At 37.9% G+C, this 144,179-nt stretch overlaps 3 protein-coding genes and 1 long non-coding RNA gene across 5 annotated transcripts in view; 3 read left to right on the forward strand and 1 right to left on the reverse strand.

Annotated features, from left to right (window-relative positions):
- Positions 1 to 34,382: 34,382 nt before the first annotated feature.
- On the forward strand, positions 34,383 to 36,360 carry LOC110801657 (uncharacterized). Its single transcript, XM_022007041.2, has 4 exons — positions 34,383 to 34,570; positions 35,486 to 35,537; positions 35,702 to 35,866; positions 36,067 to 36,360. The coding sequence occupies exons 1-4, from the start codon at positions 34,477 to 34,479 to the stop codon at positions 36,095 to 36,097; spliced, it is 342 nt and encodes a 113-aa protein (XP_021862733.1). The 5' UTR covers positions 34,383 to 34,476; the 3' UTR covers positions 36,098 to 36,360.
- Positions 36,361 to 36,676: 316 nt separating this feature from the next.
- Positions 36,677 to 96,999, reverse strand: LOC110801661 (uncharacterized). Of its 2 annotated transcripts, XM_022007046.2 has the most exons (36): positions 95,928 to 96,996; positions 94,748 to 94,892; positions 82,811 to 83,086; positions 82,466 to 82,633; positions 82,150 to 82,365; positions 80,334 to 80,428; positions 76,037 to 76,211; positions 75,508 to 75,917; positions 75,139 to 75,262; positions 71,633 to 71,728; positions 71,471 to 71,542; positions 67,408 to 67,545; positions 66,989 to 67,133; positions 63,188 to 63,549; positions 61,332 to 61,795; positions 60,907 to 61,245; positions 58,233 to 58,454; positions 57,427 to 57,517; positions 51,715 to 51,792; positions 51,338 to 51,628; positions 50,976 to 51,173; positions 50,273 to 50,761; positions 49,459 to 49,620; positions 47,930 to 48,259; positions 47,314 to 47,396; positions 47,118 to 47,234; positions 45,681 to 45,909; positions 44,860 to 45,225; positions 44,257 to 44,358; positions 43,238 to 43,372; positions 41,210 to 41,298; positions 40,966 to 41,048; positions 40,760 to 40,875; positions 39,448 to 39,533; positions 38,139 to 38,238; positions 36,677 to 37,295 (listed from the first exon to the last, which is right to left on the reverse strand). In XM_022007046.2, the coding sequence occupies exons 1-36, from the start codon at positions 96,809 to 96,811 to the stop codon at positions 37,230 to 37,232; spliced, it is 7,542 nt and encodes a 2,513-aa protein (XP_021862738.1). In that variant the 5' UTR covers positions 96,812 to 96,996; the 3' UTR covers positions 36,677 to 37,229. The 2 variants fall into 2 exon arrangements, 1 of the variants encoding a protein (XP_021862738.1); XR_008926786.1 differs by lacking the exons at positions 36,677 to 37,295; positions 38,139 to 38,238 and having other exon boundaries at positions 40,966 to 41,065; positions 95,928 to 96,999.
- A 16,835-nt stretch (positions 97,000 to 113,834) lies between these two features.
- Positions 113,835 to 126,999, forward strand: LOC110801663 (uncharacterized). Its single transcript, XM_056834260.1, has 3 exons — positions 113,835 to 114,211; positions 126,150 to 126,462; positions 126,556 to 126,999. The coding sequence occupies exons 1-3, from the start codon at positions 113,835 to 113,837 to the stop codon at positions 126,997 to 126,999; spliced, it is 1,134 nt and encodes a 377-aa protein (XP_056690238.1).
- A 16,552-nt stretch (positions 127,000 to 143,551) lies between these two features.
- LOC130465987 (uncharacterized) overlaps positions 143,552 to 144,179 on the forward strand; it is a 2,640-nt gene continuing 2,012 nt past the window's right edge. Inside the window, exons 1-2 of the long non-coding RNA XR_008925999.1 lie at positions 143,552 to 144,007; positions 144,110 to 144,179. The exon at positions 144,110 to 144,179 is cut by the window's right edge and continues 217 nt beyond it. This is a non-coding gene — a long non-coding RNA (uncharacterized lncRNA). The remainder of the gene's footprint in view (positions 144,008 to 144,109) is intronic.

The following is a 144,179-nucleotide window of genomic DNA, read 5'->3' on the forward strand; positions in this document are numbered from 1 at the left end:
ATCCTCAAAATGCAATATAGGTTCAATATGTCTACCAACAGTATTAAACATGCAATTTCAACCTGACTAAGTTCATCAACAATATCAACATAACCAAGTTCATTAACAATTCCACATGGTTTCAACAATTAGCACACAATCCAAGCACACAGGTATGTACGTACCTTGTGTAAACAAACTGCAAGACCACTTTAACAATTCAAAAGTTGCCTACGGAGAATTCTACACCTAACAACAACCAATATAGACTCATATCAATTCATATTGAATTTTCAGCAACATTAGGGAGCTTCAAACTCTTCCTAAACATAATTAGAACATTTCCCAATATCGAAACTTGAATATTTGATTTCCTAGCATCATAATTATTATATTAATTATTGAAATTCGTTGAAAACTCTTCAAAGCATCATACTTTAAATTTCCAGCAATATAACTACTTTCAAACTACTCCAAAACATAATTAACATGTTTGAAATCATAATAACAATAACTTTAATAATTCCTAAACATCCTACCATGATTTAAATCATTAAAAACCTTAAAATTCATACTTTAAATAATTAAAAATCAATATTTCAATGCATTTATATAATCTGAAATTAATAATTTAATTATGCAAACATATAATTCTTGAAATTCATAGTCAAATCATAAAACTTATAATTTAAATTCAAGAAACATAATTAAATCATTAAAACATAATTCAATTCATTAATTAGTTTAGGGTTTAAGAATTAACCAAAAAGAGAGACAAAAGGGTGGCTGGCCGGTGGTCTGAGACGGCGGCAGCAGAACCATCAGCGGCTGACAGGAAAGGCAAGATGGTGGCGCAGCGGTGGTGGCTGCGACTGACTCGTGTTTGCGGGATATGAAGAACGAAAAGGAGTTCCGTCGAGCAAGAGGGAGAACAAGGGAGGACGTTGGTTGGTGTGGGAAAGGAACGCGGCGGCGCAGCGATGCAGGCTGGGCGGCGACGTGGTGGTGGTGCTGTTGGTGGCTGTCGCACGTAAAAAAAAAAGAAAAAGCAAGTAAGGAGAGAAAAACGCAAGAGAGAGAGAGGAAGAAAGAAATACGAGGGGAGGGAAGAGGTTACCGGCGACGATGGGTGGTGGCGAGGGCTGCAGCTGTTAGGTTATGATACATATGACAATTCATAAATCATGCGGAAAAACCATAAAGCCAGGAAAGCATATTATTTACACATAATCATTTAGCATAGAATAGATGCATACATGTTGTAGCGTGCCTTCCCTAGCTGCGCCCGAACCGAACAAGAACAAGTCTTTAGGACTCCAAATGTCGTCCCTCCGTAGATAGTCCACAGTACGTCCGGATCCGCCTCAAGTTAGACCAACTAGAATCGCCATTAAGGTGCTTAGGAATTTCGGCTAGTGTTTGCAAGTGTATGGCTGATTTTTATTTCAAAAACTTACCCTTTGAATACTTCAATCGTACCCATAAATTGTGACCCTAGGCACCTATTTATAGGTGTAGACACCTACTTTTGTCCCCATTCCCGCAAGGGAAAGGTTCGATGATGAAAGCATAAAAACTCCACTTGACAACGCATCTCCTATAAAATAAACGAATCTCGATTCCCTATTTCATTTCACCCGAAACCTGCTATTTATGGAAACCTGCTAAAAATAGTAACTGCCGTAAAAGGTAGCGTCTAAAAGTGGCAAATCATAAAAGATAGAAACCTGTCAGAATTAGGTGTTGCACTCCAACATAAATCCTAAATGAGATAGAAAACCGCGAGAATCCTATTCCTGATAGGATTCGGAAATAAGAGTTACGTATTAATTAAAATCCTAACGAGCCTAGAGTTCGTAACGGGCCCAGACGCATTCCGTCACAAATTGATACGCGCTAAAAGACTCAAATTAATCTCAAACTCTACGGATTTTAGAATCCAAATGTCGTCCCTCCGTAGATAGTCCACAGTACGTCAGGATGCGCCTCAAGTTAGACCAACTAGAATCGCCCTTAAGGTGCTTAGGAATTTCGGCTAGTGTTTGCAAGTGTATGGCTGATTTTTATTTCAAAAACTTACCCTTTGAATACTTCAATCGTACCCATAAATTGTGACCCTAGGCACCTATTTATAGGAGTATGGAAAAGGAATTGTAATCCTACTAGGATGTGGACTTGCTAGTTAGAACTTTATTAGGACTCTAAATAACAAACAAATCTAATAGGATTAGGATTTTAATCTTTGCACAAATCCTAATAGGATTAGGATTTCCCGCACAAGCATTGCACAAGCCGTGCACCCGCGCAAGCCTTGCGGCCCACGACAGGTGCACAGCCCACGCTGCTGTGCTACGCGCGCGCGCCCTTGGCTGGGCCTGGCCTTGCGCTGGGCCTGGTCGAGGCGTGCGTTGGTGCGTGCGGCTCGCTGGGCGATGGCCTGGCTTCGTGCTGGGCCTTCGTCTAGCGGGCCTCGTCCGATGCTAATTCGTACGATACGCTTCCGATTAAATTCCCGATTCCGGAATTCATTTCCGATACGAACAATATTTAATATTTCCGATTCCGGAATTAATTTCCGTTTCGAACAAATATTTAATATTTCCGTTTCCGGAATTATTTTCCGATTCCGATAATATTTCCGATTCTGACAATATTTCCGTTTCCGGCAATATTTCCGATTCCGGCAATATTTCCATTTCCGATAATATTTTCAGATACGTACCATGTTTCCGTTTCCGGCAACATCTACGACTTGGATAATATTTATATTTCCGATACGATCCATATTTCCGTTTCCGGCAATATCATCGTTTCCGGAGTATTCATTTCTTGCTTGTGACGATCTCAGCTCCCACTGAAACCAAGATCCGTCGATTCCGAATATCCATAGATAGAGTATTTAATGCCATTAAATACTTGATCCGTTTACGTACTATTTGTGTGACCCTACGGGTTCAGTCAAGAGTAAGCTTTGGATTAATATCATTAATTCCACTTGAACTGAAGCGGCCTCTAGCTAGGCATTCAGCTCACTTGATCTCACTGAATTATTAATTTGTTAATTAATACTGAACCGCATTTATTAGACTTAACATAGAATGCATACTTGGACCAAGGGCATTATTTCCTTCAGTCTCCCACTTGTCCTTAGGGACAAGTGTGCATTTCCTAATTCCTTTGTCGCTCGATGCTTGTTCTTGAACATAAGGTAAGAGTTGTCATCCTTTTTATGTCCAAAGGTGTTTCTCGGTTTCAGAGTTCAACTGATCAAATAAACAGATAATCATAGCCTATGATTCATCCGAGCACGGCCATGCATTTCACAGTTTCTAGCTCTCCGAGTGGCCTTGTACAACTTTTAAGCATCTCATCCCAATTTTTGGGAGGATAATCCTAATCTTGCGATCTTGAGATTAGACTTCGTTTGATAGGTGATTACCTGAGCGTTGCCTTTATAGCCTCCTTTTACGGTGTGACGGTTGGTCAACGTCAAAGCAACCAGTTCTCAAACAAGTAATCTCAAATCACTCAGGTATTGAGGATTTAGTGTCTAATAATTTTAATGAAATTTACTTATGACAGATTTTCATCTCTTACAGTAAAGTTTCATAGGTCTGTCCGATACTAGTCTTCCCAAAGTAAGTATCTATGCAAATGATTATGACATTGCCATGTCCACATAGTTCAAGAAACAGAACTACTAGTCATCTTGCATTCTAGTCGTCTAACGTTTTCTATGCGTCCGACTTTATAGAAAACTCCGACCAGGGACCATTTTCAACTTTTGACATTCATGTTCACTTGATAGACATTTCTTAGTCACAGGACTGGTCCTGACAGTCTATCTTGAATATATCGTCAATTTGAAGGGACTCATCATTTAATAAACCACAAATTAAATGGAAAAATAAATTCTATTCATTTATTGTGAATGATTAACTAATAATGTTTTACAAAGATTTAAACTCTAGAACTTTAAAACATTAAACAAGGATATCAAAGCCATTCTCCAATATGCTTGATTCCCATAGCTGCAGTGTGCGAGTTGTGCTTCGCCTACGGCAGAGGTTTAGTCAATGGATCTAATATGTTGTCATCAGTTCCAATCTTGCTTATCGCGACTTCTTTTCTTTCAACGAACTCTCGTAGAAGGTGAAATCTACGAAGTACATGCTTGACTCTCTGGTGGTGTCTAGGCTCCTTTGCCTGTGCAATAGCTCCGTTATTATCACAATACAGGGCTATTGGTCCTTTAATGGAGGGGACTACACCAAGTTCCCCTATGAACTTCCTTAGCCATATAGCTTCCTTTGCTGCTTCATGTGCAGCAATGTACTCCACTTCAGTTGTAGAATCCGCAATGGTGCTTTGCTTAGCACTTTTCCAGCTTACTGCACCTCCGTTGAGGCAGAAGACAAACCCAGAGTGTGATCTGAAATCATCTTTGTCGGTTTGGAAACTTGCGTCCGTATAGCCTTTAACAATTAATTCATCATCTCCACCATAGACCAGGAAGTCATCTTTGTGCCTTTTCAGGTACTTCAGAATATTCTTGGCAGCAGTCCAATGCGCCTCTACTGGGTCTGACTGGTATCTGCTCGTAGCACTGAGTGCGTACGCAACATCCGGGCGTGTACATATCATAGCATACATTATTGAACCAATCAATGATGCATATGGAATCCCATTCATTCGTCTACGCTCATCAAGTGTTTTTGGGCACTGAGTCTTGCTTAGAATTATTCCATGAGACATGGGTAGGTAGCCTCGCTTGGAGTCTGCCATCTTGAACCTATCAAGCACCTTATTGATATAAGTGCTTTGACTAAGTCCAATCATCTTTTTAGATCTATCTCTGTAAATCTTGATGCCCAATATGTACTGTGCTTCTCCTAGATCCTTCATCGAAAAAATTTCCCAAGCCAAATCTTGACAGAGTTCAACATAGGAATGTCATTTCCGATAAGTAATATGTCGTCGACATATAATAATAGAAAAGCAATTTTGCTCCTACTGACCTTCTTGTATACACAAGATTCGTCTGCGTTCTTGATGAAACCAAAGTCACTGACTGCTTCATCAAAACGTATATTCCAGCTCCTTGATGCCTGCTTCAATCCATAGATTGATTTCTTTAGCTTGCATACCTTTTTAGCATTCTTTGGATCCTCAAAACCTTCAGGCTGTGTCATAAACACAGTTTCTGTTAAAACGCCGTTTAAGAAAGCAGTTTTGACATCCATCTGCCATATTTCGTAATCGTAATATGCAACGATTGCTAACATTATCCGAATAGACTTTAGCATTGCAACTGGTGAAAAGGTTTCATCGTAATCCACACCGTGGACTTGCCTGTAACCTTTTGCAACCAATCTAGCTTTGAAAACTTCAAGTTTCCCATCCTTGTCCTTTTTCAGTTTGAAAACCCATTTGCTTCCAATGGCTTGGTAGCCATCCGACAAATCGACCAAATCCCATACTTGGTTTTCAGACATGGAGTCTAATTCAGATTGCATGGCTTCTTGCCATTGCTTGGAGCTAGGGCTCGTCATAGCTTGTTTGTAAGTCGCAGGTTCATCACTTTTAAGTAATAGAACGTCATAGCTCTCGTTCGTCAAAATACCTAAGTACCTTTCCGGTTGAGATCTATATCTTTGCGATCTACGCGGGGTAACATTTCTAGATTGACCATGATTCTCACCAGATACTTCTAAAGATCTCTGAGTTTCATCCTGAATGTCATCTTGAGCAATCTCTAGAGTTTGTTGTTCGACTCGAATTTCTTCGAGGTTTACTTTTCTACCAGTTGTCATTTTGGAAATGTGATCTTTCTCCAAAAAGACACCATCTCGAGCAACAAACACCTTGTTCTCAGATGTATTGTAGAAGTAATACCCCTTTGTTTCCTTTGGATAGCCCACAAGGATACATTTGTCAGATTTCGGATGAAGTTTGTCTGAAATTAATCGTTTGACGTATACTTCACATCCCCAAATCTTAAGAAAAGACACATTTGGAGGCTTTCCAAACCATAACTCATATGGAGTCTTTTCGACAGCTTTAGACGGAGCTCTATTTATAGTGAGTGCAGCTGTATTTAGTGCATGTCCCCAAAATTCTAATGGAAGTTCGGCCTGACCCATCATTGACCTGACCATGTCTAGCAAGGTTCTGTTCCTCCGTTCCGATACACCGTTCCATTGTGGTGTTCCAGGAGGAGTCAATTCTGATAGAATTCCACATTCTTTCAGATGGTCATCAAATTCATAGCTCAGATATTCACCGCCTCTATCAGACCGCAGTGCCTTAATCTTCTTGCCTAATTGATTCTCTACTTCACTCTGAAATTCCTTGAATTTGTCAAAGGATTCAGACTTATGCTTCATTAGGTAGACATAACCATATCTACTGAAGTCATCAGTGAAAGTGATAAAGTAGCTGAAACCACCTCTAGCATTTGTACTCATTGGTCCACATACATCTGTATGGATTAAACCCAATAGTTCAGTTGCTCTTTCTCCAACTTTAGAGAAAGGTTGCTTTGTCATTTTGCCAAGTAAACATGATTCGCATTTACCATAATCCTCTAAGTCAAATGGTTCTAGAATTCCTTCCTTTTGAAGTCTTTCTAAGTGTTTTAAGTTTATATGGCCTAATCGACAATGCCACAGATAGGTGAGATCTGAATCATCCTTTTTGGCCTTTTTGGTATTTATGTTATAAACTTGTTTGTCGTGATCTAATAAATAAAGTCCATTGACTAATCTAGCAGATCCATAAAACATCTCTTTAAAATAAAACGAACAACTATTGTCTTTTATTAAAAAGGAAAATCCCTTAGCACCTAAGCAAGAAACTGAAATGATGTTTTTAGTAAGACTTGGAACATGGAAACATTCTTCCAGTTCCAAAACTAGCCCGGAGGGCAACGACAAATAATAAGTTCCTACAGCTAATGCAGCAATCCGTGCTCCATTTCCCACTCGTAGGTCGACTTCACCCTTGCTTAACTTTCTACTTCTTCTTAGTCCCTGTGGATTGGAACATAAGTGTGAGCCACAACCTGTATCTAATACCCAAGAAGTTGAATTAGCAAGTATACAGTCTATAACGAAAATACCTGAAGATGGAACGACTGTTCCGTTCTTCTGATCTTCCTTTAGCTTCAAGCAATCTCTCTTCCAATGCCCCTTCTTCTTGCAGTAGAAGCATTCGGATTCAGAAGTGGGTTGACTGACCTTCCTCTTTTCAGACTTGGCGCCAGTTTGCTTAGTTGGGCTGGCCTTGTTGCCACCTTTCTTAGCATTCCTCTTCTTTCCAGATTTCTTGAACTTGCCCCCACGCACCATAAGCACATCTTGCTTATCACTTTTGAGCGTCTTTTCAGCGGTCTTCAGCATACCGTGAAGCTCAGTGAGCGTTTTGTCCAGACTATTCATACTGTAGTTCAGTTTGAACTGATCATACCCGTTATGAAGAGAATGGAGGATGGTGTCTACAGCCATTTCCTGAGAGAATTGCTGATCCAGCCGACTCATATTCTCAATGAGTCCAATCATTTTGAGAACATGTGGACTTACGGGCTCGCCTTTCTTAAGCTTGGTCTCAAGAATTTGCCTATGAGTCTCGAATCTTTCGACTCGAGCCAGATCTTGGAACATGTTCTTCAACTCACTGATGATTGTGAAAGCATCTGAGTTGATGAACGTTTTCTGCATATCTGCACTCATGGTGGCGAGCATTAGACATTTCACATCCAACGATTGAGGGCTGCCTGAGTGACCCCGTCGCCTGCGGCTTCGGGCATCGCCTCTTCCAGGACATACTCCTTTTCTTCCTGCATAAGAACTATTTGCAAGTTCCTTTGCCAGTCAAGGAAGTTTTTCCTGTTCAACTTCTCCTTTTCGAGAATTGACCGAATGTTGAATGAATTGTTGTTTGCCATAGTTAAAACTACAATTGAAAAGAATAAACAAATAAATAACCATTCACAGTTTCTCTTAATAAACTTAAATTCTAGCATACATGCATAATTCAATGTTCATTAAGCATTTTATTCAAGTTATGTGTTCCGGCAGGTGTGAATAAAATGATTCCAAGATCCCAAAATCATATTTCAGTCGTATTTAAATTAATTCATGATTTTAATTTTAGTAAAATAATTAGAATAAATAAAATTTATTATAATTACAATATTCAAAATTAAAATCCAAGAAAACAATTTAAATTATTAATTTTAAAATTAATTAAAATTACGAAAACTGAAAATTTCAAATTAAAATTTTAAAACGATCTAATCGTAACGCAACAACCCCACGCAACGCACAGCCATGGGCCACACGCACACAGCCATCGCTGGCCATGTGCGCGCAGCCCATGCGCTGCGTCATCGCAAGGCGCGCGCCAGCGCTCGTCGCAACAAGCACGCTGCTCACCATCTCTGGGCGCAGCGCTCGTCGCACGCCCACGCTGCTCACCATCGCTGGGCGCAGCGCTCGTCGCACGCGTTCGCTGCTCACCATCGCTGGGCGCAGCGCTCGTCGCATGCTTGCGCGAGGCAGTGCGCGCTGTGGCGCAGCTCGCTTGCTGCCCACACGCGACTGCTCGTGCCTTGCTCTCGCCCTTGCCCATGCGCCCATCGCACACAGCCCACGACACAAGGCAGGGTTGCTGCCTTGTGCTCGTGCACCATGCCCTTGCTCGCTGCATTCGTACCGCATGGGCGACGAGCTCCCTTGCTCGTCGTCGCATGCCCGCACTATAGAACACCCCTTAAGGGTAACACGTAGCGTCCATTGCTTTGTGCGTGCAAGTTATATGAGCGAATCGCATAAAAATTAAAAATTTTATTTTCAAAATTAAAGACAAATTAATAAATCATATTAATTTCATAATTTTAGGGCGAAAAATCGAAAATTTATTAATTTATTGATTTCCGATTAACATGGATTCAAGTCTAGGTCATAAAAATTTAAAATTTAACATAAATTTACAATTTTTATGGTGGTTTTTAATCATAGGTATCTAATTAAATTCTAATTAATTATGAAAATCAAATTAATTCTAAATTATTCCAATTTTCAACAAATTAATCATAATTACAAATTAGATTGCATAATTAACAAGGCTAGGCATTCAAACTTGTTAAACATATACAGTAGATCAATCAAAAATTCAAGATTTATCAACAAGAATCGCAAATATTTAATTTAACATCTTAAATTTACGAAATTTTGCATTCGAAAAACTAAAACCTCCGAAAAGTCATAGTTAGGCTTCGAATTTGAGAATTCTGGGTTCGGCCGAAAAACACTATTTTTGTCAAAATTTTAGAATGCCTTTTACATGCGGAATGGACACAAAAATCACTCGATTTGGATGAGTAACGAAGAAACTGCCGAAAAACTGCGTACGTATAATTAAATAAACGCAATTTGCAATTAATTAACAATTACGAAAATTAATCACCCCTTTTAATTCTTGCAAATTTGTACTCCCTCCATTTCTTTTTGATCTTCCTGTTTCTATAAATGTCGTTCCTATTTGATCTTCCTGTTTCTATTTTGGGACATGACTTTTTACCATAAATTTCTCCACCATCCCTTATTTAATTCATTCACATTTCCCTATTCACCCACCCAACCCCACTTTTATGATTTTTTATTACTTTCATAAAACTATCTTTTCTCTCCTTCATTTCTTTATTACTTTCTTCATTTATTTATTATTTTCTCTTACACCCAATCATTACTCTTACACCCAATCATTAAAAGATTCTAGTTTCTTAATTTCCACCCAAAACTCCAAACAGGAAGATCAAAAAGAAACGGAGGGAGTAATATTTAACCATGTTTATGCAATTTAGATTATGAAAATAATAAGAGGCTCGTGATACCACTGTTAGGTGATGATACATATGACAATTCATAAATCATGCGGAAAAACCATAAAGCCAGGAAAGCATATTATTTACACATAATCATTTAGCATAGAATAGATGCATACATGTTGTAGCGTGCCTTCCCTAGCTGCGCCCGAACCGAACAAGAACAAGTCTTTAGGACTCCAAATGTCGTCCCTCCGTAGATAGTCCACAGTACGTCCGGATCCGCCTCAAGTTAGACCAACTAGAATCGCCATTAAGGTGCTTAGGAATTTCGGCTAGTGTTTGCAAGTGTATGGCTGATTTTTATTTCAAAAACTTACCCTTTGAATACTTCAATCGTACCCATAAATTGTGACCCTAGGCACCTATTTATAGGTGTAGACACCTACTTTTGTCCCCATTCCCGCAAGGGAAAGGTTTGATGATGAAAGCATAAAAACTCCACTTGACAACGCATCTCCTATAAAATAAACGAATCTCGATTCCCTATTTCATTTCACCCGAAACCTGCTATTTATGGAAACCTGCTAAAAATAGTAACTGCCGTAAAAGGTAGCGTCTAAAAGTGGCAAATCATAAAAGATAGAAACCTGTCAGAATTAGGTGTTGCACTCCAACATAAATCCTAAATGAGATAGAAAACCGCGAGAATCCTATTCCTGATAGGATTCGGAAATAAGAGTTACGTATTAATTAAAATCCTAACGAGCCTAGAGTTCGTAACGGGCCCAGACGCATTCCGTCACAAATTGATACGCGCTAAAAGACTCAAATTAATCTCAAACTCTACGGATTTTAGAATCCAAATCTGACTAAAAAAAACTGCCCAGACCCTATTTTCAACGCCTGGCTCTGGGCGCCGAAATCTTCGGCGCCCAGGCCTGGACGCTGAAAATACCTGGGTACGTTTCTTTTCCTAATTCTTTGCGGATTAGAACTCTGCAATTCTATCTTTCCACGAACTCTTCCCTATAAATAGGCCCCTAGTTTCGACGTGAACACACAACAACACATAATATACTCTGAGTATTGACTCTAAACCCCTTAGCCTAAGCCTCTCGCTGCGAAACTGTTCACGCGTTCTGTCGCAATCGATCCATAAATCGAACAGAACGTATCCTGTCCCAAAATCGAGATTCGTTAAATAAAAAGGAGAAATAGCAAAGTCAAAGTGGTTAGTTTTCTGAGAACCGTGACGCACCTCTCAAGGGTGCGTCGTAATGTGTCCCTTTTCGATGATTTAACTGCTTTCCTCGCCCTTTTTATGAACTGTTAAACTAACCAAATTTGATTGTTCTATCACGCCTAACAAATATAATATTTTTGGGAAATCGGATTATCATGCTAGGTCCCTTAATGTTATTTAAATCAGATAATCACGATCGAATTAGTATTATATGTTGCATACTGCTAAAATCAACTCAGATTAGTTTAATAGTTAACGCATGTCCCTTCAATTATTTATGCTGAGCTAGTAAGGATATCCTGCCTCTGGAGTTATCGACGAGCGAATTACTCCTCTCGGTAGTTACAGTCCCCCAAACCCTCAATCTCTACCTTGCGGGTGTATATTGAGAGATCCCCACACACCAGGGATCACAAGGGAACCTACGGCCGTCGTGGTCAAACATAATTGCACTCCCTTTATGTCACGATAACCGGGTTTTGTCAGTTTTTCCCATTGTCGTGAAAAACTGAATGACGACTCCTATATTACTAGTCAATTGGGTGTATACTCACAGGAAATCCAATTACACTTGATTGAATAAAAAGAATCGTCACACCCACGAGGGACAAGGTCGCGCATTAGCCTCGCGCTTTTTCGACCCCCTCAAAGTGGCGACTCCACTGGGGATAGTGAAGGAAATACTGGTGCTTGTAGGTAATCAAAATAGCCGAAGGGTGAAACGATCATACCCCGCGTTTATTTCCCCATCAAGTTGGGACGACTTGAAAATCAGCATATTAATGTGAACGGGAAGAACATCATAACGAATCTCGGCTCCCTCGGGAGTTGGGACTAAGGATACCTTTTTTCGCCAATAGGGGGGTGCATACGCCGCGCATGTTTCCCACTCGGTACTTGTGCAGGTAGTACACCTATCCCGAACCCAATCGCTCGCCCATTAGGTCCCTCTCGCCTGCATGCCCCCTTGGCTTGCACTTGCGGGTTGGCCTCTTGAGCGAAATTCGTCTGTTGAAGACACTACCTCGACCGGGGCATGTGCTGGATCTACGATAGAAGCGGTACCAAGCCAGGCGCAAATAAACTACCCATAAAAGCCTATTATAAACTACGTGGCATATTTAATTTTCAAATCCATGTTTGTAATGTAGTTATGTGTAGCAAAAAATGTGATTGTGTGTGACAAACTATCCTAGAAAACCAACGACCTTAAAAACTGCCCAAACATTCATAGACTAATTTGCCAAAGAGTTATACCGAAACACGTGTTCCGCAAACCCGAATGATCGCCACAAAATAAGCGACGCTCGGGATGGCCTGTAACGAATCCCACAAACGCTGCACAACGCGTAAGGACGTTATTAGGCAAGCACGCAAAATCGAAGTCGCATAAACAAAAGTAGACGCAAACAGAAAACGAGAACCAGCCAGGGACGCATTTTCAACGCCCCTGGCTGGGCGCCGAAATTTCTCACGCCCACTGCTGGGCGCTGAAGTTGCTGCCTGGCCTTTTGGTCAGGCACAGCAGCCTCGGTGCCCGCGCATAAAAATATACGTAGCAAAAAAAAACTTTTCAAAAAAAATTGCTACGAGGGCGTATGAAAAGGCACTCGATTCTAAAAGCGACTAAAAAATAAAAATAAATAACTCTTTGTGTCGTTGTTAGGCCTCCTACGACGACAATGCTCGGCACCAAAACCGAACATGCTAATTACTATGAATATCACATGGGAAAAGTATTTAAAAAAATAATGTTCAAATAGAATCTTCAAGAAAAATAATGTTCGAATAAAAAATAAATCCGAGTCTAGACTAGGCTATGCCAAAGTACAATCTAAATCCTAAGTCTTAGTTGTCTTATCCATAGAATCGGTCCCAATGCTTGGTGTCGTTCTGCAAGTTAAAAGGTTAAACCATATTGAGTCTCCCCTCCTAACATTTAAATCAATAAGCACCCATATGTAATTGTCATCCCTTGCTAAGAATCCACGGCCTCAACACTTTCTCACCAATAAAAACAATATACTATAGTATTTGCAAAATGGAAACACTCACATTCTGGAAACCATCCCCCATAGTCGCACAACCCCAAAGTGAACCTAAGGTGTCAATACCATTGGCAAGAAAAATTAATGGCCTCAAGGCTTATAATCACATTGGGTCACGACTATGAGTCACTCACTCCTTGAAATACTATTAAGTACGGACTAAAAGATTTTCCATGAATGCAACATGACCAACCATGAAAATACCCAAATCGGCATACCAATAAGGCTACCATTGGGGTAAAGCAATACACACTAAGAGAGAAGCCGCACTAATGATTCTAGTCTTGCAAAAATAAAAATTCGATCTCCCCAATTAACTACCTTGCCAACATTAAGCAAAATGGCGCATGAGGAATGAACACCCAAGGGTTAAAATCTAAAGTGTCAACCAACGAAAGTTATGGTCTAATTAGCCTAAGTCTGAGAGTCGCTTGGTCAAGTATTATAAGCTTACGCCATGTCATTATTTTGAGTCTAGGCCACCTCCTTGTATTCATACATGGGTTATAATCAGAAAGATTAATGAAAGTTTGAGTCTAAATCACAACTTCCAGTTAAATCCCGGAAACCGGAATCTGAAAAGAAGCAAAAAATTATCTTCGATGTAATTCTTTCGTTAAATTTCTATAAGGTAAAATAACATTTTAAATCTACGTTATTTGCACATTTTAAGAAACAACTAAATACGCTTGCAAAGTAAGACAATTTAAAAGGTCCACCCTAGGCCAACAAAAATTAAAGGTCCACCCTAGGCCTACTAAAATTAAAGGTCCACTATAGGCCTACCAAACGAGGCTCATTCAGTCTCGCCTCGTGACTCAAAGACCACAACCATCTACCTTTTAGCCCAAATAAAAATTTTATGTTGAGGGGGGAAATCCCGAGCAAAAAAGAAAAAATAGAAAGAGAAAAGGGAGAGAGAAAAGAGCAAGCCATGAAATACTTAGCCCGTACCTCCAAAAGTGCGAAATTTACACAAGTAAAACGAAGGAAGAGAATTGAGTCAACCAATCCAAATCATAAAGTTCTACGATGTCTACCCTTTCCAATCCTTATGTTCTTAGACGCCTTCGCTCTGGGGTCCCTGTTCAGCTCATTTAACCCATCCATGTTCTCATTGCCATAAACCAAGAAACCATTACCTCGACTCTTGTTCCTAAACTTGTTGTCAACCGCAAACCACGCACGGCCATTGACACGTGCGTCATACCCATTATTTCCAAAGCCCAAACCTGTTCTTACATCACCATTAGCATAATGACCATATAACTTGTTTGAATACACCCTGTTGATATACCCTTGAACCGTCCCCATGCTACTCATTAGCCTTGGTTGATTCATGACAATAGCTCGAGGCTGCAAATTGTGAGTCCTAGCGGATGTAATCCTCATGCTTGACCAATACCTGTACAAATTATCCTATCGCATTCAACCCATCTTTCAAACCGTCTTGAGTCACGAATAAAAAATGAAAACAAATGAAAAGTACAAAAAAGTAATAAAAAATAAAAAGGGAACTTTGCAAAGCGCCTCTAAAGTTAGTCTAAAAAGAAAAAGAAGCATTTAGCGCACCAAAAAAGATCCGCCCATAAAATATTTTCAGCGCTCACCGTTGGGCGCCGAAATCTTTAGCGCCCCAGCCTGGGCGCTGAATCTCCCTGCTCGCCAAATTTTGTCCAGAAGTGCTCGTCATTTTATCCGCACATGCACGGAAAAATAACGAACACTTGGAGGGGTACAGCGCGTATTCAGATATACGTACCACCAAAAAATACATGTACTCAAAAAAATATGATATAAAACAAATTTTTGGCTTACGGCAAGGCAGCAGATTTAAATAATAAAAAACTTCACTTATTCTACCGTTTCAAATAATATGTTTCCACCTCAGAACGTACTTGTTTAAAATCGGCATTCTAAGAAACCATTTTCTAGGCTAAGAACTACGCAAGACCTGATTCCAAATTAAATCTATTTAAGGCGGATACGTAGGCAATCCATGATTCGGTCCAACCAATTTGCAAAAATATTAAAGCCTATAGAAAAACAAGAATAAAAAATAGAAGTCCCTTATTGAAATTTAATTACTTGCAACCCAAGTCGAAAGAAAAATTTAAGTTAAAGCAAGAATCCAAGCTATCAAAATAAGCACGCATCGAAACATAATAAGGGCACATACCCTTGCCAGAAGGAGCACTCACACTCCTAGGCACTTAGCCAAGACTCAAAAGATCGCTTTGCCTCAATTGAATGGGGGCTAGCGCAAGCGTCCATGACCTCTAAAGTACTCGACTTGACCCTCCCTAAAGCGAACAAACTCACCTAAAAACTTTCTTTCACCACTAGACATAGTCGTTCGCTTAAAGACCTTCTTTCACCACTAGACACAATCATGATCGCCAACAAGTAGTAAAGGCAGTAAGCTTGCAATGGAAGAGGATTGTTCTACGGCATCGCCCCATCGTTCCTTCGAACTCAGGGCACCCGTTCATGGTAATTCAAATGCTTGCTAATCCCCTTTGAAAAAAAATAAAAAAAATGGTACATTGTCAATAGGACTTGGAACTTAACCAAGGCTCACCCTACTCAGACATATGACACGGGCATCTAAAATCGAAATCTGAAACATCATTAATGGGAAGACATAACAGCAACTGGGGGCTAAAAGATTGAAATGAAAAAAAACTAGGGAAAGAACTAGGTATACCTTGACCTTTTGTACAGACATACACCAGGTAAATCTAAGTCAATTTGAAAACGGTTTATATTCCCGCAATTCTGGAAAAGATGGCCTTAAAAGCCTAAAGCATATGCCAAACAGGCACAAGTATATCTTGACGCCTGCACCCTGGCTCCCAGCAAATCCTTAGACAACATTCCAAAAATCGTAACAGTGTTTTGATTCACTCATGTAATCCTGTACGAACCCTTCTATAAGTCAACTTACTTAGGACACCTCGGACTTTACACAGTAGGATTCGGATTTTAAATAATTTCCAAATAATTTTCAAAGACTTCTTCGAACATAATAAAGAGTCGTTGGTTTAATCTAAGTATGCGTTTATCCCGATGTTGCAAGTAAGTCAAAAAGATTTCTAAATATGATTATGGGCAAAAGAAAGGCACCTAACTTTTGGTCAAGGCACACTTCCACATGTTACTACCTTGACCATGGCGATGTCGCATAATACGACATTTACAAGAGAAATAGCAGGTCACTACTCGAACGTACCTCGCACTAAACGAGTTTGGTTCAAGCTATTCATGATCCATGTCACCATGAATGCATAAAGACGTATGCAAAGCATTATAGCACCAAGCCAATCCCGTAGCTACAATTGGGGGCTTGAGAAAAACACTCTAAAAAAGCTCGAAATGACGATTTCATCACAAATTCTCGACGCTAATGCTATACATACATCATAAGGGCACAATCCTAAGCTTTAATCGTGTAAAACGAACCTTAGAATGACTACAACCCCTCCCAAATTCTAAAGCACTACTTAGAATATATAGAGTCACCCCACTAACAAGGGTAACTGAAAATCGCGAGTCACCAAAACTCCGATCAAACTACTGCACATAACGCTCGCCCTACAAGCGCCCGTTACACAGTCTACCTCGTTCCAAAGCAAAAGCGAAAGAAAAAATCAAGGATAAGAACTGTCAAAATATACCCGGAAATTATTTTCAACGCCCAGAGCTGGGCGCCGATATCTTTAACGCCCCAGCCTGGGCGCTGAATCTTTCTGCTAGCCAAGTTTTGCCCAGATATAAAAATAAGAAAGAAACACCTATGAGTCCTCGCATCGAACGAAGTAATAAGCCGTGCAAACCCATGCAGAAGGTGCTACACTTGTTCAAACACCTGAACGAGGCATGATGAAGTACTCCAATGCAAAAATAATAATGATATGCCAACGTCTGGAGGAATGTTCTAAGATACGCCGTTAGGCCACACAAGCCTACGTTGCACCATAAGTTCAACCGTCCCACGGTACAAGTCTAAAAAAAGAGTAAGGCATATTGCACTAATGCGGGCACGACCAAAGAGCATGTGTAAAAGAGGCAAAGACTACTTATCGTGCAAGCCACACGACTTCTACATTAAGGATTAAAAGTAGCAAAATATTACCTACCATGGAAGGGATAGCTCGCACCTACACGAGCGGAACCCCAAGGCATCTTTCTCGAAAGAACCTATAAAATCGTACGCCAAAAGGAAGCATCCCAACATGCCTACTTGGGGGCTCCAAGCTACGAAACAACCATAGCAAAATAAAAAATCTCGAAGCAAATGTTTGAACAATCGAAAGGGCACGATGTTTGAGCCCACTTCATGAATGGGCTTGAACCCTATCAAGCTTCTAAGCAAACTATTCAAAATCAGTCATTGCTCAAAAAAAAAATGATTCAAGCAAGCTGATTAATGGACCGCACACAACGGCCATTATATTCTATGAACACTCGTTCGCACATACATGTCATCATTCACGAACGCATTCAAAAGAAAAAAATATATACAAGAGCGATCAAAGTCTTACGCCTCAAGGTATGTTCCTCGGGCCATATAGACTCGCCCAACTGTCGCAATAACTGTACGCCTTAAAGAGCAACAGTTCCTTAAAATAATCGCCCCAAAGCGACAAGCACCGTAGTCCACCAATCGGCTACGGCTTCTCAAGAAAATCATCACGTTCTAAAAATAAAGAAAAAAACAAAAGAGAAGAGAATACATAGAACTTCCAAGTGAAATAAACAAATGAACAAGAGGCCAACTGTGTCATCAAAAGACCAGCCCAAACAACACTTTTAACGCCCCACCTGGGCGTGAATTATTTCAACGCCCAGGCCTGGGTGCCGAAAATGAACCCAGGCTCAAAAAAGGGCCCTAACTTCTATTGGGCCCTGCCGCATCCATTCGACTTGAAAATTGCTGATTTCTGAAAGTCGCACCTCACGGCTTTGTCAAGAGTAGCACACCACTACAAGGGTCGCTCGCACCTACGAGCACAATCCCAAACACAACCAAGGACATTACAAAATGCGTATCCCCAAACAACCTCTTTGACAAGAACTGACCGCCAAGAACGAGTACTTGGTGGCTCGAAAGAAAATATTATGCAAAGTTAAAAACAATATTCCCAGACTACGCTGTACAAAGTCCCGTGTTTGGATAATCTCAAAAGAAAGAAAACCGGTTTACGACCTCAAGAAAAAGGTCGTCGTTGATACTTATACATGGTCCCCCAATCAAGGACCCAGGTGGTGGCAAAATTGAGCCGTAAAGACTAGCTCAAGACCATGAAAGATGATGACCACGAGACAATGGTCCGTCTAAGCACGTTGTCAACCCACATTCAGGTTACAACTTAATCCGAGCATCCCGCGGAAGAATTCGCTCTTATAAGAATGAATAAAAAGAAATTCTCAAAAGAAATCCAAAGAACCAAAGAAATAGGAACTTGCCCATCTTCAGTCAGGCAAGAATCGCGTCACAAGCCGCGCGAGTTCCCAAATCAAAAAGAAAACGAATTCAGGGATGTCCACCCTCAGCGGACAGGGCTCGCCCACCCTCAGCGGGCGGGATCTGCGTCACTAGCCGCGCAGGTCCTCAGTTTTCGAAAGAAATAAAACCTTCAAATTTAAAATAGGCTCGCCATCTTCAGCCGGCGGGGTCTACGGCAAACCACGTAGGTCCTTATTTTCAAAAAAAAAGCAAAATAAAATTCAAAATAGATTCGTCCACTTCTATCGGACGGGGTGTCCACCCTCAGCGGACAAGGTTCGCCACCTTCAGCGGGCGGGGTCTACGTCACAAACCGCGTAGGTCCTTATTTTCAAAAATTTCAAAACAGATTCGTCCACTTCTATCGGACGGGGTGTCCACCCTCAGCGGACAAGGTTCGCCACCTTCAGCGGGCGGGGTCTACGTCACAAACCGCGTAGGTCCTTATTTTCAAAAATTTCAAAACAGATTCGTCCACTTCTATCGGACGGGGTGTCCACCCTCAGCGGACAAGGTTCGCCACCTTCAGCGGGCGGGGTCTACGTCACAAACAGCGCAGGTCCTTAGTCGCTGCAGCGATAACTTTTATTGGTTTTCCCTTTTTCCAAAAATTTAAGGATTGGTTTGTTGGATTTTCCTTCGTTTTACGTCCTATAAAAACAAGGGGGTTTTCTCGTTTAGCTAGCCCTGAAAATGAGAATCTTTAAAAACGTTTTACCTCGTGATTGGGCTTGGCCAGGCCCAATTACACTTTACAGCTTTAATTTCGAAAACATCTGTAGTTACTCCCAATGACAAAGTGAGGGATTTTCTACGCATCTTTAGATCCTTCCAATGACAAAGTGAGGAAGTTTCTATACTATCAGTTGACAAATCCCAATGACACGTGAGGGATATGTCGACACTTCAAGTGATGACCCTTAAGTCAAATGTTATCACTCGGGGGCTCGTGAGACCCTCGCAAAACAGGTCACATACACCATGGCTTGTGTGACGCACTCCGTCTAATACTTTGACCATCGTCTTACTCCAAGACTCACTCAAAGTGGGGGCTAACTGTAGACACCTACTTTTGTCCCCATTCCCGCAAGGGAAAGGTTCGATGATGAAAGCATAAAAACTCCACTTGACAACGCATCTCCTATAAAATAAACGAATCTCGATTCCCTATTTCATTTCACCCGAAACCTGCTATTTATGGAAACCTGCTAAAAATAGTAACTGCCGTAAAAGGTAGCGTCTAAAAGTGGCAAATCATAAAAGATAGAAACCTGTCAGAATTAGTTGTTGCACTCCAACATAAATCCTAAATGAGATAGAAAACCGCGAGAATCCTATTCCTGATAGGATTCGGAAATAAGAGTTACGTATTAATTAAAATCCTAACGAGCCTAGAGTTCGTAACGGGCCCAGACGCATTCCGTCACAAATTGATACGCGCTAAAAGACTCAAATTAATCTCAAACTCTACGGATTTTAGAATCTGAATCTGACTAAACAAAAACTGCCCAGACCCTATTTTCAACGCCTGGCTCTGGGCGCCGAAATCTTCGGCGCCCAGGCCTGGGTGCTGAAAATACCTGGGTACGTTTCTTTTCCTAATTCTTTGCGGATTAGAACTCTGCAATTCTATCTTTCCACGAACTCTTCCCTATAAATAGGCCCCTAGTTTCGACGTGAACACACAACAACACATAATATACTCTGAGTATTGACTCTAAACCCCTTAGCCTAAGCCTCTCGCTGCGAAACTCTTCACGCGTTATGTCGCAATCGATCCATAAATCGAACAGAACGTATCCTGTCCCATAATCGAGATTCGTTAAATAAAAAGGAGAAATAGCAAAGTCAAAGTGGTTAGTTTTCTGAGAACCGTGACGCACCTCTTGAAGGAAATAATGCCCTTGGTCCAAGTATGCATTCTATGATAAGTCTAATAAATGCGGTTCAGTATTGATTAACAAGTTAATAATTTAGTGAGATCAAGTGAGCTGAATGCCTAGCTAGAGGCCGCTTCAGTTCAAGTGGAATTAATGATATTAATCCACAGCTTACTCTTGACTGAACCCGTAGGGTCACACAAATAGTACGTAAACGGATCAAGTATTTAATGGCATTAAATACTCCATCTATGAATATTCGGAATCGACGGATCTTGGTTTCAGTGGGAGCTGAGATCGTCACAGGCAAGAAATGAATACTCCGGAAACGATGATATTGCCGGAAACGGAAATATGGATCGTATCGGAAATATAAATATTATCCAAGTCGTAGATGTTGCCGGAAACGGAAACATGGTACGTATCGGAAAATATTATCGGAAATGGAAATATTGCCAGAATCGGAAATATTGCCGGAAACGGAAATATTGTCAGAATCGGAAATATTATCGGAATCGGAAAATAATTCCGGAAACGGAAATATTAAATATTTGTTCGAAACGGAAATTAATTCCGGAATCGGAAATGTTAAATATTGTTCGTATCGGAAATGAATTCCGGAATCGGAAATTTAATCGGAAGCGTATCGTACGAATAAGCATCGGACGAGGCCTGCCGGACGAGGGCCCAGCTCGAAGCCAGGCCATCGCCCAGCAAGCCAAACGCGCGCCACAAGCCCAGCCAAGGCAGCGCCCAGGCCTACCACAAGGCAGGCCCAGCGCGCGCCAAGGCCGCGGCTGCGTGGGCCTCGTTGCGTGGGCTGCTGCTCGCACGCACGCGCATGGGCGGCCCATCGTGGCTGCCGTGTGTGTGTGTGTGAGTTTGTGTTCATGCACGATTCCTAAAACGTGCAGAGTTCGGTTAATGATTAAATTCTTAATTCTATTTGATAAATTAATTAATTAGAGTTCTTGTAGGATTCTAAGTTTAATTAATTCGTATCCTAATAGGATTCCAATTATCTTTCCATACCCCTATAAATATGTGGCCTGGGTTCACAATTTATAACGAGTTTTAAAGTATTCAAAGTGAGTTTTTGAGAGAAAAATTCAGTCACACATCTTGCTCAAAAGTGCCGAAAATTCTAGTACCTTAAGGGCGATTCTAGTTGGTCAATCTTAAGGCGGATCCGGACGTGCTGTGGACTATCTACGGAGGGACGACACTTGGAGTCCTAAAGACTTGTTCTTGCTCGGTTCGGGCGCAGCTAGGGAGGGCACGCAACAAAGAGTATGCATCTAAATTATGCTATATGATTATGTGTAAATAATATGTATTCCTGGGTTAATGGTTGTTTCCGCATGATTTATGTAATATCATATGTATCATAACCTATCAGTGGTATCACGAGCCCCTTATTATTTTCATAATCTACATTGCATGAACATGGTTAAATATTACAAATTTGCAAGAATTAAAAGGGGTGATTAATTTTCGTAATTGTTAATTAATTGCAAATTGCGTTTATTTAATTATACGTACGCAGTTTTTCGGCAGTTTCTTCGTTACTCATCCAAATTGAGTGATTTTTGTGTCAATTCCGCATGTAAAAGGCATTCTAAAATTTTGACAAAAATAGTAATTTTCTGCCGAACCCAGAATTCTCAAATTCGAAGCCTAACTATGACTTTTCGAAGCTTTTAGTTTTTCGAATGCAAAATTTCGTAATTTTAAGATGTGAAATTAAATATTTGCGATTCTTGTTGATAAATCTTGAATTTTTGATTGACCTACTGTATATGTTTAACAAGTTTGAATGCCTAGCCTTGTTAATTATGCAATCTAATTTGTAATTATGATTAATTTGTTGAAAATTAGAATAATTTAGAATTAATTTGATTTTCATAATTAATTATAATTTAATTAGAAACCTATGATTAAAAACCACCATAAAAATTGAAAATTTATGATAAATTTTAAATTTTTATGACCTAGACTTGAATCCATAACAATCGGAAATCAATTGAATAATAAATTTTCGATTTTTCGCCCTAAAATTATGAAATTAATATTATTTATTAATTTGTCATTAATTTTAAATATAAATTTTAAATTTTTATGCGATTCGTTCATATAACTTGCACGCACAAAGCAATGGACGCTTCGTGTTACCCTTAAGGGGTGTTGTATAGTGCGGGCATGCGACGACGAGCAAGGGAGCTCGTCGCCCGTGCGGCACCAATGCAATGAGCAAGGCATGGTGCACGAGCACAAGGCAGCAGCCCTGCCTTGTGTCGTGGGCCACGAGCTATGAACAAACGGGCATGGGCGAAAGGCAAGCCAAGGCAGTCGCGTGTGGGCAGCAAGCGAGCTGCGCCACAACGCGCACTGCCTCGCGCAAGAGCGCGCAGCCTCGCGCGCAGCGAGCGCAAGCTCGCGTGCCACGAGCGCTGCGCCCAGCGTTGCTCGCACGCCCAGCGAGCGATGTCGCGCACCCAGCGAGCGATGTCGCGCGCACAGCGAGCGATGGCTCGCGCGCACAACGAGCGATGGCTCGCGCGCACAGCGAGCTATGGAGCGCGCGCAGCGAGCGCTGGCGAGCGCGCACTGCGAGCGATGGCTCGCGTGCGACTACCGCTGGCGCGTGCGCAGCGAGCACCACAGCGTGCGATGGCTTGCGATGGGAGATGCAGCAGCTATGCGACGAGCGCATGGGCTGCGCGCACATGGCCAGCAATGGCTGTGTGCGTGCGGCCCATGGGCGTGCAATGCGTAGGGTGTTTGCGTTACGATTAGATCGTTTTGAATGTTTAATTTGAAAATTTCAGTTCACGTAATTTTAATTAATTTTAAAATTAATAATTTAAATTATTTTCTTGGATTTTAATTTTGAATATTGTAATTATAATAAATTTTATTTATTCTAATTATTTTACTAAAATTAAAATCATGAATTAATTTAAATAACGACTGAAATTAAATTAAACTTTTTGAATTCAATTATAAATTTATATGAGCTTTAAATTTTAATTAAATTTGTATGTTTCCGGTTAGACTAGAAATACATTTTTATGTTTAAAATTAGTAAAGCATATGAATTTATTGGTTTAAGTGGGAGCGCTTTTTAGTCATAAACTCTTGATTAGGTCTACAAATCCTTAAGGTTAAAACAACTTGATTAGAATTAATAAGGATTGAATAATTGGTAGATTATTGGTGCCCTTGATTAATTGCTGCAAATGTTTACGTGATGCATAATGTGTTTTACTAACCAGCTATGTGGGCCATTCATGATAATGAATGGGTGAATGGTATATATATTGTATATGTACTGTTTTGCAGGTTATGAAGTGACTAGTATGGCCCAAATAGGATAGAAAATATGGTCTGCGAACCATCAAATAGTTGTAATTAGTTATAGCTTATCCTATTTGAAGAAAATGGTGCCTCCCACGGAGATTTTCAAGACGGACTTTGAAGTCAAAGCTTCAAGATGAAGTCGGGCCATACTAGATCACAATTATCTTATGCATGTTTTAAGTTATTTATTGCTTTTAAATATGTCTTAAAATGCATGAGATCAAAAGCTTGATTATGTTGCATGATTAAGGATTTTAGTTCACTTAAAATCTAACCAACATAGTAAGAGCCTTAAGTTCCAAACTTAAAAATTGAGTTAAAAGGTGCCATGCCAAAATATACACTTGCTTGGATATCCTTTACATCAATCTAGTAATAGTTTTCGCTCAGCGAGGTGTTACTTATTGGTCCTAAAGGGGCAAGGTACACAAATAATTGTGAGTACATGTTAGTTTTGGTGAAACTCAACGATATAAGTAAGGAGTCCTTTTATGTCGTGGCAAAATCGATAGGTTTACCTAATAAGTTCTTAGACGTACCTATCAACCAAGAGTAGTTTCTAGACTATTAGCAAAAGGCTTTTGCTTACCTAAAATGTTTTAGAATTGAGTCGACAAACTGTGCTTAATTCTTCAATGGTTTTAGGGTTTTGGAATCATTTTATTCACACCTGCCGGAACACATAATTCGAATAAAATGCTAATAACTTGTTGAAATTGCATGATTGCTTTAATTTTCAAGTTATTACTCATGATAAATGTTTAGACTTTGCATGCTTCAATGTATGTTTTAATTATTGTTTATAATTAAATATCTTGCACTGCAATAAATCCTTTTAGAAAGGTAACAGTAAATTTCCTCGATTGGTAGTGAATCCAAGAACGATTCACGGAAATGAGAGAAAGTGAGCAATTTAAAATGTACGTTTCTTTTAGTGACTTTTATGGTTGTTTTCGAATATCAAAATCGAATGGCAAACCAATTGGTGCTTGTGAATTCAAAATACAATGTAGTTTTGAGATCATAAAGCATTGAGTTTAATACGCTCAGCTTTACCAATGGTTAACAACCTAATATCTTTGTCCATTTAATTCTCGAATGAGTCTAGTCCCTAGACATTCGAATAGATCGATGCTTAGAGAACTTTAGAAGCTTCTGGTAAGATCATCTAGTTGAAACAAAATATTCAACATAAATTAAAATGGTAAAGAACCTTGTTGGTGACATTGGACATGTCTAACAAAGTATAAAAGTCAACACTAAAGAATTCAATTCTTAAGACTATAAGAAAGGGTAGAAGGAATAGGAAAACGAGGAACAAATGAAAGGAATTTACGATTCCGTTTCTACCTATAAGTTTATGTTTAAAGAGAAGTGACCTAGCAATCAAACTTTCTTGGTATCATATACCGCTTGAGGTTCTTACTTCGGTAATAACTCAAACAATGGAAGCTAGGATACACTAATGACCTACAAGTGGGAAATGAAGCATGGCATTGCTACATTAATTGTAGGGTCATCTAAGTTTGTTTTAAGTCCTTTCAAAGGCTGGAACTTAATGGCTATTTTGTTCCATAATCAGCATACCTAAATTTCTGCTTCACACACAGAAAGACTCACATTCAAGAAAAACAAAAACAATGTTTGTTTGTTTATTTGAATGAAATGGTCAATTACAGGTTGAGTCAATATGCTTGATTAAAACAAACAACTCTTTAAAGAACTTTACTAGGTTCAAATCAACCCCTTGATTTGAGTTCCACTAATCTTTGGCATTGTTTCTTAGACCATATCAACAAGTTAACATTCATAAGCTCTATTTTGATGGACTTTTGAAAGTTGATTGATTTCTAGATCATTTTAAGACAACTAGTCTTACTTGTTGAAAGTAACAAAAGATATGAACTATTGTTAGAACGCCTAGACAATAGAGTTCAAAGCTAAAGAAAGATTTTATGACTTTATTATTTCACATGGATTTAAATGAATATAGGTTTATTTACTCAAATGTGATATAAGTTGAATCTGTTTGGCTAGTTCAAAGATTCAGAAGTATAAAATCCACTTGGCAAGAAATCATAAAGATCTAGGTTAGATCATGTTGATGATTACTTGAGACCAAATATGATCATCAATGATTGTGTGTTGTAATTTCACAATCTAGGTCCATAAGATATGGCATATCTTAGTTGGAATAATCGAAGTCAATTAGTACTTGATTCGATCAATGATGGATCATAAAGACTTTTCCTATAATTTCTAAAACAAAATGCTCAACTACCACCAAACTAAACCAAATTCGTCAAAGCTATTGAAAAGTAATTTCAGAATAACTTTTCATAAAATCTAGAGAGTTGCAAAACTCAGTGGGAGCTTAGTGTTTGTCATTCGACAAACTAAGGCTCAAGTATAGATATATGTTTCATTATGATTTATTCAAATGAAACACAAGGGTATTGTTTCTACCACGAATTTTTGAGAACATAATGTTTGTTTGCTCGAAATAATGTCCTTTTGGAGATTCATTTCCAAAATGACAAGTGGGAGAAAATAGACCTCGAAAGTCTTCGAGGCGAACAACAAACATAAACGGACATTCCGGAGGCTTTTCGAAGTGCTTCAGAAAATCCGAACTTATTCTTTAAGGACTTTAGAAGTGGCTTTAAAGAATAGACATCTCTTAGAAGACTTTACAAGTGCTTCAAGGAGAATAGAATATTCAAAGGACTTTTAAGTGGCTATTTATATTCTATCGTTTGATGTTCTATACCCAAGTAGGCATAGAGTTCAAATCACTGAAACTATGAGATTCTTCTATAGTGAAGAAACATGGAGTTCAGGTCCCTGAAACTATGCAATTCTTCTATTAGATAGTTAAGAAACCTACAACTTGCAGTCAAACTATTATCATGTAGATTAATGAGTTTGTGACTTGTAAGAAAGCTATGACGAAACCCAGATTCCCTAAAATGGTTAGAGGCCATATATAGACTATATGTTTAATTGGTTAAAGGCCATAAAACATACTCAATGTTTTGATGACAAAATTGAAATTTTGTTGATTTGCAAGAATAGTTTCACACCTATTGGTTGCAAGTTTGTTTTAAGGATAAAAACCATCAAACATGGAATTGTGTTCACACACAAAGCTAGATTAGTTGCTAAAGGTTACAAGAAAATTCATGGCATGGATTGTGTTGAAACCTCATGCATAATCATAATGCTCAAGTCTATAAATCAAGCAATGATTGCATATTGGTACATATGGCAATTGGATGACAAAACAATTCCTCAATAAAATGTTGGAATAAACTATGTACATGGTATGTCATAGGATTTGTGGATCCAAATAAATGCTTGAAAAGGAAAGCTAGCTTATAAAATCTAAGTACAGATTTAAGCAAGCAATTGGGAATTGGAACTGTATTTTAAGTGAAGCTAATAAGCATTTTAGTTTCATAAAATATACATGATTCTTATAGATATATAAGAAGTTTAGTGGGAGTACTTAAAACTTAATTGGTCCTATGTGTATTACACACATATCTCTCTATTGTGAAATAACATTCAAATGCTAATGACTTAGATTTGAAATAATTCATCAATGATGGACCATGGCGAAACTTAGTACATATTGGGTATTAAGATCTATTTACAAAGATCTTATGATATTGTTTTGGATTAAGTAATGGCATTTACTAAATCAAACACGAAAGTCTCCATTGGAGATATTCGACCCATGTGAATAAATCTAAGTAAAGGATGTTTGAACTATGTATAAGCATTTACTAAGTTAAACATCAAAGAGTCTAAATGAGATTCTTAACCTATATTATATGTCAAAGAATTTAGCTGAATTTAGTATCTACTGAAACTAGATAAGCTAAAGTTACATGAATAGAATTCAATTGGGAATTATTCTGCAAAAGAATTTATCATGTATGATATAATATGAGGATCGCCAAAAACGTATCGTATGACTTTAGGCATGACGAACATATACCAATCTCTATTGATCTAAGTGAAGATCAACTAGATTGAGATCAAGAAAAACTTATGGTACTTGAAAAGGTACATAGGAATAGTTCTTGATTCAAGGAAATAAAGATATGCTAAATATTGATGCTACACGTATAAACACTGGCAAAGGATCAAGCAAGACCCTTTGGAGTTAACCATTGATAAGGACGAGCTATAGAGCATCGTGTTTTGAAATGGCAACATGGATTGGAGACCATGAGTTGTTGCGTGTGAAATTAAAATAATAATTTCTATGTTCTAAGATATAGTTGGAGAATCTTCCACATATCTATGAACTGCTTGGATAGGTAAATCCAAACAAAGCATCACTAGCAACCTATACAGTTGAAGTAAAAGTAATTATTGCCTAAGAAGCAATAAAACAGGGTTGTTTAAAGTTCTTCACTGAACTTGGGTAGATCACCTATCTGCTGGCTTGATGGTTCTTCATTGAAAAATGCGTAGAACCACTCTTGAAGCAAGAAAAACGTCTGCTAACTTGATGGTTCTTCATTGCAAAATGAGTAAAACCACCATCGAAGTAAGAAAGACTAGATCACATAATAAACAAACTCGAAAAGATCTTATCATCATATCTCGAAGAACATTCGATGAAAAGGATATTAAGATTGGCAAAGCATGATAACTAAACCTATGCAACAAATGAGAAGCAACACTCACGTTGTAGCACTGGAAATCAAGCATAGCTTTGAATTCCATGAATTGTTTTAGAAGATGGGTTTGAGGCCCATGGTTATAAAACATTGGGGTTGAACATTTATCATATATGAAATGTGTTTTCATATTCCGTTTAATCTTGGTTTAGTATTAAATGATGAGTCCCTTCAAATTTGACGATATATTCAAGATAGACTGTCAGGACCAGTCCTGTGACTAAGAAATGTCTATCAAGTGAACTTGAATGTCAAAGGTTGAAAATGGTCCCTAGTCAGAGTTTTCTATAAAATTGGACGCATAGAAAACGTTAGACGATTAGAATGCAAGATGACTAGTAGTTCTGTTTCTTGAACTATGTGGACATGGCAATGTCATAATCATTTGCATAGATACTTACTTTGGGAAGACTAGTATCGGACAAGACCTATGAAACTTTACTGTAAGAGATGAAAATCTGTCATAAGTAAATTTCATTAAATTATTAGACACTAAATCCTCAATACCTGAGTGATTTGAGATTACTTGTTTGAGAACTGGTTGCTTTGACGTTGACCAACCGTCGCACCGTAAAAGGAGGCTATAAAGGCAACGCATAGGTAATCACCTATCAAACGAAGTCTAATCTCAAGATCACAAGATTGGGATTGTCCTCCCATAAATCGGGATGAGATGCTTAAAAGTTGTACAAGGCCACTCGGAGAGCTAGAAACTGTGAAATGCATGGCCGTGCTCGGATGAATCATAGGCTATGATTATCTGTTTATTTGATCAGTTGAACTCTGAAACCGAGGAACACCTCTGGACATAATAAGGATGACAACTCTTACCTTATGTTCAAGAGCAAGCATCGAGCGACAAAGGAATTAGGAAATGCACACTTGTCCCTAAGGACAAGTGGGAGACTGAAGGAAATAATGCCCTTGGTCCAAGTATGCATTCTATGATAAGTCTAATAAATGCGGTTCAGTATTGATTAACAAGTTAATAATTCAGTGAGATCAAGTGAGCTGAATGCCTAGCTAGAGGCCGCTTCAGTTCAAGTGGAATTAATGATATTAATCCACAGCTTACTCTTGACTGAACCCGTAGGGTCACACAAATAGTACGTAAACGGATCAAGTATTTAATGGCATTAAATACTCCATCTATGAATATTCGGAATCGACGGATCTTGGTTTCAGTGGGAGCTGAGATCGTCACAGGCAAGAAATGAATACTCCGGAAACGATGATATTGCCGGAAACGGAAATATGGATCGTATCGGAAATATAAATATTATCCAAGTCGTAGATGTTTCCGGAAACGGAAACATGGTACGTATCGGAAAATATTATCGGAAATGGAAATATTGCCAGAATCGGAAATATTGCCGGAAACGGAAATATTGTCAGAATCGGAAATATTATCGGAATCGGAAAATAATTCCGGAAACGGAAATATTAAATATTTGTTCGAAACGGAAATTAATTCCGGAATCGGAAATGTTAAATATTGTTCGTATCGGAAATGAATTCCGGAATCGGAAATTTAATCGGAAGCGTATCGTACGAATAAGCATCGGACGAGGCCTGCCGGACGAGGGCCCAGCTCGAAGCCAGGCCATCGCCCAGCAAGCCAAACGCGCGCCACAAGCCCAGCCAAGGCAGTGCCCAGGCCTACCACAAGGCAGGCCCAGCGCGCGCCAAGGCCGCGGCTGCGTGGGCCTCGCTGCGTGGGCTGCTGCTCGCACGCACGCGCATGGGCGGCCCATCGTGGCTGCCGTGTGTGTGTGTGTGAGTTTGTGTTCATGCACGATTCCTAAAACGTGCAGAGTTCGGTTAATGATTAAATTCCTAATTCTATTTGATAAATTAATTAATTAGAGTTCTTGTAGGATTCTAAGTTTAATTAATTCGTATCCTAATAGGATTCCAATTCTCTTTCCATACCCCTATAAATATGTGGCCTGGGTTCACAATTTATAACGAGTTTTAAAGTATTCAAAGTGAGTTTTTGAGAGAAAAATTCAGTCACACATCTTGCTCAAAAGTGCCGAAAATTCTAGTACCTTAAGGGCGATTCTAGTTGGTCAATCTTAAGGCGGATCCGGACGTGCTGTGGACTATCTACGGAGGGACGACACTTGGAGTCCTAAAGACTTGTTCTTGCTCGGTTCGGGCGCAGCTAGGGAGGGCACGCAACAAAGAGTATGCATCTAAATTATGCTATATGATTATGTGTAAATAATATGTATTCCTGGGTTAATGGTTGTTTCCGCATGATTTATATAATATCATATGTATCATAACCTAACACCTCTCAAGGGTGCGTCGTAATGTGTCCCTTTTCGATGATTTAACTGCTTTCCTCGCCCTTTTTATGAACTGTTAAACTAACCTAATTTGATTGTTCTATCACGCCTAACAAATATAATATTTTTGGGAAATCGGATTATCATGCTAGGTCCCTTAATGTTATTTAAATCAGATAATCACGATCGAATTAGTATTATATGTTGCATACTGCTAAAATCAACTCAGATTAGTTTAATAGTTAACGCATGTCCCTTCAATTATTTATGCTGAGCTAGTAAGGATATCCTGCCTCTGGAGTTATCGACGAGCGAATTACTCCTCTCGGTAGTTACAGTCCCCCGAACCCTCAATCTCTACCTTGCGGGTGTATATTGAGAGATCCCCACACCAGGGATCACAAGGGAACCTACGGCCGTCGTGGTCAAACATAATTGCACTCCCTTTATGTCACGATAACCGGATTTTGTCAGTTTTTCTCATTGTCGTTAAAAACTGAATGGCGACTCCTATATTACTAGTCAATTGGGTGTATACTCACAGGAAATCCAATTACACTTGATTGAATAAAAAGAATCGTCACACCCACGAGGGACTTAGCCTCGCGCTTTTTCGACCCCCTCACAATAGGAGTATGGAAAAGGAATTGTAATCCTACTAGGATGTGGATTTGCTAGTTAGAACTTTATTAGGAATCTAAATAACAAAACAAATCTAATAGGATTAGGATTTTAATCTTTGCACAAATCCTAATAGGATTAGGATTTCCCGCACAAGCATTGCACAAGCCGTGCACCCGCGCAAGCCTTGCGGCCCACGACAGGCGCACAGCCCACGCTGATGTGCTGCGCGCGCGCGCCCTTGGCTGGGCCTGGTCGAGGCGTGCGTTGGTGCGTGCGGCTCGCTGGGCAATGGCTTGGCTTCGTGCTGGGCCTTCGTCTAGCGGGCCTCGTCCGATGCTAATTCGTACGATACGCTTCCGATTAAATTCCCGATTCCGGAATTCATTTCCGATACGAACAATATTTAATATTTCCGATTCCGGAATTAATTTCCGTTTCGAACAAATATTTAATATTTCCGTTTCCGGAATTATTTTCCGATTCCGATAATATTTCCGATTCTGACAATATTTCCGTTTCCGGCAATATTTCCGATTCCGGCAATATTTCCATTTCCGATAATATTTTCCGATACGTACCATGTTTCCGTTTCCGGCAACATCTACGACTTGGATAATATTTATATTTCCGATACGATCCATATTTCCGTTTCCGGCAATATCATCGTTTCCGGAGTATTCATTTCTTGCTTGTGACGATCTCAGCTCCCACTGAAACCAAGATCCGTCGATTCCGAATACCTATAGATAGAGTATTTAATGCCATTAAATACTTGATCCGTTTACGTACTATTTGTGTGACCCTACGGGTTCAGTCAAGAGTAAGCTGTGGATTAATATCATTAATTCCACTTGAACTGAAGCGACCTCTAGCTAGGCATTCAGCTCACTTGATCTCACTGAATTATTAACTTGTTAATTAATACTGAACCGCATTTATTAGACTTAACATAGAATGCATACTTGGACCAAGGGCATTATTTCCTTCAGCAGCCACGGTGGTCCGGCAGCTGGGCAGGACGCATTGGACGTGAAGGAAGGAGAGAGGGAAACGACTGAGAGGGATGAGGCTTGAGTTACGTGAAACAGGAAAGCTTAGGTTTCTCTTTTTTTTTTCTTTAGTTTCACGTGATTTGGAAAAGGGGAGGGAGTAATTGTTTTGGGTTTTATTGGTTTGGGCTTTACCCAATTGGGCTAGGAGTAGGATTTGGGTTGTTGAATCCAAAATGGTTAGGATTGTTTTCTAATTTCAATCGAACGTGATTTCGTAATTCGAATTCGTTTTAACCTAAAATTCAAAACTGATTTTGATTTCATAATTCATTAAAATATTCAAAATGTAATAAATAAATATATGTTAATTATATATTTATTTCTAAAATCCGTAAATTTTTATTTATATATATATTAAATATATTAAATATACGTTAAAATGTATAAAATTACGGGGGATTACACTTATTGTTTTTGAAGAAAATTGTTGGGCTTTTATCGGAACCCTATAAAAGCCCAATATGCTATGACCCTATAAGTGACCCGTCCAATAAAAATTTAAGGGTCAAGACCCTCTTAAATTGAGCCCGATCCTATTGTCCATTGGACTACCCTGTCCAATAACCAGACCTACAATTAAGCAACGATTTGCAGTGTTTTTGATCGATGCAAAAAAAGTACACGTATTTACAACCATCACAATTGTAACGCCCAAAAACGCTTGAAAAAGCTCATTTTACGCGCGCTGTAAATGAAGTTTTTTCTACTAGTGAAGTCGAATAAGGTCCTACAAGTTCAGGTCCTATAAGTTAAAGGGAACACACCCGAGTCTCTATACTATAAGGGAAATCCTGAGGACATTTTAGTAAATGACATTTTGGTGCTCTCCTATAGAATAGACTATGATACCTCTTAGTAACTTTACAATTTAACTAAATTAATTAAAAAAAGGTGAATTGTAATAATTTTAAAAACCAAGTATTTATTGCCATATTGCAAATATGGAAATAAAATCTTTCATATTTTAATACATGAAAGACATTTGCAATTTGACAACCAAAAGTCAACAACAAATTTAAAATAATGTTTACCATCTTAAATTTGAATCCTTGATTCTCTCTCCTTCGTAATTTACGAGTTCTTTTAATCCCATAATCTTATATCCCTTAAATTTGCAATCCTTTTTTATTATATCCTTAATTCTTACGTAGTACAATCTCCCGATAGTACTTACAGAGCCACAACCTCACAAACTGCCTCATACCCGCTTCTTATCGTGGTTTCTTGTCGCCGCCATAGCCTTTTCACCCGCTTTATACAATTTATAGATCATTAAGCAGGAGAATGAACATAAAACATTTTGTAATGCCTCATGTTATTTCAGGTTAAGATATAACAATGCAAATATTTTTCTTCTTCTTATATTCGCACGCATCGCGTGCATATAAGACTAGTTGTGTAATAATGGATGATCAAGAAATCCCGAAACTTTTTTTGTACCATCGCTATTTGTCACGGAAAAGGTTTCATTTTACCCAACGTTTTTTTTTTTTTAGCTTATCGAACAATTTCATTGCCCTAGAAATGTTTATTGATAAATACTCACAGTCAGAATTTCTCTTCACATATAATACAAAGTCTTTTAAACGAGATAAACAGAATGAAACAGTGATTAAACATAAGAGTATAATAAGAATAAATAACCAGTTTCTAAAATTAGGCGAAGATAACACACTACGTAGTATTTCTATACTTTTTTTTTTTGGTTAAACGTAGTATTTCTATACTTGTACACACGTTAAATTGCAAACACAAAAACAAGAAGTAGAAATAGATTAGTGCGTTAAAGTGGGTATTTAAATAGGGCCCGTAATATTCTACAAAGTTGGGCTGGGCTTCTCCTTCATATTCACTTCATCCGCAAAATTTGATTGAAATTCAAATTTCCCCGCCCTTTCTTCCCACAGAACTAAACAAACCACTTTCTCTCTCCTCTCTCCACTAAGCGCTGAAGTTCGTCAACAATGGTGGAATCGTCAGAGCAAGCAATTGTGCCTTCGTCGAATCAAAATAATCCACTTCCAGAGATTGAATCTCACTTTTCAAATGTCCTCTATGGTTTTCTCTCTCTCTCTTCATTTTCTCTCTTTGTTTGACTTTTCAATTTGTGTTCTTACAATTGATCGGCGATTTCAAATTGAAACATAGCTAATACTATGATTCGCTTCATTATTTCATTTATTTTTGGAGTAATTGATTACATTTTGCATCCATCGCGTAGGTTTTTCGCTGAAAAATCTTTTGAATTTCTCATGTCTTTTCTATGAATTTTGATCGCAACTTGCCGATTTGTTGCGCTTTGCAATTGTTAACCATACATATATTCGATGAAATTTTATGTTAGAATGTCAAAAATTACATTCGGAGATGATCTCAGTCTCTCGTAATCCGCAAACTGAGCTAGTTTACTCTTCTATTTTGTTCAGATGAGACGAGTTCATGATAAACTTTGCTATGTTTTGATTAAAATTTCGAAATAATATCTGCTCATGTTGTTGTTGAGTGTATATGATTTAATTGTATGTTTATATTCAAAAGTTTGGTTCGTTGTCTATGCTTGATCGCTAAAATTCAACTTTGTAATTACAATTTTGTGGCCAAACTTCACTCAAATATCTTCGTTTAGCTTTTCTCTAATCTGCAATTTAGCTAAAGTTCTGAACTAGTTTAGTCTAGATCTCCAAAAAGAAGTTTAGTCACCATGACATTAATTCGCTTTCAATTCCAGCAACTAATTGATTTTCCCCTAAGGTGCAAAAAGAGAGGAAAAGGAAGAAAATCGAAAATAAAGAAATTCAACGAAAAAATGGATACAGGACGAAAATTGTTTGAGCTTTACTGTCCTTAAACTCATGTTATTTATAAGATCATATTATAGCTTTCATAGTTGCCTGAGTTTTAAGATTAATCTCTTGAATGGATATTAGCGGTGGTTTAAAGGTTTTAATTGATCTTTGTATTTATGAAATTCAGATCTTTCCCAGCAAGTACAAGGAGCAATGGAGGACCTGCTTAAGATGATAAAGTGAATTCACAATCTTTAGTAATCGAAAATAATCTGCAGGAGGAAGAATATTATTCCATTTGCTGGAGTAAAATACTTGTATCAGCAGCAGAAAGCTAGTGTTTGTTGCAATCTTGCGCATCCATTTTAATGTCTAAATGGTTTTCCGTTTTTGAACTATGCAGTGAAATCGATGTGCATTCTGCTGAAGTAACTGAAGAAATGGAGAGATGCAGAGAATCTGCACTTGAGAAGAGGAAGGCCATCGAGGAAGAGAAGGAATGTTTCCAGAAAGCTGCTTACGCTGTTCTAGACGTGCTGAATATTGGAGAGGGCAAACGAGAAGATCAGTAAGCTCTTCTATCATATCGGACATACTGCTTATGTTGTATGATTTTATATGCTTATTCATAAAAGTTGGTCATTGTTATTTCCTAAACAAGACGAGTCTCTTGAATAATTTAGCTGCCTAACAATTTATGTTTTACACTGGTTTGTGCTTTCTAAATCAGTATAAACAGATGCATAACCTGATTTTCATGTTCAACAGGATGTTTCTGGAAAATGGTACAGAGTATTGAACAGAATTTGCTTAAAGTGAACACTAGCAACATAATATGGATACTGCAGTAGAAAGTTAGCACAACTGCTGAAGATTCGAGATTTTCTAGTTTGATTAGCTTTTGCGTGGCGTCTTAAACTGTGTAGAGATGCTAAAGTTTCTACAAATAAGCTGTATACATAGCACAAAGTCTATAATTTTTGGGTTTAATATCTACTACTTGTATAGGTTTACCGTTGACGTTAGCTAACCAATAAGGATCGTTTTACCTGATTTGTCATACTTCGTATATCGTTACCAGGAACTCAGGAAGGCGTAGTTCAGAATTACACATTGTTTTCTTTTCCAAAAGATTCCTGTTATTAATTGTCTGCTTTAAGTTTCCATTAATCACGAAATTTTCAAATTATCTCCAAAGCAGAAACGTTTGCTCATATTAATCCCTCACAGCCGTCTTTCTGTGATGTATCTTGGCAGTATTGGGTGAGTTTTCTTGCTCATCTTTGAGCATGATGAATCAATTCGTGCTGACCTGTTGTCAACAAACTTTTGGCCTCTTTTTTCTTTTTCGGAAGAATGTATTTATATCCCACCAATATACTTTAAACAACAGTATATCTCATTTGATCCACAATATATAGATGTGCTACTTGTTCTGAAGCACAAATGTAAGCTATGGATTGTCAAATTTTGTTACACTTTACTACTGACTGTCACAAGTAAAAACTATCTATCTCACCATGTATACTAAAACTCTGGCTTTACTTTTTCTCAACTGTACCCTCTAAATCTATCAATACAAAGTTACAAACCTTAACAACTACAGAATGCTAAAGTATGGCTGTAAACACCGATTATGTACAAGCTCAGGAAGTTATATACAAGCTCAGGGTACAGGTTGAAAGAAAGTCAGTGTTGTATAACTATATTCATAACTATATTGTTTGTATTAATCATGTAGAGGTTACACTAGTTGCTTATACGTACCAGTCCCACCATCCTCTATTCGGCTGTTGCTTGTGGTTGCAAGGCTGCCACTTCGAACAATTAGGCACAATATGAACAATGGGGTTGACAAACACGCCACACAGAACTCAAGGTATCAAGGATGCACGCCATCACCAAATCCGATTAGTCACCCCAAGAAAGAATTACATATATTGAGCCAACCACTGTTTGCACATGTCAAGAACTGGGAGTGCATTCGCATGTAGAGCCTACACAAATACACAAATCAATGTTTATGTTTTATCAAATCAGACCACATCAACAATCAGATGAAACAGCTTCTTCCAGACAATAAACTGTATTAGCACTGTGATCGGCGCTCTTTGACTCTTGAGCAGGGCTACGATGGCTAAGGTCATGCAATATGATGCCATAATCATGAATGAACAAATTGATATGGATCTAAGTGACCCATTTGGGAAAGGAAGAATATAAGTAATTTCAAGAATAAAAGTAACAACTCTGAATCTCAAATTAATGAGAAACTTAATACAACCCTGAACTCAATAACTTGAAATCCGAAACTCAAACAAGCAAGCTCATGCTTAACTCATAAAATTCTCAATAAACTTCTGCCTATAACATTCAACCCGAACTCTATATTTTCTTAAGATAAGAAAATAGATAGTAATCTGATGTATGACATCACTTCCGGTGAAATTTTGTCGGAAATTGGTCCAAGGTAGAAATTATAATTGGCAACATTTTTTAAGGGTAGCAATTGACAAATCTCCCTATTTTAGGGGCAGGAGTGACAAATTTTCCATTTAGAAGAGAGAAACTTGCTTGACCTTTCAATAAAAAGGGTGACGTATTTGAGTATTGCCTTTAATTGAAGAGTACGAAAATAACCTCGTCAAATCGTCATGGATGTATACATGTAGACTAGCTCAACAACATATATCAACTTGATTTGCAAAGTCAAATTATCATCAAATATAGTTGCATGATTGATCAGTAACCTATGGACGTGGGCATGTGGCTAAATGAGTAAATTCAGTTCACTATACAGGACAAAAAGCAGGAGTTTTAAGAGACAACGAAAACCAAACCTGATGTGCCACATACTGAACATCAGCCACACTGCCACTTCTAGAGGCAATCTGGAAAGCACCTTTTAGACGACCACAGACAACACAAGCCAACACCTTCCTGTACAAACAAGTCCCTTGTTTTTCAGAATCTTGATTGATTTTATATCCATGTAAGAAAATAGGAATAAAGTAGATAGACCAAACAAAGAAATTGGACCATTAAAAGTGAAGCAACATTAATTCTAAACCATTAAGAGTAAGGATGCTGCAAAAGCTTTCTTTAAGAGGTTCCACATCCCTTTACTATTCCTATAGCCAAATAAATCCTGTTTCAAGCAATACAATACACGTAGGCAGCACCAAAGAGTCATAGGCATGCAATAGGCCAATAGTTAAGAGCTTGAGGACACTGAAACACTTCACGTAAGAAGGCAAAAACTACAGTGTCAAATAAAAATTCTCCCTTTTACTCTCAATCACGACATGCATTTCATTATTTATGACTCAGCATAGACTCCCTTTTCATTATATTTACTTCCTGGATGCCGACTCCACTTTATACTGGAAACATTATTCCAGCCTCATCCAAACAATGTATGATCAATTGAATGATGAAAGCTATCATCATTTTTCGTTACCCAATTAACCGAGGTCTATAACTATAAGTTTTCACATGGAGGATATAAATAATTTTCATAAATCTATATACCATTTCTGTGATAGAGAAACAAGATCTTTAGAATTATGATGTGACATTAACAGATTTTCCACATTTTCCGTTTTGGTCTGTCCCCAAAAGATTTTCCCATTACTATAAAAATCATCATGGGGACCATAATTTTCTATCACATAAAATACATTTAGCCCCACCACTTTTGTCTTTCTCAATTTCACTCAACCCAACTCTTAATAAAACACATTTTGCCTATGGGGCAGACAATAAGATATAGCCTTTCTAAAAGAAATTGTCCAAGGAATGACAATGAACAAGATCCCTTCAGGCCCTTTTTAGTGCACATCCTGATTCAGGTAGTTCTTAGTCTTCCTCAGGCATAGATTAGGTTGTGTGCTAACATAGAATCCGTACTGCGATTTGTCTACCATAAGTTCAACAGAATTGTTAGCTATAGCATGTGCTTTAATGAACCACAAGAACTGATTGACTGTCGTATCAAAAAGCAGCTTCAATATACCAGGGCATAGCCATTGGTAAAAATATAGTACTACACCATTGTTAAAATTAAACATGACCATAGTGGCGTAGTTCATACACCTTCTATACACAAGTACAACACATGCAACATGCATGGAGTTTATGGTTCACTACCTGTGGGTACTGATCAACATGTCTATGAGACGATCTGGGCGCTCCTTATGTTTGTTTGCATATACATTTATAGCAGCCCCCAAAACCTGAAGCATCATAAGTTCAAGAAATTTAACCAAAGACCAGTGCAGTTGCAGAATGACCGATAAAATCTCAAAGAAGCAATACAGCTTGAGAAAAATAATAAGTACATATAAATGAGAAAGTTGACTGAGACCTGGAAACAACTTTTTCAAAAGCTTACACAATGTGCGCGGAATCAAAAGGTGAAAAATCACATTTACATCAATGACTTTAGAATCATTTTGATTATTAGGCTGCAATACATACTGATAATGTGATATAATCTTAGTTTAAAAAGGCGCAAGGCGCACTAAGGCGCACAAGGGTCATGGAGCCTAGGTGCAAGGCACAAGGCTCAGGCAAGCGCCTTTTGGATACGAGGCGCACATAATTTCCTAGTAAACCTTAAAATTCGGTATAGAACAAAATTTACACAATTTATACTCAAAACAACATAATACTAGGAGTGTCAAATTTTCTTGCCGGTTCATAAGCATCGCGTGATCCCGTCGATAGAGTGCCTAAATTAGAACCTTCCATGGTAAATACAAATTGGAAATATGTAAATTAACTCATATTATGCTAATGCCACTACCCAAAAAGCTTAGGTTGTAAAGGATATGACCATTGAAAGGTCACATGGGGTGTGTTTATATCATTAAAAAAGAAAAGAAAAAGTAAATAAAAGATCCACGTCAGCCTGGAGCACAAGGCGCTGCGCCTTGTGCCTTAAGGCGCACGAAGGCGAGCGCCTGGTTGACATCAGTAAGCCTGGAGAGCTGAAGGCGCCGAAGGCTGAGCCTTGAGCCTAGGCGCGCCTTGGGCATTAAACTAAGGATATAATCTGCCAGTTCTCATTCGAGAATAGATGTCAAATTGGATGGATGGGCACCTTACTGCTTAGCAAGCTCTAAGGTGACAGGTCAGAGTCATGTCTGATTGAAATTGGAGTTCAGTTTAGTTTGCACTCTTATTCTAGGGGATGATAAGTCCAAGAGCGAGTTAAAGTGACCAATTTAGTGAAATTATACTGATATTATCTCCCAGACAACTGCCAGTCCTCTAAGAATAAACAAAGAAGGAACACAAGGGGGTTTGGTTTAGCTCAACTCAGATACAATTTATGATCTGCTCATTCTAAAGCTGAAGAGAAGAAACATCATGCTTCAAAGTTCCATTTGATGAGTACATCGATTTTCGATTTGATCACGTAGTTGACCCCAAAGTCATTGTTAGTCACAGGAAATACCTCATCCCATTCGTCGTCATAAATGTTCCCTTTGATGTTCCTTAAGAATTCAGTCAACAGGTTCCCCTTTTTTCTTTCAGCAAGCGATGCAGCAACGGCAGCATAAATATCCACAGCTGTTGAGCTTGAGTTAGAATCACAAAATGCTGATAATTGGAATTTTTCCAGCAAGATGGGGAATTGATAACAGAAAATAAGTAGGATACCAGGAAGATCAAATTGACAGACAACTTGGTAAGCCAAGTCAAAGTTCTTCTCTGCAAGGGTTTCTGCAATTTGACACCTCCTCCTGCAAAAACATTAACACTATACTCAGTTTTAGGCCATTGTAAGAAGAAAAAGCAGAGCTGTTTATAGCAGAAGGGAGTAATTTTCAGATAAATAATTATTTGATTGCTATGTTTAGCAAATAGGCAACACTAATCTGTACCACCAAGCAGTATCAGATACCTGAATGTTTCAGGGTCATTTGGGTTTCCAAAGACAGAATGCTTCCACTGTGGACCTTCGGCGTCATTCAGGCATCTCACCACCTCAACCTATGATGGTTGAGAAAACACCAGGAGCGAATTAATCTTCAAAATCGTCAATTATACGAATACCAAGGAAATCATACAGAGAAACGTCAAACTCAGAAGTTTAACATAGAAAAGACAAATAAGCTGAGGAAAACAAGTCTAGGTCTTGATTTGACCTTTGTACCTTCAGCAACCATCACTCAAAGTCATAAATCTCATAGAACGTATTCATGATACAAAATTAAGAGCTAAATCTGTCTGCTGCTAATTTATCACACTTTCAAATATTACAGCTCACACCCATAAGAAAAAACGTCTTAGAAATTTAACATAAAAAAATATAGGCAAAGGCTACACTCAAAATACTCTTTTACAGAAAAATGGACCCGTGTTCTGGGGCCACCCCACATCCTTTATAAAGAATAATAATGCCAGAATGAACTTACTGTGAGAAGGAGCAGGAATGAAAGCACAATAGCAGAATTATAGTACACCAGACAGAAATTATAGGGAAGTGAGCATGCAACCAAAGAGACACTACAAAATATTACCCTTTTTCAGAAACTAAACCACCTAGACACCTGCTTTGGAAGATTCTGTCATTCTGACCAGCCAAATCACCCACAACATAACCTTGTGTTCGGGAATTCCGGCAGAAACTCATATAAGACATCATTAAATGCTACAAAATCGCAGCAGGACCTAACTAACAGACCAATATACCTAACCATTTTAAATATCTAGTTCCATAAAAAGGAAACCAACTCATGATGCCAAAAAAGTGGCAGTCTCTCTAACCAATAGCAAAACAGCAAATACACACATTAGGCAACAGTATGTTCCCGAGTCTGCAAATCTTCAGCATGTCTTTAGTTTTAAGTTTCCCAAGACAGGCTCTCACGCAAAATCTTTGACTCACTTTGGATGACAGTATTCCAAAAAATGGTAGATGAAGGGAATAATTAATTATGTGTCTGGTGTATTTTGCAGATGTTTGTAGCAAGAAAGCACAAGAGTGTCAAGACTATCATTAGACCATATTTCTTCTCTCACTCTATTTTTTTTTTATTAAAGTTCATACCCTTTATAGTTCCAATAATGTTGCAAAAAGTCAGACTTGTATGTCAATTTTCGATTTACAACCGCTATTTACTTGCCCATGTGGTTATAATAGCCTTAGTTGTACGGTGAAGATCCTCGACTTATACCAATATAATATAAAGATATAATATTTGCAGTCTTGAACAAAAAAATGACTGAAATATCAGATTTTTGGTGAATTTTAGTTCTCTATTTGCAATAGGCAGCCACTAGCACATGCCTTTTCCCTACATTTGGCGGCCATCAATATTTTCATGTTCGCTGTCTTTTTCTTAAAATTATTTTTGCCATTTCTATTGGCTTTTCCATTTATTATCATGTTAGTTTGATGAAATTATAGTACATATTAGTCTTTTGTTTGATTTACTTGTACAGTTATTTTTCCAATCTGTAAATCTGTTTCAGAGGATAGCTTGTCCTCATTGTCTGTTCTCCATTTTTCCTACTGTTAATATAATTTCTTTTCTTGCAAGTACAAACCTACTGTTTCTCAAGTTTCCACATAATCCTATCCATTTTTTAGTATCTCATGCAAAAGGACATATATTGATAAGACAATAAGTACGTGTACGTATAACACCCTGATTTCATCATTCTATTTGAGATCCCAATAATAATTAAATGTATAAATTTACTCCATTTATCCAGGATAAACTTCCAATTTGCAATATTAAGATGTCCTTAAACCAGATTAACCATTCTTCTTTCAAGTTAGGGAAGTTAGAAAGTTAAGCACTTTAAATGGCTGTTTTTCCAAATATACCTTGTATGTTTATTCAATCCTAAAGACAAAAGACTGAATCTTCAGCATCATAAAAGTTCTTGAACAAGTCACTTTGTCATGAACTGATACCATTACCTGAATAGCAGCTCGAGCTGAAAGTTTGTTGAGTCCTTCCTCAGTAAGTTTCTCTGAGGCACTTTTACTTCGAATACCTTTTCCAACTAGCTTAGTGGTATCTCTACGGGCTGTTATCCCATCATCAAAATGAACCTGCTCAAAATGAAAAGCAAAAATTAATATAGCATATTTATCTTTTCCCTGCTCAAGCAAGTATACATACTTGAAGCAACTGCACTAGAGTGTGCAGTATGCCTCATCCATTCGAAAAGAGAAAGAGGAAAAAAGGATGTTACCAAGTTAAAATTTCTGCATTTATAAGCAGTAGCATCTTCAATTCAATAAATGCACAGGGATCTCAAGTAACAAAAGAGCATTTTCAAACTCCCTAAAGTTAATATCATACAGAAATGTCCCTTACAAAATTGGCCCTTGATGAAAATTATACTTGTATAAAGTTGCATACTAGCTTGGTAAGGAGGTCTGCTTGCACTACTTGACTTGCCCCATCATTCCATTTGACTGTTCGCACTACTATAGTCTATGTACTTAATTTTTTATTTTTTTGTATCAACATTTTTCTTTAACTGATTTAGTAATATAAATAGAGTCAAAGAGGTTTCATCTTCAAAATAGAACAATAATACAAAATGTTATTAACCAATAATATTATAAATCATACAATCACGTTACTGCAGGGGAAAGGAACCACAAAAGATAACAGCAAGATACCTACATCTGTATGCTCATGAAAGACGGAAAAAAAGGTACATGGGATGAGATGAAATAGATTGATAAAAATCCTGAACAGAAACAGATATCTATTAGTCAACATTCACTTTACAAGCATAAGTCCAGAAAATGCAGGCTTATTTAATTTAGTTAGTCATCAGTTTGATATAAGATCACCACTATTAGTTCTAAAGCCTAGTGGATTTACAGCAACCTGTCTTAGACTTTGATATACCTCAGAAAGAATAAAGAGACCAATGGAACTATTTCCATAACAAAATGTAGTGACCAAAAGGTTCTAGTACCTTAGCGTTTTGCAAATGCTTCACCGCATCTTCTTGGATTAAAGAATACATAAATAACTGAATGCAACAAAGACCAGCAGCAACATGATCTCTTTTAATCACCTACATCAATAAGACCATGACAAGTGAAGACTAGTTAAAGTTTGCATTATTGGGGAAAAAAGCAAGCATAGCCAGAAACACAAATGACATAATAAAAGACAAAAATAAATGGAAAATACAGAAACTGGTAACAAACAATGCTGCTGAAAGAGGAAACTGAGCCCGCCTTAGTGGGTGCAAAATTTAAAGCTTAGAATAATTGCCGACAGGTAGAAATGCAAGGGAGAAAGGTTGATGAGGATGGGATTCAAAAACCAAAACATCCCAACGTGAATGAAGAAAAAAAATCTCATACACAAAATGTCCAAAGAGGATTGAGTATCCGAGTTCCGACATCATGTACATGTATAAGAAAGATATTCACATCATTTGGACAACTTACAACAGGTGAACAGACATAAAAACATAATTTGATGACGTATGAATGATACTTAAAGTTAAAAGGCCTTCTATACGAAATATTCTTTGAATATAACAATTAAACGAGGGATTTTGATTTACCAAGAACTTGTAGAGGTAATTGAAATGTTTATGAGTCTCGCAGTAATTGCATATTTTAGCCAATGCGGCCTCTGTATATTTGTTTACAGCAGCATCTAGGGATGCTGAAGATGATATTCTCACAGAAATCACTTCCTCCAACACTGACATAGCACCATAACCAATACATAACTCGCATAAGCTGTCAATGGTCCCATAATCAGTTACCAAAGAATCTGGTCTCTGCGGAGAAGAAGATGAAGTAACGGTCCCAATAGATGAAGGTTGAGGAGGAGGAGGAGCACCATCAGGTGGGAAGAATAACAAGCAGGCGTCATTATAGTGTCCATGCCTAAACATAAAATCCAGCAAATCTTCCCGTGCATACTGCATAAGAGAAAATTATTTAACACCAAAATGGCAGTGGGAAAAAAAAATTGTGCATCACAAGAGTTCGCAAAAGGAGAAGAGAGGAAACATCATGAAGTGAATTGTGAAAATGTGAAGAATTAGTTAAAACTATAATCTATAACTGTTGCCTACAGCTACCCCCACACAGGCACACGGCTGCTCAGACCTCAATATCACTATTTGAACACCACATGCGCAAATAATATTCTATCAGTAAAGAAAGGACATAGTCATAGAATTCATTACTGGCTGTAGTATGAGCACTGACTGACCCATAAACCATGGAAGACCTCACAAAAATTAATATGCTATGGGCCAGACTGCTGAGAATCATGCTTGTGAACACAGAGAAAAGGTAAAGTTCTTCTTTCACTTCAACTCCAACACCAATCATAATGCTCATAGACTAAATCATAATGTCTGATGCTTACATCCTGCAGGTAGTTGACACATTCAAGGTATCGAATATTGTCCAGATTGCTGCGTGGTCCATCATCATAATCTATGCCACTCATTGAGCTACTATTTGCAGGCTCTTGGGACCCCCTTGACCTCTCTGAACGAGGAAAAGTAGATGGCATGTGCAGGACATTGAGATATGAATCTGCTGATAGGGAATCATCTAGAATTGTTGGTGCACTTTTCTCCAGATGCTCATACCTGTCACATACTATAAATCAGCTTCTGAAGTATTTTTTTTCTTGATAAGAAAAATCCAGAACTCTTCTTTTACTGTTTATAATTAAAATGGAAGAAACAATTTATTATCATTTGATAGATCTACCTCAAAAGCATTTGTTAGCAAACATTGTGTCTACAATCAATGCGTAGGCAACTATGACCTGGATACCAGAGCAGTAGGGAACCAGTTGATAGGATGGACCAATGGAGTAATCTTGAGAAGGGGAAAAAGTATTCTATCGGTAAAACTTATTCTCAGCTTCATGGTGAACAACTGAACATCCTAGGGATCCATGGAGGAGGTTATATATCTTTAACTGGGCTTGTCTAAGGGTTTTTCATTGTGTGGTTGGCTTTAAAGAATAGATAAACCACAGAGGAGAGGGTGAACATGTTGAATTCACTTTAATATACTAGCTGCAGGCTTTGTGGTGAAGTTGAAGAACATGTGCAGCATTTGTTCTATTGAATGCACTTATGCATCTGAAAGTATGGCAGCGGTTTTCAGTGGTTTGGAGTCAAACAGGAAGGCAGATGAATGGAGAGGTCTGAATGCTAAAGTGTACAACTTTTTGTTAGCTGAAGCTGTGTATGGAGTTTGGATACAGAGCAACAAAAAGGTCTCCACTGGTGTTTGTATTTCTACTCTAGTACTCAGCTGGCTAAAATCCAGCAGATGCACTGAGCTTCTAGCTCAATTGTTAGTCTCTTAGCAGTTAGTTTCTTTTGTTGGTTAGCAGTTGTTTCTTTCTGGTTGGCTGTAGTTGTAACACCTGGGAACTGTCCTAGTATTGTGCTTGGTTTAATTTTGTTCTTCTTTTTCTAGTACTCATCTGGCTAAAATTCATTTATCAGGCAGCCAGCAGATGTACCAAACCTATGTCTGTTAGAAGTTAGTTTCTTTTTGCTTGTTAGCAGTTGTTTCTTTTGTTGGTGGTTGGCTGTGTCTGTAACTCCTGGGTTCTGTCCAATTAGTGTGCTTGGTTTTTTTATTTTTTACCGTTGTTATTGTTGTTGTCTGTTCAGGGCCTTGGTGTTATCTGTATTATGCTTATCTCTTTCGGTAATGTATTTAAATTTCATAGCAAATTAGAAAAAAAAAAGCTTTGATAACAATCCAGTATGCATGATCCAACCCTTTCCCCTTAGGGCTAAAGCAAGGTAAAATATTGCCCATGCACACTTACATGGAACGAACTGCAGACACATCAACTGGAGGACCACCTTCAATAGTATTAATGATATCCAAAATGACTGGTGCGACATGGAAGTCAGGATCATTCTTGCGTAGTTGGAGGGCTTGTCTGCAGGTAAGCAGAAAAGTATTGATCTTAAAACTTTCAAACAGAAAAGGATAATCAATCACAGAGAAGTAATACATACATAAATTTCACACGGGCTTGTGAATAGTGCTCCATCCGAAGTAAAGCATGTCCCCATGCAATCCACACAGGAAAAACATCTATCTGAAAAGAGAAGAGAGCGAAATCAAATAATTCTTATTCAAGGGAATCGAACAAATAGTTAATACCATCTTTATGATAGAAATTTTCCCTTTACTTCAAAGAGATTACCCAAGCCAACATTGTCAAAACCAAGGAGTAATAATTACTGGTAACTGCAGATCTTGTTGTGATAGTATTAGTGGATATTTAAAAATCAGGTCAAATTCATATTTAGACGAGGAGCCTTGGTTGAATATGTAACCTTGCATGAATGCAACCCAGAATTCAGAAGAAACCTTTTGACAGGGGGGTGGGGGGACTTGTGACCGTATTGAAGTAAGACGCGACAAAATCATACGTGGGTACTCTAATCTTCTTTCCTGTACATCGTCCAGGGATGTTGCTTTTAAAAGGTTCAACTACTATTCATTTTCATACTTCTTCAGTTCTTTTTACTACTCCATTACTAAGACTGCACTCTCCCAAATCCTGCCAACTGTCGGATCCTACCAAAACAGAGAGAAGGTCAATCACTTTGAAAGAGAGAGGAATACCTTGCACTTTTTGCAGGTATAGACAGCCATGCTATAACGTTCCTCGCCAATTAATCTGTCACGAAGACACGCAGATGACTCCTGGTCAGCAATATCATCAAGAGAAACAGCAATTCCTGACCCGAGAAGGCTCTGAAGTAATTCCGCACGCCGAAGCCAGGCATCAGCTTGTGACAAAAGCTCAGATGGTTCATCTGTTGTTTGATTACCAACACTAGAGCTTCCAGCTTCAGAAGCTCCATCATCTGCATCCTTGCTCCTTTCAGAGTTAGTGGGTAAGTCACTGCTCCCAACAAGTTTCTTAAGCAGCGATCTAGCATAGAGTAGTCCCTGCAGAAAAAGCAACAGAATCATCAAGTAAAGTAGGTCACAAGTACCAAAAAAGGTAATTGATGTGAACAACATACAATGGCACACCTTCCAAGTTCTAACTCAAATCCCCATCCCTCTCCTTGCAAAAACTTCAAAACAGTTGAGAAAACAAAAATAAACAGAGAACATGCATTTAATAACCTATTGGAAAGGTTGTGCCTTGGCACAATGGTCAAGTGTCTACTTGCTATCCGCTAGGTCACGGGTTTGATCCATGGAAACAACCTCTTTATAAAAATAAGGTAAACCTGTGTACATATGGTCCTTCCCCAGACCCTTTGCCTTCGCTTAACTGCAGCCTTGTGCACTGGTGACAACCTTTACCTTTATCTTATAACGTGGGATGCACGGTTTTGAATAGTAAAATCGTCAATTTTTTTAATAACCCACTTACTATCAGTTTTACCAACTTTTTTCTTACAATATTGACTTTTTTGTATGGAAACAAAATTGATTATATTGAAAATTATGAAGTACCTAAAATTAGGTTATACAACAAATAGTCAAATACCCAACCTTTCTATTTTATATGTAAAAAAATCATATATCCCTAAGAAACTTGTGATTTTTGTTCAGGATATTTACATTTTCTCATTCTTCATCCTAAAAAATCCTTTAAGTTTCTTTATCATTCCTTTTCGATAGAAAAACGATTGTAGAAAAGTTTAACAAGATAATAAAAAGTCAAACGCATATTCTACACACACATTAAAAAAAAAACATGTAACAAACCAAGAGGCAAAAAAAAAAAAGGTTCAATACTCCGTATATTGGAAGCAACTAAATCCATATTTTGACACTTGAGAGGAAATTGAAATTGAAGAATAGAGAAGATATGTAAGAATCACATCTAATTATTTCTAAGATAAGAAGAAACAACGATGGTTAATGTGAAAGTGATAATTTATTGAAAAGTGAAATGACATCGGATTAAACGAGAGGCATTGAAGTTTCCAGAAGAGCACAATTAATATATTAAGTTATACGGAGTAATATCACACTTACAAAGCATTAAAAAATATAAAAATAAACTTGTGAGTTTTGGCGGGAAATTGGAGGGAAAAAGCAACTGCGCTTTAGTATAGGTAAATAGAAGATTAACCAGAGAAAAAAGAGAGCTCACTAAATGTAAATATATAATGAGATAAGGTCACTACCTCCACAACTGTTTCTGTTGCATGGTATGCTCGCCCAATATTTTCAACACAAGCATTCTCGGGAAGCTGTTGAGAGCTTAAAACACACTTCATTTGATTGACACACAAATCTATGGCACCTTTTGCGGAAATTGATTCATTAGAACACAAGGACAGAAGTGCCTAAAAACAAAGAGAAACCACAAGAATAAAAATTTCTTATATATAGAAAAACAATAACGAAATATAGCACGCTCAATAATTTAACATCAAGGCCCTACAGATGCTAGCAGAACTGAAGGTAAAGATGAACATGAAATGGAAGGGAAATTGTCTCAAAAAACCTATTTCTCAACATTCTCTAACTCTGTAAAATAATAAACCCTGCTAACATGCACAATATCAAAAGTCAGATTCCTTGTCCAAAATCTTATCCTCACCCATTGCTGAAAATGGCTAGCTGTTTTAGACTACACCTCATGGGATCCATTATAAAGTCTCCATCTTACCGATTGTATATAGGCATGAGTGCTAATCAAAATGGATAAACATCCAGCCTAAGAGATCACGGTGATTACATTAACCAAATTGGTATTAAATCCAGGGCCAACTTTTTGTAACAGGCTCCATTGCCACAAAAGGTACTAAATGTGCTCTGAGCAGTTATGCTATTTCATAGGGATATCTAGTTTTGCACTGGACAACAACAATTTTCCGCCGTCATACAAGAGTAATATAATCTCTCTTCTATCTAGAAATAAAAGGTAACATGCCAGAAGGCCCAAAAATCAGTTCATCATATACCTGAACTTATGGTGTCATACATACATCATACCTTAAACAAGATGATGTCTGGAGCACTGTCATATCGATGAGAAGAACGGACGGCATCATCCTTCCTTGTGTCACCTGTCAGCATCCATTCTTCAGCAATAGACACTGAAGGCAGTCGATCTTGTCCATCAGCAGATAATGAGGAAGCATGATCTTCTTGAATTCCTGTCATTGCTTCCCAAGCAACTTTCTCTGATGGTGTTAAAACAGAGCTTTTCCTTTTCTTGTGTGGTTCCTTCGGAGGAACTTTATCTGCAGCACCACGTGGAGTCCAAGAAAATGCCCGCCGAGCTTCTTTTTGCAAGTTACTTAAACTACTTGTCAAAGATGATTTCGTGGGAGTTGCAGTTCTTGTTTTCTGCTTCAGTTTAGGACCAGATACAGATATTCGACTTTCTCTGGGCGGGGAGCTGATACTGACAGCAATAGCCTTGGTACTATATTTGAAGATTACATTGTTATCCCGAAGTAAAGGAAACTCCTTGAGGATCTGCAGAGGAATTCAACAAGTTCACCATAAGAATAATGTAAAAGGAAGGTTTCCGATTTCTTCCAGTCCATGTGAAAAAAAAGCGAACGAAATGAAATACAATAACGGATGACGGATCAACATGAACTCCAATATTGCAGAAAAAAAGAAAATAAAAACTGAGAGAATAACAACAGTTTAGTACATATACATATATATGTGAGCAATAACGTACCAGAGAAGCAGACTGTAGTTGTTTCCTCATCAACAGCACCTCAAGGATTAGTTGAGGGTGCTCATGGAGAGATGAACATCTTTGCTGCCATGGCAATGGCAAGGCAGAAAGAACCCGAAGACCCAAAGCCCAAGAGTTCAGCCTAGATACCTCAGCATCAGATAAATTACCGTCTTTCCTCTTCAGGAAAAAGTGAACCTTCAGTAAATAGGATAAATAACAATATCAGATGTGTAACTCCAATAAGTCAATGGGATTTAAAAGATAAAAAAAAAAAAAAGAGCTGCCTTTGTGTGTATTGCTATGTTTTAAGAGATTAAAAATGACAAAATACTAAAGCACCAGGATTGAAAGGTAATTACAAGAAGTTGCTTTGATCTCAGGTTAGGTAAAAGTTGCATAGCTCCCATTGCAACAGGTAAAGCATCATTTGAATCGCGCAAAGATGAAAGAAAACGTGAGGCTTCAGCTGGACCCCCTCCCCTCAATGGGTCTGCTGTAAGAAGTTTGACAAGTTGTCTGCCTTGCAATTCTCTCCGAAGATCAATAGATAATCCGGCACTTTCTGCCACCTCCAAAGCAGCAGAAACAGCCCCCTTTTCAGCTAATTTAAGTGCCAAGCCCTCAGGATCATCCTTGCATGCTGCTTCAACCTTAAAACACAAATAACACAGAAATTAATGTTCAACATTTGAAAGTTACTTTTCACATGGATAGTATCCAAAACAGTACTACGAACCTCCTGCCAACTTCGGTACTGGTCATCTGCAGATAAAATGTGCTTATACTTTTGTAATGCTTGTTTCCGTTGCAAGACCTAATCATCAAAACAGGTCAAATGTCAATTTTATTTTCGGAGACCTCTGATTATAATGATGCACTGCAACATTACTAACAAAGAAGAGTACATAGAATCAAAGATGTTAATACGATTAAAATTTTGACAGGAACAATATTTTATAACACACTTTTGGTAAAAAACTAACTACCGTTTAAAGCACTTTTGGTGGTAATTAAGGATCACATACCAAATACCGGTAAAGTTGACTCAATTTCTGTACATTGATCAGTATGTGGTTTCCCCCTTAGGCCTTATCTCTTAGTCTCTTACCGTTCCCTCTCTTTTTCTTTCTTTCTCACCCTCATTCACTCCCTCTTCAAATCTTACCAAAAAAATCTAGCAGCAAAATTTCGTCTCAGTGCAAAATTACCTTGTTCTCCAGCTGTCAACCTTTTCTCCTTTCTATTCTCTCACTGTCTCCTTCAATCTGAGAACTAACACTAATCACACCCAAGTCTCAGATTCGTCCCTTACGCAAATCCCAAAACTCTTACCATCAGAAATCCCAAGTCGGTAAATCTCAACTCAGTGAATCCAGTGATGGCATGATCAACTTCAGGTTACTCCACTTATATTTGGGGAAATTTGGTCACATTGAAAAAAACAGGAGGAAGTCATGACACGAAGTAAAGCAAAAGAAGAATAAAAGAAGAACAAGGCACTTGCGAAGGAATGTGGCTGAAACAGGTTCTAGACTTCCAGATGAATTAGGAATTCAAATCACTGGATCTATCATCTATGAACCAGATATTATCAATCAGCTAATCCGGTGTATCATGAACTCATGATAGGACAAAACATTTGACGATTAACAGAATTCATCAAGGAGCAAATACAGACATGCATCACATCCCCATACACATTCTGAACTAAAAACACTAAAACCGTGCCCATACAGATATTGAGATATTTAATGCCATGCTAGTTTTACTCAAGATTTACAACCTAGCTGAAGGAGGACTGTGGAAACTCATGGTACATATTTGTTTGCTAAGTTAGTCTTATCTATACTAATATAAACAAAAGCGTTCATAAGAAAGTATACGTGCCACATGCCACCCCGTTTAAGCACCAGAAACATGCACGTCACTTATTTAGCAAATAACATGTATTACATGTGACAAGAAAAATGAGTTTATACAAATATTCGAACATGGGACCAACAAGTTTGAATTATAAGTCCTACCAGCTTAGTTCGTCGTGTTTTCTTACCACACAAGTACAAAAGCACACATATATATACTTAAGTTGAAAGAGTGTTTAATTTTACTACTTTTTCTTTAAAAAATAATTATATAACAACGCTTATAATTTGTTCACCAAATAACTTAGCAACATTAATTTTGTGATATTTGAAAATTTTGTTCTCTATTCTCATATGAATACCAACTTTTTTTTGCGAATTTTTTATATAAAAAAGAAGTTCAACATGCTTATCGAGCTAAACACTATCTCTACTTATAACACCTGAGGTTGACCTGGTGGTTCAACTGGTGAAATACTCATACTACCCCGTAAACATTAATAGCATATATAAATACATACCAAACATTATTTTAAGGAATATTCAATAGTATAACATTACAACATCTATATAAAAATGTCACGCACGCATCATGTGCTTAAACAGTACATATTGTTGTAAAGGGAGAGCGTAAGGTTACTAAAGATATTTGGTTAGTGTTTCCACCGCAAACAATTTTATTGAATATGATACACATTGCCTTGAAAATCTTGACAATTTTTAGGGTCATTTCTAACATTATGAATTTCTAATGCTACCATTTAATTTTTATAATTCTTATCGCATGGCTTACATACCAAATACTTTATAGAGTACATTTTTTACTTCTAAATATTGTTTTAACCTAGTCAAACCACTAACCTGTGCATTCAAAAGTTATTGTAAAATCGGACCAATTTACATTCTTTACTAGGGAATTCATATGAATTTAGGGTAACAAAGGTTTTGTCAATTTAACGTACTTTTTCCGAAATAATCTCTATTATATAAGGCAACTCCTAAAGTGCCGTCAAAAAGTGATTTCCAATAATGCCATTCATTGACGCCATCAAATGACATTCATTATAGAAGGGAAAAGCAAGGATATATCTACTAGTGCCAAAACAAACAAAAACAATAATGTTAATAACTACTTTTGCACTTTTATGTACCGTATTAAATTCATTTTCTGTCAAATTTGACTATATATACTTAAGGGTTTGTTTGACTTTTACCACCTAACAAAAGCTCAATTTGTTTTCACCACCTACTAAAATAAACTTTACCTCACCAAAATTAAAATTTGATTTCGCCATCACTTAAGGGATTCCAGCAAAAAATCCGTTAATGAGGGCCCACATCTCCAATTTCTTCTATTTTCTTTTCTCCCCCTCTTTCACTACCTTTAACCTCATTTGACACAAAAAATCAATCTCCCTCTCCTTTCGTACTTCTTTTTTGGTTTTATTTATACCTTTACTGATATTAGCCCAGTAATTGATTGGGCTCAACCATTAAAGAAGTTTAGAGAAGATGTGCATGCATTGGGTGCAGCGAAGGATGAAGCAGCAGTAGACGGTTTAGGGGAGGAGGAGGAGGAGCAATTGACTAATAAGAGGGCTGAGTTAAGATCCATCATGAGTAGAGCGGGTTCGAGGCATGGTGGATTCGGGTCAAGTATTGGTTTGTTGAGAGGGAGGTTGAGAGTTGAGGAAAGAGAAAATAGGAGTTGGACAGAGAGGAAGAGGAGAGAGAAAGTGTTGTTTGAAGAAGATGTGTGTTGTTGTGCATTAGAAAGTTAAGGTAGGAATGTTGGGTCAATAATTTAATGCACCAACTTTTTTGATCAAACACGACAACAAGACACGAAAAAGCGGGTTAGTGTCAAGGGCATAGATCTAAAATGTGGGTATTGGTCGCGGTGGCAGGATCATCGCGGTGATGCACTAATGGGACGGTCTCGGTGGTCGCTGATCGTGTCTTGGTGGTCGCACATGATCGATGTGTAAGGGAGATAAGAAGTACTTAAAAAATTACTTGTATAAAAGAGTAGATTAGTAAGGGAATTGAAAAGCAAAATTTTAAAAAAAAAAAATTAAAAAAAGGAGAGTGGCCTTGTGGGTTTATTTAATTGATTCCACATTCCAAGTTTACGTAATTACCATACCTAACCCAACATATTCTCCTATCCCTTTTATTAAAAAATACAGTAGAAAATAAATAAAAGAAAAGAAAAATTACATGTGAGTTTTGTGAGGATAAGGGAAAGTTGAAAAAGTTCGTACACGTGTAAATTTACAACCTTTCTCCTAGGATGCTCGGACTCGGCTAACCACCCCTCCGTACCGGTGTCGACACGACACGACACGACCAGGGTGCGGACACGGAATCCGGATCGGACTCGCTGGAGATAAAGTAGAGTCGGCACTCGCTAGCCCTAGAATCTAAAATTGAATCTCAAATCCACCCAAACAAGAGCCGAAACCTTAGGGCTTTTATTCGGCCTGAAAAGATGAGTAGATCGGTGCCACGGAGTTGTCGGTTTTCTTCTCCGGCGAAGGGAGGATGTGTTCTTCACATCTACGACATTTTTTGCTGGTTCAGAACTTTTGATTTTTTTTTGATTTTTTTTTTAAAATTTTGTTTTATGTGGGGTTGGGTGGGTGGAAGTAAAATTGGGGCTGGGTAGGTGGAAGTAAAAGTGGGGTTGGGTAGGTGGAAGAAAACTCATGTGACTTCTTGTATTCTCCTCTTTTTCTGCGTTTTTTTTTACTTTATTCTAAATATGAGCAATAAAGTATTGTCTTTTTTTGTGGGGCAATAAAGTATCGTCTTTTATTCTCCTCTTTTTCTGTGGGGTAATCTTTAATTTTATTTAGTGGGAATTGGGAAAGTGTTTGACTTGACAACCAATATTTTTTGTTAAAAAAATCAACTTTAAATAAATAAAAGTTAAAATAATCTTTATTTTATTTTATTTTTGCATTGCCGTGTTCCCGAGTCCATATACAAGTTTTGGACCCTTTCAAAACGTGTCCCCGAGTCCTTGATTTTAAAATTTCTCATGTCCGACACTTGGATCCCTTACCCGGGTCCGACACCCGTACCTGAGTCCGAGCATCCTAGCCTTTTTCAACCACTTAGCCACCCATCCTTATCCATTCATCTTCAAGACCTCATCACTCAACCCACTCCCCTTCCTTTGCCGGAGAAGACAAACGAGACCCACAACGATACGACGCCAGAATCACTTTTCCATCGCCGAAGAAGACAATTTATGGCCGACGGCTTATCCATTGCAATTTATGGTCAGTTGCACTCTCAATTTTGTAGATTTAGGGTTCAAATATTTAAACATGGCCGAAATATTTTTGGATCTCGGCCAATAATGGTTGATGCGGCCGAGTTTCTGTTCCGGGTACTTCAAAATGCCGGTACAAACGACATATCTTGTATCGATGATCTCTAAATCTAGTACAACTCCACCGATTTTTTACACCTTAGTCAAGGGTTACCAACACGTTTAACAAAAGAGGTCAACACGACAAGACACATTGGTCGGGTTAATGTCAAGGTTTTCCAACCCGTCTATCGACACGAACACGACCAAACACAACATGTTTTCCAGCCCTAAGTCTTACTACCTCCTTTCCTGAAAGTTCTTTACGCTTTCCGTTTAAATCCGTTCCTAAAAGTTCTTTACACTTATGCTTTATTCTATTTTGGAATACAATGTTTACAATTATACCGTCTATTCTTATTTTTTTTTATTCATCCACTTGCAACATCTATTGGCCCACTTGCATAATTATAACCAATATTCTGATATTTTTATTCATCTACTTTCACACTTAAATAAGATGTCATATTCACCCCACTTGCAAATAACTACCCCACTTGCTCACCCTCTCCTTTACCTTAATTTGTGTGAAAACAATAACCGTAAAGAACATATAGGAACGGAGTTGGTATATATTCAAGCAACCACCCACTGGTTTTTTCTCTATAATAAAGGGATATAGTTCGTATTGTCTTGTCTCTCCCTTTTATAGGGTTGCTAGGTTTATCTCCTTTATTTACCATTACATGTTAAAGAAAAATAAGTTCTCCATAACAATTCTTTACCTTTTCTTTCCTCAATTTAGCTTCAATAAAGATTGTGGTAATACTTGTATCATGCAAGTACTCCCTCAGGTTTTCAGAATGTTTGAGCTAGTTGACTTTTCATGCATATTAAGGAAGGTGTGGAAGCAAGCAACAAGAATAAGTATTAGTGGAATAGTGTAGTATTATCCAAGGGAAGTAACTAAGAAATTTCTTGGTTATAAATGAAAGAAAGTGATCATGGTTGAAAGAAAGAGATACCCCCCCACCCCTAATTCCAAAGACATGGGTTGCTTTTCTATTGTGGTTCATCCCATTCAGTTATCATTTTTGTTAATACATCCATATACCCAATCCATCATTTCTTTTTCCACTATACTTTGCCATAGGTTATCGTCTACTCAATAATTGTAACTCTTAGTATTTGTAAAAGCTCAACATAGATAAAATGTTTAGGAAGGAGGGAGAATTAAGCATAAAAATAGAAAAGATCCAGCCATGACCTCATTTTTAATAGGTTCATTGTGAGGCAGATGACAGCTACACATAGTGAGCACGTCCAAAGCAGCATCTAGTTCCCACCTATGCAGACACCTACAGAAGAAGGGGAGATTAAAGTGCATTAAAAAAAAGTCAGAAGTGTTGGACCAAACCCCAAGATCTCCAGATACTGTGTATACAGCAAAAACAGAACGGAAGTTTCTTTGCTAAAATTTCCTTTAGAATGTTAGGCTCTGTTTGGTTCATCTGATTCCGACCGATATTAAATTAAACTATCTGAACTGTCTGGACTATTCTTTTCTGAAAAAAGCATAATTGAACTTATTTTTTGTCTGAAAAGAAATTATTTTGCTGAACTTATCTGAACTTCTTTTGTCTGAACTTATCAAAACTTATATGAATTTATTTGAATCCGTATCGCTTTAATTGTAATAACAAGGGACCACTCGTAGAAGTGATAGGACCCCCCTCCCCCCCCCCCCCCCAAAAAAATAGAGAGGAAGAGAGAGGAGTGATATTTAGAAGAATAACAATTGTTGCTCTCCCATTAGAAAAAACCTGTTTCAAATCAAAGTTCCACTCTGTTTCAAAAGCTCTAATCAACTTTACTGTGGTTTCTCCATTTCCTATGGTTCTCATTACTGTCGTAAGGCAGTGATTAGAAGTCTGCATCCAATTTTGGATTAATAGAATCAGCAGAAGGTAATCATAGCATTTCATTGATGAAATATAATAGCGATACAACCTTGGATAATCATTTGGAAAGCATACAATAGCAGCAGAGCAAGATGTGCCAAGAAGTACATACCTTAGGGCTAGCTGCGCTGCTAGTTGTTTGTCCTTCAATCTGAGACAATACTGCCAACTATTACTCAGCATCCTGTTCCCGAAATGTCCATGCAAATTTCCATTGTTTTGGCAGTTCTCTTCACGTTCAATTAGAAGTCTAAGCAACTCATCTGATGCCCCGCCCCTCAAAAAACGATCAGAAAAACCGAGTGCATCCATTATATTACCCTCTTCAATTAATCTGTATACGATAAAGAACATATAAACAAATTAACTATTTGAAGATCACTTTAGCAAAGTATGAACACTATATACGCTAAAAACGCAGAACTAAAAAAGCAACATTAGCACATAACAGTATCTGATCCCCCATCCATTTTCCTACTGACATGCGTCTGCTAGAAAACAAGATAAGTATGACATTAAACAGAAACGAAAAAAGTGATGCAACAAATTAAAAAGAAATGAATAGTAAAGAAATTAAAGTGGAAATGAAGAGAGATTACAGAATGACCTTCTATAAGAAAAATCTTTCGTAGTGGTAATGCTCTTATGCTCACTCTGGTCAAGCACAACACCAAATTTGCCCATAATCAAATGCAGAAAACTCAGCTTCATATCAATCTCACCAAACGATCAAGAATAGGTTTGTAATTGTGTACAGATTAAGCAAGACAGCTAGCTTAAAGAAACACCAGTTCTTTAGTAAAATTTTACAAATGCAGTTAATGGAGCTTTCCTATGGAAAGGGACATATGGAAAGAGTTATGCTCCTATTCAGAAATGTTTTTCCTCGTCATCTTTGTTAACCTAGAAATATAAAGCTCTTAAGCTGCCACTCTACATGTTCAATAATGGCACTTTCTAGATACTTCAACACAGTTACTACCTCCTTCCCTCAAAGATTGCCCTTTCTCTTATTTCACTTTATTGAAGAGGTGTTTGGTCAACCAAAGGGAAGCAGATTGAAATCAAGAAAAGAAAAATCCTTTGACGTAAGTTGTTTGTTGGGAAGCTCACCACTCCTCACTCTTCCTCCACCGTGTTCTCCTTCTCTCTTTTTGTCTCTCCACTTGCCTCCCCCCCAAGATGTCGCTGCCAAATACTCTTAATGATGGTGTAAGTGGTGGGGTATTTTCTTTTTCCCCTAATATCTAATTTTTGTGGGTGTTTGGGGGTGGGAGCGTGGGTCTTCGTGGGTCTTGGTGAGGTTTCAGGGGTGGGGTTTGTTTACGAGTGGGTGTGTGTAGTGAACTAGCCTAAGGGGAGGGGTACTGGGGTAGTCTAGGAAATCCATAATGAGTTCCCAGCAGGTGGTGGTGGATTTCGGCAGGTGGTAGTGGGGTTTCTTTGGTGATGGGTTTTCAGCGGGTGGTGGGGGGCAACTTCCATGGATTGTGGGTGGGTTTCGTAGTGATTTGATGTGGGTTTCTTGGTGGTGGGATGGGCGATGCCGGTGGTTGGAGTGGAGGGGTTGGAAAGTGGGTGGTTCCGGTGGTCGGGCAGTGGTATGGTGGTCAATGATGGGTCAGGGTGAGCATCGAGTAGAGAAGAAAAAGGGTAAGTGAAACCTTAGGGGGATGGGGATGGGGAATGGGGGTAGAAGAGGATTTTGTGCAAGGAAAGGGAAAAGGGAATGATAAAATTGACCTAACAAACAACATTTAAGAGAATCAACCCAATAGACTCTCTTACTCTTTCTGATGACCCCAAAAAAAGCCTCCTAAGAGTTGTATTGAGCCAATAGGTAACTTCCTTTTCGCATGTAGGGTAAGAAATAAAGTAGAGAGTGATTGTATTTGTAGGAACATGTTAGCTAAAAAGAGATATAAGGGAATCATTTTGGGACAAACCAAAATGTTAAGTGGGGTACTCAAGGGAAAAAGGGAGCAAAAGATTAGAACATTAGTTTCATAGTTTTGGTCAGTCCTTCATTAGAGCAGAAAAAAAACGATGACAAAAAATTCAGCACTTCAGGTTAATTACGAGACTCATACAAATGATGCAAAAACATCAAAGAAGCTAGCATGCAGAATAGCCATACATGTGATGAACTCTGATTTTAACTAATGACTAATCATCATGTTACAGCTGGGTTTATGTCCTCAAGCTCATGTATTACATCGTGATGATAAGGAATCGTGTCTACTCTTGGAAACTCCCAAAAAGAGATACTTCGTATTAAATTAAACTGAACTTATAAGCCACTAAACCTTTTTGGAAAAAAGAAATATATAGGGCTTGTGAATTTATCTGAACTTATTAGCCCTGAACTGAACTTATTTTTATCCCTCAACCGACCATATTAGCCCAAACTAAATGGTGAACAAGGCATCTTAATAGTTAGAGGAAAAGGAGAAACGACTCACGGAATGGTTAGCGAAAAACACCACTCACTCAAGTTAACCCGGTACTGACCTAGTGCTTGTTGTTGCATCCAAATGCATTCTACTAGGCAGTAAAGCTTTATTGTCCTGAAGCTAACCTTACTCAACCCATCTAACTGAAGCTTAGTTTAAGGTGAAAAAAACACAGACTAAGTAAAAATACTAAAGGGATACACTATGAGGAGATTGGGGATCAAGACCAGAGGTTGACAAACACCTAGTCTAATTACTCTAAGTATATGTTTAACCAAAAAGCATACCAAACAACAGGGTATTAACATATCATTAATGAAAAATTGAAATTACCTTTTAACAGCTCTTTCATATGGCTCTTCGTTTTCCCAGTCAAAAGTTAGAAAAGTAGTGGTGTCGTCTTCAGCAGCTTGATATTTCGTGGAATCCGGCAGTGTGTCATGTTCAACAGTAGTTTGAGCAATTTCTGGAACAAATGCTACAGTGTTAGTTCCAATATTCTCATCAATTTCTGACTCAGTGTCAATTTCATTCTCTCGAGATCGTTTAACAGATGATTTCCTGTTGTTCTGTATCCCACCAGCATCATCTGTATCCTTGGGTGTTACAGCAATCTCAGAAACTCGGTGAAGATTAGTCTGCATCTGAATCCATCGATTCAAAGTTGGAAATCTGCAAACAAAAATAGTCAATTATTAAACCCTAAAGTCTAAACAAACTGTGTCCGTTATCGTGACATATACAACAATATTGCATACCTCTCTGACTGATCAAGAGCGAATTCAAAGAATATCCTGTCAGTATCAGGTGAATGCAGCAGTTCTTCGTTCAAGGGACTGAGGATGGATGACTCATTACTACTGTATAATATACTGCTCCCGAAGACACATGCTAGTACAGCTCTAACTGGTGATATTTTGACCAAATGCTTTATTATGTCTAACTGAAGATGGTACTGAGCAATACCAGCTGAAGCCAAGGAACTGTTGACATCACTTGCAGAAGTCACTCTAGCAGAAGATGTCGGTAAATGACTTGCCAGGCTAATCTTGGCACTGGATGCAACCAATGGAAGACAAGCCCAACCATGGCCACACCGTGAAGGATAAACAGGAGGTACACATGCTGAGATAACTTCTTGAACAAAATCAGTAGACATGATATCTGCTACCTTTTCGGCTGCTTCGGTGCTGCCTTGTTCAAAAACTAGGCGAGTTACAAGCTGTACAAAAAGCATGAAAATCATGAAAGGCATTAACATACACCCTTGTTGCTGTCCAGCGGCATGATTATAATTTCTTTTTAATCACACCTACATGAATTAAGATAAGCGCACAGAAACAGCCCAAACAGGCATAAAATCAGACCTGACACCAAACCATACCATATATGGGTGATAAAGTAATTTTGTTCACTGTAAAAGGAAGCTACATTTCTCATGTGACTGTTGAGAAGCCTACATGGCAAGGGAAATACAACTGTACAACATTTCAAGGGCTATTGGGTGAAACGTAGTTCACAAATGCTCTTTTATTCTGAAATTGGATGTCGCCAACAACTACTTAAATTTTCAGAGTAGCCAGGACGACATCCCTACAGAAGTTGAGGTAAACTTTAGTGCCAAAAGAAGCATGCACTGTTTCTCTAATGATGAGAAATTGTGCAAGGATTACCTTTAAATTATCTTTGAAGGACATATTATAAGCTCAAAGCGCATTAAATCGAAGCAGATATAAGTTGTGCAAAATATGTCCCTTCGCACTCTCTGACCATATCTTTGTAAAAGAAAATCATAGTAATGCAAGGCCATGTAGGTAGGAAAGTATTTTTAGTAATTTTGAGACGATATATAACATGTCTTAATCTGAGTCTGGGATCAAAAGTTATGGGGTTTTAAAAATATTGTGGTTGAGGCGGGAGTGTGACTTTGGGCTAACTAAAATCCGACTTTCGAAAAGGTATAACTGTTTTCCAAGCTGATCTAGCCACAAATATTTTCTTTCAAAATACATAGTAAAGATTGACAAACACGTTTTCTTGTTTCTTGAGGGGATTGTTTAGAGATAAGTTCAATAAACTACTAAATTTCTGTAACCCATTCGGCCGGCCAACAACTTAAAGAGATAGTCATGAACTAGAACATAAGCTAAATGTAAAAATGTGGACAAAAAGATCTGATCTCCAGATTAATTAGAAAGAAGTGTCTTGATAACATTGATTAAGACAATAGAAAACCAGACACAGTAGTTTAAAGCTGAAAAACTGCCACCATTTACCCAGTCCATGCATTGTACCACAGGATGTTACAGAGAAAATGGGTATATGAAGTTAGAGAGGAAGAGGAGAGAAGAGAGAAAGTAGGTCAAATGAAAGTAAAAAGAGGAGAGAGAAAATGCGTCAGGTAAATTCTAGGGAAATTGGGTGGGAAATTGCACTGGGCCTTTTATTGAGCTAATTTAACAATTTCGTATAGTAAGTTGGTTGGTGGCCTGGTGGGTTGGGCGCTGCCGGCTGGTTGTGAAGGTATAACCAGCTGTAAGATAATAATTGTCCCATTTACCTAGGTACATAACAAGGAAAATATAAAATTTGAGCCAAGAATTAATTGCCTTACATCCTTAGGCCATTCGTATATGAGTGAAAAGAAGTTAAAGTCGTGAGTTGTATCCGTGCCATCAACGATATCACCAATTGCAGCAATATGAAGAACAAATTGCGAGAGGTATGTTGATGGTTTTGCACTTAAGGGGCTCAACAGCCGCTTTTCAGCGTCTTTCAGATCATAAGCTGAAGGTTGTGCAGTGCTTTCTCCGGTAGCTGAACTGCAGGATTGCCGTTTAACAGTTCTGAGCCCAAGACCAACAAAGCTATTCCTGTCAATGTCAAAAAGATATTTCTGTTCCTTGCCTTCCACTTTGACAAGATCTATCCCTGTTTCTTCATCAGCTACCGCTCTGGCAAGATTATGAAGTTTTCCTGAACCAATAGACAAATAACATAGTTATGTCACTATATAGATAACCCACACACAAAAGAAGAAAATGTCCTGACGAAATATCAACTCTTTGTACCTAATATAAAATCACAATATTCAAGTCCTATACTCAAGGAGATAGCAGACAAGCCACATCACATGCACTTACGTGCAAGGATTATAAAATGAGTACATGTCTGGGTATCTGATTGGCCATGGTCCATACACATTTTTAAATGAGAAAACATTAAACTCGAAGAAAAGAGAAACACAATTTGAGGCATGGCATTATACGGATATTAATTACCAATTTGGTCTCAACTCAAACAACAAACAAAAGATATAACGAAGAGGGTCCTTTCACTTTTTCTGAAAAACTAAAAACTACAGAAACCAAAGTCTGATAAATCATACACTATGTCTCATGCCTTTAAGCAAATCTTCTTTTTTCGCATAAAATTTTGGGAGCTCATTTATTCCTTTCTGACAACAAAAGAACCTCGATTTTTTTCTGAAAACTTTAAATTTGGTGCCCTGTGTTATCGCTAGTACCATTTTGGTGCCCAAGCATTTAAAACTGCGGTTTAGGAATTGAGTATTAAGAGTTGCTATTTGTCATGAGCTGTCCGTCGTACTAGCGTTTTAAGTCTCAACCAAAACATGACCAGACTAATCCCAAATTCTGAGCACATCCACCCTACAACCAATAAAGAGAGTAGAGAAAAAAGTCGCAAACATGCCAAAAAGAAAGAATGGTAATTAAGCCTAGTTCTTTACTCTTGGTGGTGGAGCCATATCGTTACCACAAAATCAGACCACCAAAGAGAAGTTCTAGGCTAAATCTACAAAAACCCACGTTGTGCTAGCAGATGATTTGGCGTGCTCCTGTTGCTACCGGTTTGCAATGATGGTAACTGCCCACTGATGGGGTAAGGTTGCAGTGACGGGCGGTCCGCGGTGGCTTATGTTACTCGGACTCTTCATTCCATCTCAAGTACCCAGATACCCGGATCCTCAGCACTCCTATATGGATATGGACACTTCACTTTTAGCCCAAACTATGAAATCTTTTACAAAATTGCCAAATCGGACACTTGGGCGCATACCTATGTTGGACATGAGTACCCGGTGACTGGAGTGCGGTTACAGTGGGTTTATGGTGGTGAGACAAGTTGACAAGAGACTGGTTATTAGCCAAGGGCAAGGGAGGAGAGATACCGAGAGGCTGAGATGAGTTGAAGTGAGAGAGAGAATTTGGGGGAGAGGGAGAGGGGGGGGGGGGGGGGGTGTTATCAGCTCAACTAAACATATAGAGGGAGAATTGGGGGGTTATGTTTATTTTCCTTTCCATTCACAATCTAATGGATTTCCTTTCCCTTGTAGCTTGCCAAACAGCCCCTTGATTGGGTAATTGTAAATAACCCCGCATCATCATTTAGATATCAAAATGGGGGACCAAGAGGAAAAAAGTGCATACCTTAAGGCAATCATGTAACACAATTTCTATCCCAAAAACAAGTACAACTTAGAACCTAACACTTGACCGGTTGACCATGTTTTTATCCCTAGCCCTCTTTTGGATGACACCCCCTAGGTGAATTTCTAATACAATCCTAATTACTTATCAAGAGAAAAGAAAAGCTAATACTCATACAAAAGCATCGCAATTTGGCACTTGAAACCTTGATGAGGGCAAGTTATACTGAAGATTTGTTTTTACATTAGAAAAAAATTGCGGATGGCAATGCAGTATCGATCACGAAAACAGCTTGTCACGTAAGAATAGAACGGATTGTGGTTAACACGGTGTGAAATTTTTCAAAAAGTTCAAGTTAACGGGTTTAATCCTTGTTTACAATTTTTTAAGTTTAAAAGTATTATTTTCAACGTATATAACCAAACCTATCATAATCTAATATATATATATAAAGGAGGCATATTTGCTGAACTATTAGAACGCCACGTAGGATTAATAATGGTTTCGGCCAATGAAAAATAAGATTTCTAATTTATTTTTGAATTAAAAAAATCGAGTTCCACGTAGATAATTAATTAGGTGTCACATATATATTTTAATTAATTAATTACTAATATATACAACTCCATCCAAAATCAAATAGTCAAATAATTAAAAAATAAAATTTAAAATAAAATTCAATCCAAAATCAAACACTAATCTAAAATAAAATTCAATCCAAAATCAAACACTAATCCAATATTAGAGAGCCACATAGGAAATCTAATGGTTTTGGCGAATGAAAAATAAGATTTTAAAATTATTTATGAATTAAAAAGTCGAGTGCCACATAGATAAATAATTAGGTGACACGTAGATATTTTTATTAATTAATTACGAATACTACGTATATACAACTCCATCCAAAATCAACCACTCTAACAATTAAAAAAAAAATCTAAAATGAAATTCAATCCAACATCAAACACTTATCTAATCTAATATATAAAATATAGCAGTTGATATATATATATATATATATATATATATATATATATATATATATATATATATATATATATATATATATATATATATATATATATATATATAATAGTTTTATTTTAACTTAACAATTTAATAGAATTCGTGCATCGCACGGGCTAAAATCTAGTAATATAATATGAGTAACATATTTTGTGAACAAATAGTCACTCAAAGTATCATGTTCCGTAAACTACATAACTACTAAAATATTTTTGGATAATTTGGACAAAAGAACGGTGTAACGAGAAAATGACGTTCTAACGTGTGAGTCACCGTTATGTAACGGGCGACGTAGGGAGAAGGGTATAATTTTTGTAGTGGCATTACATAAAGGGGTTTCACGGAACGGATAATCTAAAATCCATCACGTAACGGAATGGCCAAGTTTTTATTCAAGTCTATTGGTTAAAAACATTCCAAGTATACCACCAAATTGTCAACCGGGCCTTCCACCCTTCAGCAAACCAACCAGTATTCATCCATCTTATCCAAGGCAACAAGAATATCTTAGTATCTTAAATAAAACAAGGTTGACCCCAGCTCATCCCAAACAACGCTAAAGATAAGGTCCAAAATCCAAATAGAAGGAAACCAGGGACAGAAGACTTAAAGATAATTACATACTCTTCGTCCCTAAAAAACAAACTGCAATGGCTTACACTGCACTACAAAATTTTGATAAGTGAATTAATAAATTACTAAAAGGACCCTGAGGGGCCGCCCAAACGGCAAAAAAAATTAAGCACACAAACTCGTAGAATCACTCAAGCACAAAAGAGCGGATACAAATAACAAGATGCCTACAGTTCAAGCTAAGGAATCATTCATGTTATGGTCTACAAAGCAAAGAAAGGATAGATAATGGTAAATTAGGAGTATAGTACAGTCATTCTTAACCATTACAATACATAAACTTTTTTTTTATTAGAATATCTTACCACTCAGAAACTGCCGCTTGCCCATATGAGCATCTTCAATCATCTGATGTAGCAGTGCAAGAGCACGATCTCTATGCCCTTGTTGATGAGATGCAGTAAAGTTTAACTCGCCTGACAAAACAGCCTGAAGGGTAGCAGAATTTTCCTGGAATTATAAATTACGCATGATTATAATGCAGTTCACAGCCTACCTCGAAGACGTTACAGAAGACATGATGGGAACTATCTTCGGTGAAAAAAAAATATAGGCAACCGCATTATGTTGCATGGTTCAGTTCATAAATAAAGATGCAAAAAGGAAAAAGGACAAGAACAATCAAGCAGATCCCCGAAAAATTAGCCCACCAAAACTTTAAAAAGCCGAGTCAGTAAAATGATTAATGTACAAATAGATACTCAGTCTAAAAATAGAAGCATACCTGCTCTAGGAGTTCACGTAGACGCTTGAGAAGATGTCTTGCTACAGAGACCAATGCAACTTCTTGGATCTGATCCCAATAAGTGGATCCAATCTTTGGGGACCCTCCAGGATATATTTCTGACAACATGGTTTGAGCCTGCGTAGACATGAAAATGTTCATATAAAGCAGGAAAAAATAAAGGATATCTAATACGAATTTACCTATAAGAAATAATAAAATTAAACAACCAAACAGATTTCATGTCTAACTTTTATACCTTTATCACTTTATCAAGTCGTAGTTCGATTTTTCTTTTAAAAAAATTTTGATTTGTCAAAATGTGACCAAGTTTGACATGTAAACATCAAACTGAGCAGTATACGCATACATATCTAGAATTGAGAATAAAGGATGGGATTACACTTGACTCGTTGCCAATGTGGAAGGCTGTTACTGGGAAAAAAAACCGAACACTGTATTCCTCAACACCAAATGCATATTCAATAAGTGGTCATGATGCAAAAAGCTTATTTGTGACATTTACACCCCGCAATAAGCCATAATTGTTTACAGTAAATAGAGAAAATTTACTTTTATGGCAATGAAAAAAGTTAATTGCTTACAGTAATCACACAAGCACAACCACCACAAACTAGAAAAAACAGAATATCTGTTTCTTAGTGTTATCATACTTATCAAAAGTCGATACACAATGTCATGTTCTACATCTCTATCAAGTGTTCTATCCAGTTTACATATTCAATAATAAACCACAGATAATCCAACATTAGAAATCATCTATTTTGTTGCTTTAACTTCTTAGCATGATGATTTTTAGTTTTAACTGGAGGAATACACAAAGGTTTGTGGGAGTACTAGACAATTAGACATGTAGGAATAACTATTACAACAATAAAAGTATATTAATAAGGTGTTTTAAATGAAAAACTACTTGGAAGATAAACCGGGGGGAAAGAAAAGCATATCCAAATCTGATTACCCAAACAAAGACATGTCAAAATGTCAACTCAAACTTGACTACAAACTTGAAACACCCAAACCGAATTACTTTACTATTGTGAATTCTCCCTCTGATTTACAATGACGTAGATAGGTATAGTAATTAGGGGAACTAGGAAAAAGTAAAGTCACATGAGGTGTCAGCTAAATACTTATTTGATTTAAAATCATTTAAATTTTCTCAACAGAAGCATCACTTTTTATGGACACACTTGCCAAAACGCAATTATGACAGTTAACAAATTTATTTAGAATTAGACAATTAGTACAAATATAAAATTTGATATTTTAAAACCTCCCTCCGTTCCTAATGTTCGGTCACTTATAGTAGACTCCCGTGTTTTAGGAAAGTTTGAGAAAATTGAGTGGGTGTAAAAAAAAAGTGGACAAAGTAGGAGAGAGTGTGGGAAAGGTGGGTGAGTGTAATAAAAGGTGGATAAAAGTAGGAGAGAGTGAGTGAAAATGTGTAATACAAACTTTTATACATAAGATCGCCTTGTTGTCATCCTTGATGTCACGTTGTTGCTGATGTAAGCATGATGTCAACATTATTTTATTTTTATTTTCCGAAGATGAAGTATACCATTTCTCATTTATTTTTCTTTTCTCTCTCCTGACAACTCTTTCGTTCTTCTTTCTCCTCAAAATATATGCCTCCCTCTCTCTCCCCTCAAACCTAATTCTGTAGCCACCACCACCGAGAGATGGGCCACGATGGAGGTGCGACGGTGGTATGCGGCTGATACATTAATCTCTCGTTGTCAATCTCTTTACCTCCTCAAACTACCCGGCTGCACCTAAATGTATTTTTATCTGTTGGCTTGCAATTTTGGAGAGGTTGTCTACTTGTGACAGAATGTTAAAGGTCGGGGTGAACTGTGATCCGACTTGTTTCTTGTGTGATCATGAATTGGAAACAGTACACCATTTGTTTTTTGATAGAAGTGCTACTTCTCAGGTGTGGACTGCAATTCTGACTTGGAAGGGTTACAGAATAGTTGCTTCAAATTGGGCTTATGAGCTACGGTATGCTCTGTCATGCAAGCAGCAACTCGGTTAAACATCAAGTGTATAGGCTAGCTTTGAGTACAACAGTCTACAATGTCTAGATTTCCAGAAATTTGAAGAAATTTCAAGGCTGCCCATTTGTAATGGAGAGTATTATTCGGCAGATTCAATTACAAATTTATGTAAGATGTTTCAATTGTAAAAAACTCCCAAGGTTTGGAGTTTAGTGTTTAGTGTTTGGAGTCTTAGCCTAGGGGGTCTCCCTAGAAGGGCAGTTAGGTCTAAGAGTTTGCTCCAGCGTTTTTTTTATTGTACTGCCTGTTTTAACCGTTGTACTTACAATTTTGGTTAATATAATAAATATTTACCAAAATAAAGATTAAATATGTTTAAAAATCATAACTGTTCGACTCATAAGTGTAACTATTTGTCTTACACCATTGAAAAAAAACGCAGATGCGGTCACGTTCGCGGTAACGGTCACGTTGTCGCGGAAACCGCTTGTAACGGAAGAATAGAACGGAACGCGGCTGACGCGGAGTGAATTTTGTTGAAAAAAACCACATAACATGTCTAAGCCTAATTATTACATTTTTAGTCTAAAAAGTATTATATCAACACAATATAACCAAATCTATATACGAGTGAGAATTATATTCTGTGAACAAATAAGCACTCGAAATATCATGTTTTATAAACTAAATAACTAATTAAAAAAATTGATGAATTTATGTAAAAGAACGGTGTAACGGAGAAAAAAACATCTAACACGGTGAGTCACCGTTACGTAACGGATGACGCGGAGAGAAAGACGTGATTTTTGTCAAACCGTAACGTAACGGGTTTTCGCGGAACGGCAAATCCAAAATAGGTTACAGACCGGCCGTTAGGTAACGGACGACCGAGTTTTAATTCCATGTCTTACACTGTAACTATTTAGTTATTCAATTAGTTATGTCTTTTTACTTTTAGTTATGTTTTACACTAATTTAGTGAGTACAAAAAAACAATTTTGAAAAAAATAACGCACGCGACAGCATGGCTGTCAGCAAAGCTGCCATCAAGACGGTCTCATACGGAAGTTGTTGAATGTGTAAATATTGTAGGAAGTAAAATAAGTTACCCAAAAAAAGAACTTTAAGAAACTATGAAACACCCGAAACAAAAACTGAGGGAATACATTGAGATTAACCCAAAAAATTAAAACCATGACAATTATTTGTACACATTAGTGAATAAATATGGTCAAAATCGCAAATAAATGGGTAAAGGTCAAAATGATGCATCAATTGAGAAATGGAAAAGATATTCTACTCCTTAAGATTTTAGTAAATATAGAAGTATTATAAATAATTTCACATGAAATACTACTTGAATAATCTGTTGACAGTTAGCCAGGCATTTCTTTCCCCAATTAACATGAAAGTCCATATTGCTCACATTAGTTTGTATTCCCTCCGTCCCTTAATACTCGCACCGGTCAAACCGGTGCGGAGTTTAAGACATTTGAATTGACTTATTAATTTAATGGGTGTTAATTGATAGTGAGGTATTTTTTTCAATATAGTTAGTGGGAAATGTGCAAGGGGTGGGGAGTGGTGAGTGGGGGGTGTGAATTTTTAAATGATTTTTTTGTAAGGAGTAGGGATGTAGGTGGGTTAGTAGATAAGTGTGAGAAATAATATAATATTGGTAAAAATTTCCATTTATAGAAGCAGTGCAAGTATTAAGGGACGGCCCGAAAAGTAAAGTGGTGCGAGTATTAAGGGACGGAGGGAGTACTTCGTATTATTTTTCACATATTATTGGTAATTCATTTCATTTTAGCTGGTCTCCTTATATTTTCCACGTGCAAAATAACAAATCGAAGTTCAATTGTAATGTTGTCATGTTACTGTGACTCATATCATCCCCTAATTACTCAAATTTCCGTTCAATATTTAGACCTCCATTAGTTGTGCTGAACCTATTAAAAGCATTGAATTGGTTTAGCTATTGATTGAGAATAATAAGAATTCTCTAATAATTACAGCCCACGTTTAATTAATAATACCTGATCTAGGAGTCGCTCAGACATGTCTGTAGACTTCGCAGAAGCAGCAGCAACATCAATGCAGAGAAGAATCTGCGGACAGAGCAACATTAAACATAAGAATAAATATACATACGTGAGAATTCACAATAAAGAAAAAATACTACCCTTTTGCACACTTACAGCAGCGATAGGACCAATTTGAGAACGTAGCGATGAAAAATCAATCTCTTGGAGAGTCACTGTTTCATCTGTAGCACGGGAAACTGCATCCTCGACCTAACATTGAATTTTTCCACATGCAGAAAATTATAACAGACACTGAATTCACAGAGAACCAGACAGGAAAGAGGATTATCCAGGGGAAAACAATGCAGAAATATATTGTAACGGCTCCTAAACAGGGAGAAACATTTGACTGAGAAAGGCAAAAGAATAGATCATTCTTCCATGACACAGAACGAAGTCAAAGAACTAGAAACCAAGACATTAATTTTGTGAAACTACCACCGTCTGCAATAGAGATACTTCTTTTTTATCAATACAATATAAAATCAAGTTCGACTTTTATTTATAGACAAAGACCGGTCAAATAAATTCCATATATGTGCGCATAACCTATAAATTACAACCGTGTGGTTCAACATCAACAACAAAACGGATTCTACATTCAAAATTTTGTTTGCTTTTGTTCCAATTCTCCTCTGTATGAACAACGTCCTCCACTTTTTGATAAGTGCCTTTAAGATTATGCACACATATTAAGGACTCCCCACGAATATTCATTACTGACCCACAATTCCCATTGGTATTTAAAGAGACAGTAATGTTGCATTTGTGTACTAAAGTGACTAGATAAAGACTAACTTTAAAAATTGGTTAAGAAGATATGTCATAAAGAGTGGACTGAAATGATGCTGTGGTTCTACTCCTATGCATGCTTCAGCGGTCAGGTGGTTTTCTATCCGGCTCAACGGCCTGTATTGTTTGCAAGGATTTCCTTGTTAATGTAGCTAATCTGACCCCTTTCATTTATGTGCCAGAATACAGAGAGATTGTTTGCAGTAATATTATCCAACTGACAGGTTGTTTTGCTGCATCATCTCCCATTGCAGCAAGCCATTGGGTAGATTGCACCGCAAGACCAGACAAGTTTCTCTCTCGGGGTCATCTGGATCTATCATAAAAGGATCGAATTCGCATTCGGAACACTTTCCTTTTTAGTCTTTGGGAGCTCGAGCTTTCTCCATAATTCCCATACCACCCCAATTTCTTGAACTTGTCATCCAGGGAGAGGAACCAGAGTTTGTTTTTGACCTCTGCCCAAAATCTTCGCTTTGGCTTTGACAAAAAAATGTGTTTACCTATTATATACTGAATTTTAAAAACAACTGCGTTTATAATTAGTTCAATTTGTAATCAAGCCTACGAACGGAAAACATTAGAGTTTTCATCAACGGGCCACATCTCCTTTTCCCTCACTTTACTAGACCTTGCCATTTGTTGTAAATGACTGAGTTTCCCCTCGGTTACTGAAACTTTTTACTACATGCTTTTAATCAATAACATAATTCTAAAATTAACTACTAGCCTCAATATGTGTTTTCTATAAGTACAAATATTTACCTTAACTGCACTAAATAACGGTAAAAATACTTCAACAGTCCTGTAAAACAAAAAGTACTTCAACAGTCCTGTCAAACAAAAAGTACTTCAAGGGGTCAAGGTATCCTTAGTCCTTACTCATTACAAAGAGACAGAGAAAAAAACTAAATGTTAGCCAAAATTCCTTTGTGCCCATCAAGGTATGAACAAACTTTATCCCACAATAGATCACCTAGGACAGAAACACCAGTAAACAGACGGCCATTCCGTTCCATTCAGACATTTCAACAAATTGACATCACTGAATTCCACCAAAGCAACTTATTTTCCTTCCCTTTATGAAACCCCGAACCTGAAATATGTAACCGCTGGTGTATACTCTCAGAGGTCTGGGCCAAGCCTCTACATAAAGTAAATGTTGTCTTCCCCAAAGGTAACACACAATATCACAATGAAGTAAAAAATGTGAGCAAGACTCACTATTTGCCCGGCAACACCAGCAAAAATAAGGTAATATAAGCATATAGCCATCTCAAGCCTCCGCTTTTGAAGCATATTGTTCGAATCGAACATTCCAAACGCTAAAGTCCATAAATAAAAAGCTCTCGCCTTAAAAGGGACCCTTCTACTTCAAGATGAATTTCATTAGTGGAAAAAACATGATACCTAGGGGGATAATTCAAAGGAAAAAAAAGAATCTCCCATCCACATACTTGAATACATCCTTTAACAAGAAGATCGGAAAGGTCACACATAGAAAGGTGAAAATTTTGAAAAATTACCCCCAAATTAAAACCCTATTTGTGAAAAAGATCGAACAATTACCCCAAATTGGAAGCTGCATCTTCAAAAAGTTGAAAATTTACCCAAAATTGAAATACCAAGTATGTAGTATTATATATTGAACTATTGCTCAAATTGAAAACCCTAATGCAAAGAGGTTTAGCAATTACCCCAAATTGGAAAACCCTAACCTGAAAATCAATCTATGAACTCAAAACTGTATACCCTAATATGAAAGTTGATGAGAAGTTAATTAGTCAGGGATAATTAAATGTTACTACCCAAACAACTCGGAAACTGAATCAACTCATCAAAAGTCTATGCAAGTGCAAATTTTCATGGTAATTGAAGTTAGGCTTTGTTTTGTTCGACTTATTTTGACTCATTTCAGGCAAAATAAGTTCAGTTAATTTCAGATAATATAAGTTCAGAAATACTAATTTTTTTCAGACATTTTCACACACAAATAAATTTATTTCAGATAAAATAAGTTTTTTTACATATAAAAAAAGTTCAGACAAAATATGTCGAATAGAATGGAGCCTTAGTCACTCAAAAGTGCAAATATAGACTAAGCACAAATTACCACTGATTAGTATCAGCAGTTGGATGCACATAAGAATACGGAGGTGTTATGAGGTGCAGATGAAGCAACACCCTCACATAAATGAAAGAACTCTGCAAACACTTAAACTTATTAGGTTTTTCTTCCAAAACATCTCCTCCCACCCAACCGAACCCCCCAAAAGAGCAACTTTGAAAGAATACTTGTAGAAAAAAAAACCTTGAAGAATATCAGGATAAAGGATGAAAATAAGACACCAAGCCTGTATATATGTGGCTGACAATAGATGATATCAAGTTACCAACCCAAAAAATTAAACCTGAAACAATTATTCCTTTTCTCACTCAAAAAACAAAGTATACGCTAACAACAGAAATATAATCATCACCATTGAAGAAATAAAGCCGAAACACATGACCTTGAACATTGTCTATGGGTGTGTGCGCATAAGTGGATGCACAAACAAAGCCCGGGAATGTTCCCTCTAAAAGGAGACTTATTTGTGCATTAAAAAATAAGTGCAAATTAAAATCAATTGCATCTATATCTTAGAAGAGCCTTGCAGTCTTGACATGTCAAATATATTTCTGTAAATAATGATTTAATCAAGCCTACCCCCAACAAAGAGAAGAAGCAACACAATGTGTCAACCATGCAAGTAAAAGCAATACTGGCAGAGCCAGATACTGACAACGAAAAAATGAACAGTTATCTTTGAGAGATGAGACACGCTTACAGATGCTTTCTTGAAAGTGTCGTCCACCCATTCAGCTAGCGCAAGCGTAGCTCTATCTTCAGATGACAAGGAAAATCTATGTACCGCCTCCTCCCCTATGTCAAACTTTGCCTTTTGCATGCATCTGTAAGAAAATGACACTTGAAAAAACGAAAGCAATAGGAATTTGGGAACCAAATATGATAATAAACATGATAGGTAATAGGAAGGCGAGGACAGCTAAAAATATCAAGCTTTGTAAAGCCATCCAAGCTGTGAACAAGAATACAAACACAATCTTGAGCATAACTGAAATAGATTAAACCTAATATGAGTCATGGAAGCAACTGTTTGAAGACCCAATAGCATTAAAGCATTTAAGGAGCTTACAGGTTAAGCAACTTTGATGGTGCTGCACGTAGTATAGTTAATGCCTCCTTCCATCTCCATTTCAGCTCACGCAGGGGCAATAGTTGCTGCAAAACTGACAATCTCCATTGCCAATCTTCAATGAAATTTCTAGCATTTGAGATTCTCCACTCTAAGGCTTCTTTTTCACCACTAGAATCAGTTACCTCCGATGTCAGCTCTGTTGGTAAATTGCGACTCAAAGTATCAAGTAGAAATTCCACAATAGAAACAGCCATGTGGTTTCCCATTTCATCAAAATTGACATCATCATTTTGCCTCAAACCAGTCTGGGATAACTCGGGGTTGCTCCCTGCTAAGCCACAATGTTCAAAATCAACTGCGATGCTGTCAACGTGTAGGAGGGAAATGATAATGTTCACCATGAATATCTGCATCATTCGGAATTAGTTGTCACAAGACTGTCAATAAAATAGCAATCAATAAATAAATAATAGATTTCCATGATAAAAGGACCGCGACAGTGTGAGATGAAACAAAGACAAATTACCTTGCGTGCCACACTGTTCACAGCGTCAAGATGATGCCTAAGTTCCTTCAAAAAGCTTAATGACAACTGAGGATAGCAAATTTGATCATCAGAGATACTCTTTTCCATAGCTCCCAATGCCATGACGGCATAATCAAGCGCATAGCGCATGTGAATCAGTTCAACATCATGCATCCTATGACCAAAAGTCAGCCACAAATTTCAATTTCTGTGATTTGAATGCCCACAAATCTAAAAGTCGTCAGAGCAAAAAAAAGTGCATTTTATTTCTCATTATATGTTCCAGCAGCACAACTTGAAACAGATCTACACGGAAAGATATATTTGTAGAGAAGGAGGAGAAAGATTTACTAAATAATGCCACCTTGCCAGATCCTACATTGTATGTAATGAGAGCTGATAAACAGATTAATTTACTGGGTGTTAAAAAAAAGAATAAATCTATCCACCAACCTTTTGCCCTCTGTAATTTCAACTGATATCATGCCTATAGTCTATCCCCCCCCCCCCCCCCCCCCCCCACCCACCACACACACACACACGAAGTCAAGCCATCTTCTATTAGTAACGGAGTAACACAAAGCATAAATCTTAGCTCAAAAAATCAAAGGTTATATACTAAGAACCAAAATTCACACTAAGAACACTGTTTCTAACTTAACTTAAATTGTACTCCCTCTAATTCATTTTTGTTGGTTACACTTTTAAATTTTATAATTAAAAGGTAAATTTGCTAAAAATGACCTTTTATAACCCAAAATTTGCAAGAAAGGACCTTATATAATTGTTTTTTGTAAAATCACACCTTAATGTAAACTTTTTTTCCGAAAGACAACCTAATGGAAGTTTCCGGCATTGACTGAGTTTTTCCGGCCATTGACTTGTACGTGAGCAGCACGTGTGGCTCCATTTTGCTACATTTCCAACAAAAAGCATTGTTAAAGTGATGTTTATTGTGATAGTGCTCGATTTTGATATATTGTGTCGTATTTAAGGGAAGTTGTTTCGTTTCCACTAAACATGCTCGTTTTCACAAGTTAACGTGTAAAATGAAGCCACACGTGCTGCTCACGTGCAAGTCAATGGACGGAAAAACTCAGTCAATGCCGAAAACTTTCATTTGGTTGTCTTTCGCTAAAAAAAAAATTACATTAAGGTGTGCTTTTACAAAAGAAAATTATATAAGGTCCTTTCTCGCAAAATTTGGACTATAAAAGGTCCGTTTTGGCAACTTTGCCTAATTAAAATTCAAATATTTTGACCGTAAATTCTCACTATTACAAATATCAAAATAATATACTACGTACGTGATATCTTGTTAGATTCATCACAATACGTATTTTCAAATATAAACTTTTTATAATTTTTCTCATAATTGGATATATTAATGGCCAAAAGCGTGCATTGGAGACATGAAAAACAAAGTGGAACCAACAAAAAACGGAGGAAGTACATAACTTTTGCTAGACTATCTATTTGAAAATAAGAGATACCCCTTAGTTAATGCTTATAGCTGATAAAAAAGGGTATCTTTTCTTTCTGACACATAACAAACAAATAGAACAACACAATATCATGAGGGGTTACTCATGCAAAAATGAAAGTAAACTGGTAAGGCCAAACATATAAAGCCTCAAGCAATTATGTAGGCATTTTACCTACAAATTCAAGAGAAGTCAAGCTTGCTAAAAACCTGACACTTAACTCTAGCTATACAATATCCTCCAAAAAGAGACGTAAATTTTTTATCTGAGCAAGACCCACCTCAAAATGTGATGTTTCTTTTGTTCCAAGTATCCACTAATTGCCAACATAATCATACTCTATAGTACATACTGCAATTGTCAAACCTTTCTTCATCCCTCTTTTACTTGGCACAAGAGCTTCTATGCTAAAATAATGTTGAACCTATCTCCTCCGACAAAGAGGTTCTTTGTATCTTAAACTATATGTTTCAGAAGAACTAAGTTCCAATAAGTGCACAAGAGCTACCTAAGTTCAATTCACATTTCCAATAAATTTATGTAAGTTTAAATAAGTGAACTCCTGGTCAAGAAAGAAAAAGGCTACAGAGATGATCCAGAGATTTTCTACCCTCCAAAGCAGCCTACAAGAGTAAACTTCATTCTGTTAAGTACATTCTATGGGAATAGATCCTTAACCATTACACACCTGCACATGCAAAACAACATACTTTAAGACGAACCTTCCTCTTCCAGTTACAACTAGAAAGGAAATTGGGAAGAATTTTACTCCAAAAATTATTAAGTGTCGCTATGGGCCAACGATAATGTGTCTATCAAGAGCTACTCGGATAGGAAGGTTTGCAGAAGTTGGGTTACGCTGCACTCTGTAATTTTTTGTTCATGTTTAGAGGACAGCTTGTGCTCTTTGGCTCTTTGCCAGTACTCCTTTTTTATGCTGTTAGTTCAATTTATTTTTGTAATAAAATATATTATCAACTGAAAAAATCAGTACAGAGAAAGAAGACAACCTGTCCACTAATCAGCCATTTAAGTTACTGATTATACTAGTTTCTTTTAACCTCTCCAATTAAATAGGATTTAAATGCCCCAGCCTCCTTAGCCCATAAAGGGGCAAGATAAGTTACTTTGTCCGAGACAAAATCAGAAGATAAGGAAGCTCAAGAAAAGACATCAGGATTTCGGCTATTTTGCAGACACATAACTGCAATAAAAGCATTTGGCCACAACTTCTTCTCCTTGTCCTTACCAAACCCCGCAAAACAAATTGTAGGCAATCCACCACCGTCAAAGGGGAAACACGAAGTATCCAACGTTCATACCCTTGTAAATATATTTTCTTATCAATAAAACAAAAGAAAAGTCCTTCAAAAACATTAAAAAAAATCCTAGGAGAAAAAAGCAGTTCCCTTCAATAGTCTTCAGGAGTATCTCTTTATACAGGTTACAAACCCTTAGGGGATGTTTGGTACCGGGTCTTCGGGAAAGAGAAACGGAAACAACACCCTTGATTCCCTTATTGTTATTTGTTAGAGCATTTTAATCATTCCTCCACTATCCTCCACGATGATTCCCCAACCCCACCAAGAGATTCATCAAACAACAACAAACAACAACAAAGCCTTAGTCCCAAAATGTTGTTTGATGACAACACCAAGAGATTCATCCTTTACCCCAAACTCTTCTTCAACCCACCACCCTGGACCGACGTTGACTACTACATTGACCACCCCGCTACGCCTCACTTTCGCCTGAAACCACCTCCCTAACCTCCAGCACCTCCCTGCCATTCCACCAATGCCACTCCGCCACCCACCAACCCACAACACAGCCCTAACCTCCCAGGAAAAGCATCTCATCCATCCCAATAACCATCTCACAAACTTGGAAACAATCCTTACCTTGACGGAAAAAAGGATTCCACCCAACCCAAAAACCACCACAACCTTTCCGAGAGAAACCAAATCCTCCCAGGAAACAACCCTAACAATCCAGAAAAATCACCTCATCCATCCAAAAACAACCTCAACTACCCGAAAACTACACCGCCCACATAAAACGACCCCAGCCATGATCGATGTTATCCAACCTCCATACTGACCCACCAAACAACCGGATCAAAGAGAAAAAAGAGAGGAAATTGAGGACAACAGTGGAGGGCCGGCGGCTATGGAGAAAGGGCAGTGTTGCGATGAGCCGATGACGGCGAAACTAAAAAGGTGAAAGATAGGGGCAGTGGTGGTGGTGCAGGAAACTACAGGCAGGAGGTGGTGGTGGTGGTGGTTGGGGTTTCCCTTTCTTATTTGCAAGACAAACAACATAGTTAAGTTCAGGGTTTTATTTCTCCATTCTCCTTGAATCCCTTTCTCATCCTGTTTCCCTTTTCCCTTCAACAACCAAACTCCCCTTTAGCCAAATCACTTTGGGCCATCTTAATGGGACCAGTCTACTCGAGCAAAATAGGCATAATATCTTTAAAGCTGGATTTTCTTACCAAACATAGGGTCAAGAAAAAATATATGACCCAATGTTTTATAGCAACTCAACAGTTTGCCGAACACCTCAACAAACATGGCCATTACTCTACAGCCAAAGCACCCAAATCACCACCATATGACCAAGATGACATTGTTGTTTGATCCTCTTAATACCAAATAATCAATCTATCTCACTAGCATATGGCTCATTGAAAAAGAAGTGATTTGGAAAAAGCACCCTTGTAACAAAAAGGAATATTATTTTGTTTTGAGGGCCGAGGCATTTGACCTTGTACTTTTAAAATTAAAATACAGCCATATAGAAAAGTGCCACACCTTTTCCATTTTGCTGCAGAAGAATCTGTCGGCTGCATGCTGATCAATCTAACAGCATCTTCAAACTTAATGGTCGGAACAACATCAAATAACACCTAAACAAAAATAATCAAAGTTAGAAGCAAATTGCAGTAGCCAGGTATTTTAAAGGAGTTTAATGTAAAAAATAATGGATTGTAGTAGTAATTAATATTGTGATGGCCTCACATGATGGTGAACAATAACAATCATAAAGCCTTAATCCAATAAGGATACACATGAATTTGCTATTAATATGCCGTGGCAACTGACAAGAAAAAAAAGTCAGAGAGAGTAATCATGTAAAAACCAAATGTAAAGTACCTTAGTTTTAGGATAGTTTGTGAACTAGAACCTTATTGGTTTGATTTTGTCAAAAAGCACCTTGAATTAAAAAGTTGTATTAAAAACGGGACCTTTGGCCAACATTCCGGCCAAATAGTCAACATTCCGTCCATTGACTTCACTTTCCCTCCAAAAAAATAGGGGCAAAACACTTGACCAAGCAAATCGACTCACCCCTAATTCTGTTATAAGAATAGGCATTAACACACCAAAAATCTCAGATCCAAAGGTGCCATTTGAGTGTTTTGGTGGCAAATACTTTGAATTGGGTTCTTATACAATTGCGAGTGTGCTCACGAGCCATTTTCCCACTTAGTTTTTGCCAACCTTTGCAGTCAATGGACGGAATGTTGAATTTTTGGCCGGAATGTTGGCCAAAGGCCTCGTTTTTAATACAACTTTTTAATTCAAGGTACTTTTTGACAAAATCAAACCAAAAAAGTACTAGTTCACAAACTGACTTAAAAACAAGGTACTTTTTGACAATTTTGCCCAAAATGTGAATCAATTGAAATCCATTTTCTGAAGAACGAATCTTAGAGAGGAGGCGAGAAAATAAATAACTCCAAAACCACTTATTTCTAAACATATCCAGTTGGCGAATATCCATTTAAGAAGGGTATACATAATACCGCCCTTTCTCTTCACCTTATTTTGTACCAAAACTTGAATTATTTTCACTAATTAAACTGAATATACCGATTAGAACTGAATTCTACTGATTAAAACTGATGTTTGCTGATAAAAACTATATGTTCTGATTCTCCACTACTTTGTCTGTATACACCTATTGATTACTGATCAAAACCAATTTTTACTGAATTCTGCTGATCACAACTGATATTTGCAACCGATTTCCAATGATACTTGGCTTTGCAGATTTAAACTAATTTCGAATCGTTTTTTCTAGTCAAAGAAAGCAGGGTCGTTGATGGTTCAAGTCGCCCCATATGCAGATATAGTCACCCCATTTTCCACTAAAAGTCAAGCATAAAGCCATAAAGGTCACTTATAAAAGTCATCATAATCTCATAAAGGTCGTCAGTATATAGTCTATACACTCGTCTGGTGGAAGACATATTCTAACTAGATTCTTTACTAGAAGTAATAAAGAAAAATGGAAGTACACCAAGACTTGATGACAGTTTATAAGATATAATTTATCAGTGAATCAGTTATCTTCATGGGCATGGTTAGAGAGAAACTACAGGAGTTTTCGTGATAGGGATTTTTCTTTGGATTCTTTATGGGATTGAGTGGTGTATCAGCTTCTCTTTGGGCTCACACGCATTCGGTGTTCCCTATTGGTTTCCTTTCTTACAAGATTATGAGATTGGAGTTCTTCTTTATTGTCCTTCTATTTCTAACTTCTGGACCCCCTACTTTGTATTTCTTCTTTTGCTTGTTTATGAAACTTCCCAGAAAACAACTTCTACGCAAAAAAAAATCTTACCCGTAGAGGACTTTGAGAAGATAGCCTTTCCAAAACAAAATTCTCCACAAAAGGATCCAAATGAGCATTCTCATCTTGTGTATCTACTTGTCCATTTCCAGAAAATAGTACGGAGGACGTGATATTCCATGGTTGACCCGAATTGACACAAGCAACAAAAGAAGCAAGGTCAAGCCGATAACACAAGGTATCACAAAGAAATTCCACGCATGATTTCTGTCAGAAATGGGAAGAATATTTCAGAAAAATATTAACACAAGTGTAAGAGGGTGCAGAAAATTATCGAGTGTGTCAATCTGCAGGTAAAAAGAAGTACCTCATCCGAATCATTTTCATACAGAGAGGAGTCATCAAGCTCATATATTTTTGACCGGCTTGTCCAAAGTAGTTGCATTAATTTTCTTCGAGCAGCAGTTCTGTTGGGCAATAAATCCCACCCAAGGACACTAACTAGGGGTTGAAGCCGCGGAAACAACGACACAACCTGTATATAAAGTAAGCAGCTTAGTCATGGGAAAACAAAAAATACAACAACAAAGCCTCAGTCCCAAAATGATTTGAGGTCGGCTAACATGAACCTGCAAAAGATAATAAGCTTTCAGCCAGAACACTCCCCCATCAAATAAGTGTATGTCTCAGTTAAAAGATAGAGGAAGCTTACATAGCTTGCTTCTTCCAACTGCTCGTTCTTGACAGCAGAAAGAGCTGTTTCCATAACACACTCCAAAACATGCAATCCAGCAACACGAGCATAATGGTATAAATCCCGCATGCAAGAAGTAATATCCAAATTAGAAGATAAATAGGTGTCATTGTTGTAATTCCCAAGCTTCTTATTTTGCATTCGATTTTGAAGTTGCCTTAGCGGAGGCAAGATCTGGTTGTCCGAACCCCTCAGCAAAGTTATTTCTTCTAGCAGAAGATGATCTTGAACAGCCTGAAAGAACAATAACAGTCCTCAGATTCCTATAAACTATATACAAGTCTAGCTGAAGGAATTATGTCCTTAGACATTTCCGGCAATTACTAAATATAAATAGGAATTAATTATGAAGATAATAAGTTAATTATTTTAGTAATCATATTTGCTTGCTAGAGAATAAATGTGATTAGCAGGACAATATTGATTGGACCTACAACTAAAATATATTAATCCTATAAGGTCACACATATAAGCATTAATTGGAATGGGCCCAAAAGGCCCGATGGCAACCGGTCTGTTAAGGGAAGAATGTTGGGCTTTGGTTTTGTGTTAACCTAAAACTCTCACATTATAATAGTTATAATGTCAGGGATTTAGAAATCACGTTCATTCAATATCTGACAAAAGGAAAACACAAAAACCCTAATTCTAATTCTCTAAACGCCGTACATCCCAAACAAAGCAAGAGACAGATTGTGATCGTTCTCTTCCGTACTAGCATACGTGGGATTCAATTCGTGCTTGTGGACTGAGTAGAGGAGCAACAAGTGGGGCTCTAAGATCTTCGAAGCTTGCATACGAACGGGAGAACACGCTTCAAAGGTGATTATTCTTTCGACTTAATCTGATCTATACTATTGTTATGCATGAGATCCTGTGATAGATGTTAGGAAATTGTTTCCTGAAATTCCGCTTTATGCATCTATATGTTCCTACAGTGGTATCAGTTTTAGCCTCTTGCATAATATTTTATGATCATGATTGTATGCAACATTATTATTTTGATTCAATTAAGGGAAGATTTATTTATGGCTTGAATTTGCAAAATTAATATATGATATTAATTGATTGGAATCATTAAATCGTGATTTAATTCATTTTTGCTCAAAATAAATTTAAAAAATTCCGAAATTTTTATCACAGGGTCGAAATTAACTGTTAATATCTCATAAAAAATTTCGGATTTTTTAAATTAAATTCGTCAGATTTTAAATTATTTAATGGTTAATAAGATTAATCATGGAAATATTTGTTAACAATTAAAGATTTGATTTTTAATTTTTTAAATAAATCTACTGATTATCCCCTAATTTTTATACAATAGCCGAAATTTTTTGGTAATTTTTTAACTAATTTTCGGAATTTTTGTATATTAATTATTGAATTTGGTTAATTTTTATGTTTAATTCGATTAATCATAAAATTTAAGGATAACAATTAAAATTTTTGATTTTATTTGTTAAGAAAATTCAATAGATCTGCCTGGTAATTTAATTCGAATTTTTCGGATTATAATTGTTATTTTCTTGAATTATTTGAATAAAATGAGATAATTATGCCTTAAATTTTGAATTCTTGTTAGATTTAATTTTAATAAAGAGTTTAAATTGAAATCTAACTTCTAACAACCCTAAAATTCAGTTTAAGGATTGTTAATTTATTCAAATTTTTGCCATTATTTTCGGATAATTAAACCCTAATTAAATTGTTAATCTTTAACAAAAGTTGAATAAAGATTAATTTAATTTAGGTAATTGTTACCCAAATTAAAATAACAACCTCCATGGCTGGGTGGCCACCACCTGCGACGGTGGAGCCACGGTAGAGGGCGAACTAGGGCGGCTTTCCGGCAGAAGATTGGGCGGCGTAGGGGCGGCAGGCGAGGCGGCGTGTGGACGTCGCCGTTGTGCCTGGCTGCTGTTGCGGCTAGTTAGTTGCGGCCTAGCTCGCCGGTGGGCTTGGCTGCCGGTTTTCTGGTGGCTGGGTCGACCAGCGTGGCTGGGATTTTGAGTCGCGGCGGCTGGCCGGCGGTCCTGGCGGCTGCTGGCTGGCGTCAGCCGTGAGGGTTTTGATTTTGTGAAGTCACTGCAGCAGTTTCATTATAAAAAATTAAAAAAAAAAAAAAAGAAAAAAAAAAAAAAAAAAAAAAAAAAAAGGGAAAATCTGGTTTATTAAAAGGTCAAATCTCCTAAATATTTGGAAAGGTTGATTTTTTTTTTTTAGGAAATTCCAAAAACGTGTTGGATTTTCTTAATTAATCTTTTCAAAAACTTTTTAATTTTGAATATTTTTTTTGGAAATTAAGATTTTCTAAGTTGAGCATATATGCAAATTCTTGATTAATGAGATTATTCTAGCCATTTTTAAATAGTAATTGAATTAAAATAATAAAGTTTCCTAAATAATTTTAAACTTAAATTGTTTAAGTTTTTATAATCATTTTGGAAATATTATTTGCTTATTAACAGTTAATAAGTAAATAATTTGTGTTTAATATTGTTTGATATTATATGCGTGTATGGAATATATATGATATTTTGTTACAGGCGAGTGACTAGTATGGCCCAAAATAGGATAGAAAATACGATCTGCGTATCGTTTTGTATTCTTGTAAATTTTGAAATACGATCTGCGCATCGTTCTGTATTGTTGTAATTTAATTTAAAAGTTTAAATTAGATTATAAAGTTCGTATTATGAGTTCGATGAAGTAAGAAAGTTCAATCAAAAATTCAAGGATGGAGATCCAAGAAAGATGAACAGGAACCCAAGAAGATTTGAGCTTATTTTTTAGGGGCCATACTAGGATCACATTTATTTTTATGCATTTTATATTGCCTTAAAATGCTTATTGAGTTTATGTATGTGGTTATTTAAAGCAATGTGTTCACTTTTAATTAACCAACATAGTAAACTTAGGTCCCAAAATAATATTGAGTTTAAGTGCTTTTCCATACAACACCTATAAAGCCTTAGATCATGAGTAATAGGTTCTGCCAAAGCAGGGTGTTGCTTATAATTCCGGGGATAGTAGGGTAGGTTTTTGAAACTTACATGTTAATGTTTGGTTTAACTCAACAAAACTATCAAAAGACAAAGTTTTGGGTTTTGAAGCTAAGAGATAGGAAAATACAAAGAGTTGTTAACCTGTCTACCAAGAGTTATAATCAGTTATAATTAGTAAAATGTTTACTTACCTCGAATACTATAAATTAAAGTAGCAGGGCCAAAGTCCGTTTGATTGTAGTGGGAGGGGATCTTGGTTAATTCTTTATTCAATGGGGACTTCTAATTTTGAATAAAGGGTAGTAGTGAATTGAATTTGTTTAATTGCTACTTTTGATAAACATTATATTGAATCTTGCTTTACTTTTTATTGTAGTTATCATGTCTGGTGCAAACAACTCTACTTTTAACTTGCGCCCTCTAATTGAAAAAGACAAACTGAATGCTACCAACTTCCTACAATGGCAAATGGCTGTGAGAATTGTTCTCAGAGCGGAAGGAAAAGAAAGTGTTCTTGACAATCCTCTACCTGAACCCTTGCCAGAAAATGCTACTGCAGCTCAAAAGCGAGCTAGACAAACTCTAGAGGATAACTCCTTGCAAGTAACATGCTTGATGCTTGCTTGCATGGAACCAGAGTATCAAAAACGTTTTGATGGTCTGGATGCCTACAGCATAATCCAGCAACTGAAAACTTTGTTTCAGAAAAATGCTAGATTGGAGAGATTTGAAGCAAACTGCAAACTTCTGGATTCCAAGTTGGAAGAGGGGAAGCCCGTTGGTCCGCATGTGTTCGATTTGATTGGACATTTTCAGACCATGGAGAAATTGGGTTTCCCTTATCCTAAGGACCTGGCAACTGACATAGTCATCAGATCCTTGCCTGAAGATTTTCATAACTTTAAGTTGAACTTCTACATGCAAGGAGGGGAGGCTACCCTGCAAGAGTTGCATGGTTCACTAATTCAGGCTGAGAGAAACTTACCAAGTAAACCTAAACATAAGGATGTTCTAATGGTTAGTAAAGGTAAGCAGTTCAAGAAGAAAGGGGCTCCCGTGAAGAAGAACAAGGGCAAGGTAGTTGCCAATGAGAACTCTTCAACCAAGCCAAAGGCCACTCCCAAGGCTAAGGTAGCTGCTCAACATGAGTGCTACCACTGCCACAAGATTGGTCATTGGAAGAGGAACTGCCCCAAATATCTGGAGGATAAGAAGACTGGTGCTTTAACTTCAGGTATCTATGTCATAGAAGTTAATTTAGCTACAACTGCTTCTTGGGTATTTGATACCGCTTGTGGATCTCACATTATTGGTAATGTGCAGGGACTAAAAAGAAGTAGGAGCTTGAGCAAAGGCGAAGTGGATCTCCGAGTAGGTAATGGAGCAAGAGTTGCTGCTTTAGCTGTAGGAGATTATAGTTTACGCTTGCCTTCTAGTTTAATATTAGAACTTTATAATTGTTATTACGTTCCAGTTATTACCAAGAACATAATTTCTATTCCGATTTTGGATTCGGAAGGTTTTTCATTTCAAATTATGAATAATTGTTGTTCAGCATATTTGAATGGTATGTTCTATGTCTCTGCTAAATTATCAAATGGTTTGTATGTACTAGACTTACAAAACCATATCTATCACATAGAAAACAAGAAACACAAACCAAATGATTTGAACCCTACTTACCTATGGCATTGTCGATTAGGCCACATAAGCTCAAAGCGCATAGAGAAACTTCATAAGGATGGAATTCTCAAATCATTTGATTTTGAATCATTTGAAGTATGTGAGTTTTGCTTAATGGGGAAAATGACAAAATCTCCTTTCACAGGCTCAAGTGAAAGGGCCAATGATCTTTTAGCCCTCATACATACTGATGTGTGCGGACCTATGAGTACTTTGGCTAGGGGAGGGTACGGGTATTTCATTACTTTTACTGATGATGTGAGCACATTTGGATATGTTTACCTCATGCGACATAAGTCGGAATCCTTTGAAAAGTTCAAGGAATTCCAAAATGAAGTACAAAACCAACTTGGAAAGAAAATTAAAGCATTGCGATCCGATCGTGGTGGTGAATATTTATCTCAAGAGTTTGGTGATCATTTGAAAGATTGTGGAATACTTTCGCAATTGACTCCACCAGGGACACCACAATTGAATGGGGTTTCCGAAAGAAGGAACCGAACTCTATTAGATATGGTTCGGTCCATGATGAGTCTTGCTAACCTTCCTGCCTCATTTTGGGGATTTGCGCTTGAAACAGCGGCATTCACACTCAACAGAGCTCCGTCCAAAGCAGTAGAAAAGACGCCATATGAGATGTGGACTGGAAAAGTTCCAAAATTGTCTTTTCTAAGGACATGGGGTTGTGAAGTTTATGTAAAACGTTTACTTTCTGATAAGCTTTCACCCAAGTCCGATAAGTGTCTTTTTGTGGGTTACCCAAAACAGACTAAGGGATACTACTTCTACAACCAAAGCGAAAACAAAGTGTTTGTTGCTCGCGATGGTGTCTTTCTGGAAAAGGAGTTTATTTCCAGAAAAACAAGTGGGAGTAATGTATATCTCGAAGAAATTCGAGATGAGCAACAAATGGATGAGGTTCACACCTCGTCAGAGACGACCCAGCATGAAAATGCTCAGGAGGCGGTGCATTCCATTCATGCGCCTTCTACCGTCCCACTTGGAGATAATCCATGCGAAGTCCCTCAACCTAATGAGGTGGAAACTTCTCCTGTTGTTCCCCAACGTAGGTCTGGTAGGACTGTCATTCCGTCAAAGAGATATATTGATTTCCTTTTGACTGAAAGTTCTGAAATAGAGATTTTAGAACATGAGGAACCTACTAGCTACACAAATGCTTTGACGAGTCAAGACTCCGAGAAATGGCTTGAAGCCATGAGATCCGAAATGGATTCGATGTTTGAAAATCAAGTATGGGACTTGGTTGCTTTGCCTGATGGGGTTAAACCCATAGGTTGCAAATGGATTTTCAAACTGAAAAAGGACAAAGATGGAAACATTGATGTCTTTAAGGCAAGACTAGTGGCAAAAGGTTTTAGACAAATTCATGGTATTGACTATGATGAAACCTTCTCACCAGTAGCCATGCTGAAATCCATTAGGATAATTCTTGCGATTGCTGCCTTTCATGACTATGAGATCTGGCAGATGGACGTTAAAACCGCCTTCTTGAATGGGTTCTTGAAAGAGGATGTGTACATGACACAATCACAAGGTTTTGAAGATCCAAACAGTCCAAGAAAAGTTTGCAAGCTTAAGAAGTCCATTTATGGGCTTAAGCAAGCATCCCGGAGTTGGAACCTCAGATTTGATGAGGCAGTCAAATCTTTTGGCTTCCTCAGAAATGAAGAGGAATCTTGTATATACAAGAAGTTGAGTGGGAGTAGTATTGCTTTCCTAGTCTTGTATGTGGATGACATACTTCTCATAGGAAACGACAAGACCATGCTTGAGTCAGTCAAGGAATGGCTTAAAAGTTGTTTTTCCATGAAAGACCTAGGAGAAGCTGAATACATCTTGGGAATAAGGATCCATAGAGATAGATCCAAAAGGCTGATTGGACTTAGCCAAGAGACTTATATTGATAAGGTTCTTGCAAGGTTCAAGCTGGAAAACTCCAAAAGAGGTTTCATTCCCATGCAACATGGCATTTCACTTGGCAAGACTCAGTGTCCTTCGACACCTGATGAGGTCAAGCGCATGAGTAATGTTCCTTATGCCTCTGCAGTAGGGTCCATTATGTATGCCATGGTATGCACTCGACCGGATGTTGCATATGCTTTGAGTATGTGCAGCAGATACCAGTCAAACCCAGGAGAGGCGCACTGGATGGCAGCAAAGAATATCCTTAAGTACTTAAGAAGGACTAAGGATGATTTCTTGGTCTATGGTGGAGATAATGAGTTGGTTGCCACTGGATACACCGATACAAGCTTCCAAAGTGACAAAGATGATTTCCGATCACAATCTGGTTTCATATTTTGTCTCAATGGAGGGGCTGTGAGCTGGAAGAGTTCTAAGCAGAGTACCATCGCAGATTCTACAACAGAGGCTGAGTATATTGCAGCAAGTGATGCAGCAAAAGAAGCTGTTTGGATCAAAAAGTTCATTAGTGAACTTGGTGTAGTTCCTAGCATTGAAAATGGCATTGAGTTGTACTGTGACAACAATGGTGCCATTTCCCAGTCCAAGGAACCCAGATCGCACCAAAAATCCAAACATGTGCTCAGGAGATTCCATCTCATTCGAGAGATCGTTGAAAGAGGGGATGTGAAAGTAAGCAAGGTTCATACTGAGGATAACGTGGCTGATCCTCTGACTAAACCGCTTGCTCAACCAAAGCATGAGAGTCATACTAGGTCTATGGGGCTTAGGCATATGGGAGAATGGCTTTAGTTTGTTTACTTTATGTTTACAATTGTAAAGACATTTATTATGCTTTGAATGTTTATCAATAAAAGTTCATTCTTATTTAATTGTTTGGTTTAGTATTAAATAAAATGTCCAAATAGGATTATCGAAAACGTTTTGATAATGGAACCCTATAAAGTGAACTGAAATCACAACTTATTAAGTCCCTAGTCTAAATCACTAAATTGGACATAAGTGATTTATGTGAAGACTAGCATATAATTAATTGATAGTGCAGTTCCATGAGCTATGGAGACATAGGGATGTCTAATTGATTATATGGATGTATACTTGATGCATTGTGACTTGACCTAACTAGATTCTAAAAGTAGAATCAAACTTCTATATTTAGTGGATTCCTTAGACATGAGTATGTCTTAATAACCACGAGACAATTAGTTTAACTTTGACGCAGTTAAACGCCGCGCCGTAAAAGGAGGTTATAAAGGCAGTGATCAGGTGGGCTAAGAATTGAGTGGGAGTTATGGTCATACAAGAGTGAATAAGTCCTCCTATTTGATAGGAATGGTGTCTGGGCCTCTTGATGAGCGAGAACTGAAAATTGCATGGCCATGCGGAATGGGATTAAAAGTTAATCTTTATTTGAACAGTTCGAACTCGGCGATCAAGAAACTAGAATTTGAGAATAACAGTGTGTTATCAAATTTTGGCATTAAGAGACTTAAGGAATTTAGCATTGCGTTCTTGTCTTCGGACAAGTGGGAGATTGAAGGAATTATGTCCTTAGACATTTCCGGCAATTACTAAATATAAATAGGAATTAATTATGAAGATAATAAGTTAATTATTTTAGTAATCATATTTGCTTGCTAGAGAATAAATGTGATTAGCAGGACAATATTGATTGGACCTACAACTAAAATATATTAATCCTATAAGGTCACACATATAAGCATTAATTGGAATGGGCCCAAAAGGCCCGATGGCAACCGGTCTGTTAAGGGAAGAATGTTGGGGTTTGGTTTTGTGTTAACCTAAAACTCTCACATTATAATAGTTATAATGTCAGGGATTTAGAAATCACGTTCATTCAATATCTGACAAAAGGAAAACACAAAAACCCTAATTCTAATTCTCTAAACGCCGTACATCCCAAACAAAGCAAGAGACAGATTGTGATCGTTCTCTTGCTTTGTTTGGGATGTACGGCGTTTAGAGAATTAGAATTAGGGTTTTTGTGTTTTCCTTTTGTCAGATATTGAATGAACGTGATTTCTAAATCCCTGACATTATAACTATTATAATGTGAGAGTTTTAGGTTAACACAAAACCAAAGCCCAACATTCTTCCCTTAACAGACCGGTTGCCATCGGGCCTTTTGGGCCCATTCCAATTAATGCTTATATGTGTGACCTTATAGGATTAATATATTTTAGTTGTAGGTCCAATCAATATTGTCCTGCTAATCACATTTATTCTCTAGCAAGCAAATATGATTACTAAAATATTTAACTTATTATCTTCATAATTAATTCCTATTTATATTTAGTAATTGCCGGAAATGTCTAAGGACATAATTCCTTCAATTCTTCCGTACTAGCATACGTGGGATTCAATTCGTGCTTGTGGACTGAGTAGAGGAGCAACAAGTGGGGCTCTAAGATCTTCGAAGCTTGCATACGAACGGGAGAACACGCTTCAAAGGTGATTATTCTTTCGACTTAATCTGATCTATACTATTGTTATGCATGAGATCCTGTGATAGATGTTAGGAAATTGTTTCCTGAAATTCCGCTTTATGCATCTATATGTTCCTACACTAGCAACATAAAATTTACTTTCCAGATAGATGCCACAGTTGTCAGCGTGACTGAAAAGCTCATGAATCAGAACAACAATAAAGTACCAGTAACACATACACACATGAATTCAGTTGACAAGGTAAACAACAACATCAAACACACACAAAATAAAAGAATAAAAAGGAGTTCACAATAAAGAAAAACTGAACCCAACCATTGATCGGCGTAAACTACATAAACAATCAGCATAGTCACACTATGAAAAACAACAAATTGACGTCACAGAGTATGAGCGTATCTAAGGTGTTGTTCTCTTCAACTTAAAGGACCTTATGTAAATAAGTTTCATGTCGTATAAGTTCAGATAAGTTCCAATAAGGTCATATAAGTTAAATAAGGTCCTATAAGTTCCAATAAGATCCTATAAGGTCCTATAAAGCCTTATAAGTTCCAATAAGGTCCTATAAGTTCGAATAAGGTCTAATGAATAAAATATGTAATACTATGGTTAGTAGTACCGTTATTTTATATTTGACTATTATTTATTTATCTACGTTGTTATATTAAATAAATCATATTTTTTATTGTTATATAAAAATAACTTATGGTTACCAATTTACTGTTAATAATTATCGATGATATGTTAGTATTAATTACTATGGTTATCAAAGAGCTAATCACAAATATTTTACAAACGGGTCGAACCGGGTCAGATTTTAAGTCGGATACAACTTGGATTTTAAAAATAAAGTATAATTATACGGAGTAATAATTTATACTCCCTCCATCCAAATTTAATCGTCATACTTTCCATTTACGTCTGTCCCAATTTAATTGTCACCCTTCCCTTTTATGGAATGGACCTACAAATATTTTATTATATCTCTCTTCCCACTACCAAAAGTTATGGCCCCACATCTCTCACAATCAATTAAAAAATTCCTCCCCTATCTCCCATCTCATCTACTTTTCTATTAAAATATACTCCGTAATAGATAAGCATGCAACAACTTATCACATAAAACTCTGTGAAAACCTTGGTACGACAATTAAATTGGGCGGAGGGAGTATTAATAATAACAAAAATATAATTATTAGTACTCCCTCCGTTAGTCCTATTTGGAATCTGGACACTATTTACAATTCAAGAGAATCTTCTAATTTCTTTCCAATACGTACTGCAAAACATATTCATGTGAGATTTTATTTTGTTCGTCTCAATGTTTAGTTTAACAATATCAAAATTAATATTTTTTTAACATACGTATTTGGAGATATTTACGTTTAAATATCGAGTTGAAACGAGTTGAAAAGTCAAAAGGGGACTAATATTTAAGAACGGAGGGAGTATAAGAAGAAAACAGTAATTACTTTATTAATTTATAGCTATTAATATTTGCCTCAAGTGGGGTAGAGGATAAAGAGGTAATCCTCAAGTGTCAAGTGGAAGGTAGGATTTCTAAAAATAGCCAACCAACAGCCAGAAAGGGGTAAGGGGATATGAAACACCTTTATCTTTCTTGATTCTCCCCAACCAAACAACTCCTAATCATAGCAGCAGTTGCCGGATGGTGGAGGGTACATATCAGGACCTTTTTCAAGGCATCTTTGGATATTCAGAAATTGTATCGTATGTTCTTCAACTGAATGACATATAGAGTTGTATGACTTTACTCTCTTGGACTTTGTTCTATGCTATTCTTTGTACAAGTAAAATTCCCTGATCCGCCCTGCCACAATCTTAACACCACCCAATAGTTATATCATACTCCACTTTGCAATCACCCGTACAACTTGCACTGCCAAATATGCCAATCATCTCCAATTTACTAAAATAAATCCTCTCCCATCTATTATCAGCTGCTCCAACATCCCTGACAGTACTCACACTGTTAAACAATTACTCCCTCCGAATCTAAATGTTTTTCTCATTTCTCTTTGGCACACATGCCAATGCACATTTTACATCGTTAGTATCTCTAGTTACGTGTTATTAAAAATTATAAAATTTACACATCGTTAAAGTACTCATTGAGACGAATCAAACAAGACCCCACATGACTATGTTTTTTCTTATATATTGAACGTAATTCATAAGATTCTCTTCCATTATGAATAGTGTCAATATTCTAAATGGGAAAAACATTTAGAATCAGAGGGAGTAAAAAACAAAAAGATCTGAAAGTTCTTTAGTCATAATTCAGAAACACTGCAACACCATCACCATATGCTTTTCCTTTTACCGTCATTGCCACTTCGCCAGTATAAATTCTAAACCCATGTCAACTACATGCAACAAGACAGAGAAATTCATATAATCTTCTTTACCTCCATGGTAAACGATGAAAAATATGGTTTCGAAGCAAAGAAGAGAGACAAAACGCGAGGTAAAGCTGGCAAGAAAATGCCAATCGGGAAAATGCCCTACAGCTGCAATTGTGCATCTAGGAAGCCCCCCTTGAAGAACAAGGCTCTTGGCGTAAGATTTCAAATCTCACCAACAAGGCTGTTCAATATATTTATTGTTCAGAATAATGTAACTTACACCAGAAACACATCAAGCATCATCACACAGAAATCATCAATTAGGGAACTAATTCATGAAAATTGAAGTGTTGTGCAATGAATAATGGTTAGGGAATTACACGGAATCAATAGTTACCTAGACAGTGAAAGATAAGAAAAATCTTAACCTGGATCATTTGAACAAGATGTGTGCAATTTGATAAAAGAGCTTCTCGATATATATACAGCAATTTATCCCTTGTTGTACAAGAAGTGTCTCCTAGTCCCTCTTTTCCTGAGAAAACCTTTTGGAGCAAATCTTGAAAAACCATTCTAACAGAGACATCAAAAGAAAAACGGTTTCTTTAAATAACAAGTACCAAAAGTCTTAAATAGGCTAATAAGAAGAATAAAATAATTTCAAACTTCTAACAGTGCACTGAAATGCCAAAAGAAAGAAAAATATTGACAAGACTAATCTATATTACAAGTCATCAACTCAGTATATGAGAACAGGTCTAAGTGTTAGTATCAATAAGCGGAACTTCAAATGACTATATATCTTCAACACAAGAACACAACAGTGTGGATCCTGCTACTATAATAAGGAGGTGAAATGAACACAGGTATAAACCACCCAGTAACAGTAGGGGGGGGGGGGGGGGGGGGGGGGGGGGGGGTTAGGTATCCTGGATCAATTTCGGAAAGGATGGAGTGTGTGATGAAGAAGCCAACTACTGAATCAAAAAAATTGTAAAAGATATCAGTACAAGCCTTGATTTTGATATGGTTGCACGACAAAGCATCAGTAGTTGGGTTTTTCACTTCACAATTACTGCCATCACATCAGAATTCTTATTTTCCTAAAAAGTGTTATGTCGTACATTAGTAGCCTGGCAAAGCATCAATAGTTGGGTTCTTCACTTCACAATTACTGATGTCACATCAGAATTCTTAATTTCCTAATAAGTGTTATGTTTATGTAACTACATTTGCATTACTTGGTGAATAACTTACAAGTTACAACACACAGACCATGAGCCACTTCCATCTATCTACCTTAGCTTGAGTCAGAATTTTGAGAGATAATACTCTGTTAATAAATACATCTATCACTGCTTCTGAAAATAGTATACACTATACAATATTGCAAAAGATCGCACAATAACAGACAAGTATCAGTAGTATTACCATGGTGCAGCAATGACATTAGAAGATAAAGACATCAAATATAACAACAAACCAACATTCTCACTCTAAACACATGTTAAGTGCTAGAAATATGGCTATACAACAAACACAAGACCCTAAAATTACCATACAATTCATTGCAAGTACTACAAGGATTCAGCATTAGCATACACGTACCGATACTCTTCCTTGGAGACTCCATAAACCAAGTGCAAATATCGAATATGTAAAATAGCCTCGTCTACATCGTCCATGATTACACATTGTCTCATCTCCTCCAAATGTGCAATCTGTGCATACTTCTGGATTGATTGTAAGACTCTTTGATCCTCCTCACTCAAAACAGTCCCCACCCTCCCTTCTCTCCTCAGAGTTATAGCCAACTCATTATCATCATCTTTCTCTAACTCCACACCTACTTGTCCTTGTATATTCTCACACAATGAGACGAAAACATCCGCATTTTTCAGAACTACTCTCTTCAAGCACCCCAATTCCTCCTCTCTAATAACCACTCCCTCCTCCTCCACACTTCCCCTCTCTTCACCCAAACTAACAATCAAATCTTCCTTCAATCTCCTCAACCCTAACTCCATTATCCCATCCAACAACAGCATAGAACCTTTTAATTCCCGCAGCTCTTCCTCCGCCTCCTCCTCCTCCATCTCTGCTTTCCTATTAACACTCTCTGAAACCCTGGAACTGACCATCTGAATGTACAGCAAGAACTCAACACGAAGCCGAAGCGAATCAGCCGATGTCGAAGATGACCAAATTGAAGTACAATTCTCAAATTGGAAGAGTTCAAGAGACGATAGCCAAGTGAGAAGAGCAGGAGAAGAACAATTGGTGGAGTAAATGGCATTCTTAAAGTTTCCACCATTGACAACAATAGTTTGGAGGAGAGAGAGTGCAAGATTAGGGTTCCGATGACGGAGACTAAGGATTGTTGATCGGAATGCCTCGAATTGAGTTAGGTATAGGTGATTTGCCGCTACTTTGGAGAGGAGATTGGTGTCTTTGTCCATTGTAAGCGGCAATTCTCTCTCTTCCTCCGCCATTGATGGTGGAGCTGCAGGTGGTGAACACGATCGGGAGCGAAGAAGAGAGAGAAAGAGTGAAGAGCTTGACAGTTGAATACGTCACCAGTCTACTGTCTACCTTCGTAATTCGTATGAGCTTGACAGAAAGAATGGGCAATCGTCGTCTGCGCTGTAAAATATTTTGCTGCGGTGAAATGTTCGCACGTTCCCCGGCTTAGCAGAGTTAAAGGTTGCACCCCAACCTTTTGGTTTCCTCACACTTCAAATTTTTTTATTTCACATTCTGGGTAGAGCTGTCAAAACGGTTACTCAAGTCGGGTTCGGGTCTGGTCATCTCGGGTCTCGGGTCATAATCTGGTCGGGTCATATCGGGTCATTTTATTATCGGGTGCAGGTCGGGTTCAGGTCGGGTTCGGTCAGGTTGAAAATTTGTCGGGTCATGTCGGGTTATTTTTCCATTTCGGTATGGTTCGGTTCGGGTTCGGGTCGGGTCTTTTTCTAGTCGGGTACAATTACGGGTTCGGGTCTTAACGAGTCGGGTCAAGTTCGGATCGGATAATTACCGAGTCGGTTAAAATTCAGGTCGGGTTCGCTATCGGACACGGGTTAAGACCGGGTATGATAGCTATCAGGATTAGTCAAGTTTTAACCTTATAATTAACTTTTATAAATTTGGTTAAATTTGGTTTAACGCTTTTCACTTGTTCTAGATTAGGTAATTATAAAACATAATATTAACTCGATTTAAGTCATTATTTAGTTAGGTCAATGACAAAACGAGTTGTCAACATGTCGCGTAAATTCAGGTAAGGGGTTGTCATGATTTGAGTCAATAACAGGTTTCATCGGGTTATAATCGGTTTCGGGTTGACATCGGGTCGGGTGTTGACATCGGTTCGGGTCATTTTTCGGTCGGGTAAACTGACTCAGTTTTGTTATCGGTTATATTTCGGTCAGGTATCAGGTTCGGGTTTGGGTCATGCATTAACGGGTCAAAATCGGTCGTCGGTTTTAACGTGTTGGATACGGTCGGGTTACGAGTTTCCTATTTTAACAAAATTTTGGGTATCGGGTCGGGTTCGGGTCCTTAAAAATACAGTTCTGTTCAGGTCGGTTTATCGGATCGGGTCAATTTTTGACAGCTCTAATTCTGGGGTTTCATTTTTTTTTATTTTCGGGTCAGTTAAGCATAATTTAACACCAAACTTTCACACGTCTAAAATTTTTTTAAGACATCCTTCCGTTCATTACTTCACTTGACAGCTCAATCCTTTCAAACAATTTCATGTACACCTGTCAAAAAAAAATAAGGAGAGAAAAAAATGCAAAAATCAGAGGAGAGAGAAAGAGCAAAACCCCAAATTTCCTTCGATTTTCCACCCAAATTTCATTTGATTCTTCTGCAATTAATACAAAATATTTAACACAAATTCTTATTTACAAGGGTTGTACAATAAATATTGTATATCGGAGTAAAAAGTTAACTCAAAATGCTTAAAAGTTAAGGTTATATATGTAAAAGTTATCTTTTTTTAGCGATAAATTTTTTCATTTTAATAGAACTTATTTTTCAAAATCACTAATAATGTATAAAATTAATCATTTAACTGTAACACCCCGACAATTCCCATTTTCTAAAATACCCCTTTTTAAATATAACTGTAGGGAATTATCAAAGTATTATCGCCCGTGTGAAAACGTAACGGCTTATTCAGAATTTTGCAGCGGAAAACATAAAACTAACTTTTAGGTTCATAAATAATCTTATTACATATTAGGTCCAAAACCAATTAACTGAAATAAGTAAATACGAATAGTACGACAAATTTCAAATTTAAGTTAACAAACCAAATCACTTAATAAAGCAAATATAACTACAAGCTCTCTAATCCCGATCCCAATGATGCATCATCTTCAAACCTGTAGATGGGCAACGCTTATTGATCCTTAGAGACTGCTCACCAAAGATGGGTCATCACAGAATCAATAAGGCATAGCCATGATCAACACACACAAACAAAGCACGTAATCAGCAAATCTGAGTACTACATACTAAAACAATAATAATCCTAACATGATACTATTAAACGAACCCTAACATGATACTAATGAACATAAGTAAGGGCAGACAAAACATGATAACTTGACGACCATACTTGACTAGACTAGGCTAGACTTACAACAATAATATTATTTTAGTTGAAATAGACAATGGACCGAGTTGTCCATCCAGAAGTCTTCACTAAGGAAGACGAGGTACGGGCGCGACTCCGTAACCTCAGTGGCCTGCGATATCGAGGAACGTTTTAATAAAAATAGAACACGGTGATCAATCCGGTCCCAGAAAAGGCCATGGGCTACCACCATGAACCCCAACTCCTGTTTGTCCGTCACTTTAGATGTGCACAGTCTAAAGCTATTGCTACTCAGTTTCACTTTACATGATTTACAAATTGAGATTCCGTTATGACTCAACAATCACATAAGACATACAATTCACATTCGTTCACAACTGTTTTTACCTTGGAATTAAGTAAGTGATCATAAAAGCATCAATCAAGACTCATTCCAATTTATCCAACATTTCCTTTAACCATGAGCAACCCTGTATATGGGCATAAAGTTTCAACTTACTAAACAAGGTCCACCGCCCTCATAAAGTAGTGAAAAGATAGAAAGGGAACAACAACCAATCGATCCAAACCAATCATATAGAATAATCTAGTGTTCCCAACCAACATGTTTGTATCAATCATCCATACTAACATGTTACAGTTCTCATAGTGCAAAATAAGTTCAATAAGTTTGTCCAACAGTATTAAACATGCACATTCCATATAACCAAGTTCGTCCATAATATCAACATCACCAAGTTCAACAATAATATCAACATAACCAAGTTCAACAACAAATTCAACATGGTTTCAACAATTAGCACACATTCCAAGCACGCAGGTATGTACGTACCTTGTGTAAACAAACTGATAGGCCACTTTAACACTTTCAAAAGTCGCCTAAAGAGAATTCTCCGCCTAAAACAACCAATAAATAATCTCAATCAATTTCTAATCATTGACAACCATAATAAAGCATTCTAAATGCATCCTAAGCCTATTTAGAACCTTCCCCAATATCAAAACTTAAACATTTGATTTCCTAGCATCATAATTATTGAACTAGTGATTGAAATTCGTTGAAAACTTTTTGCAAACATTGTACTTTAAATTTTCAGCAATATAAATTCATTTAAAAACTTCACCAAGGTCAATCTACGTTCTTAGTATCTCAAAACAACCAATTCAATAATTCATACTCAACCTATCATGATTAATAATCATAAAAACCTTGAATTTCATACTTTAAACAATCAAAAACCAATATTTCAATGTAATTAGATAATCTGAAATTTAATAACTTTATTATAAAATTCATATAATCTTAAATTTATAATTTAAATCACAAAACCCATAACTTTAATTCAAGAAAACATAATTCAAATTAATAAATCATGATTAAGCCCTAATCTTAATTTTAATTAATCAAAACTGAAAATTAATTCGTTTTTAATCTCAACATCAAATCTGAAAATCATATTTACCATAAAAATTATAAATTTAATTTACGAACATAATCTAAATTAACAAACTTTAATTTAAAATAATTAGTTACTTAGGGTTTAAGAAAGTAACCAATTCAAGAAGGAGGAGAGAGAGTTGGCCGGCGAACGGAGGTGGCTTGCGGCAGGGGTTGTGCGACGGCGGCACACGGTGGTGCTACTTGCGGTGGCTGCGCGAATTGGTGAAGGTCAGCCACGAAAAGGGAGGAGGAACAAGTACGAAAATAACAGAAAGAAAAAGAAAGAAAAGGAGGGAGGATGGAAGATCATTACCGGCTGTAATAGGGTGGCGGCTCAGCGACGAGGCTTAACCGGCTGACGTTGGTGGCTGGCCTGGGTCGCGGTGCAGCTGCGCGACAGTCGAGACACGTTAAGAGGAGAACGAAAACAGAGGGGAAGAGAAAGGACGAAAACAGGGGAAGAAAAGAAGGAGAATCGAAAGGGGAGGAGCCGAAGATTACCGTGCTCGTGGTGGTTGGCGGCTGGGACGGCGCGGTGGAGAGCAAGGCGGAGGAGAGAGCACGACTGAGAGGGAGTTGCTGGTGTTGCTTGTGTGCGTGAGGTTGAAGGAAGGGAAACCTGATTCTTTTACGTGAATTAGAAAAGAGAAGGGAGTATGGTTTTTGGGGTTTTATTGGTTTGGGCTTTGCCCAATTGGGCCAGGAGTAGAATTTAGGTTGCTGAATCCGAAATGGTTAGGACTTGTTTTCTAATTTCAATAGAACGTGGTTTCGAAATTCGAATTCGTTTTAAAGTAAAACTCGAAAATATATTTGATTTCGTAATCATTAAAAGTATTCGAAATGAAATGAAATAATTGTATTTCAATTACATATTCGTTTCTAAAATCCGTAAATTATGTTTAAATATATATTAAATATGTTAAATATTCGTTAAAATATATAAATAAAATTACGGGGGATTACAATCTACTCCTCTTAAAAGAAGTTTCGTCCCGAAACTTGGCACGAAAATTCACATATCTTTCCAAACTTTTCAACTTATTCTTATTGTAGAAGTGTTTTGTGCCACTCTTGTGCATTATTTTTCCAACTAAGAGTTACTTGTAATACTCAAGAACACATTTTCTTATGCGGAGGATCTATTTACTTGCATCAACATGTAAAGGTTGCTAAAAATAAGCATAAAATGCATAAAAATATCATAAAAATAGGTAAAAAAGCGCGAATTTCTATCACATTCTACCCCCCTTAAAGAGAACGAGTTACGCCCTCGTAACTCACCTCAGAAAATAACTCTGGATACTTGATCTTCATTTCAGCTTCGGCTTCCCACGTTGCCTCTTCGTACTCGTGGTTCGACCAAAGCACTTTCACTATGCTGACGTCCTTATTGCGTGTACTACGCACTTTCCTATCAAGGATTTTCACAGGCCTTTCTTCGTATGTGAGGCTACTATCAATCTGGATTCTCTCAGGCTTTAAGATATGACGCTCATCAGGGATATAGCGCTTTAGTTGGGAAATGTGAAACACGTCGTGCATCTTTTCGAACTCCATTGGCAAGGCTAACTTGTATGCTACTTTCCCTATTCGTTGCAGAATCTCATATGGGCCTACGTACTTGGCACTTAGCTTGCCCTTTTTCCCAAATCTCATCACACCCTTGGTTGGTGATACTTTCAGGAACACTTTATCACCTACTGCAAAGTCATCATCTCTTCTTTTCAAATCAGCATAACTCTTTTGCCTATCCTGGGCAGCTTGAATTCTAGCCTGAATCATTTTTACATTCCTGACAGTTTCCTCAATGAATTCTGTTCCCAAGACTATATTTTCACTGAAATCATTCCAGCAGGTGGGACTTCTACACTTTCTCCCATATAGTGCCTCAAAAGGTGCCATCTTAATGCTTGCATGGTAACTATTGTTGTATGAAAATTCGATCAAGTCTAGATGGTCTTCCCAACTACCCTTAAAGTCAATCGCACAAGCCCTCAACATATCTTCCATAGTCTGGTTAGTTCTCTCAGTCTGACCATCGGTTGCAGGGTGGAAAGCAGTGCTCATTTTCAAAGTTGTCCCAAGGTTCAACTAGACCTTTTGCCAAAATTTTGAGAGAATCTTGAATCACGGTCTGAGATAATATCGGTTGGGACCCCATGCAACCTCACTACATGCTTAATGTAAGTCTTTGCAAGCTGTTTCTTTTTCCACGTCTCCTTAATCGGAATAAACACGGCTGATTTTGTTAGACGGCCCACAATTACCCAAATGGTATCATTTCCGTTCTTTGATCTAGGCAAGGCAGTAACAAAATCCATAGAAATGGAATCCCACTTCCATCCAGGCACTTCTAAAGGTTGAACTTTCCCCATGGGTCTTTTGTGGTCTATTTTGACTTTCTGACAGGTTAGGCATCTAGACACAAACTCAGCAACTTCCCGTTTCATATTAGGCCACCAATAGATTTGCTTCAGGTCTTTGTACAACTTGTCACCCCCAGGGTGCACAGAATATGGAGTATTATGCCCCTCATCCATAAGACGTCTCTTGAGTTCTTCACACTTCTGTGGTACACACCATCTCCCTTTGAACCTCAAGCTACCATCCTCATGAATCTTGAAATCCACTTCCTTCCCTTGACCCATCTTTTCTTTGATCTTCCCTAAGTACTCATCCCCAGCTTGACTTTCTCTAATCTCCTCGAATATGGACAACCCCAATGACAATGCACTCAGTTTTGCTTTGGTTTCCCCTGGATTTACTATTTCCAGGCTAAGTTTCTGCATGTCTCGACACAACCCTTCAGGCACTACCAAGACATTCATACTATGGCTAGATTTCCTACTCAATGCATCGGCAACTACATTTGCTTTCCCCTCATGGCACTGAATGTTCAAATCATAGTCCTTGATCAACTCTAACCATCTTCTTTGTCTCATGTTGAGATCTTTCTGGGTGAAAATGTATTTTAGGCTTTTGTGGTCTGTGAAGATCTTACATGTTGCTCCATAGAGGTAATGTCTCCAAATTTTCAAAGCGAAAACAATCGCAGCTAGCTCTAGATCGTGGGTAGGGTAATTAGCCTCATATGGTTTTAATTGACGCGACGCATACGCAATCACCTTCCCATTTTGCTGTAACACACACCCCAACCCATTCTTCGACGCATCACTATATACCTCAAACCCTTCATTCCCACCAGGCAAGGTCAAAACATGTGCTGAGGTTAAACGCTCTTTGAGAATTTGGAAGGCTTCCTCGCATTTTTCGCTCCAATCAAATTTTGATTCTTTCTTCATCAAGTTGGTCATGGGTCTTGCTATCTTTGAGAAATCTCTCACAAATCTCCTATAATACCCAGCTAGACCTAAGAAACTCCGAATATCAAATACATTCTTCGGAGTAGGCCACTCACTCACAGCTTGAATCTTGACAGGATCCACAGAGACTCCTTCCTTTGACACATAATGTCCCAAAAATGCTACCTTTTCCAGACGAAACTCACACTTAGAGAACTTTGCATACAACTGGTTCTTCCTAAGCGTCTCCAAGATAACCCTCAAATGCTCATCATGTTCCTTTTCATTCCTCGAATAGATCAGAATATCATCAATGAATACCACCACAAACTTATCTAGGAATTCATGGAAAATCCTATTCATCAAATCCATAAATATGGCGGGTGCATTGGTTAACCCAAAAGGCATTACTGTAAACTCATAATGGCCATAACGAGTCCTAAATGCAGTCTTAGGAATGTCTTTCTCAGCTACCCTCAATTGGTGATATCCCGAACGCAAATCAATCTTTGAGAATACACTTGCCCCATTCAACTGGTCAAACAGGTCATCTATCCTAGGCAAAGGATATTTGTTTTTGATTGTTACGTTGTTCAACTCCCTATGATCAATACATAGCCGCATACTCCCATCTTTCTTTTTGACAAACAATACTGGAGCTCCCCACGGTGATGCACTAGGCCTAATGTACCCCTTGTCGAACAAGTCCTGCAATTGTGTCTTTAACTCACTCATTTCTGGGGGTGCCATCCTATAAGGTGCTTTGGATATAGGTGCGGTTCCGGGATTTAACTCTATGGTAAACTCAAGGGCTCTAGCCGGTGGCATACCCGGAATTTCATCCGGAAATACATCTACGAATTCTCTTACGATTGGGACATCCTCTATCTTTACTCCAACTTCCTTACTCACATCTTGGACAATACAGAAAAATAGTTCACACCCTTTATTGACCAATTTCCTCACTTGCAATGCGGAGATCACCCCAAAGTTCCTAGATTTCCCAAAACGTCTATATGATATTGATTTCCCAGTAGGGTTCTTTAGGCTTACTTTCTGAATCTCGCAATCTATCCTGGCCTTGTATAAGCTTAGCCAATCCATCCACAGAATCACATCTAGGTCCCCCAAACTAAATTCTATCAAATTAGATGGAAAAGTGCAATCTTTTATCTTCAAGGGCAAGTTCTTAAATAATTTCGTACACCTTATGGTTGCACCAGTAGGCATACTAACAGGTAAATCAATTGCCTCAAAATCTACTAACTTCAAACTTTTAACAATAGAGGACGAAATAAAAGAATAAGTTGCCCCTGAATCAAACAACGTTTTAACAGGTAAGGAGTGAACAGAGAAAGTACCCGAAACTACATCTGCAGAACGTTCAACTTCATTTCTACTCATTACGAACAGCTTTCCAGGAGCCTTGTTGTTATTGTTATTTCCATTGGCAGGTTTGTTTTGGTTTCCCTGGTTATTTGGTGCCCCAGCAGGCTTCGAACCTTGGTTCCCCGAATGGTTAAACCCTGGTTTCCCTTGGTTACTACTCCCACTACCATTCTGCTCTTTCTTCTGCTTTGTGAAGCACTCAAACTCCCTATGTCCCTTCTTATGACAATAGTTGCAAATTACCAATTCCCCCTTACAATCCTTCCCAGGGTGGTTGTTGTTGCACCTCCTGCAGTGGTACACCCTGTCAGTTTGGTTTCTGTTGTTATAGTTATTCCCCTGGTTGTTTCTCCCCTGGAAATTACCATTACCATTACCATTCCCATTTCTATTCCTTTTGAAGTTCCCCTGACTTCCCCCAGCATTAAACTCTTTCCTTTTATCCCCAACAACAACATTCTTCTTGTCTCTCCTGGTCTGCAGGCCATAAATATGAGCAGCCCTCCCATACACAATGTCTAAGGACGTAAAGGTTTCCCCGCCTAATCCCAGTTGGATTTCATCGGTTAACCCCTGCTCAAACCTCTGAGCCTTTAGTTCCTCAGTAGCTACCACCTCAGGTGCAAACCTCGACAAAGCTATAAACTTACTGTAGTATTCAGCAATGGTCATATTCCCCATCCTAAGGTTGATAAACTCCTGGGCTTTCTGCTTCCTCATAAAAGGAGGATAAAACTTCCCCCTCAAGGAAACAATAAAAGAATCCCAATTGAATCCCTCAGCAACACTTAGTCTAGTCCCATTTTCCCTCCACCAAAGGCCGGCCTCATCTTTCAGGTAGAGGACAGCTTGGCCTACTTTCATATGCTCAGGACAGTTTACCGCCCCAAATAGTTTCTCAAACTCCCTGATCCCGTTTTCAAGGAAGGTGGGGTCTGCCTGCCCCTTAAAGTATTGTGGCTTAACTTTCGCAAGCCTTTCAAACATGTCCCCTGCAGAATCGGGGCGCTCAGTTCTTTCCTGGGTTAGTTTTTCCGCCAAGAGGCGAATAGCAGCAGCCAGGTCACTATTATTGGCCATCCTAGAGCGCGACCTGAAATTAATATACTCTAATTCAGGTTCAAAACTTTACTTATATTATCCTCTAGTAATGCAATATCACATCAACATTCAAAATTCACACACAATGAACAATCATGCAGAACATTCAACCGAGAGACAAGGAATAACTTCAAACATCACGAATAATAAGGTAGAATAAAAGAATAAAACATTGCCCCTTGCGTGCCCGTAATAAACCTTGATCCTTTAGATAGTCAATAATCTAACTTTTATTCCTCAGAAGAATGTCGATAACCATCCTAAATATTAACACACCTGTTCTCAAAATGAAGTTAAAAGGTTCTACGATATGAACATAAACTATGATTGGGCGAATTTTCCAACATTTTTCTCACATACAACTAAATATGTAAGCAAAGCTAAAGGGAAACATCATCAGACTTGTCCTTTGATTCGCTATAACCTTCTAGGGTGAATAACTCATATTTAAGTTCATCATCATCATCCATATCAAAATAATAAGCTTCATTTCTTGGCCTTGAGGATCTTCGTAGACCTTGAAGTTGATGATTATCTTCTTCTGGCTCAGGCTCAGGCTCATGCTCGGGCTCGGGTTCAGGCTCAAACTCAAACTCAGGTTCAACCTCCAATTCATGCTCGAACTCAAACTCAAATTCATGCTCGAACTCAAACCCAAATTCATGCTCAAACTCAGGATCCGAATCGCTTTCAGGTCTCAAAACAGCTTGATAAATATCGACCCTAGTTTGCCCTCTAGCACGATCAAATTCACGAAGGGCTTCATCATCACTATCAGGTTCTCCTGCTCTTAAAACTCGACGCAGAACAAGTTCATGGCTGGTGTAACTGTTAATGTCAGACTCGTAATCCATTTCATTTTCATCATCGGTTAGAACAATAGGGTTAGAATTGCTCCCTATTCTATTTCCTTCTATGCCAGACATGATTAGTGATCTATAACAATTAAACATAGTTTCTATGTTAGTAATTAGTACTCTCACTTACCGTATGATCCCACAATACACAATAAGTAAGAATATATATCAATCGCAAAGCATAGGAAAGACACAACAGTTAGCAGGTAGAGAAAGTACAATCATGTTGACATAATGCAGACACAATGCTTCTATTCTATATGCCCTTACCTATGCTACCCATCTCTCAAAATAATCATAATTTATCAAACATTGAAGCATAAATGAATAAACAAGAATGATTTATAAGAATTAATTTGATTAAACGAATAATTATTTAAACGACAAATAATTAATAAATAAATACAATATATATATATATATATATATATATATATATATATATATATATATATATATATATATATATATATAAATGAATAAACAAGAATGATTTATAAGAATTAATTTGATTAAACGAATAATTATTTAAACGACAAATAATTAATAAATAAATACAATATATATATATATATATATATATATATATATATATATATATATATATATTTTCACGGAACTGTAGCAGCAGCAGTAAATTTTTTATTTATTTATTTATTTATTTATAATAATTACGAAAATATTAATTTAAATTTCAAAAAAAGAAACGAAATACATTAAGTCACATAAACAAGAACGTATTTCAAAGCACGTAATTCAAGAGTTAATTTTAAAATAAATTCAAACATTTCTAACTAATAAATTCTTTTTACGTAACTAATTAGTTAGTTAGGCGCCTAAAATTAAAAAAAGTACACACGAAATGTCAGTAAAACCTTTAGCTCAAAAATACCACTTTGTAACACCCCGACAATTCCCATTTTCTAAAATACCCCTTTTTAAATATATATGTAGGGAATTATCAAAGTATTATCGCCCGTGTGAAAACGTAACGGCTTATTCAGAATTTTGCAGCGGAAAACATAAAACTAACTTTTAGGTTCATAAATAATCTTATTACATATTAGGTCCAAAACCAATTAACTGAAATAAGGAAATACGAATAGTACGACAAATTTCAAATTTAAGTTAACAAACCAAATCACTTAATAAAGCAAATATAACTACAAGCTCTCTAATCCCGATCCCAATGATGCATCATCTTCAAACCTGTAGATGGGCAACGCTTATTGATCCTTAGAGACTGCTCACCAAAGATGGGTCATCATAGGATCAATAAGGCATAGCCATGATCAACACACACAAACAAAGCACGTAATCAGCAAAGCTGAGTACTACATACTAAAACAATAATAATCCCAACATGATACTATTAAACGAACCCTAACATGATACTAATGAACATAAGTAAGGGCAGACAAAACATGATAACTTGACGACCATACTTGACTAGACTAGGCTAGACTTACAACAATAATATTATTTTAGTTGAAATAGACAATGGACCGAGTTGTCCATCCAGAAGTCTTCACTAAGGAAGACGAGGTACGGGCGCGACTCCGTAACCTCAGTGACCTGCGATATCGAGGAACGTTTTAATAAAAATAGAACACGGTGATCAATCCGGTCCCAGAAAAGGCCATGGGCTACCACCATGAACCCCAACTCCTGTTTGTCCGTCACTTTAGACGTGCACAGTCTAAAGCTATTGCTACTCAGTTTCACTTTACATGATTTACAAATTGAGATTCCGTTATGACTCAACAATCACATAAGACATACAATTCACATTCGTTCACAACTGTTTTTACCTTGGAATTAAGTAAGTGATCATAAAAGCATCAATCAAGACTCATTCCAATTTATCCAACCTTTCCTTTAACCATGAGCAACCCTGTATATGGGCATAAAGTTTCAACTTACTAAACAAGGTCCACCGCCCTCATAAAGTAGTGAAAAGATAGAAAGGGAACAACAACCAATCGATCCAAACCAATCATATAGAATAATCTAGTGTTCCCAACCAACATGTTTGTATCAATCATCCATACTAACATGTTACAGTTCTCATAGTGCAAAATAAGTTCAATAAGTTTGTCCAACAGTATTAAACATGCACATTCCATATAACCAAGTTCGTCCATAATATCAACATCACCAAGTTCAACAATAATATCAACATAACCAAGTTCAACAACAAATTCAACATGGTTTCAACAATTAGCACACATTCCAAGCACGCAGGTATGTACGTACCTTGTGTAAACAAACTGATAGGTCACTTTAACACTTTCAAAAGTCGCCTAAAGAGAATTCTCTGCCTAAAACAACCAATAAATAATCTCAATCAATTTCTAATCATTGACAACCATAATAAAGCATTCTAAATGCATCCGAAGCATATTTAGAACCTTCCCCAATATCAAAACTTAAACATTTGATTTCCTAGCATCATAATTATTGAACTAGTGATTGAAATTCGTTGAAAACTTTTTGCAAACATTGTACTTTAAATTTTCAGCAATATAAATTCATTTAAAAACTTCACCAAGGTCAATCTACGTTCTTAGTATCTCAAAACAACCAATTCAATAATTCATACTCAACCTATCATGATTAATAATCATAAAAACCTTGAATTTCATACTTTAAACAATCAAAAACCAATATTTCAATGTAATTAGATAATCTGAAATTTAATAACTTTATTATAAAATTCATATAATCTTAAATTTATAATTTAAATCACAAAACCCATAACTTTAATTCAAGAAAACATAATTCAAATTAATAAATCATGATTAAGCCCTAATCTTAATTTTAATTAATCAAAACTGAAAATTAATTCGTTTTTAATCTCAACATCAAATCTGAAAATCATATTTACCATAAAAATTATAAATTTAATTTAAGAACATAATCTAAATTAACAAACTTTAATTTAAAATAATTAGTTACTTAGGGTTTAAGAAAGTAACCAATTCAAGAAGGAGGAGAGAGAGTTGGCCGGCGAACGGAGGTGGCTTGCGGCAGGGGCTGTGCGACGGCAGCACACGGTGGTGCCACTTGCGATGGCTGCGCGAATCGGTGAAGGTCAGCCTCGAAAAGGGAGGAGGAACAAGTACGAAAATAACAGAAAGAAAAAGAAAGAAAAGGAGGGAGGATGGAAGATCATTACCGGCTGCAATAGGGTGGCGGCTCAGCGACGAGGCTTGACCGGCTGACGTTGGTAGCTGGCCTGGGTCGCGGTGCAGCTGCGCGACAGTCGAGACACGTTAAGAGGAGAACGAAAACAGAGGGGAAGAGAAAGGACGAAAACAGGGGAAGAAAAGAAGGAGAATCGAAAGGGGAGGAGCCGAAGATTACCGTGCTCGTGGTGGTTGGCGGCTGGGATGGCGCGGTGGAGAGCAAGGCGGAGGAGAGAGCACGGCTGAGAGGGAGTTGCTGGTGTTGCTTGTGTGCGTGAGGTTGAAGGAAGGGAAACCTGATTCTTTTACGTGAATTAGAAAAGAGAAGGGAGTATGGTTTTTGGGGTTTTAATGGTTTGGGCTTTGCCCAATTGGGCCAGGAGTAGAATTTAGGTTGCTGAATCCGAAATGGTTAGGACTTGTTTTCTAATTTCAATAGAACGTGGTTTCGAAATTCGAATTCGTTTTAAAGTAAAACTCGAAAATATATTTGATTTCATAATCATTAAAAGTATTCGAAATGAAATGAAATAATTGTATTTCAATTACATATTCGTTTCTAAAATCCGTAAATTATGTTTAAATATATATTAAATATGTTAAATATTCGTTAAAATATATAAATAAAATTACGGGGGATTACATTAACCCTTTGAAATGTTTATTTATCAACTATATTTTTTACTAATATAAAAGGAGTAAATAGGTCTGGAGGTCCCTAAACTTTGCAAAAAGGAGCAGTTAGGTCCCTCAAGTTTCAAAAGGAGCATTTAGGTCCCTCAAAATGGATGGAAAACGCTGCTTTTTGTTTTCCGTCACTAACGGCCATTAAAATGATTATAATAATATAAAAAATTATTTAAATAAAAGGAGAATTAATATACACGTAGATTAATGATTGAAAACAGATGATTTTGATGAAAAGAAGCCTTTTCCAATTACTTAGCCTTTTCAACTTACTTTTTCTATGTGTACACGTGGAAACCCTTCCAACTTCCCTCGTTTTTTCTGGTTCCTTCTTAATAATGTTTTGGCGGTATTTTTTTTACTGTTCCCAACCTTATTCCCCCCCTTTTCACTTCCCATTTATATGGTCCCCCCCCCCCATTTTCACTCTTAGTTGTCTTTTTCCCATTTACTCACTTAAACACTTGAGAGAATTTGAAGTTATTGCTCTGAGTTTTCTGCAAAAATGGGTTCTTGCGTATCCAACAAACGTTCTGGTGATTCCAAGTGGGAAGTTCTCTCCCCCAGGAAGAGAACAAGAATATCTAGATGGGACGAAGGTACTTTCATTCAATTTGTCGGTTTTTTCAATAAATGTTTGCAGTTGAGCCATGATAAATTAGGGCTTTTTTGTTAAGTAACTTTTTCCCAAAATTGGTGAATGCATTATCTTGATTGTGGTGTTTTATATGTTAATTTAAACAATCGTGGGCTGATTTTGCATAATTTATCAATTGAAGTTGGAATTAGGGTTTCGTCCGTTTTTACTTTCCAATTTTTAATTCGAATTGATGTTTGCATGTTCTTGAAAATGGTGTTTAATATGTTCAATTATACAATTGTTGCCTAATTTGGAATTAATTTAAACTAGATTTTGTAGTAATTAGGGTTTCACTTACTGTTTTTGATTCACTTAAATAAAAAACAGAGTTTGATTAATTCGAATTGATGCTTGCATGTTCTTGAAAATGGTGTTTATTTAAACTATTGTTTCTTAATTTGGAACTATTTTAATCTAGATTCCGTAGTAATTAGGGTTTACTTACTGTTTTATTGACATTGGTCGTTACTTTGACTTTAGGAGCCCTTGCTTTGGGGGAGGCACACCCCCTTTGTCATCATCAAGACATCCTCATCACCCAGATCTTCACCAGGCTGGATTGGGAGGGGCAGGCTGCTGTGCAGATGGTATGCAAGCAGTGGCGTAGGTGGGCCAAGTTGCGGTACCGCCTCCCATACCACTACCCTCAAGGATGCTACCGTGCGTGGCTGCCTGAGTGGGTGATCATGGACATCATTGACAATGATGGTCGTGACTTCCACGCCTGGATGGACAAGGACATGACCGTCTACTTTGACGGCTTCCCCCTCCTTTTCAAGGAGGAGGAGTAGCTGGTGGTGGAGGCCATGCAGGGGTGGGTGGTGGTGGTGGCGCTGGTGGTGGCCCCTCTTTTGTCAAGCTTATGATGATCCAACTTGTTTATAGCTTTTTTTTTTAATTTTCTAGGACAATCACTACTGTCATTGCAATGTAGGTTTTTGTGGAATGTGACAAGTGTTGGTTTTTGGTATTTGTCACTGTTATGACAGTAGTTTATACTTAACCGTAGGCTAGCTTCTCCCTCAATAGTGGATTGAGGTTTGAAATGTAAGGGTTGAAGCCTACCCTTTTGTAAATGGAAATTGGAATGATCATGATGAATGAATGAATGAAATATTTCCTTTTGTTATCTCTTGTTTTGTTATTCAAGCTTAATTTCATTTGGTTTAAAGTTTTGTTTTTTTAATTGATATTGTTTAACTTTGATCAGATGTTGATGATTTGACTTTGAACCCTTGCATATATGTGCATCATGGTGGTGAATGAGTTGTGCAAAGGTGATATGGTTTATACTGGGGGGAGGGTGGATGTCTTTGATTACATCCATGAGAATGCAGATGGCAAATATGTTAAGGAATTAGTGGATAGTTTAGGTTATAATGATATAGAGAAAGTACATTTCTGGGACCCTAGGAAAGAATTCAAGAATGGGGTTAGGTTTTTAGGTTTTGATAGTAGTACTTGTGACCCTTTCTTAGCTTTACTTTTTGAATACAAAAGCATTCATATATACATTGAACATAAAATCAAACCCACCTACAACTTTAACCTAAACAGGAGTGGAGGAGGGGGAGGAGGGAGAGGTAGCTTCCTTGAGTTGTTGAATACTGATGTGGTTGACTTAAATTTTGATTATGTGGAACCACCTTTTACAGTACTCCCACCCAAACAAACTGAACCTCAACCTGAACCTCAACCTGAACCTCAAATTCAACCTCAAAATGTGCCTCAACCTGAAATTGATTATGATTCAGAGGGTACAGATGAGGATGATGATGAGTTAGCCACTACTAGGTCTAAGATATCTGATGATATGAGAAGGGAAAAGACTTATTTTGAGGAGTTAGTAATGCTGAAAAAACTAGCAGAAAGTAAAGTAGAAGGTGGTCTGAATTTAGGGGATGACTTTGATGGATACAGTGACTTAGACAGCCCTAGTGAGTCAGAAGATGAGGATGATGTTGGTTACTTAGTTGCACCACAACACCATAAGAGGGGGAGAGGGAAACAGAAGCAAAACAACACTGAAACTGAAGAGAGGGAAGCCACTTTTTATGTTGGGCAACATCTTGAGAATCCAAAGACATTTAGGAAAGCAATCATAGATTATTCAATTGATAAAGGAAGAAACATTCCATTTTCTAAAAATGATTCCACTAGGGTTTGTGCAGAGTGTGAGCACAAAGATAAAGGTTGTAAATGGAGAATTTGGGCTTCATGGGAGAGAGGAAGAAGGTCATTTACAGTGAAAACATTTGTCAGTGAGCACACTTCTGGTAGGACACCATCATTAAGAAGATGACTTCACATTGGATTGCAGAACACTATCAGAATCTGTTTAAGGTTAACCTTTACATGAGAGTGCAAGATATTCAGGAAACCATTTGGTTAGAAAAGGGTATAAGGGTGAGCAAAGACAAGGCTGCCAGGGCTAGGAGAAGGGGTCAAGCACTCATTGTTGGTGAATACAAAGAGCAGTATGCATTACTCCCAAGGTATGCAGCTGAGATACTAAGAAGCAATCCAGGGAACACAATGAAGTTGAAGTTGGATGCAAATGTGTTTGACAGATTGTATTTGTGTTTTGAGGCACTTAGGAAAGGGTCCTTGGCAGGATGCAGACCTTTCATATCACTTGATGGATGTTTCTTAAAGGGACCATTTGGGGGTCAATTGTTAGTAGCAGTAGGGAGGGATGGTGTAGACACCTACTTTTGTCCCCATTCCCGAAAGGGAAGGTTCGATGATGAGAACATAAATCTCCACTTGGCAACGCATCTCCTATAAAATAACGAATCTCAATCACCCTTTTCATTTCACCCGAAACCTGCTATTTATAGAAACCTGCTAAAAATAGTAACTGCCGTAATGGGCAGTTGTTAAAAGTGGCAAGTCATAAAAGATAGAAACCTGTCAGAATTAGGTGTTGCACTCCAACATAAATCCTAAATAAGATAGAAGTTGCGAGAGAATCCTATTCCTAATACGATTCGAAAATAAGAGTTACGTATTAAATTAAAATCCTAACGAGCCTAGAGTCCGTAACGGGCCCAGACGCATCCCGTCATAAAATTAATACGCACTAAAAGACTCGATTAAGTCTCATACACTCCGGATTCTAAGAGTCCGAATCTGACAAAGAAACGGCCCAAACATCAATTTCAACGCCCAACCCTGGGCGCTGAAATTGCCTGGATCCTATTTTCAACGCCCAGAGCTGGGCGCCGATATCTTTGACGCCCAGCCCTGGGCGCTGAAAATACCTGGGATGTGTTCTTTCCTAATTCCTCGTGGATTAGAGTTCTACAATTCTATCTTTCCACGAACTCTTTTCTATAAATATAGCCCCAAGTTCGACGTGAAAAGAACAACACACAATTCATATTCTGAGTATTGACTCCAACCCCTAAGCCTAAGCCTCACGCTGCGAAATTGATCACGCGTTCTGTCGCAATCGATCCAAAAATCGAACAGAACGTATCCTGTCCCATAATTTGAGATTCGTTAAATAAAAGGAGAAATAGCAAAGTCAAAGTGGTTAGTTTTCTGAGAACCGTGACGCACCTCTCAAGGGTGCGTCGTAATGTGTCCCTTTTCCATGATTTAATTGCTTTCCTCGCCCTTTTATGAACTGTTAAACTAATTAAATCTGATTGTTCTATCACGCCTAATAAAGATAATATTTTTGGGAAATTGGATTATCATGCTAGGTCCCTTAATACAATTTAAATCAGATAATCGCGCTCGATCTAGTATTATATGTTGCATATTGTTAAAATCAACTCAGATTAGTTTAATAGTTAACGCATGTCCCTTCAATTATTTATGCTGAGCTAGTAAGGATATCCTGCCTCTGGAGTTATCGAAGAGCGAGTACTCCTCTCGGTAGTTACAGTCCCCCGAACCCTCAATCTCTACCTTGCGGGTGTATATTGAGAGATCCCCACACCAGGGATCACAAGGGAACCTACGGCCGTCGTGGTCAAACATAATTGCACTCCCTTTATGTCACGATAATCGAGTTTTGTCAGTTTTTCTCATTGTCGTTAAAAACTGAATGACGACTCCTATATTACTAGTCAATTGGGTGTAAACTCACAGGAAATCCAATTACACTTGATTTGACAAAAAGAAACGTCACACCCACGAGGGACGAGGTCACGCATTAGCCTCGCGCTTTTTCGACCCCCTCACAGTGGCGACTCCACTGGGGATAGTGAAGGAAATACTCGTGCTTGTAGGTAATCAAAATAGCCGAAGGGTGAAACGATCCTACCCCGCGTTTATTTCCCCATCAAGTTGGGACGACCTGAAAATCAACATATTAATGTGAACGGGCAGAACCGCATAACGAATCTTGGCTCCCTTAGGGAGTTAGGACTAAGGATACCCATCGCCAACCAGGGGGTGCATACGCTTCGAATGTTGTCCACTCGGCACTTTCTCTAGTAGTACACCCGTCCCAAACCCAATCGCTCGCCCATTAGGTCCCTCTCATTGGTGCATGCCCCCTTGGCTTACATCGTGATTGGCCTCTTGGGCGAAATTCGTCTGTTGAAGGCACTACCTCGACCGGGGCATGTGTTGGATCTGCGATAGAAGCGGTACCAAGCCAGGCGCAAATGCTACCCATAGAAGCCTATTATAAAACTACATGACATATTATTATTGCCTCATGATGTAATGTTAGTTATGTGTAGCGAAATATATGATTGTGTGACAAACCATCCCAGAAAACCAACGACCTTAAAAAATTGCCCAAACATTCATAAACCAATTAGCCAAAGAGTTATACCAAAATACGTGTTCCGCAAACCCGAGCGATCGCCATAAAAATAAGCGACGCTCGGGATGGCCTGTAACGAATCCCACAAACGCTACACAACGCGTAAAGGACGTTATTAGGCAAGCCCGCAAAATCGAAGTCGCATAAACAAAAAGTAGACGCAAACAGAAAACGAGAACCAGCCAGGGACGCATTTTCAACGCCCCTGGCTGGGCGCCAAAATTTCTCACGCCTTACGCTGGGCGTTGAAGTTGCTGCCTGGTCTTTTGGTCAGGCACAGCAGCCTCGGTCCCCACGCATGAAGAAAATGCGTAGCAAAAAAAAACTTTTCGTGAAATTTTTTTTTTGCTACGAGGGCGTATGAAAAAGCACTCGATTCCAAAAGCGACTTATATATAAAAAAATAAAAAATAACTCTTTGTGTCGTTTTTAGGCCTCCTACGACAACAATGCTCGGCATCAAAACCGAACATGCTAATAACCTTGAATGTCACATGGGCAAAGTATTCAAAAAATAATGTTCAAATAGAGTTTTCAAGGAAAAATAATGTTCAAATAAAAAAATAAATAAATCTGAGTCTAGAATAGGGTATGCCAAAGTACAATCTAAATCCTAAGTCTTAGTTGTCTTATCCATAGAATCGGTCCTAATGCTTGGTGTCATTCTGCAAGTTAAAAGGTTAAACCATATTGAGTCTCCCTTCCTAACATTTAAATCAATAAGCACCCATATGTAATTGTCATCCCTTGCTAAGAATCTACGGCCTCAATACTCTCTCTCTCACCAATAAAAAGAATATATTATAGTATTTGCAAAATGGAAACAGTCACATTCTGAAATCATTCCTCCATAGTCGCACAACCCCCAAAGTGAACCTAAGGTGTCAACAAAAAGTTAATGGCCTCAAGGCTTATGATCACATTGGGTCACGACTATCATATTCCTCTCGAGCCACTCGCTCCTTTAAATACTCCTAAGTACGGACTAAAAGATTTTCCATGAATGCAACATGACAAACCATGAAAATACCCAAATCGGCATACCATAAGGCTACCATTGGGGTAAAGCAATACACACTAAGAGGGAAGCCGCACCAATGATTCTAGTCTTGCAAAAATAATAATTCGATCTCCCTAACTAACTACCTTGCCAACATTAAGCAAAATGGTGCATGACAAATGAACACCCAAGGGTTAAAATCTAAAGTGTCAACCAACGAAAGTTGTGGTCCAATTACCCTAAGTCTGAAAGTTGCTTGGTCAAGTATTATAGGCTTACGCCACGTCATTATTTTGAGTCTAGGCCACCTCCTTATATTCATACACGGGTTATAATCAGAAAGATTAATGAAAGTTCAAGTCTAAATCACAACTTCCAATTAAATCCCAGAAACTGGAGTCTGAAAAGAAGCAAAAAAAATTATTTTCGATGTAATTCTTTCGTTAAATTTCAATAAAGTAAAAACAACATTTTGAATCTACGCTATTTGCACATTTTAAGAAACGTCACACCCACGAGGGACGAGGTCACGCATTAGCCTCGCGCTTTTTCGACCCCCTCACAGTGGCGACTCCACATTTTAAGAAACGACTAAATACGCTTGCAAAGTAAGATAATTTAAAGGTCCATTATAGGCCTACAAAACGAGGCTCACTCAGTCTCGCCCCGTGACTCAAAGACCACAACCATCTACCTTTTAGCCCAAATAAAAAAAATTGATTGAAGGATTTATGTTGGGGAGAAATCCCAAGCAAAAAAAAGAGAAAGAGAAAAGGGAGAGCGAAAAGAGCCATGAAATACTTAAAGAGAAAGAGAAAAGGGAGAGCGAAAAGAGCCATGAAATACTTAAAGAGAAAGAGAAAAGGGAGAGCGAAAAGAACGAGCCATGAAATACTTAGCCCGTACCTCCCAAAGTACGAAATTCACCCAAGTAAACGAAGGAAAAGAATTGAGTCAACCAATCCAGATCATGCCACAAAAACTACATAAAGTTCTGCGATGTCTACCCTTTCCAAGCCTTATGTTCTTAGACGCCTTCGCTCTGGGGCCCCTGTTCAGCTCATTTAACCCATCCATGTTCTCATTTCCATAACCCAAGAAACCATTACCTCGACTCTTGTTCCTGAACTTGTTATCAATTGCAAACCACGTACGGCCATTGACACGTACGTCATACCCGTTATTTCCAAAACCTGCTTTTACACCACCATTAGCATAATAACCATATAACTTGTTTGGATACATCCTGTTGATATACCCTTGAGCCGTCCCCATGCTATTCATTGGCCTTGGTTGATGTAATCCTCATGCTTGACCAATACCTATACAAATTATCCTATCTCATTCAACCCATCTTTCAAACTGTCTTGAGTCACGAATAAAAAAGAAGACAAATGAAAAGTACAAAAAAATAATAAATAATAAAAAAGCAAACATTGCAAAGCGCACAAAAAAAGAGAAAAGAAGCATTTAGCGCACCAAAAAAGATCCGCCCAGAAAATATTTCCAGCGCCCACACCTGGGCGCCGAAAACTTTGACGCCCCAGCCTGGGCGTTGAAACTCTCCGCCTGCCAAGTTTTGATCAGAAGTGCTCGTCATTTTATCTACACATACACGGAAAAATAACGAACACTTGGAGGGGTACAACACGTATCCAGATATACGTACCAAAAAATACATGTACTCAAAAATTATGTACTAAAAAAAATAAAACAAAATTTTGGCTTACGGCGAAGCGGCAGATTAAAATAATAATAAACTTCACTTATTTCACCCTATTTCAAACATTACGATTCCACTCGAACGTACTTGTTTAAAATCAGCATTCTATGAAACCATTTTCTAGGCTAAGAACTACGCAAGACCTGATTCCAAATTAAATCTATTTAAGGCGGATACGTAGGCAATCCATGATTCGGTCCAACCAATTTGCAAAAATGTTAGAGCCTATAGAATAACAAGAATAAGAAATAGAGTCCCTTATTGAAATTTAAATACTTGTAATCCAAGACAAAAGAAAAACTTAAGTCAAAAGAAGAATCCAAGTCATCAATATGCCAAAATTAATGAGCACACATCGAAAAATAATAAGGGCACATACCCTTGCCTGAAGGAGCACTTACACTCCTAGGCACTTAGCCAAGACTCAAAAGATCGCTTTGCCTCAATCGAATGGGGGCTAGCACAAGCATCCATGACCTCTAAAGTACTCGACTTGACCCTCCCTAAAGCAAAGTAACTCACTTAAAGACCTTCTTTCACCACTAGACACAGTCATAATCGCCAATAAGTAGTAAAGGCAGTAAGCTTGCAATAAAAAGGATTGTCCTACGGCATCGCCCCATCGTTCCTTCGAACTCAGGGGACCCGCTCATGGTAATTCAAATGCTTGCGAATCCCCTTTTGAAAAAAATCAGACATTGTCAATAGGACTTGGCACTTAACCAAGGCTCACCCTACTCAGACATATGACACGGACATCTAAAATCGAAATCTGAAAGCATCATTAATGGGAAGACATAACAACAACTGGGGGCTAAAAATTGAAATGAAAGAGCTAGGGAAAGAACTAAATATACCTTGACCTTTTGTACGGACATACACCAAGTAAATCTAAGTCAATTTGAAAACGGTTTATATTCCCGCAATTCTGGAAAAGATGGCCCTAAAAGTAGGGATGTCAGTGGGGCGGGTTTCGTAGGAGACCCGCCCCGCATCCGCCCCAAGTAGGCGGGGATGGAGGTAGGTTTGGCGGGTGATGGGGCGGGGATGGGTATAGAAATTGTACCCGCCATGGGTGATGGGGCGGGTGTGGATTTTGTGTTGAACCCGCCCCATCCCCGCCCCATCCCCACTCGCCCCGCTTCATACCCGCCATGGGCGATGGGGTGAGTTTGTATTTATGTGCATGTTTAGGTGATAATATGAATTTAGGTGAGAATTTTAAGTTTTTTGTTTAGATTTTTTTTGTTATGACGGGTATTTTTTCGATTATATGTGTCTCTTTAGTCGTAAGGTTTTTTTTTTCTAAAGTTAACTTTCATTACTTCGTACATATGGAAAATGTTTGCTTAATAAGAAAAATTAGGCGGATATTGGCGTGGGTATGGGGCGGGGATAAGACGGGGATGGATACGCAGTTGGGTGGTGGGGCGGGGATGGATTTTAGTTTATACCCATTGGGGCGGGGATGGGGATGAATTTTGTACCCGCCATAGGTGATGGGGCGGGGATGGGGATGAAAATTTTAGGTGGGGATGGGGATGGAGGGACATACATCCGCATCCGCCCCGCCCCATTGACATCCCTACCTAAAAGCCTAAAGCATATGCCAAACGGGCACAAGTAATATCTTGACACCTGCACCCTGGCTTCTAGCAAATCCTTAGACAGCATTCCAAAAATCGTAACAGTATTTTGATTCACTCATATAATCCTGTACGAACCTTTCTATAAGTCAACTTACCTAGGACACCTCGGGTTGTACACAGTAGGACTCGGATTTTAAATAATTTTCAAATGATTTTCAAAGACTTCTTCGAACATAATAAAGTGTCGTTGGTTTAAGCTAAGTATGCGTTTATCTCAATGTTGCAAGTGAGTCAAAAGATTTCTAAATATGATTATGGGTAAAGAAAGGCACCTAGCTTTTGGTCAAAGGCACACTTCAACATGTGACTACCTTGACCATGGCAATGTCGCACAATACGACATTTACAGGAAAAGTAGCAAATCACTACTCGAACGTACCTCGCACTAAACGAGTCTGGTTCAAACTATTCATGATCCATGTCACCATGAATGCATAAAAACGTATGCAAAGCATTATAGCACCAAGCCAATCCCGTAGCTACAATTGGGGGCTTGAGAAAAACACTCTAAAAATGCTCGAAATGACGATTTTATCACTAATTCTCGACGCTAATGCTATACACACGTCATAAGGGCACAATCCTAAGGTTTGATCGTGTAAAACGAACCTTAGAATGGCTACAACCCCTCCCAAATTCTAAGCACTACTTAGAATATATAAAGTCACCCCACTAACAAGGGTAACTGAAAATCGCGAGTCACCAAAACTCCGATCAAACTACTGCACATAACGCCCGCCCTACAAGCGCCCGTTACACAGTCTACGTCGTTCCAAAGCAAAAGCGAAAGAAAAATCAAGGATAAAACAAGAAAGAAACATCTATGAATCCTCGCATCGAACGAAGTAATAAGCCGTGCACACCCACGCAGAAGGTGCTACACCTGTTCGAACACCTGAACGACGCGTGACCAAGTACTCCAATGCAAAAAATAATGATATCCCAACACCTGGAGGAATGTTCTAAGACACGCTGTTAGGCCACACAAGCCTACGTTGCACCATAAGTTCAACCATCCCACGGTACAAGTCTAAAATAAAAAGAGTAAGGCATATTGCACTAATACAGGCATGACCAAGAGCAGGTGTAAAAGAGGCAAAGACTACTTATCACCCAAATTCAAAATGCAAGCCCCACGACTCCTACATTAAGGATTAAAGGTAGCGAAATATTACCTACCACGGAAGGGATAGCTCGCACCTACACGAGCGGAACCCCAAGGCATCTTTCTCGAAAGAACCTACAAAAATCGTAGGCCAAAAGGAAGCATCCCAACATGCATACTTGGGGGCTCCAAGCTACGAAACAACCATAGCAAAATAAAAAACCTCGAAGCAAATGTTTGAACAATCGAAAGGGTACGATGTTTGAGCCCACTTCATGAATGGGCCTGAACCCTATCAAGCTTCTAAGAAAACTATTCAACATCAGTCATTGCTCAAAAAAAAAATGATTCAAGCAAACTGATTAATGGACCGCACGTAACGACCATTCTATGAACGCTCGTTCGCACATACACATCATCATTCTAAGTATCGAACATTCACGAACATGTTCAAAAGAAAAAATATAGGGGCGATCAAAGTCTTACACCTCAAGGTATGTTCCTCGGGCCACATAGACTCTCCCGACTATTGCAATAACTGTACGCCTTAAGAGCAACAGTCCCTTTAAATAATCGCCCAAAAACGACAAACACCGTAGTCCACCAATCGGCTACGGTTTCTCGAGAAATGATTGTTATTCACCAATCAACGGTGATCTCAAATGAACGGTTCGTTCCAAAAAAAGAATCTCTAGAAGAAAAGAAAAAAAAAGAAAACGAACGAACAAGAGGCCAACTGTGTTATCAAGAACCCTCGCCAGAAATCATTTTCAGCGCCCAGCGCTGGGCGCCGAAATCTTTAACGCCCAGGCATGGGCGCCGAAAATAATCCCAGACCCAAAAAAAAAGAAAAACAGCTCTGACTTCCATAGGGCCCTGCCATATTCATTCGACTTGAAAATTGCCGATTTCTTTACTGAAAGTCGCACCTCACGGCTTTGTTAAGAGTAGCACACTACTACAAAGATCGCTCGCACTTACAAGCACAATCCCAAACACGATCAAGGACATTACAGAATGCGTATCCCCAAGGAACCTCTTTGACAAGAAATGACCGTCAAGCACGAGTGCTTGGGGGCTCGAAGGAAAATATATATTATGCAAAGTTAAAACAATATTCCCAGACTACGCTGTACGAAGTCCCATGTTTGGATAATCTCGAAAGATAAAACCAGATTACGACCTCAAGACAAAGGTCGCCGTTGATACTTATACATAGTCCCCTAATCAAGGACCCAGGTAGTGGCAAAATTGAGCCGAAAAGACTAGCTCAAAACCATGAAAGATGATGACCACCAGACAATGGTCCGTCTAAGCACGTTGTCAACCCACATTCAGGTTGCAACTAAATCCGAGCATCCCTCGAAAGAAAATAAATTCTTCAAAAAACACAAACAGGCTCGCCCACCTTCAGCGGGCGGGTTCTGCGTCACTAACCGCGCATGTCCTCAGTTTTCGAAAAATAAAATCTTCAAATTCAAAATAGGCTCGCCATCTTTAGCCGGCGGGGTCTACATCACAAACCGCGTAGGTCCTTATTTTCAAAAAAAGCAAACAAACTTCAAAACAGATTCGTCTACTTCTTTCGGACGGGGCGTCCACCCTTAGCGGACAGGCTCGCCATCTTTAGCCGGCGGGGTCTGCGCCACTAACCGCACAGGTCCTTAGTCGCTGCAGCGATAACTTTTTCTGGTTTTCCCTTTTTCCAAAAATTAAAGGATCGGTTTTCCCTTTTTCCAAAAATTAAAGGATCGGTTTTCCCTTTTTCCAAAAATTAAAGGATCGGTTTTCCCTTTTTCCAAAAATTAAAGGATCGGTTTTCCCTTTTTCCAAAAATTAAAGGATCGGTTTTCCCTTTTTCCAAAAATTAAAGGATCGGTTTTCCCTTTTTCCAAAAATTAAAGGATTGGTTTCCCGTTTTTTCCAAAAAAGAGCGATGTGATCGGTTTTCCCTTTTTCCAAAAATTAAAGGATTGGTTTCCCGTTTTTCCAAAAAAGAACGATGTGCTGGATTTTCCTTCGTTTTACGTCCCATAAAAACAAGGGGGTTTTCTCGTTTAGCTAACCCTGAGAATGAGAATCTTCAAAAACATTTTTACCTCGTGATTGGGCTTGGCCAGGCCCAATTACACTTTATAGCTTTGATTTCGAAAACATCTGTAGCTACTCCCAATGACAAAGTGAGGGAGTTTCTACGCATATTTAGATACTTCCAATGACAAAGTGAGGGAGTTTCTATACTATCCGTTGATAAATCCCAATGACACGTGAGGGATATGTCGACACTTCAAGTGATGACCCTTAAGTCAAATGTTATCACTCGGGGGCTCGTGAGACCCTCGCAAAATAGGTCACCATGGCTTGTGTGACGCACTCCGTCTAGTACTTTGACCATCGTCTCATCCCGAGACTCAGTCAAAGTGGGGGCTAACTGTAGACACCTACTTTTGTCCCCATTCCCAAAAGGGAAGGTTCGATGATGAGAACATAAATCTCCACTTGGCAACGCATCTCCTATAAAATAACGAATCTCAATCACCCTTTTCATTTCACCCGAAACCTGCTATTTATAGAAACCTGCTAAAAATAGTAACTGCTATAATGGGCAGTTGTTAAAAGTGGCAAGTCATAAAAGATAGAAACCTGTCAGAATTAGGTGTTGCACTCCAACATAAATCCTAAATGAGATAGAAGTTGCGAGAGAATCCTATTCCTAATACGATTCGAAAATAAGAGTTACGTATTAAATTAAAATCCTAACGAGCCTAGAGTTCGTAACGGGCCCAGACGCATCCCGTCATAAAATTAATACGCACTAAAAGACGACTCGATTAAGTCTCATACACTCCGGATTCTAAGAGTCCGAATCTGACAAAGAAACGGCCCAAACATCAATTTCAACGCCCAGCCCTGGGCGCTGAAATTGCCTGGATCCTATTTTCAACGCCCAGAGCTGGGCGCCGATATCTTTGACGCCCAGCCCTGGGCGCTGAAAATACCTGGGATGTGTTCTTTCCTAATTCCTCGTGGATTAGAGTTCTACAATTCTATCTTTCCACGAACTCTTTTCTATAAATATAGCCCCAAGTTCGACGTGAAAAGAACAACACACAATTCATATTCTGAGTATTGACTCCAACCCCTAAGCCTAAGCCTCACGCTGCGAAATTGATCACGCGTTCTGTCGCAATCGATCCAAAAATCGAACAGAACGTATCCTATCCCATAATTTGAGATTCGTTAAATAAAAGGAGAAATAGCAAAGTCAAAGTGGTTAGTTTTCTGAGAACCGTGACGCACCTCTCAAGGGTGCGTCGTAATGTGTCCCTTTTCCATGATTTAATTGCTTTCCTCGCCCTTTTATGAACTGTTAAACTAATTAAATCTGATTGTTCTATCACGCCTAATAAAGATAATATTTTTGGGAAATTGGATTATCATGCTAGGTCCCTTAATACAATCTAAATTAGATAATCGCGCTCGATCTAGTATTATATGTTGCATATTGTTAAAATCAACTCAGATTAGTTTAATAGTTAACGCATGTCCCTTCAATTATTTATGCTGAGCTAGTAAGGATATCCTGCCTCTGGAGTTATCGAAGAGCGAGTACTCCTCTCGGTAGTTACAGTCCCCCGAACCCTCAATCTCTACCTTGCGGGTGTATATTGAGAGATCCCCACACCAGGGATCACAAGGGAACCTACGGCTGTCGTGGTCAAACATAATTGCACTCCCTTTATGTCACGATAACCGGGTTTTGTCAGTTTTTCTCATTGTCGTTAAAAATTGAAGGGCGACTCCTATATTACTAGTCAATTGGGTGTAAACTCACAGGAAATCCAATTACACTTGATTTGACAAAAAGAAACGTCACACCCACGAGGGACGAGGTCACGCATTAGCCTCGCGCTTTTTCGACCCCCTCACAGATGGAAACAATCAAATGTTCCCTTTGGCTTGGGTTGTTTGTGAGGTTGAGAGCACTGACACATGGAGTTGGTTTCTAGAACTTCTAGCTACTTATTTAGGCACTAGTGAAGGAGCAGGGTACACATTCATATCTGACCAACAAAAGGGTTTACTTGCTGCTGTTTCAAATGTGTTTCCACAAGCTGAAAGTAGGGTGTGTGCAAGGCATGTGTACTGTAACTTTAGGGGAGTGTTTGGAGGTGGTTTAGAGTACAGAAAATAATTCTGGACTATTGCAAAAAGCAACACAGTAAATCACTTCAATGAAAACATTGAAGTAATGAGGGGTATTTCACATGAAGCTGCTGAAGACCTACTGAAAAGGAACTACAAGAAATGGTGTAGGGCATTCTACACTCTATTATCTTGTTGTGACAGTGTAGACAACAACATGAGTGAGGTGTTTAATGCATACATCTTGAGTGCAAGGCACAAGCCTATTATTACCATGTTGGAAGATATCAGAGAGGGTTTGATGGATCGACTGCACAAGAAAAGAGATTTCATTGGGAAAAAGGAGATAACGTTGTGTCCTAGGATCCAAATTCTGTTAGAGAAACACAAAATTTGGGCTAGGGGTTGGAATGCATACTGGGATGGTGGGTTTTGCTATGGAGTAAGAGAAGGTGCAACACAGGTTAAGTATGTGGTGGATCTGAACCAACATACTTGCAGTTGCAATGCATGGCAGGTGAGTGGGATTCCATGCAAACATGCAATTGTTGCTATATGGAATAAAGTAGACCACCCAGAACAATATGTGAATGCCTATTTCTGCAAACAGACCTACATGAAGGCATATGAATTTTTGTTAGAGCCTTTAAATGGTCCTCAAGAGTGGCCTACTTCTGATAGCATTGTTGTGGCTCCAAAGGTGAAAAAGGTCAATGGAAGACCTAAAACAAAGAGGAGATATGGTGTTGGAGAGGTAACTGCATCTGGTAAGCTGAAGAGAACAGGCTGTGCCATGAAATGCATCTTATGTGGTGTGATAGGCCACAACAAAAAGGGTTGCAAGAATGCCCCTAAGCAACAACAACACAGCAATAATTATGCTACTGCAGAGCAGACCACACCACATCAACAACACCCAAGAACCAGTTCAGCTATACCAATGCACAATAGGGGTGTGGGTATTTATACCTACCCAAATGGGTATCAAAGAATAGCTACTGTAAGTCATTCAATAGACTCAAATTCTTTCTTACATGTTACTTTACTGTACTGAAGCCAACTTGTTCCTAATTTTTTTTAATTAATGCAGCCTATATCACAACATTTCCCCACACCACAGAGGCAAAGACCTCCTGCAGCTTTCTATTCTGATCACGGGGGTGAGCAAACCATCTATTCCTTCCCTGCACATGACTTCCCATTGTCACAGACTCAACCAAGTCAAGGACACACAATATCAAGCCAAGCATTGCAGGATCTTGCAATGGCTAGAAGATTAGAAAAAAGACCATGAGGTTAGATTTTATTGAATTTAAAGTCTTCATTACATTTCATTAGTGCAGATCATTACATTTTACCTACCCACGTAACTTAAAACAAACCAGATAAAAAAAACCAGAACCACTAGGATTACAACCCACACTTCACATTTCACACTAATAGGTCTTCTCATCTTGCTCATCACATAGTCTGCCTCCCTCTTCCTTGCATAATTGTTAGCTTCACTAAGTTTTATCCTAAAACTATCAACTTCAGCAGCAAGGCTTTGTTTATCTTGTATTAACCCTAGTATGACAATTGTTTGCCAAGTTGTTGGTTCTTGTTCATCAATCCATCTAAAAAAGATGCAACCCCTTCTGTTTGTTTCAACATCATAATCTGGACAAGCAATGAACCTCCTTCCAGGATTTTCTTTTGTCCATGCCTTTTGAATGGATACTGTGAATCCACAGTAGCACCTGTTAGGGTGTTCATTATCACCATTGTTGAACAAAGAGATAGCCATGTTCATCATTCTGCAAATAAATTACGTTTTAATAATTTATTCCTAAATATGTTTAATTATTGTTAAAATAAGCTAACTTAAGATTTTAAAAAAAATGGCAGAAAAATTCCTTTTTTGTTGAGAAGAGTCAGCTATGGTGGAGCAACAGAGAAAAAACACAGAGCAGAAGATGGAGAAGAAAGAATTTTGTTTTTTAAGTGTTTTATTGTTGTTTTGTTGTGCATGGAATGTTAAATACTCTGTTTTTTGAGAGCCTCAACGGCTGTATTTTTGTAAAAAGCTAACTTAAATGGATTTCCGTTTATTTAATTATTGGTAAATGGTAAATGTAACTGTATTTTTGTCGTTTAGTGCCATTTATTTAGTTTCCTTTTAATTTAATTGAATTTTAACGGCCGTTAGTGACGGAAAACAAAAAGCAGCGTTTTCCATCCATTTTGAGGGACCTAAATGCTCCTTTTGAAACTTGAGAGACCTAACTGCTCCTTTTGGCAATGTTTAGGGACCTCCAGACCTATTTACTCAATATAAAAGTTAATCAAAACTAAGTTAAAGTTACAAAAAAATGGGTAAAAGTTATCTTGGTGTACAATAAATTTATTGTACACCTTGTGCGCGCAAGACCTTTTGAATATTTAATGGATGCCCTAATTCATAATTTTTCAGATTAATATTTCACCGTATAGAAAATTGTATATAATTTTGATACATTTTTAACAAAATTTAATCGAAAAATTAAGAGATTCAATAGGGAATTTATAGGGAGAATGTGGAAATTCCCAGGAATAAGATTAGTATAATGTTGTTTGGGAGTGGGATTAATTCCACTTTCATTACTGGAAAGTGGAAACTGGAGTATTATTGATGGCTATTCAATCTTCACTTCAACAACTTTGGGTATGTATCTTTCTCTCTTCTTACTTAGTTTCTCATCGTTTTTGTACTTAATTACTCCGTAGTCAGTAATGATAGTTTTTTGCCCAAATTTTGGTTAAATTTTAGTCTAATTGAATGTTGGTAAAGGAGATTTTGGTTTAGTACGTATAATTGAATGTTGGTGAAGTAGGGTGTATTTTCATTAGTAATGGGCATAAATATTATCAAAATTCCTGTGTACAATATAGTTTTCAAGCCAACTGTTTCCTATAATTCTGATAAATTGCTGCCATTACATTTTAAAAAAGTGGATAGTAGTTAACTGTGATTTGTGTTGGCTTCAATTGTAATACCTCGTATTTTTTATGATATTTATAGGTATATTTTATTATATTTATAAAGAATTTTAAGTTTAATTAGCATTTAAATAATATTTAAATGTATTTTATTTAAATGTATTTTTTTTGAGGGATTATTTAAATGTATTTTAATTAATTAGAATATTTATTATTTTACTTAATTACGAAACGAATTTAATTCTTGAGTCGGGAAATTAATTGGGTTGCAAATGATTTTTAAAGGCTTCGGGTTTTAAATGAAAAGTCCAATTCGTTTTATTAAACGAGCCCAATCAAAAGAATTTAATTCCAAGCTCTTGGCTAGCCCAATCATTTAATTGCTAAGCCCAATCCTATTTTCTTAAGCCTAGCCCATTAAAAATAAGGAGCCTATAAATAGGACTCCTCATCATTAAATGAGCCCATAAAATTCATAAACCCTATTTTGCTTTGCTTGCCCATCACTCTTCCTCTCTCCTCTTTGCTCGGCTCGTCCGCACGCTGCACGGCCCTCGTGCCCTCGTGCTCGTGCCCCCTCTTGCTGTTGCGTCGTTGCTGCTTGGCCTTACGCCCCAGCGCGCTACTCTCCCCTTGTGCCCTCGTGTGTTGTCGCGCCCAGCGCCCAACACTCCCTCACTCGCTCTCTCGCACTCCGGCGCCCACACTCCCTCTCGTCTCTCTTCTCTCGCCCGCAGCCCGCAGCGAGCCCTCGTGCCTGCGCTGCTGCTGTGCCTTATTGTTGCTCGTGTGCTCAGCGCACACCCCTGCTCTCTCGCCCCTCCTCGCGCGCGCGCCCTTGCGTGCCGTGTGCCCTATCCCGCGCGCAAGCGCTGCTGCGTCCCTTCGTCCCTGCGCGCACACACGCGTCTGTGTTGTTCGTGTTCGTAATTCAATTCCTTTTCGCCCAATCACTCTAATTCGTGGTTGTTCCGTGCTATAGGCCGGATTGGTATAATTCTCTTCTTCCTTACCTATTCTATTTCAATTTCGTATTTTAAATTATAATATTAATATTGTTTTGAATGATTAAAATGCTGGGAATCGGTTATGAACACCGTAATTTGAGGATTTGCGTGTTGTGATTCATTAGGCTTGTTTTAATTATTAAAGCATGAATTTTCAGATTCGTTTATTTAATAAAGGATTGATTTTTATGATAATAAATTAGTTTTATTGGGATTTTCAAGTTAGGGTTTTAACCTAGATCTAATGAGTCAATTGATTAGCATAATTAGGTGATGATTTTAATTATGATAATCAATTATATTTTCAGATTTGAATAAAGGCTTAAAGTGTTGATTTTTATTGATTTTAAAGGCGGAAAAAGTATATGTTTTCGTACAAGGGATTGATTTTGCAAATTGAGACGATTATATTATGGAAAAACGATTGAATTCTAAAGTTTAAAAAAGGTTTTAGATTTTATAAAGTTGCTGGAAATTTAATGAACATGGAAATAATTTAAGTTTCATTATTTTGATGATAGGAGGTGATTTCTAGTTGAGTGCTCGTTATTTCAAAGTGGCCCATACGCTTAGGTATTCAAGGTACGTACAAGTCTAGGGCGACCACACCTTTTGTCAACGACATTACGTGATTGTTGATGATGTGAATTATATTATGTGGATTCATATATGCTTTGGTGAACGATCATGTGGACTAATATTATTGGAATTATTGAATTGTTGGTTGAACAAGCATGTTGAGTTTATTATGAGTATGGATTTCATTGTCAATCATGTTGTTCAATATTTATGCATGTATGGTTTGTTTCACATGCAAGGGATGGATTATTTATTTGTATGCTATTGTACGGGATGTATAGCATACTTTGAGCCAATTATTCGTACCTCGTTGTACTATTTATTTTACCACATGTGAAGGGTTAGCTCGTGTAAGCCACCGCACATGTAGGGTTCAGTTGGGAATATTATGTATGAAATTAATTAGGATTTGTCGTGCAAGGGCACAACCCTCATGTTAATGTGCATGATGTGGAGTCTCACTTTGGTGAGGAGGAACATGGTAGTAATTTCACAAGAGTCTTGCTTGGTTGATCACAAGTCTTAACGCATTAAAATAAGATTGTTTTGGTTGTTGTTTATTAATTGTATGAATGTACATTGTTGAGTCTTGAGTTCACCTTTAATAAAATATTAATAAACGTAAAGTGCAACCAGAACAAGCTTCAAAACTCTTGGAACGTATATACCTTGAGTATGAACAATGGGGGGAGTCTTGCCGGAAAGCTCGTACTCCTACTAATGATACAAGACGTTGTTTCATTTATAATATGCGCAGGAATTCCGTCGGTATGGCCCGATTTTATTATCTATTATTTGGTGTATGGTTGGCTCCCATCACCTTTTCCTTTATGGAACTTTCTTTTGGACCGTTCGAAGCTTATTCTAATTGAATTGTGAGTTAAGAGTCGTGTCAAGAATCGAGTCTTGTATTCATGATTGATTGTTATTATTAAATGGCTTTTGCATGATGATTAGTACTTAGTGAGTGATGCATGTTTTAGTTTCATTCACTCTATTCTTGTAAGTACTCAGCTTTTGCGGACTACGTGGTTTGTGTGTCCTGGTCATGGCCTTTGCCTTAATGACCCTATGATGATCTATCATTTGCACTTGCATTGATGGGGAGTAGAATAAATAGCAGGTTAGTAGATCGGAATCATGTGGCTTGGGATGATCGAGAGAGTTGCATGTTTTCGTACTTTGAAACTATTTAATTATACTTTAATTATGTTTGAAATTGTTGAACTATTTATACTTTGGTTTTTGGGCCGTTATGGTTCCAAATTGTAGGAGGCCTCAATATTTCATTAATTATGTTTTTTAAAAAAAGTTAGTTGACATTTATTTCCGCTGCGTGATTCTGGTAATAGCCTTAACCGTTATCACGGTGTCGGTAATGCTTTAGTAATTCCTTTATTTTAAGTTGGAAAATTATATTATAAAAGCAAGGAATTATTAGGGTGTTACATCAATTCTGCAGCTGTAATTGGAGACAGGTTCTTAGCCAAAGACCTGACAGTAGAGAACACAATAAGTCATGAGATGTACCAGGCAGTAGCAATCAGAGTGACCTCCAACTCTGTTTTCAAGGCAACACCATAGATTTCATCTTCGGGAATGCAGCATCCATCGTTCACAAGGGTCAAATATTATTTTGAGCACTCAATACTTTAAGGGTCAAATATTAATTATTATGGGTCGTTTGAAATAAGTTGAAAAGTTGGATTATTATTTAATTTAATTAGTTTTTTCCGAATTTTTTTTTATTATTCGAAAATTTTCAAATTAAATTCAAATTTATTTTATTAATTTCCGAATTTATTTTATTTAATTATCCGAATTATTTTAGTTATTTATTTATTTATTCGAATGTTTTTTTTCGAATTTATTTTTACCTTTTTCGGATTTTCCTTCTTATTATCCGAAATTTATTTATTTAATTAATCAATAATTCTTATTAATTTTCGATTTTAATTTAAATAATTTCAACTAAGTTAGGAGTTATTTCTTAATTTATTTCGAAAATTAATATTATTTTTAAGTGAGAAATGGGTAGACTAAGAAGGGCATGTTAGTTTAAGTATGCATTTTATGTGATTATGTGATTATGTGATTTATTAATTGCCATGTATATGTTCTAACCATGTTCTAACTATTTATTGTATCCTTTTGGGGTTGGAATTTCTATGGAAACGCGTTAGTAAGACTTTTTAGTTGTGAATTTTCAGGAATTAAGGATGCTACCTTCTAAGTTCACCAGTCTAGGATACTTAGAGAAGATGGATAATGAGACTCCTCGCATGTATGTTCAGAAGATCGTGTTTGCTTGTGACTATTTGGCTTCGACCAAGGATATGCCCCACCCTAGGCACAAAGATATGATGGCTAGTATGGTTATTCATTGTTTGGCCCATAAGAACCCTTACATAGACCTCAAGAACAAGTTAAGTGACATGCATTTTGGTGATGGTACCCCTAATTGGTACAAATATGGGACTAGAGATGGTAGGTGGAAGTATGATTCTGAGGTTCTTGCTACTATCTTAGAGGTTGCGGAAAATAGCTATGAGGATGGGAAGTATTCTGCGGGTCTAGGTATGGGCTATGGAGGAATAGAAAGTGATGGTGAGTATGGCATGATCCATGATGAGCAAGCTAGTGATGTTGAGGAGGATAGTGATGATAATGTGGTAGAGATTGAAAATCCTAATCCTGTAGTTCCTGAACCAACCATTGAGATATCCAGTGGATCTGAAGATGAGCTTGAAGAGAATAATGTGGTTGATAGTGAGCCACAACAGAATGATGAGGCTATGGATGAAGACTCGGATCCGGAAGAAGACTTGGATGATCCTAATGATCAAGACTTTACTCCAGAGCAATACAAGGAAAGAAACGATCGTCGTGATGACGTTAGTCTCTAGAGAAATGTAGTCCTTAGTTTTATTTTTCTTTGAATAATAAAGTGGCAAAGCTACTATTTATGGTTTTTAGTTTTATTATAGTTGGAGAATAAATGTTATGGCATTAGTGGATGTAAGACTTATCCATGGAGCATTAATAGAATTTCCTTTTCGTTATCTCTTAAGTTCAATTCTCAATTCTAAGTCTTGTGGGTATCGCAAAGGGATTAATTGTTATTTCTTCAATGAAATTTTATGTGCAAGGAGGTCAAGTAACAACCATCTAAATTTGCATGCATCGAATAGTGGGGTGAGAAGGCCGAAAAGTGGCGCCAACTCTTCCCCTAGGGTGCGCCTAAACGTGTTCTTGTTATGAGTAGGTTCGTTGTCGAACTACTGCCTTAGTAATGTCATGTCCAACCAATATTAAAGTTAGCCTTTTTATTTTATTCAGGAGAAGGGATATGGCTAACCAAGAGATTTCTGAAGTGGTTAGACAACTAGCTGAGGTAGTTCGAGACCTAGCTCAAACTAGAGCCAACCCAGTGCATGATCTGGCTGGGGAAATGTTTAAGAAAATAGCTCAAAGCAAGCCTCCACTGTATGGCGGAGAGATTGAGCCAAGTGTGCTTGAAAACTGGTTGAGAGAGTTTGATAAGATCATTGTAGCTGTGAATTGCCTCGAAAATCTTAGGGTGAACAGTGTTGTGTACTACCTGAGAGGTGAAGCTGATTTATGGTGGCAACGATGTGAGAATACCCTTAGAGCCACACCTAACTTTGGGTGGGAAGCATTCAAAACTGCACTAAGGAACAAGTTTTACCCACCTTATCTGAAGAAGCAAAAGGCGCAGGAGTTCATTGAACTCAAAATGGGGGGTCTGACTGTGACGGAATACTATTCTAAGTTTATAGAGTTGTCTAGGTTTGCACCTGAAGTGGTGGTAACGGAAGAGCTCAGGGCTCAAAGATTTGAGAATGGTTTGACCATGGACTTATAGCGCGCTGTTGTTGTCTGGAGAGACCTTTACCTCATTAGACACCCTGTACGGAAAAGCTGCTCACTTGTATGGGTTACAACAAAGAAAGAATGGTAGTGCTGAAAAGAGAAAGGATGGCGGAAGCTCGAATCAAGGGAATAACCATCAGAATCAGGGGAATTTTAAGAAGCACAAAGGAAATGGGAATTCCCAATTTAGGGCTAACAATGGTGGTAATCGCAACAACCAAGGTGGTGGAAATCAGTCTGGAAGGAATAGAGTACGGACCTACGACTGTAGGCGCTGTAACATGAATCACCATGAAAAGGATTGTAATGGAAATTTGGTGACTTGTAGATTCTGTCAGAAGTTAGGCCACAGGGAGTATGAATGCTATTCTAAGAATGGGAAGCCTAACCAAGGTAACCACCAAGGCAATAATCGGAACAGCCAAAACCGAAATGGAGGAAGTGGGGGTGGAAACCAAAGGAACCACCAAGGTGGTACCAATGGCAATCACCAGAACCATGGAAAGCCTGGAGGAAACCAAAAGCATAATGGGAACCGAAACAACAATGGGAACACCAATGGAGGTGGCTATAACGAAGGAGTTGCCCAAGGAAAGTTGAATGTGATATCTAGGCAAGAAGCGGAAACTTCCTCTGACGTCATAGCGAGTACTTTTTCTATTAATTCCATTTTAGTTAAAGTTCTATTTGATTCTGGTGCGACTTATTCTTTTATATCAGTAGATGCTTTGGGGAAACTAAGGTTGAAAGAGCCTGAAACAATTGAAGTACCTATAGTCATACCTACTGGTAGTATAGTGAAGTGTACCAAAATCCATAGAGATGTGCCTTTGACCATAGCCAAGACCATGTTCTTATCTAACCTAATTGAGTTTGAGTTGGGAGAGCTAGATGTAATTCTAGGAATGGATTGGTTGGCCATGTTCAAAGCCAAAATAGATTGTGAGAAGCAGAAGGTTCACTTGAGGTCTAGCCTAGGCAAAGTAGTGTCATATCGTCGTTTTGGTAAGCCTAAGAACATAGGAATCATCACGGCAATGGAACTCGTGAAGCTAGTCGGTAAAGGGAACCCAATCTTCTTATGTAATGTGAGGAACCTAGAGCATGTGATCAAGGATCAGCCTGAGGATATTGCAGTAGTTAATGGATTCCTTGATGTATTTCCAGAAGAGATCCCGGGGATGCCTCCCAATCGACCTATTGACTTTACCATAGATTTAGTGCTTGGAACCGCCCCTATTTCAAAAGCACCCTATCGAATGCCTCCAGCAGAAATGAATGAGTTAAAAGGCCAACTAGAGGATCTATTGGAGAAAGGTTACATTAGGCCAAGTGCATCGCCTTGGGGAGCACCAGTGTTGTTTGTGAAGAAAAAGGATGAAAGTATGAGGCTCTGTATAGACTATAGGGAGCTCAATAAGGTCACGATCAAGAACAAGTATCCATTACCTAGGATAGAAGACCTATTTGACCAACTGAAAGGAGCTGGAATCTTTTCAAAGATCGATTTGCGTTCGAGTTATCATCAATTGAGAATCGCTGATCACGACATACCAAAGACCGCATTCAGGACTAGATACAGACATTATGAGTTCATTGTTATGTCTTTTGGGTTTACCAATGCCTCTGCAATATTTATGGACTTAATGAACCGTGTATTCCATGCCTATTAGGACAAGTTTGTAGTGGTTTTCATAGATGACATCCTAGTGTATTCAAAGAGTGAAGAGGATCACACGGAACACTTGAGATTTGTGTTGAGTACCTTGAGAGATAACCAATTGTATGCCAAGTTCTCAAAGTGTGAGTTTTGGTTGGAAAGAGTTGCATTTTTGGGACATTTTGTATCTAAAGAAGGAGTGGCAGTTGACCCTGCTAAGATCAAAGCTGTTAGTGAATGGCCTACACCCAAGAGTGTGACTGACATTCGTAGTTTTCTGGGATTAGCTGGCTACTATAGACGCTTTGTGCAAGACTTCTCTAGGATAGCCAAGCCCATGACTACCTTGATGAAGAAGGAAGCAAAGTTTGAATGGACTGACCAGTGTAAGGAAGCATTCCAAGCCTTAAAGAGGCGATTGACAACCACGCCAGTGTTAACCTTGCCAGATGAGAGTGGTGCATATGATGTGTATAGTGATGCCTCCAAGAATGGTTTAGGGTGTGTATTGATGCAGAACGGGAAGGTTATTGCCTATGCGTCAAGGCAGTTGAAGCCATATGAATCCAATTACCCTACCCATGATTTAGAGCTAGCTGCTATAGTGTTTGCATTGAAGATATGGAGACACTACCTGTATGGCGTGAAGTGTAGGATATTTACGGATCACAAAAGTTTAAAGTACATCTTCACACAGAAGGATCTGAATATGCGCCAACGAAGGTGGTTGGAGTTGATTAAGGACTATGATTTGGATATCCAGTACAATGAGGGAAAAGCCAATGTAGTTGCGGATGCCTTGAGTAGGAAATCAAGTCATAGTGTTAATGCGTTAGTGGTTGCTAACGAGCTGTGTAAGGACATGCAACGTTTGAACCTTGAAATAGTGAGTGGTGAAAGCCTTGAGGGAATGATGAATGCTTTAACCATCCAGCCGTCAATATTTAATGAGATTAGGGAGAATCAAGCTGGTGATGTGAAGTTAGAGCGAATCAAGGAAAAGATTTCGCAAGGGAAGGAGTTAGAATTTCGAATCCATGATGATGAAAGTTTGAGGTACAAAGGCAGGTGGTGCGTGCCTCAAAAGTGTGGAGAATTGAAGGAGAAATTGATGAAAGAAGGGCATAATACGCCATATTCTGTGCACCCGGGTGGTGACAAGTTGTATAAGGACTTGAAAAAGGTCTATTGGTGGCCAAGGATGAAGAACGAAGTGGATGAATTTGTGGCTAGATGTCTGACTTGTCAGAAAGTTAAAATAGAACACAGGAGACCTCAAGGAAAGGTCCAACCTTTAGAGATTCCAAGCTGGAAATGGGACTGTATTTCTATGGACTTCGTCACTAATTTACCTAAGTCAAAGACTAGGAATGATACAATTTGGGTTGTGGTACATAGGTTGACTAAGTCAGCAGTGTTTATAGCAATGAAGGAAACCTGGAAAATGGAACAACTTGCTAAAGCTTACATTAAGAATTTTGTGAGGTTACATGGAGTTCCTAAGGATATCGTGTCGGATAGGGATTCAAGGTTTCTTTCGAATTTCTGGAAAAGTGTGCAGAAGAGCTTTGGTACGACATTGAAAATGAGTACAGCCTTCCACCCAGCCACGGATGGACAAACTGAAAGGACTATCCAAACCCTGGAGGACATGCTTCGGGCATGAGTTATTGATTTCCAAGGAAGTTGGGAAGATAACCTAGATTTGATTGAGTTTTCCTATAACAATAGCTATCATGCTAGCATTAGAATGGCACAATCTGAGGCTTTGTATGGACGAAAGTGTAGAAGTCCACTTTGCTGGAACGATATTAGTGAAACCGTAGTGTTGGGACCTCAAATGATAGAGGACACCATGAACCAAATCCGAACCATCCAATCAAAGATTTAAGCGGCGCAAGTTCGCCAAAAGAGTTATGCAGACTTGAAACGTAGGGATGAAGAGTTCAATATAGGTGATAAAGTGTTACTCAAAGTGTCACCAATGAAAGGTGTCATGAGATTTGGAAAGAAAGGGAAGTTAAACCCTAAGTACATATGGCCATATGAAATCTTAGAAATAATTGGAAAGGTAGCTTATAGACTAGCCCTGCCTATGGACTTGCATAGAGTGCATAATGTGATCCACATATCTCAGTTAAGGAAATATATCCCGGATAAATCGCATGTGTTGCAACCGGAGACCATAGAATTAGACCAAAGTCTAACCTTTGAGGAAAGACCTGTCAGAATCCTTGATAGCAAAGTGCGTAGTACGCGTACTAAAGATGTGAAAATTGTCAAACTGTGTCTAATCAAGAATCTGAGGAAGCTACTTGGGAAGCGGAGGACGAAATGAGAAAGAAATATCCCGAGCTTTTTCCCGAGGTTAGTTGAGTTACGGGGTCATAACTCGTGTCTTTTAAGGGGGGTAGAGTGCGGTAGAATTTCGCGCTTTTTACCTTGTTTTCCCCTATTTTATGCTCAATTTAGTGCTTTCTATTGAATTTGCAATCATTATTGTCCTGTTTAATCATGTAAAGAGTACAGCAACTTAATTTTTTTGCAAAAGAACGCATTGAAAGTCTCATAAAGTCTCAAGTTTTGAGTTGAATCTTGATTTCCGAACCCAAGTTTCGGGACGAAACTTCTTTTAAGGAGGGTAGACTGTAATACCTCGTATTTTTATAATATTTATAGGTATATTTTATTATATTTATAAAGCATTTTAAGTTTAATTAGCATTTAAATAATATTTAAATGTATTTTATTTAAATGTATTTTAATTAATTAGAATATTTATTATTTTAATTAATTACGAAACGAATTTAATTCTTGAGTCGGGAAATTAAATGGGTTGCAAATGATTTTTAAAGGCTTCGGGTTTTAAATGAAAAGTCCAATTCGTTTTATTAAACGAGCCCAATCAAAAGAATTTAATTCCAAGCTCTTGGCTAGCCCAATCATTTAATTGCTAAGCCCAATCCTATTTTCTTAAGCCTAGCCCATTAAAAATAAGGAGCCTATAAATAGGACTCCTCATCATTAAATGAGCCCCTAAAATTCATAAACCCTATTTTGCTTTGCTTGCCCATCACTCTTCCTCTCTCCTCTTTGCTCGGCTCGTCCGCACGCTGCACGACCCTCGTGCCCTCGTGCTCGTGCCCCCTCTTGTTGTTGCGTCGCTGTTGCTTGGCCTCACGCCCCAGCGCGATGCTCTCCCCTTGTGCCCTCGTGTGTTGTCGCGCCCAGCGCCCAACACTCCCTCACTCGCTCTCTCGCGCGCCAGCGCCCACACTCCCTCTCGTCTCTCTTCTCTCGCCCGCAGCCCGCAGCGAGCCCTCGTGCCTGCGCTGCTGCTGTGCCTTGTTGTTTCTCGTGTGCTCAGCGCACACCCCTGCTCTCTCGCCCCTCCTCGCGCGCGCGCCCTAGCGTGCCGTGTGCCCTGTCCCGCGCGCAAGCGCTGCTGCGTCCCTTCGTCCCTGCGCGCACACACACGTGTGTGTGTGTGTGTGTTGTTCGTGTTCATAATTCAATTCCTTTTCGCCCAATCACTCTAATTCGTGGTTGTTCCGTGCTATAGGCCGGATTGGTATAATTCTCTTCTTCCTTACCTATTCTATTTCAATTCCGTATTTTAAATTATAATATTAATATTGTTTTAAATGATTAAAATGCTGGGAATCGGTTATGAACACTGTGATTTGAGGATTTGCGTGTTGTGATTCATTAGGCTTGTTTTAATTATTAAAGCATGAATTTTCAGATTCGTTTATTTAATAAAGGATTGATTTTTATGATAATAAATTAGTTTTATTGGGATTTTCAAGTTAGGGTTTTAACCTAGAACTAATGAGTCAATTGATTAGCATAATTAGGTGATGATTTTAATTATGATAATCAATTATATTTTCAGATTTGAATAAATGCTTAGAGTGTTGATTTTTATTGATTTTAAAGGCGGAAAAAGTATGTTTTCGTACAAGGGATTGATTTTGCAAATTGAGACGATTATATTATGGAAAAACGATTGAATTCTAAAGTTTAAATAAGGTTTTAGATTTTATAAAGTTGCTGGAAATTTAATGAACATGGAAATAATTTAAGTTTCATTATTTTGATGATAGGAGGTGATTTCTAGTTGAGTGCTCGTTATTGCAAAGTGGCCCCTACGCTTAGGTATTTAAGGTACGTACAAGTCTAGGGCGACCACACCTTTTGTCAATGACATTACGTGATTGTTGATGATGTGAATTATATTATATGGATTCGTATATGCTTTGGTGAACGATCATGTGGACTAATATTATTGGAATTATTGAATTGTTGGTTGAACAAGCATGTTGAGTTTATTATGAGTATGGATTTCATTGTCAATCATGTTGTTCAATATTTATGCAAGTATGATTTGTTTCACATGCAAGGGATGGATTATTTATTTGTATGCTATTGTACGGGATGTCTACCATACTTTGAGCCAATTATTCGTACCTCGTTGTACTATTTATTTTACCACATGTGAAGGGTTAGCTCGTGTAAGCCACCGCACATGTAGGGTTCAGTTGGGATTATTATGTATGAAATGAATTAGGATTTGTCGTGCAAGGACACAACCCTCATGTTAATGTGCATGATGTGGAGTCTCACTTTGGTGAGGAGGAACATGGTGGTAATTTCACAAGATCTTGCTTGGTTGATCACAAGTCTTAACGCATTAAAATAAGATTGTTTTGGTTGTTGTTTATTAATTGTATGAATGCACATTGTTGAGTCTTGAGTTCACCTTTAATAAAATATTAATAAACGTAAAGTGCAACCAGAACAAGCTTCAAAACTCTTGGAACGTATATACCTTGAGTATGAACAATGGGGGGAGTCTTGCCGGAAAGCTCATACTCCTACTAATGATACAAGACGTTGTTTCATTTATAATATGCGCAGGAATTCCGTCGGTATGGCCCGACACTCGGTATGGCCCGATTTTATTATCTATTATTTGGTGTATGGTTGGCTCCCATCACCTTTTCCTTTATGGAACTTTCTTTTGGCCCGTTCGAAGCTTATTCTAATTGAATTGTGAGTTAAGAGTCGTGTCAAGAGTCGAGTCTTGTATTCATGATTGATTGTTATTATTAAATGGCTTTTGCATGATGATTAGTACTTAGTGAGTGATGCATGTTTTAGTTTCATTCACTCTATTCTTGTAAGTACTCAGCTTTTGCTGACTACGTGCTTTGTGTGTCCTGGTCATGACCTTTGCCTTAATGACCTTATGATGATCTATCATTTGCACTTGCATTGATGGAGAGTAGAATAAAATAGCAGGTTGGTTGATCGGAATCATGTGGCTTGGGAGTATCGAGAGAGTTGCATGTTTTCGTACTTTGAAACTATTTAATTATACTTTAATTATGTTTGAAATTGTTGAAATATTTATACTTTGGTTTTTGGGCCGTTATGGTTCCAAATTGTAGGAGGCCTCAATATTTCATTAATTATGTTTTAAAAAAAAAGTTAGTTGACATTTATTTCCGCTGCGTAATTCTGGTAATAGCCTTAACCGTTATCACGGTGGCGGTAATGCTTTAGTAATTCCTTTATTTTAAGTTGGAAAATGATATTATAAAAGCAAGGAATTATTAGGGTGTTACATCAATTCTGCAGCTGTAATTGGAGACAGGTTCTTAGCCAGAGACCTGACAGTAGAGAACACAATAAGTCATGAGATGTACCAGGCAGTAGCAATCAGAGTGACCTCCAACTCTGTTTTCAAGGAAAGACCATAGATTTCATCTTCGGGAATGCAGCATCCATCGTTCACAACTGCCAAATATTAGTCAGGAAACCTATTTTAGATTAATATTGTTTTCAAGGAATGAACGTTCATATAAATACTAACAAGTCAGGCTACAGTTTGGCGGGCTCTAAGTTAAAGCTTTTAAAGCTTAGCAATGTTTGCTTGTTTAACTACTCCGTATAATCCTTCTTTTGGCTCATTAATGAGCGGGGGGGGGGGGGGGGGGAACTACAATAGGTAAACCTTATTGTGTGCTTTGGACTCTTTGGAACTTAAAATAGTTTGAAATATGTTCTACATTGTGTTTATTTATTTTTGTAAGCCTATTAGCTCAACAGGTCGAGCACCGTGCACCTTGCGTGGAGATGTAGGTTCAAATCCTACATAGGCTATTTTTTTATTATGAAAAAAAGATCGACATTTTGGGTAACTTTTACCTATTTTGGGATGACTTTATATTGTTAGTAATTTTTCACTATATTGAACCAAAACACAACCTAATAGTATGTAGGCTATATGGGACTTGAACCCACACCATGTACATAAATGCACATTGCTCTACCATTTGAGCTAATAGCCTTAGTGTTCAAACAATTGCATATTGGGTAGACTGGTACAAAACTTTTCTTAACTTTTAACAATTTCCATAACTTTAACCTATAAAATTACAACTTTTACACAAAAAAGTACAATGTGTGAAAATAAAAATAATGCATGACTCACATTAGCTTAAGAAAGGTAAAAATATAGATGTCACACTTTTACCAATTAAAGTTAAATTATTAAAAGTAAAAGTTAGGTTTGAGATGATGGAAGACTGCCTTAACTTTTAGAACAATTTCCATAACTTTAACCTATAAAACTACAAATTTAACACATAAAAGTACAATGTGTGAAATAAAAAGAATCCACGACTCACATTAATGACGGAAGACTGCCTTAACTTTTAGAACAATTTCCATAACTTTAAACTATAAAACTACAAATTTAACACATAAAAGTACAATGTGTGAAATAAAAAGAATGCACGACTCACATTAGCTGAAAAAAGGTAGAAATATAAAAGTCAGACTTTTAACAGTTAAAGTTAAGTTATTAAAAGTAAAAGTTAGGCTTGAGTCGACGGAAGACTGTCTTAACTTTTAGAACAATTTCCACAACTTTAACCAACATAACCACAACTTTAACACATAAAATTACAAGGTGTGGAATAAAACAGATTGCATGACTCACATTAGCCGAAGAAAGGTAGAAATATAAAAGTCAGACTTTTAGTAGTTAAAGTTAAGTTAATAAAAGTGAAAGTTAGGTTTGAGACGACGAAAAACTGCCTTAACTTTTAGAACAATTTCCAAATAACTTTAACCTACATAACCACAACTTTAACACATAAAATTACAATGTATGAAATAAAAATAATGCACGACTCACATTAGCTGAAGAAAGGTAAAAATATAAAAGTCAGACTTTTAGCAGTTAAAGTTAAGTTATTAAAAGTAAAAGTTAGGCTTGAGTCGACGGAAGACACTGTCTTAACTTTTAGAACAATTTACATAACTTTAACCAACATAACCACAATTTTAACACATAAAATTACAAGGTGTGGAATAAAACAGATTGCATGACTCACATTAGCCGAAGAAATGTAGAAATATAAATGTAATCCCCCGTAAATTTATAAATTTTATTAAATATATTTTAACGTATATTATTTATATTTAAATAGAATTTAGGAATTTTAGTAATAAATTTATAATTAACGTATATTTATTTTATGTTAATTACGTTCTAAATATTTAACGATTTATGAAATCAAAATAGTTTTAGAATTTTACTTTGAAAAGAATTTGAATTACAAAAACGCTTTGATTTTGGAAAACAATCCTAACCATTCTGGATTCAAGCAACCTCAATCCTAATTCTCAATCCTAATTCTAGCCCAATTGGGTGAAGCCCAAATAACAAAAACCCAAACTCTTTACTCCCTTTTCTAATCCAACTTCACGTAAAACCCAAACAAGAAGAAGAAAAAAAAACAAAAACAAAAACTCTCCCTCCTATTCCTTCACGTGAAAAACAGTTTTGCAAACCCTCCTTCTTGCTCCTTCACGTAATTCTGCAGAATTGCTTCACCTTACCGCCGTCGGTCAACCAACCACACTGGACCACCGTCGTCCCTCCGTCGTCGGTAAACTCCTCCCCTTCTCTCCCCTCGTGTTTCCTTCTCTCTCTCTCTTTCCTTTTGCTTTCTTTAATCATGGTTCTGTTTCGTTTTTCTCCTTGCTTGCAGCCACCGCACAACCACCGAGTGCCACCATCTCTTGCGCCACCGTTCTGTGCCGTGCCACCAGCCACCAGCC

This window comes from Spinacia oleracea, chromosome 1, assembly GCF_020520425.1.
Source record: "Spinacia oleracea cultivar Varoflay chromosome 1, BTI_SOV_V1, whole genome shotgun sequence".
NCBI classification, from domain to species: Eukaryota; Viridiplantae; Streptophyta; class Magnoliopsida; order Caryophyllales; family Amaranthaceae; genus Spinacia; species Spinacia oleracea.

What these genes read in the sequence shown, in the direction of transcription:
- LOC110801657 (XM_022007041.2), top strand. Translation starts at nt 34,477, where the DNA reads ATGGTGGAATCGTCAGAGCAAGCAATTGTGCCTTCGTCGAATCAAAAT. An exon ending in CTTTTCAAATGTCCTCTATG is followed by an intron (nt 34,571 to 35,485) that starts GTTTTCTCTCTC and finishes TATGAAATTCAG; the next exon opens with ATCTTTCCCAGCAAGTACAA. An exon ending in GACCTGCTTAAGATGATAAA is followed by an intron (nt 35,538 to 35,701) that starts GTGAATTCACAA and finishes TGAACTATGCAG; the next exon opens with TGAAATCGATGTGCATTCTG.
- LOC110801661 (XM_022007046.2), bottom strand. Translation starts at nt 96,811, where the DNA reads ATGGCGGAGGAAGAGAGAGAATTGCCGCTTACAATGGACAAAGACACC. An exon ending in ATCTTGTTCAAATGATCCAG is followed by an intron (nt 83,087 to 94,747) that starts GTTAAGATTTTT and finishes TTGTTCTTTCAG; the next exon opens with GCTGTTCAAGATCATCTTCT. An exon ending in ATGACGACGAATGGGATGAG is followed by an intron (nt 39,534 to 40,759) that starts GTATTTCCTGTG and finishes ATGATGCTTCAG; the next exon opens with GTTTTGGGGGCTGCTATAAA.
- LOC110801663 (XM_056834260.1), top strand. Translation starts at nt 113,835, where the DNA reads ATGACTTCACATTGGATTGCAGAACACTATCAGAATCTGTTTAAGGTT. An exon ending in GGACCATTTGGGGGTCAATT is followed by an intron (nt 114,212 to 126,149) that starts GTTAGTAGCAGT and finishes TTGTTGTGACAG; the next exon opens with TGTAGACAACAACATGAGTG. An exon ending in GCAGTTGCAATGCATGGCAG is followed by an intron (nt 126,463 to 126,555) that starts GTGAGTGGGATT and finishes TTCTGCAAACAG; the next exon opens with ACCTACATGAAGGCATATGA.